This window comes from Dipodomys spectabilis, unplaced genomic scaffold (genome assembly GCF_019054845.1).
Source record: "Dipodomys spectabilis isolate Male_0828 unplaced genomic scaffold, ASM1905484v1 ptg000147l, whole genome shotgun sequence".
In the NCBI taxonomy this organism is placed as follows: Eukaryota; Metazoa; Chordata; class Mammalia; order Rodentia; family Heteromyidae; genus Dipodomys; species Dipodomys spectabilis.
Window position 1 is genome coordinate 5399311 of NW_024870824.1, and position 121896 is coordinate 5521206.

General features: G+C 43.9%; 3 protein-coding genes across 7 annotated transcripts; 1 reads left to right on the top strand and 2 right to left on the bottom strand.

The window, feature by feature from the left end:
* Positions 1–24959: 24959 nt before the first annotated feature.
* Positions 24960–52303, bottom strand: Gfra3 (GDNF family receptor alpha 3). Its single transcript, XM_042692102.1, has 8 exons — positions 52207–52303; positions 46655–46942; positions 38164–38256; positions 34920–35232; positions 27716–27819; positions 26759–26893; positions 26287–26375; positions 24960–25525 (listed from the first exon to the last, which is right to left on the bottom strand). The coding sequence occupies exons 1-8, from the start codon at positions 52289–52291 to the stop codon at positions 25436–25438; spliced, it is 1197 nt and encodes a 398-aa protein (XP_042548036.1). The 5' UTR covers positions 52292–52303; the 3' UTR covers positions 24960–25435.
* Positions 52304–60111: 7808 nt separating this feature from the next.
* Positions 60112–98608, bottom strand: Cdc25c (cell division cycle 25C). 4 transcript variants are annotated; one of them, XM_042692107.1, is made up of 14 exons: positions 98496–98608; positions 97784–97967; positions 96318–96427; positions 93561–93606; positions 89436–89469; positions 89245–89334; positions 86789–86887; positions 81691–81846; positions 69644–69742; positions 68029–68091; positions 62951–63049; positions 62023–62156; positions 60994–61105; positions 60112–60795 (listed from the first exon to the last, which is right to left on the bottom strand). In XM_042692107.1, exons 2-14 carry the CDS (start codon positions 97954–97956, stop codon positions 60646–60648), a joined length of 1365 nt encoding a protein of 454 aa, XP_042548041.1. In that variant the 5' UTR covers positions 97957–97967; positions 98496–98608; the 3' UTR covers positions 60112–60645. The 4 variants fall into 4 exon arrangements, with proteins under 4 accessions (XP_042548041.1, XP_042548042.1, XP_042548044.1 ...); XM_042692108.1 differs by lacking the exon at positions 98496–98608 and having other exon boundaries at positions 89245–89328; positions 97784–98009; XM_042692110.1 differs by lacking the exons at positions 86789–86887; positions 98496–98608 and having other exon boundaries at positions 96333–96427; positions 97784–98009.
* Positions 98609–106727: 8119 nt separating this feature from the next.
* Positions 106728–121555, top strand: Fam53c (family with sequence similarity 53 member C). Of its 2 annotated transcripts, none has more exons than XM_042692112.1 (5): positions 106728–106926; positions 110106–110335; positions 110733–110790; positions 115890–116671; positions 118596–121555. In XM_042692112.1, exons 2-5 carry the CDS (start codon positions 110258–110260, stop codon positions 118851–118853), a joined length of 1176 nt encoding a protein of 391 aa, XP_042548046.1. In that variant the 5' UTR covers positions 106728–106926; positions 110106–110257; the 3' UTR covers positions 118854–121555. The 2 variants fall into 2 exon arrangements, with proteins under 2 accessions (XP_042548046.1, XP_042548045.1); XM_042692111.1 differs by having other exon boundaries at positions 106729–106926; positions 115887–116671.
* Positions 121556–121896: the final 341 nt, after the last annotated feature.

Below are 121896 nucleotides of genomic sequence, written 5' to 3' on the forward strand. Positions count from 1 at the left end.
AGACTAGTGATCTCTCATTTTGAGCCACAAAGCCACTTTCTGACCTAGTTGTTTTAATCAGTCCATCTCTATTTAAATGAATGTTTTGAAGTAAATGTTAAGGGTCTAGACCCATTAAGGGTGTAAGGTCCGCTATTGGATGGAGCAGACTCCACCCTCCTCGCAGCAAAGTCTCCGCCTAGTACCTGCATTACCTAGGCAACTGGTACACCTGAAGAGGTCACATCTGCATGCTGAGGTCACATCTGAATTTGATGTGGCCATACCTTTCTTCGCCCATACCCTAGATAAGGCCTAGCCCAGGCCCAGATGCTCTCTTTTTTCTAGCTGTCTTCTCTTTCCCAGCTCTCTCTTTCCCAGCTCTCTCTTTCCCAGCTCTCCCAGCTCTCTTTCCCAGGACATCTCCCCCTTCCCCCCCCCCCCCCACCAACATGGCCTGGTGCCAGCCAGAATGATGAATAAACCTACCCCTTACCTGAATGCCTACCCCTTACCTGAATACCACATGCGTGGTGCTGTTCTTACTCAGCTACCTCTTTTTAAAAACCTAACAATTATGGGGACCCTCAGGCCTGTGGGTTGTATAAGGCTAGAAAACTAGAAAAATCATTTGGTACAGGACAGGATTGATACATACGCTCCTTTTATGCTTTTCATTGGCTGCTTGAGGATGTCCACCAGTATTGATAATTTTATATGGTAAAAATGATATTATAAATATCCAAATGGTCTTTGACAGAATAAAGGTTCCCCACTCCTGAGTCTAAACTCATAGATGAAGAAATCACAGCTTAGAGAAGTTTAGCAGCTACCATATTATCGATCACACAATTATTCCTTTGGCCCATTAGCTCTGATGGTCTCCCCATTTACTACCCTCATGCAAGCTGTCATCTGTTGCCTGATTAGAGCTGGCTGGGTAAGTGTCTGAGCCATGTGCTCCCTCATGTGCCTAGTGTGTACCTGGCTATAGGCATCCACACTTAAGCATTGCTTGCTAATTGAAATTAATCCCCCAATGATTGCCAGAGCCTCCCTTCAGCCCCTGCCTGTGAAGATCCCTTGGGCACAAAGAAGTATAATTGATGACTTCAGATTGGGTCAAAGGCAATAACTTGGGGCTGCAGCAACAAGCCTGGGGTGGCAGCTAGAAGGTTTCAGAGCCAGTCTGATTTAATTCTATAATGGACTGTGACTCAGATAAGCTTTTTATCAGCCTTTTCTGAGTTTGAAACAAAAAAAGCATTCTAGAGTCAAGGACATTTCTATTGTCCTACTGCTACCCAAAAGTGCCAGAAATCCTACTGACTAGAAGGCCCAGGGTAAAGTAAAGGTATCAACTCAGATAGTCCTTCTGTTTGGAGAGACCAAACAGAAGGAAGAAGCAGAGGCTACAGTATCTACATGTTCAGGTAGAAAAGACAACAAACTCTTAACAACACTTACCAGTAACAATAGCTCTATATTAGGCACTATGCTAAATACATGGTCTAATATGCATTATCTCTCAAAGTCCTCACAAAAAAGTCTGAAACTATATTGATTATCCCTATTATAGAAGAAGAAGTCAGATGCAGGCATGAAGTTCCCTGCCTGGGGTAACAGTTACTACACTGGGAGACCTGGGATTTACACCTAAATCTGGCTGATTCCAATGTACTCTGGCATTCTTGTGGTGCTGACTGCAAGGTACACAGTCACTCACTCAGCTCAACAGGCTTTACTGCCTGAATCTTGGCCTGGACCTCACATGTTTCCCCTCTTTCTGGAAGAATTCCAGGAAGCTTTATGTAACCACAAGCATCAGCCTCCCCCATCACCCTAAAAGGAAGGAAATAAAAGATAAAGCAAGGTGACCTGACCAATCAGAAGTAAAGGGGCTATCCACCCCCCCACCTCTCAACCTCCAGGGGCAGCCACACCAAAGACAGAGTGGAGTCTGGCATTTAGCCAGTTGCATGCTCTGTCCCACTGCTTTCCCCAGCCTCTCCTCTCCCACTTCTCATTGTTTGTTTGTTTTTTCTGGATCAACTTTGCTCCTTGCCCCTCCCCCTTCCCCCCTCCCCCCCCAGCCATGGGTCTTGAACTCGGCCTGGGCGCTGTCCCTCAGCTTTTCATTCAGTTCAAGGCCGGCACTCTCCCACCTCAGCCACAGTGCCACTTCTGGTTTTCTGGTGGTTAATTGGAGATGAGTCTCATGGACTTTCCTGCCCGAGCTGGCTTTGAACCTTGATCCTCAGATCCTAGCTTCCTGAGTTGCTAGGATTATAGGCGTTAGCCATCAGCACCCTACTTCAACTTTGCTTTTCAAGCTCTTATCCCCCAGGTTTTGTTCACTCGAGAACTCTTGCAAATACTCATTGTAAGCAGTAGACTGAGGATTTACTTCCTTTGCCAGAGATAGCATGTACAATATCATACACAGCTAACATTTATTGAGCATTTACTATGTGCCAGTCACTTTTTTTGCATCTTGAGCTAGAAAATGCAGGCAAAATGAGTAGCAGCTTTTATATCTATCATAAAAGACTAAGTCAGAAAAGATGAAGGATCTAATACTCCATTTCCTAATCTCTAGCCCTAGTATTTAACTTAATACAACACAAACCCTTCTAGGTGATTATTATTCTTGTCTATGGATGAGGAACTTCAGGCTCAGAAAGACTAAGTGAAAACTAAACTTAGGAAACTTGGGTATGTTTGTTTCAAATCCTGTACTCTAACCCCCTCAGAGCGGGATTGAACTGGTTAATCATAGTTCATGCCACTGTGGTAAGGAGCAGTTTTCAGATGTTAACTTTTTTTCTTTTGCTCAAGGCTAGCACTCTACCATTTGAGCCACAGCGCCACTTTTGGCTTTTTCTGCTTATGTGGTACCAAGGAATTGAACCCAGGGCTTCATATATGCTAGGCGAGCACTTTACCACTAAGTCACATTCCTAGCTCTTCAGCTGTTAACTTTAAACCATAACCTCAAATACATTTGTAAGGTCTACAAATTTCCTCAAAGTCCATTTATATCAATGATGCATGTGAGTCCAGTAAAATGCCTTATAAACTGGTGGCTTAGGCCTGAAATACTAGCTACTCAAAAGGCTGTGATCTGAGGATTGAAGTTCAAAGTCAGCCCAGGCAATAAATTCTGTGAGACTCTTATCTCCAACTGATCACTAAAAAGCATGAAAGTGGAACTATAGCTCAAGTGATAGCCTTGAGTGAAAAAGCTCAGGAACAGTATGTAGGTCGAGTTCAAGCGCCAGTACTGGCACAAAGTAATACATAAATAAACACACTTTTAAAATGCCTTGTCCAAGGACACAAGTGGAACTTCCAACCTCAGGCTCTAGGCTTGAGGCAATACAGACATAATCCATAATCTATAGTTATTTTTCAGCCATCACAGAAAATTTCGGTACTTTCACGAACTGTCCAGTCTTCTGGTTATATGGAGGCATTAGAGATGTGGTTAAGAAGATTCTCTCTAGGGGAAAAACAAAGGAGGAAGTAACAATGCTTGATAAGAAATGTACTCATTACCTTGCTCACGTAACTGTAACCCCTCTGTACAGTATTTTCACAATAAAAAAACTTATTTAAAAAAAAGAAGATTCTCTCTTCAACGTGGGTGTAAGAGCACTTCTGTGCTCCCAGCTACTTGGAATGAGGAAATTAAAAGGCAGGAGGACGAAGGTCCTAGGCTAAAAGCCTAAGTAAAAGCCCAAGACCCTATCTGAAGAACTAAAAGCAAAAGGACTTGAGGAATGGCTCAAACGTTACAGTGCTTGCCTGGCAAATGTAAAACCCCTGAATTCAAACTTTACTACCATTTGATTTTTTTAAATTTATTTACCTTCTTATTTTATTTTATTTTTTAATTGTGAAAATACTGTACAGAGGGGTTACAATTACATGGGCAAGATAATGAGTACATTTCTTATCAAGCATTGTAGCCTCCTCCTTTGTTTCCCTTTCCCATTAAATTTATTTTTTATTTTTGTCATGGGGCCCGACCTCTGGGTCTGGGCTCTGTCCCTCAGCTCTTTAGCTCAAGGCTAGAGCTCTACCACTTGAGCCACAGTGCCACTTCTGGCTTTTTCTGTTTATGTGGTGCTGAGGAATCAAACCCACAGCCTCATGCATGCAAAGCAAGCACTCTACCACTGAGCTTTATAACAATTTGAAAAATAAAAACAGAAGAGCCAGTCACTGGTGGCTCATACCTATATTCCTAGCTATTCAGGAGGCTGAGATCTGAGAATCCTGGTTCAAAGCCAGCCTGGGCAGGAATGTCCCTGAGACTCTTATTTCCAATTAACCACCAGAAAACTGGAAGCAGTGCTGTGACTTAAAGTGGTAGAGCACAAGCCTTGAGCAAAAAGAGCTCAGGGACAGTGCCCAGGCCCTGAGTTCAAGCCCCATGACCAACTAACAAAGAAGGAGGAGGAGGAGGAGAAGGAAGAAGAGAAGGAGGAGGAGGAGGAGGAAGAGGCAGTGGCAGCAGCAGCAGCAGCAGCAGAAGAAGAAGAAGAAGAACTGAAAAGAAATTGATATGCTTAAGTTTAGAAAGAAATGCACAACAAGGTTTTCTGGTCCAGGGAGAAAATGACTTTTTTTATACTTGGCTTTTTTTTTCATTAAGATCAAAAGTTATAATTCAATGAGAAGAAAATTGCCCTTGGGATTGTTGAACCAACATCTTCACTCAAACTGGGCCCTGAATGCATGTGTCAAAAGCAACTCACACTCTTGTTCATTTCCAGCCAATTCTCCGAAGGTGGCCCAATTGGCTTGGAAGCATTCAGTCAGATCTAATGTTCATTGCACACATCTTCTGTGTATTGTAGCTGCCAATCAGCCATCTAATTGCAACTTTACACTCATGGTTCAATGGGCAAGATGAATCTACAATGTGATAAAGACAATACTAGGGAATGAAAGACACAGCTGCTGTCCTGTTCATTCCAGGATTACCTATTAAGAAGTCTGAGGAACTATCATTGAGCATCTACTATATGCAGGTGTCTAACATATTGCAAATATTAGCATATTCAATATTCACAATTCTTCCAAGTAGATGCTACTACTCCCTATGTTTACAGGTGTAAACAATATTTTAGGTACAGAAACAGAACTTTGTTTTTGTTTTTTAGTTTTATTCCTGGGACTGAACTCTGGGCCTGGGCACTGTCCCTGAGCTTCTTTTGCCCAAGGGTAGCACTCTACCACTTGAGCCACAGCACCATTTCTGGCCTTTTCTGTTTATGTGGTACTGGGGAATCAAACCCAGGGCTTCATGTATGCTAGGCAAGTACTCTACCACTAAGCCACATTCCCAGCTCTGTTTTTGCTGTTGGTGGTAGTGGTGGTGATGGTGGTAGTGGGGCTTAAACTCTGGGTTTAGGCACCGTCTCTGAGCTTTTGCGCTTAAGGCTGGTGCTAGACTACCTTGAGCCATAACACCACTTCCAGAAGCAGAATTTTTAAAACATAATAGTTAATTATGAATAAGTCCTGTACAGAAAGGTTATTATGCTTAAAATTATTTTCTCTCACAGATAATATTTGGGAAGAGCTCTGGAAGGAGCAGTTAAATAGTAAACATTCCCTTATAGCTTTGACCCACTATCATCTATAAGAAACTTAAAGGGCTAGGATGTAGCTCAGTGGCAAAGCATTTGCCTACCAAGTGCAACATCCTGGGTTCGAATCCAGTACCAAAAGAAAGAAAGGAAGGAAGGGAGAGAGAGAGAGAGAGAGAGAGAGAGAAAGAAAGAAAGAAAGAAAGAAAAGACAAAAAAGAAAGAAAAGACAAAAAATTACAGTTAAGGGTTGTTTTAGTCAGGAAAATGGCCTTACTCTAAATATTTGAAACAGAACTTATTACAGAGAATTTAACACTGTCGGGCTGGGAAGGTTGCTCAGTGGTAGAGCGCTTACCTGGCATGCATGAGGCTCTGGGTTCGATTCCTCTGCACCACATAAGCAAAAAGAAAAAAGCCAGAAGTGGCGCTGTGGCTCAAGTGGAAGAGCGCTAGCCTTGAGCTGAAGAGCTGAGGGACAGCGCCCAGGCCCAGAGTTCAGGCCCCATGACCGGACCCCAAAACAACAACAAAAAAAAGAATTTAACACTGTCACTATTTAGGTGATGGAGATCGCATCTGCGATGGGCAAGCCAGATAATAGCAAGAGCAGGGAACGTCCACCATCCTAATCTGGAAGTTAAATGAAGGAAGGAGATGGAACTAGAGCCGCGAAGGTTGGGGGGAAGGTGGGGAAGGTAGGGGAGCCAGGTTCCCTACTTTCTCCTACCCTCCTGCCAGTGGTCCTTATTGTCCCAACTCAGCCAGAAGCCAATTGACAAAGGAACCAAGGAAATGCAGAGGATGGGGTAGTTCCTCCTTTTGTAAAATAATTTCTAACCCAAAGGATTACTGTAAGAATTAAAAGATCAACTGTACATAACACGTCGGCACTGTGGCTAACACCTAGAATGAAAGCAGCTACAGCTAATTTTCCCCTAGGCAGGAAAACCAAGATTCTGACAGATTAACTGATTTGCTGGAGGAAGGAGGTTTGAGAGGCTGGAAGATCAGTGTGGCGTTGGGCTGGTCATTTAGTTTCTTTGAGCCTTCATTTCCCCAGTCTCTTAACTGTAGATTACGAAGGGAGTTCTTTCTGCAGATATTTACCAAGCACCCCCTACTCATGCAAAAACCACGAGTGCAGATAAACAAGTCAGACTTGCACAGCCCTGGCCTTCCTCGGTTTACCCTCGGATCGTGAGGAAGTCATGAGATTGTACAGATTACAGTAATAACTGAGATCACTGCTTTGAGGAAATCATTGTAGGGAGTGGGAACCGACCCGGGGCCTGACCTAACCTAAGGAAGGGCAAGGCTACTTCCCGCTGCCCACAGCTGGACTGAATGAAGCCCCGGGAAGGTAGGAGGGAGCTGGAGAGGTGCTGGGTGTCAGTGAGCTGAGGAACCGCACCCGATCGCCCAGGGCCTTCAAGGGCACCCCGGGCCAGGATCCCGCCTCGCAGGCGCTCCGAGCGAACCGGAGGCGAGCGCTCCCTCCCGGACCCGCCCCTCCGCACGCGGCGCGCCGAGCGAGCCCAGCGCCGCCGCTGATTATCCGCTAATGCGTATCGAATTTTTGTTGAATTCGGCTCGCGGCCCGCGCAAAGTGCGCGGCGGTGACGCTGCCAGATCCTCTTAATTCCCTTTGCATCGATCCCGCCGTTAATGACCTAACCTTCTCCCCTAATTAACCGACCGCTGCATTAGGCGGCGCGCCGCCTCCGCCCGCCCCCCGCAGCCCTGCCCCACGCCGTCCCCAAGTTCAGCTGCGCCGGGGTTGGGCGGAGCTGCGCCTAGGCGGGGCGAGGCCCGGGCGCTGCGCCTGCCGCCCTCACTACACGCGGGGTCGCCCCACCCGGCTGGAGCCGGGGATCGGCGTTGGAACGCCACGATTAGAGACTTTTGCTATTTCATGTTGTTTACTGTGTGCCCACAACGGACAAAGCGCTTAACATACTTCAGCTTACTGTTTCAATAACGACCGGTGTGTAAGAATATATTCAACAGTGCCTGATTGATAATAATCACTGACTTCTAATGACTCAAGAAGTAGTGGGAATCAGCCTGGAGCTCTGAAGGCATAACAACCATAGATATGCTTTGGGGAGACGGGACTCCTTCTCTTTCTATCTGGCCTGTTGGAGTCCAAGTTTGTAGTGTATCCCAAGCCTACGCTAGGGAGAACTTTTTTTTTTCTTTTTATTGTGAAAATACTGTACAGAGGGGTTACAATTACATGGGCAAGATAATAAGTACATTTCTTATCAAGCATTGTAGCCTCCTCCTTTGTTTCCCCTTCCCATCCTCCCCCCCATCCAATCATCCCCCGCCCCCCCACCAAAGTTGTAAAGTTCGTTTTCGACTTGTACATCTCATTGTTGCAATGGGTCCACCTGTATCCCTATTTAAACGACTTGTTTTTCCCCTTCCCCTCCACAAATTATACCGACATCAAATACTGTGAAAGCAGGGGTTATACCGTGGGGAAGAGACATACAAAGCAACAAAGAAATAAGGAGAACTTATTAAAATTCTAATTTGCGTTTATTTTCCGTGGTCTCTCCTTTCCAGGATGTTCCTTTCACTGTCATGGCTTTCCTCTGTCTTGTTTTTTTGTTCAATTGTCTTGCTTTTGAGACAAGGTCTCCTTTATAGCTCAAGCTATTCAATACAAAATCCTCCTTCAACTTCCTTGGGCATGTTTTTTGTTGTTGTTGTTGTTTTGTTTTTGTTTTTGGGGGGTCTGGTCATGGGGCCTGAACTCTGGGCCTGGGCGCTGTCCCTCAGCTCTTCAGCTCAAGGCTAGCACTCTACCACTTGAGCCACAGCACCACTTCAGCTTTTTTCTTTTTGCTTATGTGGTGCTGAGGAATCGAACCCAGGACCTCAGGCATGCAAGGCAAGCGCTCTACCACTGAGCCACCTTCCCAGCCCATGGGCATGTTTTATAGTACCTTGGGAAGCAGAAAAGGCAAAGAATAACTAGCTGCCTGTGGTCTCTTGCCAAGCATAAGCGTGGGTCCCAAACTTTGTACTTTAGTTAACTCACAACGTGTCTGTGTGTGTGTGTGTGTGTGTGTGCCTTTCAAAAAACCAGGATAATAGTCAACCTTTTGCATTAGTAAATAGAAATGCTACCTTTTGTTCTGTTCAAGGTACATTCTAGGCTAGGAATGTGGCTTAGTGGTAGAGTGCTTGCCTAGCATGAATGAAATCCTAGGGTGGAGTCTTCAGTACCACATCAACAGAAAAAGCCAGAAGTGATGCTGTGGCTAAAGTGGTAGAGTGCTAGCCTTGAGCAAAGGAAGCTCAGAGACAGTGTCCAGACGCTGAGTTCAAGCCCCAGGACTGGGAAAGAAAGAAAGGAAGGAAGGGAGAAAGAAAGGGAGAAAGAAAGAGAGAGAGAAAGAGAGAAAGAAAGAAGATACATTCTAATCCCTTTTATCTTCAAGTATAATTTATTAGGCATGTGTGGTGATATTAATACAACCAGAATTTTCCCATACTCATTGAGGGTACTGAAATGATCTGACTGTTGTAATCTGACTCTTCACTCTGGTTTGCATGCCCTATATTTCCATTCTGCTGTACTGTGTGTATTTTTGTTGGTGATGGTGGCGGTGGTGGTGGTGGTCATGAGGCTTGAACTCTGGGCCTGGGCACTGTCCCTCAGCTCTTCAGCTCAAAGCCAGTGCTCCAACACTTGAGACACAGTGTCACTTTCGATTTTCTAGTGGTTAATTGAAGATAAGAGTTTCATGGCCTTTGCTGCCCAGGCTGTCTTTGAACTGTGATCCTTGGATCTCAGCCTTCTTTGTAGCTAGGATTACAGGCATGAACCACCAATGCCTGGCTTACTGTGTTGTCTTTTTTGTTTGTTTGTTTTTTGTCGGTTGTGGGGCTTGAACTCTGGGCTTAGGCACTGTCCCTGAGCTCCATGGCAAGTGCTCTACCACTTGAGCCACAGCACCATTTCCGGTTTTCTAGTGGTTTATTGGCGATAAGAGTTTCACGGACTTTCCTGCCCAGGCTGGCTTTGAAGTGATCTTCAGATCTCAGCCTCCTGAGTAGCTAGGATTACAAGCATGAGCCACCAGTGCCCCGCTTACTGTGTATTTTTATAAGCCCCCTCAAATGTCTTCTGGGATGGGGTAAAATTATAAAGGAATGCATTTTAAAAGAAAAGATGAAAGAACAATTCAATTATCTGTTGATCCTCATTTAGTTGGATTGGCATTTGAAGACAGAGAAACTGAGGTTTAGAAATGCTTGTAGAATTGTTCTAACATAGTAATTCAGCACAAGAGACTGTCCGTGTTCATCTACTATCTCCCTTTTTTCCCTTCCCAGGAAAGTTTGGAGATGCACTTTCTGCATCAGAAACCTAGATTTGTTGTGCACTGCTGGCTCAAACCTATAATCCTAACAGATTGAGATCCAAGGATCCCCATTTGAAGTCAGCCTCGGCAGGAAAATCCATAAGATACTTATCTCCAATTAATCACCAAAAAGCCACCAGTGGCGCTATAGCTCAAGTGGTAGAGTGCTATAGCGTTGAGCATAAAAGCCAAAAGACAATGTCCAGGCCTGGAATTCAAGTCCGAATACTTGCACAAAAATTTTAAAAATAATTTTTTAAAAGAAAAATCCAGGGAAGGGAGGTGAAGGATAAACAAAGGAGGAGGCTGCAATGCTTGGTAAGAAATGTACGCATTGGGCTGGGAAGTTGGCTCAGTGGTAGAGCGCTTGCCTTGCATGCCTGAGGCCCTGGGTTCGATTCCTCAGTACCACATAAGCAAAAAGAAAAAAGCTGGAAGTGGCGCTGTGGCTCAAGTGGTAGAGTGCTAGCCTTGAGCTGAAGAGCTGAGGGACAGCGCCCAGGCCCAGAGTTCAGGCCCCACAACCGGACCCAAAAAAAAAAAAAAAGAAATGTACGCATTATCCTGCCCATGTAATTGTAACCCCTCTGTACAGTATGTTCTCAAATAAAATAAAATAAAATTTTTAAAAAAAGAAAAATCCAGGTGCCAATGGCCCATGCCTGTAATCCTAGCTACTCAGAAGGTTGAGATCTAAGGATTGTGGCTTAAAGCCAACCCGGGCAGGAAAGTCTGTGAGACTCTTATTTCTCATAAGCTATGCAGAAAAACTGAATGTGGCACTGTGGCTCAAGTGGTAGAGCACTAGCCTTGAGCAAATAGATGCTCAGGCCAGGACCAGGGGGGGAAAAAAAAGTAGAGGAGGAACTAGAGGACAATGAAAAGAAAGAGATACCTGGATTTGACAAATCCTTAACATCCTATACTGAAGATACCTGGATTTGTCAAATCCTTAACATCCTATACTGAAGCAAACATTGGAGTCACTATATCCATGGCAGACACTTGCTCTTCCTCTCAGACAAACCTATCAAGAACTACTACCTTTTAGCAAAATGACCCACCATTTGTTTAGACTGAGAGACTACAGTTTAACATGAGTAAACCATTTGCCTAAATTCATTTGCTAAGTGGTTTTGCTGAGTCTCAAACCCAGCTCAAGCTGAATGTACTTTTGATTACATTTTTCTTTCTACAATATGTGTCCTTTGAGGAACGAAGGGCTCCGTTCCTCAAGACAGTTTAGTTGTAACCGCTAAAGAATTGAGTATTTGATTGGGGAGTTCATTTTTAGGCTTCACTACAGATCTCCCTCTCTTCCCCCATACCAGGGAGCCAGCCTGAGTCATATAGTCTCTCACAGGAAACACAAGAAGGCTTTGTTTTGGAGGCTGTTAAAAGGGCACTAGAGGCAGGATCTGTCCGGGGGGCAAAATTAGAAAATGCCAAGTTTACCCTTCTTGAGGGAGAGGGGTGCAGTTCTTCCCTTCTGACAGTCTACTCTCTGATACACTTGTCCCATATTTCTCTCTTGTCCTAAGGAACATGAACATTGCCCATTTCGACCTGTTGAGCATCTCTCTCTCTCTCTCTTTTGGTGGGTCATGGGGCTTGAACTCTAGGCCTGGGTGCTGCCCCTGAGCTCTTCAGCTCAAGGCTAGTGCTCCAGCACTTGAGCCACAGTGCCCCTTCTGGCCTTTTCTGCTTATGTGGTGCTGAGGAATTGAACCCAGGGCCTCATGCCTGCGAGGCAAGCGCTCTACCACTGAGCCACCTTCCCAGCCCTATGTTGAGCTTCTCTTTATCTTTTGATGCCCTCTGTGTTTCCTCCATCCAGAAGGCTAAATGATTTCACAGGCTGAGTTAGCTGCCTCCTCTTCTGGAGTCTCAGAGTTCCTGGAGCACATGCACTTTCACAGTAAGCACAGACCAGTCATTTTGCTTTGTAACTTTGGGCAATATTTTTTATTGTTTTATTATTATTATTATTTTGTTGGTCGTGGGGCCTGAACTCTGGGCCTGGGTGCTGCCCCTGAGCTCTTCAGCTCAAGGCTAGCGCTCTACCACTTGAGCCACAGTGCCACTTCTGGCTTTTTCTGTTTATGTGGTGCTGAGGAATTGAACCCAGGGCCTCATGCCTGCGAGGCAAACACTCTACCACTGAGCCACCTTCCCTACCCTATTGTTATTATTTTTATAATAATTATTATTAAGAGTTGTACAAAGGGGTTACAGTTTCATAAGTCAAGTAATGAGTACAGTGCTTCATGGACAATGTCACTCCACCCTTCCTTCACTTTCCCCCATTTTCCCCTTCTTTCCCTACTCACAAGCTTAGATCATTTTCAGTGTATATTGAATATAATGATTGCATTTGCTCACTCTCCCTCCCCCTATTCCTATGCTCTCTCCCCCCCAAATTCCACTTCCTGAATTTTTTGGGGGGGGGGGGCCCAGTTGTGGGCCTGAACTCTAGGCCTGGGCACTGTCCCTCAGCTCTTCAGCTCAAGGCTAGCGCTCTACCACTTGAGCCACAGCGCCACTTCTGGCTTTTTTCTTTTTTCTTATGTGGTGCTGAGGAATTGAACCCAGAGCCTCATGCATGCAAGGCAAGCGCTCTACCACTGAGCAACCTTTCCAGCCCCCTCACTGCCTGAAATTTTTTTTGATAAATGGAACTTCAGATGTTCAGAGGAGCTACACCTTCAGGTTCCTCCCCTGAGCATATCCTCCTTTAGTCGGTTTGTGTGTAAATGCCTAGTCACCTGTACAAGTTATCATGTCCAGTTGTATTTTAGACCTACTTTCCACATATGTGAGAAAGCATATGTCATTTGTCTCTCTGGGTTTGGCTTACCACCTCACTTGACATGATTTGGTCTAGGTCCATCCACATCCTTGCAAATGACATTCTTTTTCGTGTATGGGTAAAATTCCGTTGTCTATAGCTACCATATTTTCTTGATCTATTCTATTGTAGGCATCTAGGCTGTTTCTGTAACTTGGCTATTGTGAATAGTGTAGCAATGAACATGGATGTGCAAGTGTCTTTACCATATCCTGACTTGTTATGTTATGAATGGATGTCTAAGAGTGGTTTTGTTGGGTCCCGGGGAAGTTCTGGGTTTCATTTTTGAGGAATCTCCAAACCACTATTCAGGGTGGTTATACTAGTTTATATTCCCACCAATAGTGACATAGGTTTCCTTCCCCTCCCCCCAATTCTTGTCAGCAGTTGGTATTGTTCAAATACTTGATGTTGGACAATCTAACTGGGGTGTGATGGAATCTCAATGTTGTTTTGATTTGTATTTTCTTTGTAGCCAAGGATATTGAACATTTCCTTATGTGTTTATGGCCATTCGTACTTCTTCTGAGAAGTCTTTCTTTCGCTTCTTTGCCCATTTATGGATTGGCTTATTTGTTTTCTTTGTGGCCATTAGTTTCTCGAGCTCCTTGTATATTTTGAATATTAGGCCCTTGTTCGATATATTGCTGGTAAAGATCTCCCAGTCCGCTGGCTGTCTTTCTAGTTTAGTAACTATGTCCTTGGCTGTACAGAAACTTTTTAGTTCGATGAAATCTCATTTGTCAAGCTGTCGCTCCTATTTTCTGTGCTCCTGAGACTTCAAAAATTTCCTGCCTGTGCCCATAAGTTCTAATGTTTCTCCTACTCTACTTTGCAGTAGTTTCAAAGTTTCAGGTCTATCATTAAAGTCTTTGATCCATTTTGAGTTCAGGTGCAAGGTGACAGACAGGGATCCAATTTTAGTTTTCTACATATGGATATTCAGTTCTTCCAAAATGACTTTGGGCAAGCTTTAACCACTAAGCATCTATTCTCCCTTCTGTAAAATGGGATAATAGTTCCTACCCTTACAGATTTTAAATTGGATTATGCAAGTGACATAAAAATATTTTTGCTAGGGCTGGGAAGGTGGCTCAGTGGTAGAGTGTTTGCCTTGCATGCATGAGGCCCTGGGTTCGATTTCTCAGCACCACATAAGCTTTAAAAAAAAACTAGAAGTGGTGTTGTGGCTCAAGTGGTAGAGCGCTAGCCTTGAGGTGAAAAGCTGAGGGACAGCGCCCAGGCCCAGAGTTCAGGCCCACGACTAGACTCCCCCCCCCCAATTTTTTTTTTTTGCTAGTATCAGGGCTTAAATTTGGGGCTTTATACTTGCTTGGCTTGCCCAGACCCAACTTTATATTTATATTTATTTTATTTTATTTTTTTGTGATCTCTAGACCTCATACTCTTGGTCGTGGGGCTTGAACTTTGGGCCTGAGCAATGTCCCTGAGCTCTTCAGCTCAAGGCTAGTGTTCTACTACTTTGAGCCACAGCATCACTTCTGGTTTTCTGGTAGTTAATTGAAGATAAGAGTCACAAACTTTGCTGCCCAGGCTGGCTTTGGACCTTGATCCTCAGATCTCAGCCTCCTGAGTAGCTAGGATTACAGCCATGAGCCACTGGCACCCAACTGGACCTCATACTCTTGAATGGCTTTTCTCTCACAGCTGGCTCTTTACTATTTAAGCCACACACCCATTTCTAGTTTTTTTTCTGGTCACTTGGAGATAAGAATGTAAGGTTTGTTAGCATGGGCTGGCTTGGTACCATCATCCTCAGATCTCTACTTCCTGAGTAGCTAGGATTACAGTCATGAGCCACCACCACCTAGCTTAACTATAAATACCCAAGGCATAAGTCTGTCCGGACAGTTTGGCCTAAAGGAGAAGGCTAGGATGAGAGAGAGCTGCTTTTTTCATAAAGAGAAATTGATGAGGAAAGGTATTTTAAGTTTTGCTGTACATATTTTTCAAATGATTAATCACAATTATTATTTAAAATTTATTTCAAATGCTGTGGATGTTAGATTGATATAAGCAGACAAGACTATGAGGCAGCTCAACTTTAAAAAGGATCCACAAGCCAGGTGCTGGTGGTTCATGCCTATAATCCTAGGCATGCCTAGGCATGCCTATAATCCTCCTGAGTACAGGAGGCTGAGATCTGAGGATCTCAGTTCAAAGCCAGCTGGGAAAGGCCATGAGACTCTTATCTCCAATAAACCACTCAGAAAATTGGAAGTGGAACTGTGGCTCAAGTAGTAGAGTGTTTGCCTTGAGCTGAAGAACTGAGGGACAGTGCCCAGGTCCAGAATTCAAGCCCATGACCCCCTGGACCCCCCCCCCCACAAAAAGGATCCACAGGTGAAATTCTTAGTGCAGTATTTGACATTTATTAAGTACTCTGATATTGCTGTCTCACCCTTGTTTGCATCTCTACTGCGAAACTAGTCTTTATCGTTGTACTAATCTGCCCTATTCAGCCCATGGTGGAGGCTTAGCAGGAAGAAACCCAGAACCGAAGTCTTGGAAGACCAGGATCCTGGGTTTAAAAAAGTTCCCTGCTGGGTGTTGGTGGCTCACACCTGTAATCCTAGCTATTCAGGAGGCTGAGATCTGAGGATCACGGTTCAAAGCCTCTCGGTTCAAAGCCAGCTCAGGCAGGAAAGTCCGTGAGACTTTTATCTCCAATAAACCACTAGAAAACTGAACGTAGCTCTGTGGCTCAAGGTGGTAGAGTGCTAGAGCTGAAGAGCGCAGGGACAGTGCCCAAGCCCAGAGTTCAAGCCCCACGACTGACAAATAAATAAATAAATAAATACTTCCTAATGCTTCAGTTAACAATGGCAACTTGTGGTGACTAGAAATCGGCACCAGAGAGGCCTATTTGTAGACATCCTTCCATTGCGGGTAGGCTACCCCATTAGGCTTCTCACTGTTCCCAGCTCAGACACAAGCTCTCTTCATCCTCCCCTCCACACTGACCTTTGGCCTGGGATGTCATTGAAGGGTTAAGGAGCTATGTTGTTCCCTCAGGGTTGGAAATACCAAGCATGCCAGCCAAAATTCACTATATCAGTTGTCCAGGACAACTGGTTGCCCATTCTGCAGGGACTGGCTTATGTACTAGAACATACCTTTACGGTAGGTTTTCAGAGGATACACTTCTCACAGACAGTGGCCTGGCTGGAAGACCTGGGAGGATCTATGCTCACAGAATCTCAGTCACAGCTTGTGACTACTTGTCATCCCTCAACACTCTCTGACCTTTCTAGCCTCTGCATTTGTCATTTTGATCTCTGGGGTGCCCTTCCCCCATTTCTGCCTAATAAATCTTATTCATTGTTGGAGGCCCAAACAGTTGCTTTTCCAAGAAATAATTTCTTCAGCCTGAAAGAGCTCCCTCTAACCTCATAACCAGATCATGTCCTCTATTGGGATTTAGGATGTAGAATCTCACCCCAACAGTGGACAACTGCAATGTGGATCAGAGACTGTGCTGGGAGTCAGGGAAACGGAGTTCCTCGTCCTGCTTCAGCCACTTGTTAGCTCTACAATCTTGCATAAGTTGGTCAGCCTCACTAAGCCTCCTTGTAAAACTGAGAAAATAAAATAGGATAATTATGAAAATTAAATGAGATGATGCTCATTAAGCCATTAGCATGGTGCCTTGTGCACATTAAACTCTCATTAAATGCTAGCCATTATTATTGTTTCTGTCTCTCTCCCGCCCCTACACCCACTCACAACATTTAGAAAAGGCCTTGGTCAGCTCTGTATTTGAAGGTAGAATGTTATTGGAATAAATTCTTCAGATTCTCACTGTAAAAAGCTTTCTCCAGAGAGAAATAGGCAGTGAAAAAAGACTCATTTCTATATCTTTTTCCTTTTGTTTATTTATTTACTTATTTATTTTGTCAGTTGTGGGACTTGAACTCTGGGCCTGGGCACTGTCCCTGCACTCTTCAGCCAAGGCAAGCGCTCTACCACTTGAGCCACAGTGCCACTTCTGCTTTTCTAGTGGTTTATTGGAGATAAGAGTCTCATGGAGTTTCCTGCCCAGGCTGGCTTTGAACTGGGATCCTCAGATCTCAGCCTCCTGAGTAGCTAGGATTACAGGTGTGAGCCACCAGTGCCCCGACTTTTTTTGTTTTTGTTTTTGTTTTTTTGTTTTTTGAGATAGAGTTTCACTATGTAGTCTAGGCTGCCCTAGAACTCAAAATCCTCCTATCTCAGCTTTCCAAATTCTGGGATTATAGATGTGAACTACTACTCCTAGTTTAGACTGAAATTTGTGTTTCCAGAGAGCCTTAGAGAGTAATTAGGATAAAAACCTACAACTATTTGTCAAGTGGGGTACGGAGGAGAAAATAAAGGGCTTATCACCAAAGTAAAGTTTAATGCTTTTGTTGGGGAGAAAAAAAAAACAAGTAAAGTTTAATGTTCTTTTTGGAGAGGAAAACAACTTTTTCTTCTATTCTCTTATGTTTGGCACCTGTAGGCTTGTATATCAAATGAAAACTACATTAACAGGAAAAAAGTGCACACAAATTTATTAATATTTATATACACAAGAATACATAGAAAAAAGTGTGAAATGCAAAGAAACAGACTTCAGAACTTATGTATCATTTTCACAAAACAAAGAGGATTTGGGCTTCTGGAGACAATATCAAAAGACAATAAGTAGGGCTGGAAAGGAATTCAGTGGTAGAGTGTTTGCCTTGCATGCATGAGGCCCTGGGTTCGATTCCTCAGCACCATATAAGCAGAAAAACAGAAGTAGAGCTGTGGCTCAAGTGGTAGAGTGCTGACTTTGAGCTGAAGAGCTGAGGGACAGTGCCTAGGCCCAGAGTTCAGGCCCCACGACTGACCAAAAAAAAAAAAAAGACAATAAGTAGGAAGGATTTATGGAAGGTAAGTGCTACTTCAGTGTGTATACAACCTCATCTTGAGGAAAGTCCCTCATTTCTGAAGACAAGTGTAACTTTTCTCCAGGAGTCATGATACATACTTATAGTCTCAGCTACTTGAAAGGCAAATGGCAAGAGGATGGCCTGAGTTCAGGATCTGAGAACAGTCTGAGTAACATAGCAAAAACCAATCTTACAAAAAACAAAAAAAAAGTACCTTGGTGTACCAATCTCTCTCTGGTAGAGGGAGAGCATCTTGCTCAAAGGGAAATGTATACCCTGCAATGAAAAGAACGAGAATTCTTGGCATTTCTGTTTATTCAATTTGCAATTTCCTTCAACTCAAAATAATTCCTGTCAAAATGGCATAATTTAAGGTGAAATATTCTTTTTATTCTTCTCTTTTGTGTGTGTGTGTGTATATCTGTGGTGGGTCTTGAACTCAGGGCCTGGGCACTGTCCCTGAGTGCTTTTTTTTTTTTTTTTGGTTGGTCAAGGGGCTTGAACTCTGGGCCTGAGCGCTGTCCCTCAGCTCTTCAGCTCAAGGTAAGTGCTCTACCACTTGAGCTACAGCGCCACGTCCGGTTTTCTGGTGGTTTATTGGAGATAGGAGTTTCATGGACTTTCCTGCCCGGGCTGGCTTTGAACCACGATCCTCAGATCTTAGCCTCCTGAATAGCTAGGATTACAGGCATGAGCCACCGGCGCCCAGCTTCCCTTAATGCTTTTTCCCTTAGTGTTCTACCACTTTGAGCTACTTCTGGTTTTCCTGCCCAGGCTGGCCTTGAACTGACATCCTCAGATCTCAACCTCTTGAGTAGCTAGGATTACAGGCATGCACCACTAATGCCCAACTTGGGGTGACATATTCTGATCCCTTTCATTTGCCTTGCTCTTTGGCAGGACCAGAAATCTAGTAAGATCCTAAGAGTAAAGTATCTTTTGCAGCCTCAAACAACCCTTACTTTGGGCTATAGGTGTCTACCTGTGATACGGTACTTACAGTGCTGTAAGTGCTTTGGTTCCCAGCACTATAAAAACAAAACAAAAATAACAAAAAATCAGGTACCAGTAGCTCACTCCTATCATCCTAGCTACACAGGAGACTGAGATCTGAGGAACAAGGTCTCTGGGAAACAGCCCAAGCTGACTCTTATCCCAAGAGATTCTCATCTCCAATTAACCAGGCGGAAGTGGAGCTGTGGCTCAAGTGATAGAGCAAAAAAGCTAAGGGACAGTGTGAGGACCTGAGTTCAAGCCCCAGTACTAACACCAAATCAAACAAAAAAGAACATCTCCACTTAGATCTAGATCTAAGAGTGCTTCTCAAAACTGGGGATAAGGGCTGGGAATATGGCTTAGTGGTAGAGAGCTTGCCTAGCATGCATGAAGCCCTGGGTTCCATTCCTCAGTACCACATAACAGAAAAAGTCGGAAGTAGCACTGTGGCTCAAATGGTAGAGCACTAGCCTTGAGTACAGAGAGGCTCTGGGACAGTGCCAGGCCCTGAGTTCAAGCCGTAGGACCAGCAAAACAAACAAAAACAAAGAAACCCTGGGTATATGAGTGTGATGGGGTATTGGTAGCATGTGGTCTGTGTTCCTATCTTCTACCCATTTAGGGCATCTACAAGGGAAACCGAAGCTTCTAGATTTGAAAGGAAGCCATAGAAGCCAACCACTTTCGTTCCTTATCAAGAGTCAGGGGTCCTCCTAAGCTTTTCATTTTGCTGAGAACTGTGCTGCTAGAATTAATCTGGGGTTCTGAAATTGGAGTTCTTCAGTGATATGTGTTCCTGTTTTCTTTCCCTGGCTGGCAGAATAGGAACCCTTGACTTAGAAAAGCCAATGTAGAACCCAAACCCACACAGATATTCTCTCTGTAAATACAATTGAGGATGGTAGATCCAGTAGATGTAGTCAGTGGATCTCGAAGGGTTGGGCCGAAGTAGATCTGCAGAGAATGTGGTCCAAGATGTGGACCAAAGGACACAGGGCTCAAGACTCTTGTTTCTAACACCAGCCCCTAACTTACCTAATGCCTATAAATCTAGCTACCTAGGAGGCCAATATCTGAGGATCTTGGTTCAAAGCCAGCCTGGGCAGGAAAGTCTGTAAAACTCATACCTTGTTTAACCACAAAAAAGCCAGGAGTAGAGCTGTGGCTCAGTTGATAAAGTACCAACCTTGAGTGCTAAGGGACAGTGCCCAGGATGTCAGTTCAAGTCCTAGTACCAACACAAAGAAGAAGGAGAAGGAGAAGGAGAAGGGGAGGGAGAAAAGAGCTGGGCACTGGTGACTCATACCTGTAATCGTAGCTACTCAGGAGGCTGAGATCTGAGGATCACAGTTCCAAGCCAGCCTAAGCAAGATACTTTGTGAGACTCATCTCCAATTAACCACCAGAAAACTGAAAGTGGCCCTGTGATTCCTGTGATTCAAAGTGGTAAAGTGCTAGCTTTGAGTGAAAAAGCTCAGGGACAGCACACAGGCTCTGAGTTCAAGCCCCTGACTGACAAAAGAAAAGAAAAGAATGAATGCTGTCAATTATTCACTATTTATTAATATTGCCATACATATCGAATATTTATTAATATTATCACAATAATTTCCAGCCTTCAAAACAATGCTGAGTAGATTTTCCTTCTTTCTTTTTCTGTCTTTCTTTCTGTTTCTTTCTTTCTTTCTTCTTTCTCCCTTTCGTTCTTTCTCTCTCTCTCTCTCTTTCTTTCTTTCTTTTGTCGGTCCTGCACTTGAACTCAGAACCTGGGCACTGTCTCTGACCCTCTGCCATTTCCGGCCTTTTCTGTTTATATGGTACTAGAGAATCAAACCCAGGGCTTCATGCATGCCAGGCAAGCACTCTACCACTAAGCCACATTCCCAGCCTTAGCATGAGTAGTTTTTTTTAAAGTATTTTTTACTGTCATATAAGTTAAATATACATGCAGAGCAAAACAAGTACAGAGGCAATTCTAATATGCTTTTACAGAAATATGAAGCTAAAATAGCCAATCAAAACTTAAATTTGATATATACATTATTTGATATTGCCAATTGGGCTTTTGCAGAAATTAAATTGGTAATCCTTTGTTATTAAAACAAAGCAAAACAAAGACTTCAACTTCCTAAATTAGGCAATCTATTGACATCCTCACTATGTATGAGGAAATAGTAGCTTAGAGACACATGAATCTCAACTACCTGAACTTAGGATCGAGTTGGCAGAGTCCTGAGCTGAAATGAATGAGCACAGACATATCTCCCTTCTAAATATACTCAAGGTCTTCAATAGAACAAGAGCTTATTAAGGGTTTGTTGAATGAATGAGTAACTGAATAGGTCTGCCACACCTAGATTGTAATTCATCATTTTCCACTTTTGACTGCTGCCAGTGGCCCTTCCCACCTTGTTACACAGAAGCTAGTCTAATGGCATTAACCGTTCCAGCCAGTCATGATACCCTTAAAAGCTTCAGTCCAGCCACTCTGCCCTTGTTGGGGTCTTGGCTCTGGGCCCTGGATTAGGAGAGTGGTCTGGTTGTTTACCAGGAATTTGGACCTTCTTCAGAGAAAATCACAAATGACCTATTAGTCTAATTCGAGCACTTAGCAAGGAATGACTATAGCATTCACACCCCCAGCCCCAGGCTAATGGAGCCCAAGCAAATGGAGAAGCTTTGGCTGCTCTGAGATATCTTCCTGGGAGAGGAGGAAGGAGGGTGGACCCAGTGCCCCACTGGAGTTTGCAGGGAAGCAGCTTGGCTGACATTTCCTGGGGTTGGGCAGGCTATGGGGGATATAAGAATGAACAGGGAGAGGCTTGCCTCTTCCACCCACCACTCTGGCAGTTCTTATTCTACCCCCATCTCCTCCCTCATTTCCCTTAAAATTTGGCTCAAAGAAAATTGGGAGACTGGGCAAAGTGGCACATGCCAGTAATCTTAGCTACTCAGGACTCAGGAGGTGAAGACTGGATTATGGCTCAATGTCAACTACTTCAAAAAGAGATGGTGATTTTCACCTTCGAGATGAACAGTTTTCAGTCTATTGAAAGTGAACTCCTTTCCTAACAAATTTGCCTATCATTTTCAGAGAGAGAGAGAGAGAGAGAGAGAGAGAGAGATCGACTCAACAGATAAGTTGGGCATACTGGTACATGTCTAACCCCAGCTATGAGGGAGTTATAGGTAGGAGGCTGTTATAGCCTAAGGCAGATCCCTGGGGAAAATGTGAAATGGAGGGGGCAGGGATAACTAAAAAGGCACTCAAGGAGTAGAATGTTTGTCTTACAAGTGCAAGGTCCTGAGTTCAAAAACCCAGTACTGCCAGAAAAAAAAATTAAATAAGAGGGGGAGGTGCTATGGTTTGAGTATGGTATATCTTCCCAGGAACTAAATTGGAGGTCAGTTTTTACTCAGTGGTATTAAGAAACAATACAATAACAAGAAGTTAGAAACAATCCAACTTTGGTGTTTAGAAGTGAGACTTTTGGAAGGCATTAGGATAAGGCTGTCAAGATAGAGCTCTCATGATTGAATATACTGGTGGCTTTATAAGAGAGAGACCAATGGGGCTGGGAAGGTGGCTCTGTGGTAGAGCGCTTGCCTTGCATGCATGAGGCCCTGGGTTTGATTCCTCAGCACCACATAGGCAAAAAGAAAAAAGCTGGAAGTGGCACTGTGGATCAAGTGGTAGAGCGCTAGCCTTGAGCTGAAGAGTTGAGGGACAGCGCCCAGGCCCAGAGTTCAGGCCCCACAACTGGACCCCCCAACCCCCAAAAAAAAGAGAGACCAAGCTGGCACTGGTGGCTCACACCTGTAATCCTAACTACTGAGTTATGAGGATCAAGGTTCAAACAGCCTAAGCAGAAAACAATCCAAGGAATTATTCTTAATAATAATAATAATAAAGAAATCAGAAGATATACATATGTGCTTCTCATATGATCTCCTGCACTATCTTGGGGCTGTGCCAGCAAGGCTATCACCAAATGTAGCCCCCTAGGCTCTGTGTGTGTGTGTGTGTGTGTGTGTGTGTGTGTGTGTGTGTATGTGTGGAGGGGGGTGGGCACAGGGACTTTAACTCAGGGCTTTATACTTTTGCTTGGCTTCTGCTCAAGGCTAATGTTCTGCCACTTGAACTACATCCCCACTTCTGGATTTTGGAGGGTGGTTAGCTGGAGGTAACACTTTCGTGGACTTTCTTAGCCAGATTGGATGCTATTGAAGAAACTGGCAAGCAGCTAAGCAAAGCAGCACAGCGCTATTGCTGTTCCTGATGCTGCTTCCTAGTCTGGTAGTTTAAGAATGGGAAATTAAAGTTGTTTTAATTTAATTTTTTAATTCTTTAGAATTGCCCATCTTTTTCAGATCATCTCTAAAAATCACATAACAGGAAGTGGCACTGTGGCTCAAGCAGTAGAGCGCTCGCCTTGAGCTGAAGAGCAAAGGGACAGCGCCCAAGCCCAGAGTTCAAGCCCCACAACTGACCAAAAAAAAAAAAAGAAAAAGAAAAAAGAAAAAAATCACATAACATAATTTCCTAGGCACAATTCTTCCTAGGCACAATGCTTTTACATAACTTACCTATTTTGGGGGGCAGATATTAAGGTTTGAACTCAGGGCCTCAAGCTTGCTCAGCTGGTACTCTACCACTTGAGTCATTCCTTTAGCACTGCTTTTTGTGGGCTGCATTGGAAATGAAGTCTAATAAACTTTTCTGCCTGCCTTTTTCTCTCAATTTCTTGAATAGCTAAGATTATAGATGTGAGCCCCCTGTTCCTGACTTAGCTTACTTCATTCTTTTTTTCTTTTTTTGCCAGTTGTGGGGCATGAACTAAGGGCCTGGGCACTGTCCCTCAGCTCTTTTGCTCAAAGGTAGTGCTCTACCACTTTAGCCACAGCTCCACTTCCAGTTTTCTGGTGGATAATTGGAGATAAAAGTCTCACAGACTCTCTTGTTCAGGTAACTTTGAATCGTGATTCTCAGATCTCAGCCTTCTAAAAAGCTAGGATTACAGGTATGAGCCACCAACTCCCAGCTTTACCTTACTCTTTATGAGATGGGCTCTATGCTTTGTGTGTTACACATGTGACTAGTAAAGCTTAGAGAACCCAATGTCATACAGCTCTTTGCTGACAAAGTCAAGTGCTGGAAGATTAAATGAGTTAATGAATATACTTTCAAATAGTATTCTCAAGTAGTAATCTTTGGCTCTAGGGGCTCCATGAATGAGTTACTCTTATAATTGTTTTTGTTTTTGTCTTGTTTCCTGCTCTGGCATGTGAAAGGTGTGAGTCTTATTTTTCAGAATTCCCTTCAACCAACAGTGTCTTGCAGAGTCAGCACTCATCAGATGCTTACTGAAGGAGTGAATCAGTGAACAAACACAGCTCTATAAAGACATTCTTCAAACTACATTGCATAAGTAAGTTTTTCCTTGTTTCAAGAGGATTAAATTCCCTGAGACTGAGGACAAGCCTCTGCCTTCCTCTGACCCCATTACAATCAGATCAGTAACATCAGTAGGTGCTCAATAAATGCTGTGGTCGACAAAGGGCTCCTTTTTGACTGTTGTGGTAGATCTTAGAAGTATCTCAGAAGTAGCTAGAGTTGGAATGGATACCAGATCAACAGTTCATTTTTTTCCTCCAACTCTATCTCAGGAACACACACACACACACACACACACACACACACACACACAGTCATATAGCAGCTGGAAGCAGAGTTGCTTGTGTGTGTCTCTTCATCACCTGACCTGTTTCTGTGTCTGTAAGATGCTGAATTTTACAGAAATTCACAATTTGAAAAAATGAGAAAAGAGCAAAGTTTAGGTCAAAATCTTTAATCATGATCCAGGAAGACAGGGGGACTTGAGGACAGTAGGAAGAATAAAACAAGGCCCAAAGGCTTCAACTCTTTTTTTTTTTTTTTTTTTTGTCGGTCGTGGGGCTTGAACTCTGGGTCTGGGCGCTGTCCCTCAGCTCTTCAGCTCAAGGCGAGCGCTCTACCACTTGAGCTACAGTGCCACTTCCAGTTTTCTGGTGGTTTATTGGAGATAAGAGTCTCACAGTCTCTCCTGCCCGGGCTGGCTTTGAACCTCGATCCTCAGATCTCAGCCTCCTGAGTAGCTAGGATTACAGGCGTGAGCCACCAGGGCCCGGCAAGGCTTCAACTCTTTATGTCCACTTATTCCCCAGGACCCCAGGGCAGAGGACTGCAGACAACAGGCTCTTTCCCATCTTTATTCAGAGGACTAGATGAGCGGGGCAGGATTCTTGCCCCAGCTTTCTTTACAAAGGGAATGTCTTTATAATCTTTCCCATTACATCTAGCTCTGCCTATGTGGAGAATGCAATAGGCTGGTTTTTTAGACTTTAAATGATACTAGTGGAAAGGAAGAATGGATTAAGAGAGAGCTGGTCACCACCAGAAGATATGGCTAAAATGTGGTCACCAAGAAGGGGCAGCCTGAGTCAAAAGCAGAGTAAAGAAAGAGCAAATTCAAACTGGCCAATCAAGATCGGAAAGCTGTAGCCTCTGGCTTCTACTGTGGTGTCATTTGATCCAATTGCAGTCGCCAAGTGGGAGTCAGGGGTAGCAGGCTGTACACTGTACCTCTCTCTGGAGGCTGTCCTTTTCTCACCCCTCACGGGCTGCAGGTCAGACTGGATGGGGTGGAGAGGAAGAAGGACCTCAAGAAAGTCCAGCTACCAAAGGCTCTGAAGCAGAACCAGGGTAAGTGTGCAGGAGAAAAGCAAGGGCACCCTGGCCTGTGTCCTCAGAGCAAGGTTTTCCATCTGTGGAAGAAATGGAATAGACTGAATTCAGGGAACCATCTTCACCCTCTTCCCCTTAGTGTCCACTAGAGGACTATAAAACGTGTGACAACAGAAAGCCAACCCTCGTCCCTCCCCCATGGTATAACCCTTGTTTTCACTGTATTTGATGTTGGTATAATTTGGGGAGCAGAAAGGAAAAAACAAATTGCTTAAATAGGGATACAGGTGGACCCATTGCAACAATGAGATGTACAAGATGCTATGTCAAAAAACGAACTTTACGATTTAGATGTGTGTTGGGAGAGGGTGAATGTAGTTGTGGAGATGGGAGGAAGGGATGGTAGGAGGAGGCAACAATGCTTGATAAGAAAAGTACTCATTACCTTGCTCATGTGATTGTAACCCCTCTGTACAGTATTTTCACAATAAAAACTTATTTAAAAAAAAGTCAACCCTCCTGTCCCCAACCTCTTGTCTGCTCCCCCCAACCTCTTGTCAGTTCTGTTTGGGTTTTCCCCAGGTGGTCCTGGAAAGTTTGTTTTTTTTTTGGGGTCCCGTCGTTGGGCCTGAACTCTGGGCCTGGGCACTGTCCCTCAGCTCTTCAGCTCAAGGCTAGCACTCTACCACTTGAGCCACAGCGCCACTTCCGGCTTTTTTCTTATGTGGTGCTGAGGAATCGAACCCAGGGCCTCGAGCATGAAAGGCAAGCGCTCTACCACTGAGCCACCTTCCCAGCCCCTCCTGGAAAGTTTTGAAGGTTGCAATAACGAAGGTCCTACCTGGTGCTGCATCACAGAAAAGGTAGGGGGTGCCCAGTCCTGGGAGAACAGCTGGCTATGAAAACGCATCTTAGTCGCAATGGCTTTCCCTGAGCAGAGGAGAGAAGTCAGATGGGAAAGGTATGGTGGCAGATTTTGCAGACTCCCAAGGTAGGAAAGGGAATGGCATGGGACCCTAAGATTTAAGGGAGCAAGTGTGTGCAAAGTGGGCATGAGATATTGTCTCTGTTTGCCCCTTGGGCTGGAGATGTCCCTGGGGCTCACACAGGCAGTGAGGGTAGGGGAATCATTCAAAAAGTGTGAAAACAGAAAGCCCCCATATAAGGGATGGAGAAGAGGGCTACTGTGTTGGTGGAGATGGACAGTACAATTGACCCTTCCCCTTCCTTTCCCATAACCACCCCCTCCCTCTCCCTGGCCAGGCTCCAGCTGACCTGGCCACAGGGGCTAGGAGCAGGGAGAACACACTCACGAAGGCAGGAATTGTGGGAGAAAGACCTTTCCAGCTGTTCACACTCTTCCTGCAGGTTGCCACTGCCTCGGCAAGTACAGCTTAAGGCCACACTAGTGTTGAAGTTGCTGATAAAGTTGGGGGTCATGGTGGTACCTGTAGGTAAAGAGGGAATGTAGTAGTTAGGGCCTAGATTAATTCTAGATTTAGCGCCCAGTTTTTCTTTTCTTTCTTTTTTTTTTGGGTCCGGTCATGGGGCCTGAACTCTGGGCCTGGGCACTGTCCCTCAGCTCTTCAGCTCAAGGCTAGCGCTCTACCATTTGAGCCACAGTGCCACTTCCGGCTTTTTTCTTTTTGCTTATGTGGTGCTGAGGAATCGAACCCAGGGCCTCAGGCATGCAAGGCAAGCGCTTTAACCACTGAGCCACCTTCTCAGGCCCCCCCCCCCCCAGTTTTTCTTTTTGTGTGTATGGCAGTACCAAGGTTTGAACTCAAGACTTAGCACTTACTAGACAAGCACTTGAGCCATACTCCCCAATCTTTTTTTTTTTTTTTTGTCAGTCATGGGGCTTGAATTCTGGGCCTGGGCGCTGTCCCTCAGTTCTTCAGCTCAAGGCGAGCGCTCTACCACTTGAGCTACAACGCCACTTCCAGTTTTCTGAGCTGTTTATTGGAGATAAGATCTCTCGGACTTTTCTGCCCGGGCTGGCTTTGAACTGCGATCCTCAGATCTCAGCCTCCTGAGTAGCTAGGATTACAGGCGTGAGACACCAGTGCTTGGCTTTCCCTTTCTTTTTCTTTTTTTTTAACCAATCTCTGACTATGATCTTTCTGCCACTACAGAGGTGAACTACCATGTCTGGCCCCAGCTCTATTTCTCCACCCATCTAGGACCACACCAGCCTGGGTTGTCTCCAGAGCATTCTCACTCTCAGGGCTGATCAATCTATAAGTTCCTTACACATGCCCCAGCCTCACCAATGAGCCCCAAGTAGGCTCGCAGACATCTGGACTGCTCTGTTGCACAAGTCCCTAGAATGTCCAAAGGATGACAATGGGTCTGGAAATCCATCAGGCGTGATCTGAAGAAGAGAAATTTAATTTTTTAAAAAGAAGGTAGGAGGGAGAGATAAGGGAGAATGATAGAGGAGTTGAGGTTGGTATAAAAATATCACAATGTATCTAACCCATATAAAGTAACTAATGTATGATAATAATTTGGGAGGGGGTGGGGGTGGGGGGGAGGAAGGGCGCCGCTTTGGGAATGTGGCCTAGTGGTTGAGTGCTTGCCTAGCATGCATGAAGCCCTGGGTTCCAATTCCTCAGTACCACATAAAGAGAAAAGCCAGTAGTGGTGCTGTGGCTCAAGTGGTAGAGTGCTAGCCTTGAGCAAAAGAAGCCCAAAGACAGTGCCCCGGCCCTGAGTTCAAGCCCCAGGACTGACATAATAATAATAATTTTTTTCATTGTTTCATTAGTGTTCATTACTTGTACAAGGGAAGGATCATTTTAACATCTTCATACATGCATTCAATATATCCAATGAAACTCATCTCCTCTATCAGTCTCCATTACCTCCCACACATTTCCTGAAACAATTTCAACAGATTTTATTATTCTATTTTCATACATGCAAATAAATGACTTTGAACCATATTCATCTTTTTTTCTTTCTTTTTTTTTTTTTTATCAGTCCTGGAGCTTGAACTCAGGGCCTGGGCACTATCCCTGAGTTTCTTTTGCTCAAGGCTAGCACTCTACCACTTGAGCTACAGTGCCACTTCCAGCCTTTGATGTTTATAGGGTACTGGGGAATCGAACCCAGGGCTTCATGCATGCTAGGCAAGATTCTATCACTAAGCCACATTCTCAGCCCTGTCATCTTTTTTTTTTCCCCCTGGTACCAGTACTGGGGCTTGAAACTCAGGGCCTGGGCACTGTCTCTTAGCTTTCACTCAAGGCTGGTGCTCTACCATGTGAGCCACACCTCCCCTTCTAGCTTTTTGTGGTTAATTAGAGATAAGAGATTCATAGACTTTCCACCTGGGATGACTTTGAACTTCCAGTAGCTAGGATTACATGAGTGAGCCACCAGTGGTTTTCATTCACTCTTTTCATTCGACTTTCACCTTCCTGCTGGCACCCTCTACCCCGACTTCTCAAATAGAGTTTTCTGTTTTTCTTCTTCTTCATGTGTGTGTGTGTGTGTTTGTGTGTGTGTGTGTGTAAGAGAGAGAGAGAGAGAGAGAGAGAGAGAGAAAGAAAGAAAGAGAAAGAGAGAGTATATGTGTGTGTAGGCATGCTAGGTCTTAAACTCAGGGCCTTATATTTATTTGGCTGATGCTTTACCACTTGAGCTATGCCTCCAGTCTGATATTTTGCTGGTTAATTAGAGATAAAGAGTTTGTTGAGCTTTTCTACCCTGCCTGGCTTTGAACCTTGATCCTCAGATCTCAGCCTCCTAAATAACTGGGATTTAACGTATGGACAAGCAGTGCTCAGCCTAATGTGGATGATGATGATGATGATGATGATGATGATGATGATGATGATGATGATGATGATGATGATAAGTAGCTCAGCAATGGTGGCCCATGCCAGTAATCCTAGCCATTTAGGAGGCTGAGATCTGAGAATCAAAGTTCAAAGTTAGCCAGGGCGGGAAAGATCCCCAAGACTCTTTTTTTTTTTTTTGCTGGTCCTGGGGCTTGAACTTAGGGCCTAGGCACTGTCCCCAAGCCTCTTTGTGCTCAGGGCTAGTTAGTGCTCTACCACGTGAGCCACAGTGCCACTTCTTTCTTTTTCCTAGTGGTTGATTGGAGATAAGAGTCTCATGGACTTTTCTGCCAGGGCTGGCTTCAAACTGAGATCCTGAAATTTCAGCCTCCTGAGTAGGTAGGATTACAGACATGAGCCATGGCGCCAGCCCCAAGACTTTTATTTCCAATTAACTACCAAAAAGCCAGAAGTGAGCCGGGCGCTGGTGGCTCACGCCTGTAATCCTAGCTACTCAGGAGGCTGAGATCTGAGGATCGCGGTTCAAAGCCAGCCTGGCAGGAAAGTCCATGGGACTCTTATCTCCAATAACCCACTAGAAAACTGGAAGTGGTGCTGTGGCTCAAGCGGTAGAGCACTCTCCTTGAGCTGAAGAGCACAGGGACAGCACCCAGGCCCAGAGTTCAAGCCTCATGACTGACAAAAAAAAAAAAACCAGAAGTGGAGTTGTGGCTCAAGAGGTAGAATGCTTAGCCTTGAGCACAAAAGCTCAGGGACAACGTCCAGGCCCTGAGATAACGTGCCAGTACTGGCACATACACATGGGCAAAAAGTAATTTCAACTTTAAGAATCCTCATTGAGGGTCTGGCCTTCACCTTTACTGCCCTTCAGCTCAACATGTCCATCTACTTGACAACTCTGCATGCAAGGCCTTGCATCCAGGGCTTCCTCCTCAGGAAGCCTGCCTCTATCCCAGCTCAGAGCACTATCACTCTGAAGGTGGGCACATAATCACCTGTTTCCTTGACTCTAAGATAAAACTCAGAGAATGCATTTAGAGTGTTCAGCATAATGCCTGGTACCTATTAAGTATTCAACAAATATTGGATTTTTTTTTTGGTGTTTTTTTTGGTCGGTTGTGGGGCCTGACCTCTTGGTCTTGGCACTGTCCTGTCCCTCAGCTCTTTAGCTCAAGGCTAGCACCCTACCATTTGAGCCATAGTGCCACTTCTAGCTTTTTCTGCTTATGTAGTACTGAGGAATCGAACCCAGGGCCTCATGCACACGAGGCAAGCGCTCTACCACTGCGCCAACTTTCTAGCCCCAAATGTTGGATATTATTATGTTAACTATTTCATTCTATAATAGGTGAAGCCAGTTTCCTTTTAGGTGATGGAATTAGGAGTATGTTGTCTATATATATTTTTGCAATTTTCATTTTATTTTTCCTTGATTAGGTTAATGGTTTGCTTCTCTATTACCCTCACTCAACTAGGAATTCCTTGAAGGCAGCGTTATCTTAGTTATCTATCTCAGAACTTGTTCAGTAATAGCAATAACTAGAAAGTACAGCAGAATGGTTAAGAGCGTAGACTAAGCCAGACCCCTGCATTCCAAACCTAACCTAACCTAACAAACTGACTAGCTCATGGACTTGGTGAAAGTTATTCAACCTCTTTCTGCTGTGCTTTCTTCATTTATAAATTGAAAGTCATTAGATATATATTATATAGTATATAAAATGTATTATATATAATATATTATATATATATATAATATCATCTATCTTACAGAATTCTTGCATGGTTGAGATGAGTTAATACATGTACTGTAAGTGCTTAAAACAGTACCTAATAGGAAGTACTCAATAAATGTTAATATTATGATTACAAAGAGCTCTGATTAAGTGACACAGATGAGGAGAGTACTAGTCAAAGAGGTTAACTTGCTCAAAGTCAAAAATAAGTAGCAGTAGAATCAAGTTAAAAAACAAAGTTGGTGCCGGGCGCTAGTGGCTCACACCTGTAATCCTAGCTACTCAGGAGGCTGAGATCTGAGGATCGCGGTTCAAAGCCAGCCCGGGCAGGAGAGACCGTGAGACTCCTATCTCCAATAAACCACCAGAAAACCGGAAGTGGTGCTGTGGCTCAAGTGGTAGAGCGCTCGCCTTGAGCTGAAGAGCTGAGGGACAGCGCCTAGGCCCAGAGTTCAAGCCCCACAACCGCCAAAAACAAAAAACAAAAAAAAAAACCAAAGTTGGTGTGATTCATTCCTTCCTTCCCTCCTTCCCTTCCTCCCTCCCTCCCTCCCTTCCTTTCTTCCTTCCTTCTTTCCTTCCATTTTCTTTTTTTGGTACTAGGGATCAAACCCAGGATGTTGCACTTGCTAAGACAAACACTTTGTCACTTAGCAATATCCCAGCCCTTAAAAGTTTAGTCTCCTAGGCTGGGAAGGTGGCTCAGTGGTAGAGTGCTTGCCTTGCATGCCTGAGGCCCTGGGCTCAATTCCTCAGTACCACATAAGCAGAAAAAGCCAGAAGTGACACTGTGGCTCAAGTGGTAGAGTGCTAGCTTTGAGCTGAAGAGCTGAGGGACAGAGCCAAGGCCCCACGACCGACCAAAAAAAAAAAGTTTAGTCTCTTGAGCAGGGCACCAGTGGCTCAAACCTGTAATCTTAGCTACTCAGGAGGCTGAGATCTGAGGATCACGGTTCAAAGCCAGCCCGGGCAGGAAAGTCCATGAGACTCTTATCTCCAATAAACCACTAGAAAATCAGAAGTGGCACTGTGGCTCAAGTGGTAGAGTGCTTGCTTTGAGCTGAACAGCTGAGGGACAGTACCCAAGCCCAGAGTTCAAGCCCCATGACTAACACACAAAAAAAGTTAAGTCTCTTTTTGTTTGAGACTACAGTTAGATTTTTATTCTTTTCTCCTTTTTTTGTCATTTGTGGGACTTGAGTTCAGGGCCTGGGCACTCTACCATTTGTTGTGATACTTATCATCAACAAATATCATTTGAGTGGATGATAAATTCAATTTGGGGAGCATTTTGTATTGAAAATACAGGAAATTCAGATCTAAATCTCAGGTTTCCTGGACTAGAGGAATAGCTTAGTGGTAGAGCACTTCCCTCGCATGTGTGAGGCTCTGGGTTTGATGCCCAAGGTGGCAAAAAATGAAAATCGAAGTCAAGTTCTTAAAGGTTAATAAATGCCAAAATAAGCACTATCGGGGCTGGGAAAGTGGCTCAGTGGTAGAGTGCTTGCCTTGCATGCATGAGGCCCTGGGTTCGATTCCTCAGCACCACGTAAGCAAAAAGAAAAAAGCTGGAAGTGGCGCTGTGGCTCTAGTGGTAGAGCGCTAGCCTTGAGCTGAAGAGCTGAGGGACAGCGCCCAGGCCCAGAGTTCAGGCCCCAAAACCGGACCCAAAAAAAAAAAAAAACAAAACACTATCATTTATTAAGTACGACCATATACTGAGCACTTACTCTACCCTAGTAAGCTAAGCATGCTATATAAGTAATTTAACCATGACCAGAATCCCATGAGATCTACATTGTTATCCCAGTTTTTGCAGGTAACTAAATAGAAACTTAGGTAAAATGGTGGAATTTGAGGCTAAGTAATATGCTCAGGATGACAGGAACCCAGCTTTAGATTCACATTCATTTGACTTATCTTACTGCCTAAATGGGAAATTTCTTACAAGATATGTGCCATAAATGAAAGACCTCAAGATGCAAACATAACCCCAGTGTGTCTATTAGTGTTGTCTGGATAGAAAACTAACTAGAAGTAAATACTGTATATTATGTTTAGTTCAGAGCATATCAAGTATTTTTAAATTATCCTTTTGTTTGTATGGTACTGAGGAATCGAACCAAGGCCTCATGAACTCTACCACTAAGCCATACTCCCAGCCCTTATCAAGTATTTTTATATCCAACATTGTCTAATGTTTTTACTTGAAGTTTTCCTTCACAATGATGGAGGGCAAGACCCCCAGTGGCTCATGCTTATAATCTTATTTACTAAGGATGCTGACACTTGGAGGATTAAGTTTTGTAGCCAACCTAGGCAGAAAAGTCTGAAAGTCTCCATCTCAATGAAACAGCAAAATACCCAACTGGAGGTGTGGCTAAAGTAGTGGAGGGACAGCTGTGAGCAAGCACAAATCTCTGAGTTCAAGCTCTGTGCCAACACACACAGACACACACACACACAGACACACACACACACAGACACACACACACACACACACACACACACACACACACACACACACACACACACACACTCCGGAGAGAGGTAAGTAGTCTTGCTATATTGCCCAAAATGGTCTTGAAGTTCTACGATGAAGCATTCTCCTGCCTCAGTGCTGGGATTACAGGCACATACCAGAGTGCCCAGAAAAAAACATATATCCTTTTTTCCTTTTTCTAGTATATGGGTTTGAACTCAAGGCCTCATGTTCTCACTTGGCTTCCTTCCTGTTCTTCCTTTTTCTTATCTCCCTTCCTCCTCTCCCTTTTTCCCTCTCTTCCTCCCTCTTTCTCTCTTTTTCTCCTTCCTTCCTTTCTCCCTTTCTTTTTCTTTCTCCCTTTCTTTCTCTTTCTCCCTTTCGTTCTCCCTTTCTTTCCTTCTTTCTTTCTTTCTCCCTCCCTCTTTCTTTCTTTCTCCTTTTCTCCCTTTCTTTCTCTTTCTCCCTTTCTTTCTCTCTCTTCCTTTCTTTCTCTTTCTTCTTTCCTTCCTTCCTTCCTTCCTTCCTTCCTTCCTTCTTTCCTTTCTTTCTTTTCTTTCTTTCTTTCTTTCTTTCTTCCTTTCTTTCTTTCTTTCTCCTTTCTTTCCTTATCCTGAAGCTTGAACTCAGGGCCTGATTAGGTTAATGTCTCTGAGCCTTTGTGCTCAAGGCTAGTGAGCTACCACTACTTAAACAACAGTTCCATCTGGCTTTTTGGTGGTTTACTGGTGATAAAACTCGTATGGACCTTTCTGCCCAGGTTGGCTTGGAACCACTATCCTCAGATCTCAGCTTCCTGAGTGGCTAGGATTATAGGCATGAGCCACTGGCTCCTGCCATATACTGTTTTATTTTATTATTATTATTATTTTTTTGGGTCCGGTCATGGGGCCTGAACTCTGGGCCTGGGCGCTGTCCCTCAGCTCTTCAGCTCAAGGCTAGCGCTCTACCACTTGAGCCACAGCGCCACTTCCGGCTTTTTTCTGTTTGCTTATGTGGTGCTGAGGAATCAAACCCAGGGCCTCATGCATGCAAGGCAAATGCTCTACCACTGAGCCACCTTCCCAGCCCCTAATATTATTATTATTATTATTATGTTTTGGTTGGTCGTGGGGCATGAACTCTGGGCCTGGGTGCTGTCCTTCAGCTTTTCAGCTTAAGGCTAGCACTCTACCACTTGAGCCACAGCACCACTTCTGGCTTTTTCTGCTTTCTGCTTTATGTGGTGCTGAGGAATCAAACCCAGGGTCTCATGCATGTAAGGCAAGCACTGAGCTACCTTCCCAGCCCCCCATATACTGTTTTAAAGAGAAGAGTTTCACAAAGTACCCTAGGCAAAGCAACCAGTCATTCACTGTTCTTTGGGAAGTTAGGCCCATCCCAGAGCAAGGTGGATACAGGTACACATGCCTCGTCCCTGCCCACCCTACCAGCCCACACCTGGCACCTGCACAGTGCATCAGTGAGGCAGCGGCTCTGCAGTTCCAGGCAGTTGGGGGGCTCTGATGGCAGGGCGCAGCTGGGGGCAATGGTGTTGCGCCTGCGTTCCCCACAGCTCTTGTCAGTTGGTGCACAAGGGCACAGCAGCAGGCCCTGTGCATGGGACTCTGCGGCTTTCTCGAAGAAGTTGCGCAGCTGTGCTAGACAGATGTGGCGCTGGCAGTGGGGTCCAGAGCATGCCATCCCATAGGCCTTACGCAGCCGGTCACACTTGTCATTAAGAATACACAGAGTAGTGAACTTGAGGCAGAGATCGGAGTCTGTGGGGAAAGGGGCACCAGGTTACCAAGTCAAGTCCTCTCTGCATATCTGTAGCTCAGTTCTCCTAGGGACTCAGCAAACCTCTGATTTCACAAGGAAGTATTAAGGTATCAGGCAAGGGAGGATTGTCCTGAATGCAGATACTTCTGATTCAGGGCTTTCCCCCTACCCACCAACTATGTCTGGTTCTGGAACATCTTCTCTATCCTGATATTCATTTTTTTTTTTTCTTTGGGTCCGGTCGTGGGGCCTGAACTCTGGGCCTGGGTGCTGTCCCTCAGCTCTTCAGCTCAAGGCTAGCGCTCTACTACTTGAGACACAGCACCACTTCTGGCTTTTTTCTTTTTGCTTATGTGGTACTGAGGAATCGAACCCAGGGCCTCACGCATGCAAGGCAAGCGCTTCTACCACTGAGCCACCTTCCCAGTCCTGATATTCATTTCAGATAAAACCCATCATTGTTGCTGCTGTCCTTATCATCATCACCACCACTATCATCATCATTATCTTCTATGTGCATCTAACACTTAAGTATCTGAGTCCAGTCAGAAAACTCAAAAAGCAAAAAATAAAAAAATAATAAATTTGTTGGTGTGTGTGTGCTAGTACCAAGTTGTAAACTCAGGGACTTGTAACTTGCTCAACTTTCTCAGACATGGCTAGTGCTCTTATCACTTGAGTTATATCTCTGGTCTAGCTTTTTTGCTGGTTACTTAGAAATAAAGTTTGAGTTTTCTTCCCAGGTTGGCTTCAAACCCTGATCATTAGATCTCAGCCCCTTTAGTAGCTATGATTATAGGCAATTAGTTATCAGTGCCCAGATAACCAAAAGTCTTTACTTCATGATGTGCTGTGAAATCTGATGATGGAAATCATAACCCTGAAGCCTTTAAGCTTCGATAGCACTTTCCAAATTGATTAAAACAGATGAAATCAGATTCTATTTAGGTGTGGTTTGAATCTGTCTATTCTGATCTATGCATGAATAAAAGTTTCTCAAACTCAGTCTTGGGAAACTGGCGTGATATTTCCTTTTGGGGAGTGGGTGCTGGGGATCAAACCTAGTCTATTATGCATGTTCTAAGCACACTGTATCTCCAATACTCTGGTGATATTTCTATTATCATAATATATCAGTAGCCAGAAAAATCAAATAAGTGGAAACAATTCTTTATAACAAAAGATATGATATAAAAATCTCTTTGGGTTTTCCTCAGAATTGACTATACAATAAAGTTCACTTAAAAATTCTAATTCTGGCAAGGTGCTGGTGGCTCATGCCTGCAATTCGAGCCACTCAGGAAGCTGAGATCTGAGTATCAAATTTCAAAGCCAGCCTGGGCAGGAAAGTCTATGAGACTTTCATCTTCAATTAACCCCCAGAAAACCAGAAGTAGCACTGTGGATCAAGTGGTAGAGTGCTAGCTTTGAGTAAAAGAGCTTAGGGACACAGTGCCCAGACCCCAAGTTCAGCCTTACAACCGACAATAATAATGATAATGATAATAATAATAACTAGTAGTAGTAGTAGTAGTAGTATTCTAGGTGCCAGTGGCTCATGCCTGTAATCCTAACTACTTAGGAGGCTGAGATCTGAGGATCGCTGTTCTAAGCCATTCCAGGCAGGAAAACCTGTAAGACTCTTATATCCAATAAACTATTCCAAAAAAGCCAGAAATAGAGCTGTGGTTCAAGTGGTGGAGTGCTCTCCTAGAGCTGAAGAAGCTCAGGGACAGTTCCCAGGACCTAAGTTCAAGCCCCAGGACTGGTAAAAACAAAACAAAACAAAATAAAACAGGACTAGGAATGTGGCTTAGTGCTTACGGTGCTTGTCTAGCTTGCATGAAGCCCTGGGTTCGATTCCTGAGTACCACATAAACATAAAAAGCCAGAAGTGGTGCTGTGGCTCAAGTGGTAGAGTGCTAGCTTTGAGCAAAAGAAGCTCAGGGACAGTGGGCAGGCCCTGAGTCCAAGCCTCAGGACTGGCAAAAAACAAAAACAAAAAACAAACAAACAAAAAACAACAAAAATGGTATGTGTGTATGTACCTACACAAATCACAGCTTCAAAATGAGGGAGGGAGGGGTAACAATGTTCTCACTACCTTACCTATGTAACTGTAACTCCTCTGTACATCATCTTGACAATAAAATTAAATTTAAAAACAATAAATCACAGCTTCACTTTTCTAAAAGAAAAATAAACTCATAATAGTCTATGGCAGACTGATGACTCCCCACCCTAAGCCGCCCCTGCGGGAAGTCACGGTCTCAGTATTTTTCTCTGCCTAGCACCTCACCCATCCCATTAAAATGGTTGAAAACAAGCAATTTCCTAGTCTTCAGGGACAAAAAAAAAAAAAAAAAAAAGCTACTTTCTGGCTGCCTTGAATGTGAGTAAATAATCCATTTTAGTACATTTTTTTCTGCTGCCACTCCTACCATACCTTTCCTAAGATCCAGAGGCCCCTAATGGGTTCTCTTTGGATGCTTCCCTAATAATTACTGCTTTTGATGACTCCAATGAGAGCAGACCCACACACCACAGCTCAGACTGCCATACTGACCCAGGGCTTCTTCAGTCACCTGGCAGAATAGAAATTCTTTTTTTTTTTTTTTTTTGGGGGGGGGGTCCAGTCATGGGGTCTGAACTCTGGGCCTGGGTGCTGTCCCTCAGCTCTTCAGCTCAAGGCTAGCGCTCTACCACTTGAGCCACAGCACCACTTCTGGCTTTTTTCTTTCTTATGTGGTGCTGAGGAATCGAACCCAGGGCCTCATGCATGCGAGGCAAGCGCTCTAGCACTGAGCCACCTTCCCAGCCCCCAGAATAGAAATTCTTTCATAAACATTCCAGCTTGTGTGTCTCAACAGCCCTTCCCTCAGAGCCCAGGCCCAGCCTCCCATTCCCCAGCCGAGGCTTGCCCTCCACACCTGGTTTGAGCATTTTCAGCTTGCTGAGATTCATCTTCCAGGGCTTGCCGGTCACTGTGTCATCATAGGGAGAGACATCCAACTCATAGTCACCTAGAAAAAGAAAGGAAGAAGGAATACCAAAATGCCAAGGACCAGGGTGAGGCAGCAGCTTGAGGGGCTCAGGCTGCTGGGTCAGACCTCAAAGCACCATGGAACAAAGACAAAGCACAGCCTCGCTAGCTAATTAGCTGCAAGCTGTGCAGAAATGATTAAAAAAAAATACAGAGGCATAAATGTACAGTTTGTGCCTGAAGAATAAATTGATGAGACTATAAATTGATGAGGTACTGTAACATGTACTTAAAATGCTTTTGCTTTTTTAAAAAGCTTATAATGTACTTTGAAAAAAAAGTTTAGGAGTCAGGCGCCAATGGCTCAAGCCTATAATCCTAGCTACTCAGGAGGCTGAGATACGAGGATCGAGGTTCAAAGCCAGCCCAGGCATAAAAGTCTGTGAGACTCTTATCTCCAATAAATCACTCAGAAAACCAGAAGTGGTGCTGTGGCTCAAGTGGCAGAGTGCTAGCCTTGAGCTGAAGAGCTCAGGGACAATGCCCAGGCCCAGAGTTCAAGCCCCACGACCGACAAAATAAAGTTTAGAGCTGGGAATGTGGCTTGATGGTTGAGTGCTTGCCTAGCATATGAAGCCCTGGGTTCGATTCCTCAGTACCACATAAACAGAAAAAGCCAGAAGTGGCACTGTGGCTCAAGTGGTATGTACAGTGCTAGCCTTGAACAAAAGAAGCTCAGGAGGTAGACACCAGTGGCTCACGCCTGTAATCCTAGCTACTCAGGAGGCTGAGATCTGAGGATCGCAGTTCAAAGCCAGCCAAGGTAGAAAAGTCTGTGAGACTCATATCTCCAGTTAACCACTAGAAAACTGCAAATGGCACTGTAGCTCAAGAGGTAGAGCACTGGCCTTGAGTTGAAGAGATCAGGGACAGCACCCAGGCCCAGAGTTCAATCCCCACCACCACCACCAACAACAACAAAAAAAGAAGCTCAGGGACAGTGTCTAGGCTCTGAGTTCAAGCCCCAGGAATGGCAAAAAAAAAAAAAAAAAAATTTAAAATGCTTTTGCTGAGGGCACTGGAGGCTCATGCCTGTAATCATAGCTACTTAGGAAGCTGAGATTTGATCATCACAGTTCAAGGTTAGCCTGGGCAGGAAAGTCAGTGAAAATCGACCTCCAATTAACTCCTCCCCCAAAAAAAGCCAGAAGTGGAGCTGTGGCTCAGCTCAGGGACAATACCTATGCCCTAAATTCAAGTCCCAGGACCAGCACACAGACACACACAATAAAAAGCTGAGTGAGAGCATGGGACACAGAGTTCAACCCTCAGTACCAGAACACACACACACACACACACACACACACACACACACACACACACGAAATGCTTTTGCTAAAAAGCACTGACTCCTGGGCTGGGAAGGTGGCTCAGTGGTAGAGCGCTTGCCTTGCATGCATGAGGCCCTGGGTTCGATTCCTCAGCACCACATAAGCAAAAAGAAAAGAGCCGGAAGTGGCGCTGTGGCTCAAGTGGTAGAGCGCTAGCCTTGAGCTGAAGAGCTGAGGGACAGCGCCCAGGCCCAGAGTTCAGGCCCCACAACCGGACCCAAAAAAAAAAGCACTGACTCCTTACTTGGGCCTACACATCAACTGAAAGAAAGAAATGCTTGGCATTCTTGGCTCCATTTTTGTATCTGTCTTGGTTCTAAGCCATTCCTTCATCTTCCTACTTCCTTGAAATCTAGGATGGACAAGACTTATCTCTAATATCTTTTTTTTTTTTTTTTTGGTCATGGGGCTTGACCTCTGGGCCCGAGCGCTGTCCCTCAGCTCTCCAGCTCTGTCCCTCAGCTCTCCAGCTCAAGGCTAGCACTCTACCACTTGAGCTACAGTGCACTTCCAGTTTTCTGGTGGTTTATTGGAGATAAGAGTTTCACGGACTTTCCTGCCTGGGCTGGCTTTGAACCTCGACCCTCAGATCCCAACCTCCTAAGTAGCTAGGATTACAGGCGTGAGCTACCCACTCCCGTCTTCTAATATCTTTTTGTTGTTGTTGTTGTTTTTCTTGGTTGTAGGGCTTAAATTCTGGGCCTGGGCGCTGTCCCTCAGCTCTTTAGCTCAAGGCTAGCACTCTACCACTTGAGCCACAGCACCAAGTCTGGCTTTTTCTGTTTATGTGGTGCTGAGGAATCGAACCCAGAGCCTCATGCATGCAAGGCAAGCACTCTACCACTAAGCCACCTTCCCAGCCCTATCTTTATACCCACAGATGAGGAAACTGCCCCAAAGGAGGACAGCAGAACCTCCTCAGGACAAACTATAAGCCAGGCAACATTGACTTGCTTAACCTGATGACCTTGTTGCTCCCATCCAGTGATAATAATGATAAAAACTTCTCCCAGAGTAATGAGATAATGACCAACTAGGCTACACCTGTGGCTGGGACTGTTAACTATGTAGACTTCCCAGCCCTTAGCCTAGTTATTTTTTTATTTCAAAAAAAAAGATCATGTCTATAGCTAAAGATGCTGAAAATAGGCTGAAGTGCTTACTTCTTATAGTAGAAGCGTGTGCTCCTTTTTCTGCCAATATTTAATTCTTCCCCCTACTCCCTAGGTACTATATTTAGTGCCTCAAACTTGCTAAGCTTGCTTGCTTGGCTTGCATTCTGCCCCTTCAGCCATATCTCCAGCCTGGCTTTTTGCTAGTTATTTTAGAGATGGAGTCTAGTGAACTTTCTGCTTTGACTGGCCTCAAACTGTAGTCCTCCAGGTTTCAGATTTTTGAGTAGCTAGAATTACAGACATGAGCCAGACTAATATTTAACTCTTGGTTTGGCATGTTGCAGTGAATGGGCAGACATGACATGTAGAAAATATAGAGTTTGAGTCTGGGATTTAAAACTCCAAGTTTAGTACCATTTGTTAGGCTCATTATATTCTGGACACTATGCTGTAAGTGTGTATGTGTGTGTTTATATATTTATATATGTTTCTATATGTGAATATACATGAAGATAGGTGAATAGATACATATGTACATTATCTTCTTTTATTGTCCTGGAAGCCTTTGGTTGATAATAAAGCAAGGTTGAGTGATGTTAAGTGGCTTGCTAAGGTTCACACAAGCTAATAAGAAGGGGAGTTATATGCAGGGAGCAAGGCTCAAGTATTTGCCTAGCAAGTACAAGGCCCTAAGTTCAAACCCCAGTACTGCCAAAAAGGAAAGAAGAGCTGGCATGTGAAATCTAGACTATCTAATCCAGAGACTTTGCTCCTAATTACTAGACATATTACCCTGAGGGCAAACAAACAGACCAGGGGACTCTATCTTCTATTCTCTTAGAAATGGATGGTGGTAGATTCTGCTCCAGTCTTGTCTACTTGGCTATAAAGATACTGAGCAAATCAGAGAAAGGGAAATGAGGTCAGCTGCCGGATTGAACATAACAAGAAAAACAGAAGCCAGGCACTGGTGGCTCATACTTACAATCTTAGCTATTTAGGAGGCTGAGATCTGAGGATCCCCATTCAAAGCCAGCCTGGGCAGAAAAGTCCATGAGACTCTTATCTCCAATTAACCATGAAAATGCTGGAAGCAGAGCTGTAGTTCAAGTGGTAGAGCACCAGCCTTGAGTGAAAAACTAAGGGATAGCTCCCAGTTCAAGCCTCAGTACCAGCAGAGACAGAGAGACAGAGACAGGGAGACAGAGAGAGAGAGGAGAGAGAGGAAGAGAAGAGAAGAGAAGAGAAGAGAAGGGAAGAGAAGAGAAGGGAAGAGAAGAGAAGAGAAAAAGAAAGAATGATTTTTACTGTAAATGTGTCACTCTTTCTCTCTTTGTGTGTGTCTGTGTGTGTGTGTGCTAGTAGTGGGGCTTGAATTCAGGGTCTCTAGCTCTTGCTTAGCTTTTTCTGTTTGAGGCTGGCAGTCTACCCTTGAGCTACACATCCACTTCTGACTTTTTGGTGGTTAATTGAGGATAAGAGTCTCTTGGATTTTTCTGTCTGGGCTGGGAGACAGGACTACAGATCTCAGTCTCTCGAGTAGCTAAGACTGTAGGCATGAGCAACTGGTACCCAATTAAGAGGATTTTACAGAGTCTTATCAAATTACTGCATGGTTTATATGCATGGTAGGTGCATATGAGCAGAACTTCTGAGGAAAAGTTTAAGAACCATAATAGGATTCTGCTGTTACTCTTTTCCCTCTGCCAGCCTGGATTCTCTAATGAAGACAACAGGTAGAAGAGAGATAAAGCTAACTCTTGGAAGTCTATTACAGGCCTGTAACATGAACAAGAAATATATATTTTTTGGCCTGGGCTGGCTTTGAACCATGATCCTCAAATCTCAGCCTCCTGAATAACTAGGATTATAGAAGTGAGCCACCAGTGTTTAGCTAAGAAATATATATTTGTTGTTAAAAGCAGAGATTTTGAGGTGGGTTAGTGGTAACTACAGCTTAACATTGCTAATTTTTATTTAAAAATACAGTTGTATGGGTTAGCAGTGTGACTTAGTGGTAGAGTACTTGCCTAGCATGCACGAAGCCCTGGGTTCAATTCCTCAGTACCACATAAACAGAAAAGGCTAGTCCTAGTGCTGTAGCTCAAGTGGTAGAGTGCTAGCCTTGAGCAAAAGAAGCTCAAGGACAGTGTCTAGGCCTTGAGTTCAAGCCCCAGGACTGGTTCAAAAAAAAAAAAAATTATAGAGCTAGGAGTAATTCAGAGTACTTGCATAGCATGGGAAAGTTTATCCCCTGCACTGAAAAAATAATGCGCTTAGAAGAAGATAAAAGAAATTAGTACCTAGATTGATTGTCTTCTATTTTGTTTTTGTTTATTTTTGGTACTAGAGCTTCAACTCAGGGCCTTGGTACCATCCTGTAGCTTTGTCTGCTTGAGGCCAAGGCTCTACTTCCAGCTGGTTTGTTTTGTTTTGTTTTTGTAGGTCAGGGCTTGAACTCTGGGCTTGGGCGCTGTCCCTGTGCTCTTTAGCTTAAGGCAAGTGCTCTACTGCTTGAGCCACAGTGCCACTTCTGGTTTTCTGGTGGTTTATTGGAGATAAGAGTCTCATGGACTTTCCTGCCCGGGCTGGCTTTGAATCGTGATCCTCAGATCTCAGCCTCCTGAGTAGCTAGGATTACAGGCGTGAACCACCAGCGCCTGGCTCCAGCTGTTTTATTGTTAATAGGAGGTAAGAATCTCATGGGCTTCTCTGCCTGTGCTGGCTTTGAACTGAAATTCTCAGATTTCAGTTTTCTGAATAGCTAGAACTATAGGCATGAGCTTCAGCTAGTAGGTTGTTATAGTAAAACCAACGACAAAAAAAAGTCTAAATGTGTTACATTACTTTGGGACTGGGCAGTGAATAATAAAGAAGCTGGGGGGGGGGGGCTGGGTAAATGGCAGTCCCATTAGACAGTGGCAAAATATTAGGTAAGATTGTTGCCTGTAATGCCTTTGAAAGAAGATGACTATTTTTTGTTTCCATTTCCTGATAAATATTATCTTATATGGTTAGATGCACATGAGCATTGTGTCTAAGTGTTCTTCTAAGAACATGGAAAATGATATATATTGAATGAGTTTGTCCTTTAAGGGGAAGAAGCAGGGAAGCAACTAGTACATTTGATTGCTTTTGCTGGCGTTTGGCAAGGAACTAAAAGATAAAACTCACCAGATAATGGCTAGTTTGTCCCCAGGTTGATGGAGCATGCCTGTAGTCCCAGCTACTTGGGAAGCTAAGGCAAGGGGTTTGCTTGAGCCCAGGAATTGGAGATTAGCTTAGGCAATATAGTAAGACCCCTATCTTGAACAACGTAACTACAAAAGCATAATAATTGGCTAGTTGGCAAATAGGGAGGAGACAAAATGAATCCAGAAATCCCAGACTTGCAAGATTAAGAGGCAAAACTGTTTCTCTTATTCAAAAAGTAAAAGATAAAACTGAAAAATGCTTTGAGTGATAAGGTTGTTGATTCCACCTCGGGAAAAGACCACAAGGCTATTTTGCTGTTTGTGGAGATCTCTCAATTGATTAAGAATTGTGTGCAGTAAATCATTCCAGTAGAACAAGTAAACTCAGAGGAAAAAAAGATTAAAGTAGAGACTCTCCCACTGAGGTCTGATAAGGGCAAGGACCTTCTAATTAGAAAGAGACACATCTTGAATTGTGAGAAAGGCTCCAGGCATATAAGATGACAGAATTCAGAGATATAAAAGGCAATTTATGTTTTTAAGTGAGTTGTACTACTAAGAGCTACTCATATGGATTAAAAGAGACTACTGCAGACTGAAAATGCCCTGGCATTCCTGAGGCAGGAAGCAGCCTAAGAATACTGTTCAGTCCCTGAGGAGGTTATAGTCTCCAATGTCCTTTGTAAATGTGACCAAAGAGAATAGTGGAAAAGCAAGAACCTCCCAAAAGGGATGGGTCAAGAGCCCTAGAGAGCAACAGACAGGGCAACTCGGCTGATAGAGAGTAAAATCAGGGCCTTATTAAAGAACAATCCAGAGGGAAAAGGGCCCTTGTAATATCTGCCTGCCAAGATTTCAGAGCTGTTGCAGTCTCAGCTCCCGAGCCTGTGCTGTGTAGGAACCTTCTCAATAAAGTTGCTTCTTTGTTAACAAAAAAAGGGGGGTGGGCTGGGAAGGTGGCTCAGTGGTAGAGCGCTTGCCTTGCATGCATGAGGCCCTGGGTTCAATTCCTAAGCACCCACCTAAGCAAAAAGAAAAAAGCCGGAAGTGGCACTGTGACTCAAGTGGTAGAGCGCTAGCCTTGAGCTGAAGAGCTGAGGGACAGCGCCCAGGCCCAGAGTTCAGGCCCCACGACCGGACCCAAAAAAAAAAATAAAAAAAAGATTTCAGAACTGCTGTCAATCAGTGTCTCCTGTGTGCTTCCTATTCCTCCTCTTTCTGAGAATGTTCCTTGTGGCTATCCTGACCCTATTTTATTACTGTACACTGAGTACAGAATGTAGAGGATGCAGATGTGTGGTCTTTCCAATATATAAGTTTCTGATAGGAGCCACATCCAGCTTGACATAGAAACTATCATGAGATCTTAGAGCTATAGTTTGATGTGTTTTGGTAGAACCTTTAGGGCATCTCCTTTATGGAAGGGAGAAAAATGACTATTTTGCCTAAGGAGTAGACTATGGTAGCTTGTATTATTGTTCCCAAATATTCTTTAGCCGGGCACTGGTGACTCACACCTGTAATCCTAGCTACTCAGGAGGCTGAGATCTGAGGATCGAGGTTCAAAGCCAGCCCAGGCAGGAAAGTCCGTGAAACTCTTTTTTTTTTTTGGGTCCGGTTGTGGGCCTGAACTCTGGACCTGGGTGCTGTCCCTCAGCTCTTCAGCTCACGGCGAGCGCTCTACCACTTGAGCCACAGCACCACTTCTGGCTTTTTTCCTTTTTGCTTATGTGGTGCTGGGGAATCGAACCCAGGGCCTCATGCATGCAAGGCAAGCACTCTACCACTGAGCCACCTTCCCAGCCCTCCGTGAGACTCTTAACTCCAGTAAAACCACTAGAAAACTGAAAGTGGTGCTGTGGCTCAAGTGGTAGAATGCTAGCCTTGAGCTGAAGAGCTGAGGGATAGCGCCCAGGCCCAGAGTTCAAGCCCCATGACCAACAACAAAAAAAACCCTGTAAGATTATATATCTTCATACATCGTCACGTGATTTTTTTTTTTTGTCTCCCTGTGGGAGTGAACTTCTCTCAGTGGTATCAATATAGGACATGTAATTTGCTCTGGCTATGGTATGTATAAAGTAGTGTTTATATCATCTGACCTGAGGTTTTTATTTATTTATTTTTGGCCCAAGACTGGGACTCAAACTCTAATACCTGACACTTTTGCTCATTGGTTGGCACTCTACCAACTGATCCACACCAGCAATCCCAGGGAAGGAAGAGGGGAAGAGGAGGGAGAAGGGAAAGAAGAGGGTTGTGTGTGTTGCAAGAGCCAACAAGGATACTAATTCTTCCCTCCATCTCTCTTTCTTTCTTTCTTTTTTTTTTTTTGGTTGGTCGTGGGGCTTGAACTCTGGCCTGGGCGCTGTCCCTGTGCTCTTCAGCTCAAGGCAAGTACTCTACCACTTGAGCCACAGCACCACTTCCAGTTTTTGAGTGGTTTATTGGAGAAAAGAGTCTCACGGACTTTCCTGCCTGGGCTGGCTTCGAACCTTGATCCTTAGATCTCAGCCTCCTGAGTAGCTAGGATTACAGGCATGAGCCACCGGCGCCCCGCTATTCCCTCCATCTCTTAACTGATACAGAACTTCATTATCATCCCTGTTAGAATCTACTATTGGAAAACAACCCTCAAAAGCTACATTTCCAATTCAGTCCAATCACCAAAAGCTTCCTTTCCAATTCATACTCATTAAACACCACTCCTTATTGGGTAGGTGGGGGGCGGGGCTCACCAAGGCTTCGGGCAGGGTGGACAGTCCAAAAGATATCTAAGCAAGTAGTTTGGTTCTTCATGCGTCGGTGACATGTACAATCTATTAGAGAGCTGTTCCTGAGTTGCTGTGCTGCCTCTAGGCAGTCTGCAGACACAGAAGAGTCCTCTGAGGGCAATGGGGTGCTCAGAGTAGAGGCACAAGAGCCCAAGTGGTGGTAAGCAGCCTTGCAAATAGGATTGGCCTGGCACTTCCTTTTGGCCTGGATACAGCTGTTCATGAGTCGGCTCTCTGTGGGAAGGGAGTCTCCTGTAGAAGGAAAGACTGGGTGAAGCTCACATAAGGTCAGAGAAACTGTTTAGAAACATTAAGCCATAAAATCGAGTATGAGAGACTTCAGATAAATCCTTGAGAAACATCTTAGGTTAACTTAAAATGCCTTTAAGAATAGGTACAGAAGGCCAGGTGCTGGTGGCTCACACCTGTCATCCTAGCTACTCAGGAGGCTGAGATCTGAGGATCTCAGTTTGAAGCCACCCAGGGAAGGAAAATCTGTGAGACTCTTTTATCTCCAGTTAAAACACCAAAAACCTAAAAGTGAAGCTGTTGCTCAAGTAGCAGAGTGCCAGCCTTGCGCATAAAAGCTCAGGGACAGTGCTCAAAACCTGAGTTCAAGCCCCAGGATTGGTACACATGCACAGAGCCAACCAAGTGTAATAAGAAATGTCAGGACAGTCTGCTCAGCCTCCAGAAGATGGGGGAAGCCAATTGCTTGAGTAACTATGTGAGAGCGAGGAGTCTTTCCACAAACATCACTTAGACAAAGAGATTGCTGATACCCAACTCTGGATTTCCCCTGTTTGGGTGAGTCTGTTTTGCTACTTTCCTTTCTTCTTTTTAAAAGTACTTTCCTTTTTAAAATATCATTTAGTTTAAAATAAAAAGCACCACTTAAAGATAGGTTCTTAAAAAATTTTCCACCTTAAGGTAGCTGGAACTAGAATGAGGGGGTATTTCCAAAATAAAAAAAAGAGGGGGGTAATTTGATCCTGTTACTCAGAAACAACAACTATAAGCAATGGTTGCTTATAAATTCAGCCCTCCAAAAGTCTGCATTCTGGGACTTAGCATTCCCATCATGAGTAATAGAATACTGCTTCTCCATAGCTGTTTACAGTAAACAAATTCTAGCAATCATTCTTTTCTTTTTTTTTTTTTTTTTGGTCGGTCGTGGGGCCTGAACCTGGGCGCTGTCCCTCAGCTCTTCAGCTCAAGGCTAGTGCTCTACCACTTGAGCCACAGCACCACTTCCAGCTTGTTCTGCTTATGTGATGCTGAGGAATCAAACCCAGGGCCTCATGCATGCAAGGCAAGCACTCTATCACTGAGCCACCTTCCTAGCCCTAGCAATCATTCTTAACTCTCTACCGTGTGTGTGTGTGTGTGTGTGTGTGTGTGTGTGTGTGTGTGTGTGTGTGTGTACATGTGCATACCAGTCCTGGGCACTATTCAAGAGTTTTTTTGCTAAAGGCTGCAGCTCTACCAAATGATCCACAGCTTTACTTGAGGCTGCTTTTTTTGGTGATTCTCTGGGGATAAGAGACTCACAGACTTTCCTCCCCAGCTGGCTTCAAACTTGACTCTTAGATCTGCACCTCCTGGGTATTTAGGCTTATAGCCATGAGCTACCTGCATCTGCTGTATATCATTCTTAATCTATATTCAATCCAAGTCCTGTCAACTCAACAATGTATCTGAAATCCCTCTACTTTTCTCCATGTTGGTGTCTCCTCCCTTAGCCTGGTCTCCTTAGTAGTTCCCTGATTTCATCTTCCAAACTCTTCTCAAGCTAATCTGGATATCTTTTTGTTTAGTGAAAAAAAAGTTGTTAGAAAACTTTTTATTGGGGTAAAAGTCATACAACATAAAATTAGCTTTCTCAACATGTACATTTGGTGCATAAGTGGTATAATTCACAAGATGTGACAATCACTTCTAATTCCAATACATTTTCATCATCTTAAAAGAAAACTCATGGGTTGGGAATGAGGCTTAGTGTTAGAGTGCTTGCATAGCATGCATAAAGCCCTGGGTTCGATTCCTCAGTACCACATAAACAGAAAAAGGCAGAAGTGGTGCTGTGGCTCAAGTGGTAGAGAGCTAGCCTTGAGCAAAAGAAGCTCAGGCACAGTACCCAGGCCCTGAGTTCAAGCCCAGGACTGGGAAGGAAAGGAAGGAAGGAAGGAAGATTTACAGAAGGGTTCTAGTTACATAATCCAGTTCCTTTAGGAAGAGTGAAAGTGCTCAGGGCCACAAAGTAACAACTGCAGTTGAGTTATGACTGCCTCCTTTTGGTAAATCTTGCCCTTGCCAATTTGTCATAATCCCTTCATTCTCTACCTTACATTCCCCTCATTTATGCTACTGCTGCTATATATAATTCCTCCTTCTTAGCATCCTGATTTACTGACTTTGTTTTCTTGGTTCACAAGAGAGTGAGTAGTTGTAAATGGGATGAACAAGTGGATGAACAAAGAAAAGTAACATGCATCAGCAGATGTAGCAGGTCAAGGCTAGGTCAAGCTTAAACTGAACACATTGGTACATGCCTGTAATCCCAGCACTGGGGAAATAGGAGGATCTTAAATTCAAGGCCAGTTTGGGCTACATTGTCTCAAAGAATCTAGGGCAGGGAATCTAGCTCAGTGGTGAAATGTTTACCTAGTGTAAACAAGGTCTTGGGTTTGCCACCATCACCACACACAAAAAAATCAACCCTAGGTCAAGGTTAGAACCAAGAACAGTTTCATATCTAGTTTCAAATGAGTACATGATGCTACCCTTCTATGTGAGTCAGAGTTCTCCTTAATGAGCCTGAGAAGTGAGCATTGTCTACTCACCAGCTGAAACACTGTTGGTCTGTGCTTTGGGGCAGCCTTTGGCCCTACATGGAAGCTCTTGAATGACTGAGATAGAGGTTTTTAGAAACCATTGCTGTTGATGATTATGTGGAATAGACCTGTCAGTCATTCTGCTTTGCTAATTAGTTAATGATGAAGCTGTCTGTCCTGGACCCTGACATGAAGCCATACATTAGAGTCAGTGGAGTTTCCTGAGCAATCAGATCAGATTGCTGATGTCTTGTTGCCAGATTTGCTGATAGAACCAGTCTAGACAGACTAGTCTTTTCCCTCAATCCTTCTACACCTACTTCACAGACAAAATTGTATTTTTTTTTTCCATTTTTGAGAGTCTCACTATGTTTCCCAGGCTGACTGCAAACTTATGTTATTCCTGCTTCAGCTTCCTTTGTACTGGGATTAATTAGAGCACAGTGCCCAGCTTAATTTTTTTTTTTTTCCTGTTGCGCTTGAACTCAGGGACTGGGTGTTGTCCCTTAGCTTTTGTGCTCAAAGCTAGAACTACATCACTTTCAGCTACAACTCCACTTCCAGTTTTCTGGTGGTTCGTTGAAGATAAGAATCTCAGGACTTTTCTGACTGGGCTGGCTTTGAACCGGAATCCTCAGATCTCAGCCTCCTGAGTAGCTAGGATGACAGGCATGTGCCACCAGCACCTAGCTGGACTGTAGAACCACTTTGTCAAAAGAGGTGGTAGAGAAAAAATGTGTATCTGCCTCAAGATTCTCTCCACACAGGAGCTGTCAGGAAGAACAGAAATGCTCCCCACAATGAGATTCCATGCATCTATTCCACTCTCCACAGCCATTGGTATTTTCTTTTTTTTTTTTTTTTTGGTCAGTCATGGGGCCTGAACTCTGGGCCTGGGCACTGTCCCTCAGTATTTCAGCTCAAAGTGAGCACTCTACCACTTGAGCCACAGGGCCACTTCTGGCTTTTTCTGCCTATGTGGTGCTGAAGTATCGAACCCAGGGCCTCATACATGCAAGGCAAGCACTCTACCACTGAGCCACCTTCCGAGCCCGCCATAGGTATTTTCTAGAGATTATGGTGCTTTTTTTCCAGGCTGCTCTTTCTCAGGGGAGGGACATAGTTCTAAAATCAGATGTTTGACTAGATGCCACAAAATTTACTGTAATCTATTACTCCCAAGGCCAGGCATTGTGCTGGGAAGCTTGCTGGGGAAAGTCCATCTTTCTCTAGCGGGAGTTTTCCACATAATTTAAAAATTATATCTCAAGAAGGGATAACAAAGCTGGGCACCAGTGGCTCATGCCTATAATTCTAGCTACTCAGGAGGCTGAGATCTGAGGATCTGATACTCTTATCTCCAATAAACTTCTAGAAAACTGGAAGTGGCACTGTGGCTCAAGCAGTAGAGAGCTTGCTTTGAGCTGAAGAGCACAAGGACAGTGCCCAGGCCCAGAATTCAAGCCCATGACGAAGAAGAAGAAGAAGAAGAAGAAGAAGAGGAGGAGGAGGAGGAGGAGGAGGAGGAGGAGGAGGAGGAGGAGGAGGAGGAGGAGGAGGAGGAGGAGGAGGAGGAGGAGGAGGAGGAGGAGGAGGAGGAGGAGGAGAAGAAGAAGAAGAAGAAGAAGAAGAGATGACAGCCAGGCACCAGTGGCTCATGCCTGTAATCCTAGCTACTCAGGAGGCTGAGATATGAGGATCATGGTTCAAAGCCAGCCGCTGAGGCAGGAAAGTCTGTGAGACTCATCTCCAATTAACCACCAGAAAACCAGAAGTGGCACTGTGGCTCAAGTGGTAGAGCACTTGCCTTGAGCTGAAGAGCTGAGGGACAGTGCCCCGGCCCAGAGTTCAGGCCCCACAACTGAGGGGGGGAAAAAAGTTAAAAATTTAATAGAAAAAGTTTAATTAAAAAAATTGTATCTTAAAGTGTGGAGAAAAGTGAGGTTACGGTAAGGAGGGGACAGAGTAGTAGTAAAATTCTCAAACAACAGGGCTTGGAATGTGGCTTAGTGGTAGAGTGCTTTCCTAGCATACATGAAGCCCTGGGTTCCATTCTTCAGAACCACATAAACAGAAAAATCTAGAAGTGGCACTGTAGCTTGAGTGGTAGAGTGCTAGCCTTGAACAAAAGCAGCTCAGGGACAGTACCCAGGCTCTGAGTTCAAGCCTCAGGACTGGGAAAAAAAAAATCTCAACAACAATGCAACTAAACAATGATGTTAGCAAGTTCTGAGTTTACAACTCTAATCTGTAACACATGCGTGCTAAAATTAAATAAATAAAAATCCCTTTCTTCATCTGTACCCAGTTTCTACTTTCTCAGCCCTGTAAGGGGATGAAGGAGTTGAAGGCCACTTAGAGCCGAGGGAAGTTCTGCTTCTGATTGAGTTTTGCTGGCCTCCTGGAGATGCTGTTTTGATACTGTGTAGACACACCTCAAAGCAGGAAGAAGTAGAGCGAGCAGGTGCTCGAGTACCCAGGCCATTGCTGGCACTCAATCTACATCAGACACCGAAGAAGGCGCGGGAGCCAGCCGTTTCCTGGCACCCCGATCTTTCCTCCTCCAAGAATCCAGAATCAGAAGGATGCACCCCGCGGCACCCAAGGTGGCCTGAAGTTACCTGGGCCCCTCCCACACGCTCACTTTGACCTGCCTTTCTAGCCCCGCACAGAGACGCTTACCTGCTCCGAGTGGTAGCGGCAGCAGCAGCAGCAGCAGCAGCAGGACCACGAGTGGCGGCGGTCGTGGGCTCTGGGGGCGCCCCATGGCGTGGGCGCGGGAGGGATCCGGGTTTCGGCCCCCCGGGGCGTCCTGCCTGTGCGGGGTGATGTGCTCCCCTGGAGCCTAGCGCTGTGAGCCGGACTCCCTCCCGGGGCCGGCGCCTCCCACCCCGCTCCCGCCCCTGCTGGCGAGCAGCGGGCGCCCTCAACTCCCCCACCAGGGTCCCGGGCGCCGCCCTCCCAGTCCGAAGCGCGGCCGCCGCACGCCGCCCCTCCTCGGCGCCCTGCGCGCGCGCGGCCAGGGTGGCCGGGAAAAGGGTGGACCACCCGAAGCTGCCCACCTGAGGGCTGCTGTCAACTTCCCGGAGCAAGATGGTGACAGCTGTAACTCAGAGCTCACCATCTCCGGGAGACAGAGATGTCTTTAAAAAATAAAATGAAAACGCTAGGTGGAAAATGAACTATACAACTTGTGGGAGGGGACCGGAGGGGAAAAAACTGGGAAGGCGCGAGGGTGGGGGTGACCTTGTCCAGAAAGAAATGTATATTCTGACTTTATGTAACTGTAACCCGAGTGTGTGTGTGTGTGTGTATGTGTGTGTGTGTGTGTGTGTGTGTGTGTGTTGCAACTCATGGGGCTTAAGCTCAGGGCCAGGGCACTGTCCCTGAGCAACTTTTGCTCAAGGCTAGCACTCTACCACTTGAGCCCCAGCCCCACTTCTGGCTTTTTCTGTGTATGTGGTACTGAGGAATCGAATACAGAGCTTCATGTATGCTAGGCAAGCACTCTACCACTGAGCCACATTCCCAGCTCACTGTAACCCCTTTGTACATTACCCTTACAATAACAATTTTAAATTTTAAAAATACAATCTTCTTAACCCTCCCGAAAAAACAGCAGTCACTACCAATGAAATCTTGTAGTAAGAAATCACCTTAAGGATATTGGATTTCTAGTATTTGGAATTTGCACAGCACCTCATCTGCCCTGGGTAAGTGTCTTGAAGAGTAAGATTTCATGGTTGTTATTAAAACCAAGATTATGCAAAGAGGGGGCCGGGATAGGTGAAACAACTTTGCTGGGAACATAAGTGGGGTAAGATTCTAAGAGCTTTAGCAGACTAGACTGCTCCAAAATTTAGACTGTTGGTGTTCTGGGGGAGGAATAGGAATCACACACACACCACACCACCACCACCACTCACCACTCACCCCCCAACAAAGATTTCTCAGGATCAAGATAAGATCACGGAGGAAGGTGACCGGATAGACCATTTTGGAGCACTGTCTTCATCATGTGAGGAGCAGTTAACAAAGCTGGGTCCTCTATCAAGATTAAACTACCTAGAAACACAGCTGTGCCCAGAATCCAGGATGTCCACTCATAAGCATAAGAGGATTTATTGTACTTGAGTCTGATTGTCATGAGCTCCAGGGCAAAGGTAGACTTGACTTAGAAGAGAGAGAACCATGTCTAGAAAGAGAAAAAAAAAGTGATAAAAGGAAGGGAGGGGGCTTCATCCCCTAACTCTCTCCACCTGAACCCCGTCTTTGCTTCCACAGCCGGCCTGGCCTGGCAGAGGGCCAGGTAGGAGGTATTGTGAAGTGCAATATAAATGTTGGAGATTTATTGGCTGCTGCCTCTGAATATGGCCATGCTGATGTGGCCTCTGGGGGGCATTTGCCGATGTAATCAGTGCAGAAAAGAGAGTCATTGAAGCCAGGGGTGTAAATCACCCTTCACAAAGCTAGGAGAGAAAGACATGTGGCCCTAGATAAAGAAGAGAACTGATGTGGCCTTTCTGCCCTCCCCTCCCTTCTCCTGCCCAGGGGGAGCTCGTTCCTGAGCTGTAATGCACTTTAAATGGAGTTTGTGCTTTGTTTTAATCTGTATCTACCCTGTCAGTTTTACAGGAGAGCTGCAAAAGTGAACATCTGGCTATCCAGCTATTGTATGGGGCCTGTTTTCTCCCGGCTCCATGTTAACTCTGTGTACCTTTCCAAAGTCCTTCCTTCTAGTTATGAACCTCTATCTGGGGAACAGATGATCTATACTTTCCACTCAGGTAGAGATTTCAAAGAGAACAATGTCTGATTGTTGGGATGCTTAGACCCAAGAACTCAAAAAGATACAAGTAGTCACAAACTATTCCTTTATTCCAGGACCAAAGCCTGGTAAAGTTCAGGGTTTTTCAAAGTGTACTGCTAACCTATCTAATGCTGACTCCTTGGAATGATCCAAGAATGCAGCAACAGGATTAAGTGGTTGGACTGGGAACAATTCCCAACTTCACCTGTAAGAGGCCATTCTTTGTTGTTATTGTTTTTTAATTTGTGCTAGTCTTGGGACTTGAACTCAGGGCACAGATGCTGGTCCTGAGCTTTTTTGACTCAAGGATAACACTCTACCACTCTTGCCACAGCACCACTTCCGGTTTTCTGGTGGTTATTTGGAGATAAGAGTCTCAGCCTTTCCTGCTCGGGCTGGCTTCGAACCATGATCCTCAGATCCGAGCCTCCTGAGTAGCTAGGATTATAGGGTAAGCCACCCCACCCGGCTGAGGCCAGCCTTTTTCTGAGAGTAGATGAGGTGCCTGGAGCATTATTTCTGTCTGGGAACTAGGGTAAAAAGCCTGACATCATTGAACCTTTAATGAGAATTGGTATCCAAGGCTAAGGGAAGGTTGAAGATGCCTCCACAAATAAATTTGACTCTAAGACTAATATGACAGCCTTCTAGCATACCCTCTTCCTCATCTTCTGACTGCCAACACCTGCTAGATAAGCAACATTGCTGTTGGGAACCTGTGGATAATGACAAATGATCCAGTCCTTCAAAGATGATGTTATTCAGCCTTCATTCAGCAATGGCTTTTGAGACTGAGAATGGTCAGTTTTGTGCAAAATAATGAAGACAAAAACCCCTTCTTTGGGGGAGCCTTACAATCTACTGGCTGGGGCTCAAAGGTTCAAAGCCCCTGAATCTTACTGCACTTTCATTTGCAGTGTTGATTTTTCTCCTCTTACAGTCAGACTATATAAACTCTGGCAATGGTAATATAGTGAATAGTTAAATCTACAAGCTTTATTGATTGCTTGGGTTCAAGGTCATTGCTAACATTTGCTAGATGACCTTGAGCAAGTTATTTTTCTGTGCTTTCACTTTTGTGTGTGTGTGCCTGTCCTGGGGCCTGGTTGCTCTCCCTGAGCTTTGGTTAGCGCCATACCACTTGAGCCACAGCTTCACTTCAGGCATTTTTTGTAGTTAATTGGAGATAAGAGTCTCACAGTCTTTCCTGCTGGATTGGTTTCCAACTGTGATCCTCAGATCTCAGCCTCCTAAGTAGCTAGGGTTACAGTCAGGAGGAACCAGCACCCAGCTTGTGCTCCCATTTTTCTTTTTAACCTGTAAAATCTGTAAGAATGTTTCTAGGTACGTTGTAAGGATTAAATAAATCTACATTGAGCATAGTGTTTAGTACAGTGTCTATAACCTAAGCATTGAATAAAATATCTCCAGTGGCACATAGGAGTTAATTATCCTATGAATTTGACTAGTCCTCCCTCTCTCCCCGGACTTCCGTTTGCTGAATATCCCAGGGATCAGAGTACCTGTAGGGATGGAAACATAAATTTTCTTTTCTTTTGAGCTACTGGTACCCAAGACAATCATTTTCTCTTGAAATTCATTTAGCTTTTTGAAGATCTGGTCTTTTATTTCATCAGCCATTTCTCTCAACATTGCTTTAATGAGTTTCTTGGGCATTTTACTTCTTCACTCCTTCAGTCCTTCACTATGTCATTGCTGCTTTTTGAGAATGGAGCTTTTTTTCTTTTTTCATGAATTGTGTGATCTTACACTGTGATTTATGCATCTGGGTTCAGGGTTTGTGCAGGCTACTTGTGTAGGTATAGACATCAGTTGTGATAGAGAGTGGTCATGTGAAAGCTTAGAAAAGATTAGGGTTCTGTGGTGGATGTCAGTGACCTCATTTTCGATTCCTCGTGGAGCAGTTTTTCTACAATGTAGAGTACTGCCAGAGTGAAGTTCCTTTGTTTACTGCTCTGGAGCTGTCAGAGAATGGCGGCCGCTGTGTGCACTACATATTCCTGTCCCCATTTCAAGCCTCCAACCCTCCAATTCTGAGAATCACTTCCTACTTTGTTCATTTCTCTATTGATTGATTGTGCTGGTACTGGGACCTGAACTCTGGGCCTCATGTTTTTCTACTTAGGCCACACCTTCACTTCCATCTTTTTGCAGTTTAACTAAAAATAAGACTCTCAGATCTGTTGACCCCAGCTGGCTCAGTCATCAGATCTCAGCCTACTGAGTAGCTAGCATTAGAAGTGTAAGTCACCAGTGCCTGGCCCCAGTCCTTTTTTTTTTTTTTTTAGGTCGGCTGTGGGGCTGGAACTGCGGACCTGGGGCTGCCTCTGAGCCTCTCTGTGCTCAAGGCTAGTTCTCTACCACTTGAGCCACAGCGCCACTTCTGGGTTTTGAGTGGTTAACTGGAGATGAGAGTCTCACGGACTTTTCTGCCAAATCCTCAGATATCAGCCTCCTGAGTAGCTAGGATTACAGGCATGAGCCACTGGTGCCCAGCTTCCCCATCCATTTTTTTTTTTTTGTCGGTCGTGGGGCTTGAACTCTGGGCCTGGGTGCTGTCCCTCAGCTCTTCAGCTCAAGGCTAGCGTTCTACCACTTGAGCCAGAGTGCCACTTCCAACTTTATTCTTTTTTTTTTTTGCTTATGTGGTGCTGAGGAATCGAACCCAGGGCCTGGAGCATGCAAGGCAAGCACTCTACCACTGAGCCACCTTCCCAGCCCCCCCATCCATTTCTTAAGGATAAGGGCTGTGTTACATTTGAATACCTGTGTACTTAGAGTTGTCAATTCCAGATATATATGTTTTAAAGGAATTGGCAGGTGGGAATGTGGCTTAGTGGGAGAGTACTTACCTAGCATGCATGAAGACCTGGGTTCTATTCCTCAGGCCCATATAAACAGAAAGTGGCATTGTGGCTTAAGTGGTAGAGTGCTAGCCTTGAGCAAAAGAAGCTCAGGGGCAGTGCCCAGGCCCTGAGCTCAAGCTCCAGGACTGGCAAAAAAAGGAAAAAAAGAATTGGTAAAGTTTCCTTAACATTTGCCTAAACTGGATAAGAAGAGAATACTTTATGCCTCCCACTTTCTTTTCCTGTTGATTAATTAGGTACTGAGTTGAAACTGACAACGGGTCCAATTTTTAGACCAAAAGATTTCCATTCTGTATTAGTTATCCTCATGATGAGAAATAGCAGTCAGTCCAAGGCTACCAATAAGAGCTTTCCCTACAGAACCTCAGACACTCTGGCCTTGGCCTAATCTTCCAAGCACAAGCAACCTTATGACCCTCAATTCCCAAGTTCCTACAATTGAGGCCCAAACAGATTTACGCCCAATACATGGCCAATTCTAGACTGGCACACTGTTTTCTGATGAAATTTGGTAACACTAAAACCACAAAGGATTTTGAACCATAATATCTGGCTTTAAACAGCAAGTCTGCCATTGATTTATCGGTGTGACTTTAAATTTACTTAACTTCTTTGTTCCTCAATTTCTTTCAAAAGAAATTGTCATGAAAGTCTTGTATGCAGTAAGTAGCTGAAAACTGTTAGCTTTAATTATTCTTGAGAATATGAATACAAAATTGCATGATCCCTATAATGAGGAGATTATAAGAACCTATATGGAGTTGGGAGTAGTAGTGGTTCACACTTGCAATCCCAGTGGTCAGGAGGTTGATACACAGATCCTGACTGTGAGATCCATTTTCTTGAGGTAGATAATTAAGCCGTAGGGTTGTTTTTTTGTTTGTTTTTACAGGGAGGGAGGAGCACATGTGTAGTATTTTCCCCTCAGCCACCTCTACCTAATATAGTTACATACACCCCCACCACTCCCCTCCCAGGCTCTGAGCTCCAAGGCTTAGCAGGTAGTTTTTATTCTGACAAGCAGCTGCTTAGGTGGAGACTGCTGGCTCCAGCTAGCTGTCTTAAAGAATACAGCAGCGCCCTCTGCTGTGAGGCATCCATGCAGCACTCTAGGGCAAGAAGGTGGAAATTACAAAAATTCAGTCCAACCAGACTTAGGCAGGGCTGCTGTATAACTACAAAACTCCTTTCTGCTCCCTTCCTGGAGTCCTGCAGACTCCAGAACTATGAAGTTGTTATTTTTGCATACATTCTATTCCAGGCTTCAAAGTGATTCCAACTTTCCCAGTCCAGGGCTACCTGTAGCAACTTAATGCCAGAGAATGACAAATGCAGTCAATCCCTGAGCTACCCTAGGCCAAGGAGGGCATGTACCTTACTACACAGATAAAAACCTTCTCATTTTAAAGAGCTCTCGGGAAGGAAAGCCTGAGATGTTACTGAAAAAGGTTTTCCTTGAGTTTAGCTGATCTTTGTACTTTTTCTTTCATTCCTATCTTCTTAAATCACTAATCTCCTAAGTCTTATAGTCCTCATGAGATGTAAAATGGAATGGAGAAGTCTGGGAAACAGGAAAAAGTCAAACCTCCAGTACAAATGAGGAAATGATGAGCCCAACTCAGATCTACCATTTACCTCAGAGAATGCTAATCATTTGGTTTTCTGAGACCACATGACACTGAGTAGGGAACAATTTTATGTAACTCATACATAATTCATACCAGAGAATGTCTAGAAAAGGAACACTTGGACTACTGCTTAAGAATACACTTTTGTTTTTGTTGTTCTGTTGTTGTTCACAGGGTCTCACTATGTGGATGGCTTTGAACTCCCTAGCCTACTTCAGTCTTACAGGTATCCAGTACCACAGTTCAAGAATAGTTTGACTTCTCTTAATTCCAGAGCAATAGTTCCCAAACTTCAGCAAGCACCAAAACCACATGGAAAAGCAGACTTAAAACCTCAACTTTGGAGCCTTGGGAGCCTCAGAAGTTCTGACTTAAAATAAAAGGTAAACTATGGAGATTTACATTTCAAACAAGTTCAAAAGGTGCTGATGTTCCAGGACTGAAAAGTATTCAGACTACTCTTTACAGAAAAGCAAGAAGATACATTTCTTTTTCTTTCTTTCTTTTTTGTTGTCGGTCATGGGGCTTAAACTCAGGGCTAAGGTGCTGTCCCAGAGCCTCTTTGTGCTCAAGGATAGCACTTTACCAAGCTACAGCACCACCTCTGGCTTTCTGAGTAGTTATTGGAGGTAAGAGTCTCACTGACATTCCTGACAGGCTGGTTTTGAACCGCGATCCTCAGATCTCAGCCTTCTGAGTAGCTAGGATTACAGGCATAAGCTACCAGTGTCCAGCTATAGTTATACTTCTTTTATTTTTGTTTTTTTTTGTTTTGTTTTTTGGGTCCAGTCGTGGGGCCTGAACTCTGGGCCTGGGTGCTGTCCCTCAGCTCTTCAGCTCAAGGCTAGCGCTCTACTACTTGAGCCACAGCGCCACTTCCGGCTTTTTTCTTTTTGCTTATGTGGTGCTGAGGAATCGAACCCAAGGCCTCATGCATGCAAGGCAAGCACTCTACCACTGAGCCATCTTCCCAGCCCCTATAGTTATACTTCTATGTCTTAGAGTCTATTTGTGTGTGTGTGTGTGTGTGTGTGCATGCATGCACTCATGAGTGTGCATGTGCATGTGTGCTTCTACAAAGGCTTGAACTCAGGACCTGATCACTGTCCTTTAACTTTTTGCTCAAGGCTGGTACTCTACCACTTAACCCATTGCTCCAGTTCTGGTTTTTTGGTGGCTAATTGGAGAAAAGAGTTTCACATGTTTTCCTTCACAGGCTGTCTTTGAATTCCCAGATTGCAGCCTCAAGATTTTATTTCTTTTTTCTTTGTAGTGCTGGGGATTGAACCCAGCACTACAAATATAGTGATGGATAGTAGGCAAGCATTTTACAACTGAACAATATTCCCAGACCTTTAAAGGAGTCTAAGTTGGTGATCTAAGAGCAGATGTGGGCCCACAATCACAGTTCTTATTCTGAAATGTTTACTTTTTCACTTTTGTGGGAAAGGGGTAGGGGAGAACAAAGAGCCAGGAGCCTAGAGAGACAAAAAACTATTTGGCTAGAGAAAAGACAGAAATTGGGAAGAGAAATGCAGGAGTTCCTGAAAGTGACACAAATCTCTACATAAGTCAAAGCCACCGCCTTCCAGAGCTAGCTCTCAGATTCAGCTACCAGCCATCAGCTCCACTGAAACCTAACCAGTCCCTACTCCTGGGATTTCCTTAGTGCAGCAGCTTGCTGTTGTGTGGACATCTTTTTTTTAAACAATCTTAGGTTACTACAGAGATGATGGCCTCAGGGTCACCACAATGTCTTTTGATGACTTCTTCATCACCAGTGGCTAAATCACTATCATGGGTTTACATCCTTCACCAGGAGGGCAATCTGCTCCCGAAGTTGCCGCTCCCCTTCCTGAGCCTTGCTTTGGCTTTGACATCTCAGCAGCTCCGCCTGATGGTCCTGGTGATGCATAGGGCAGTAGCTTTGGGGTTCACACAGCTCCTGAAAGTTAGGTGACAGATTAAGAGATTCCTAGACTCCTGAACTCTACCTAAAATGATAATAAAGACACTGTATGATGGTGCTGGCTGTGGCTAAGAAGGAACATCAGTTTCTTCTCAAAAGGCTTTGCAGCCCCAGGAAATTGCTAGCTGAATCTGACTCCCTTGTGCCCAACCTCTCCCATGCCCCCCTCTTTACCATATATTCTGGAAAGAAGTCTCTGTAGCCCCCTTTGAGGATATATAGCTCTGGGTAATACAGTGCAGGATACTGGTTCAGAGCCCTGTCCTCTCCTCTCAGGGAACGGCACCTTTAGAGAAAAGGGAGGTAAGTGGAAAGAAACAGTTTCTTGAATGTCCCCATGAGTCTTCATGGGGAGAAGGAGAAAGAACTGACAATTACTGGGCTGAGAAGGTGGCTCAGTGGTAGAGTGCTTGCCTTGCACGCATGAGGCCCTGGGTTTGATTCCTAAGCACTACCTAAACAGCAAAAGCCAGAAGTGACACTGTGGCTCAAGTGGTAGAGCGCTCACCTTGAGCTGAAGAGCTGAGGGACAGTGCCCAGGCCCAGAGTTCAAGCCTGGGACTGGCCAAAAAAAAAAGAACTGACAATTACTAATTCTAAATGGTCCTTCTGGCCTGGGAATGTAGGTCAGGGGTATAGCACTTGTGTGGCATAAGAGAAAGGGAGGGTGGAAATAGACTGCAAAACAAAGTCCAAATATCACCTTTTCCTTCTTTCCTCCATTACAATTACATTCACTATCATTGTAGTACTGGAGTTTGAACTCAAGCATTCTACCATTTAGCTATGCTCTCATCCCTTTTGCTTTAGGTTATTTTTTGGATAGAGTCTCTCTCTCTCTCTCTTTCTCTCTCTCTCTCTCTCTCTCTCTCTGCTTGCTGCTCTTAAGGTTCCTGCATAGCTGGGATTACATAGAAGCAAAACACCATGTCAAGCTATTTTTTTTTTTTTTTTTGAGATGAGTGTCACCATCTTTTTTTTTCTGGGTTGGCCTTGAACTACAATACTTCCTAATCTAATCTCAGCTTCCAAAACTTTTAAATTATAGAAATCCTTCTGTGCAACTACTTAAAGATAATTTAAGAGAAAGAGAGAGAAAAACACATTTGTTCAACTTCTCTAACATCATTCAGTCTGTCCAAACTGGGAAGTCTAAGTGAAGATCCATTTCTATCACAGACTCTAACCCATGTAGATACTTACATTCGGGGACCCCGCTCAGAGGAGAATTCACAGTGAAACACAATGATTATTCTTTTCTGGATATCCAAGGGGACAATGGGTTTCTTCAGAAAGAAGTCATATAGTTCTTTGTGACTATACAAATTTAAGGCTCCCTGTGAAAAAGAATTTTAGTAAGTTTTCCTTCCAGGGCTTATATATAGCATCAATGTTTCAAAGAAACATCTGAGATACCATCTTAGAAAATTTAAGCCAGAAAAACTAGAAGGAACTTCAGGAAAGGGATCTAAGTATGTCTCTGGGCCACCCTTGGGGCTAGCCTAGAGTTTGGTATGTGATAGACTCTCAATAAATGTTCACAGAACTGAACTGACCAGAAGACAGAGACCACATTGCCAGAAAATGTCTGTGAGCAATAAATGTTTGTAAAATATTTCTCAGTCCTTGGATTAATGTTTTGATTTTCAAGTAGAAGACCTTCGCTCCTACAAAATAGAGCGAGATTTGTAAAGAATGGAAAGGGAAAATAGTTGTTTTAAAGCATACAGAATTAAAAATATAAATGTGCTCCAAATATATTAATGTGCTCCAAATATACTAATCTCTACCTTGGTTTTAGATTTCATAAGACCTTTTTTCCAAGCCAGGAGCTGATGACTCCTGTAATCCTAGCTATTCAGGAAGCTGAGGTCTGAGGATCCTGCTTCAAAGCCAGCCTAGGTAGGAAAATCCAAGAGACTCTTACCTCCAATTAGCCACCAGAAAACCAGAAATGATGCTGTGGCTCAAAGTGGTATAGAGCTCTCCTTGAGCAAAAGAGCTCAGGGACAGAGCCCAGGCCCTAGTTCAAGCCACAGACTGACGAGAAAAAAAAAGACCCTTTGTCCACAGACTTTTCTTAATAAAGATCCACCTCCCACCTCCAGCCCCTCCCTGCTAAGGTACTCACCTGGATGTGTCCTCCCAGGTACTCATATGGATAGCGGCAATCAATAATAAAAAACTTCTCAATCAGACCCTGGAACTTCCCAGATAGTAAGGCAGCTACCTGAACAGAAATGATAGTTGATGGTTGATTATACTGCTCATTGTTATCCTGAAAGATAACATAATATAGTTATCACATAGTTCCTTATGTGCATATGTTCATTAGGCACTCAAGATTCCATAGTACATACAGCCCTTAAGTCATCCTACACACACACACACACACACACACACACACATATGATGTACAAAGAGGTTACAGTTATATAAGTTGGGTAATATGTACATAATAAGTACATTTCTTTTCTTTTCTTTTTGTTTGTCAATCGTGGGGATTAAACTGTGGGCCCTGTCCCTGAGCTCTTCAGCTCAAGGCAAGCATTCTACCACTTAAGCCACAAGGCCACTTCTAGTTTTCTGGTGGTTAATTAGAGATAAGAGTCTCATGGACTTTCCTTTCCAGGCTGACTTTGAAGAGTGATCCTCAGATCTCAGCCTCCTAAGTAGCTAGGACATGAGCCACCAGCACCAGGCATGAGTACATTTCTTTGGAACAGTGTCACTTCCTCCTTCATTTTCTCCCACATTTTCCTCTCCCAACTCCCAAATTGTGTAGCTCTTTTTTTTTTTTTTGGTTGGTCATAGGGCTTGAACTCTGGGCTTTGGCGCTGTCACTACGCTCTTCAGCTCAAGGCAAGCACTCTACCGCTTGAGCCACAGCACCACTTCTGGTTTTCTAGTGGTTTATTGGAGATAAGAGTCTCATGGACTTTCCTGCTCAGGCTGGCTCTGAACCTCGATCCTCAGATCTCAGCCTCCTGAGTAGCTAGGGTTATAGGTGGGAGCCACTGGCGCCTGGCTTATATAGTTCATTTCTAACATAGTGTCTAATGAGTATCTCTGCTGAGTTGGTTCACCCTTTGTCTCATTATTTCTGTGCTTCCTCTTCCCCTCCCTAAATCATATAAACTTATATACAAGATAAAGTATAGAGAAATCAAAAACAACAACAAAAAGGGAATAAACTGAAGGGGGGGGAAGAACAGTACAATAAAAAAACCTCTTGTTTCCATTTCTTAGAATTCATTTTTTTTTTTCGGTTGTGGGGCTTGAACTCTGGGCCTGGGTGACGTTCCTTAGCTCTTCAGCTCAAGGCGAGCACTCTACTGTTGGAGCCACAGCGCCAGTTCCGGTTTTCTGGTGGTTAATTGGAGATAAGAGTCTCATGGACTTTCCTGCCCTAGCTGGCTTTGAACCATAATCCTCAGATCTCAGCTAGGATTACAGGTTTGGAGTTCTTTTTTTTTTGTTTGTTTTGGTTTTTTTTTGCCGGTCATGGGGCCTGAACTCTGGGCCTGGGCACTGTCCCTCAGCTCTTCAGCTCAAGGCCTAGCGCTCTACCACTTTGAGCCACAGTGCCACTTCCAGATTTTTCTGCTTATGTGGTGCTGAGGAATCGAGCCCAGGGCCTCATGAATGCAAGGCAAGCACTCTACCACTGAGCCACTTTCCCAGCCCCTTGGAGTTCATTTTGATAAGCATCATTTTATATGATCATATGAACAAAGCTATTGAGCCTTTGTGATCCTCTCCTAAGAATATCCTCCTTTGTTCTCACTGTGTGAATTTTTAGACTGCTGTTTAATTATGTAATCATTTGTCTTTTACTATGCATTGGGTTCACTTGTAGATTTATAGGGACATACTAATTATTATAAGTGAGGGAAACCATGTAGCCTATGTTTCTTTGGGTCTTGCTTACTTTACTTAATATAATTTTTTTTCAAGTCTTTCCATTTCTTTACTAATTTCCTTACTAATGTCATTCTTTCTGCTGGAAGTATAGAATTCCATTGGGCATATATACCACATTTTCTTGATCCATTTGTCCACGGTGGGGCATTGTGGTTTATCCCATGTTTTAGCTATGGTAAACAATGCTGCAATGAACATAGTTGTGCTGGTGGCTTTACTGCAGTCTGGTTTGTGGTCATTTGGATAAATGCCCAGGAGTGGGATTGCTGAGTCATAGGGAAGTTCTATGTATAGTCCTTTGAGGAACCTCATACTGCTTTGCTTTCCAGAGTAGCGGAACAAACTTGCTCTGTATTTGATTGCTTGTTTGTTTGCTTTTTGGCTGTCATGGGGGCTGAACTCTGGGCCTGGGCGCTGTCCCTTAGCTCTTCAGCTCAAGGCTAGTGCCCTACCACTTGAGCCACAGTGCCATTGCCGGCTTTGTTCTGTTTATGTGGTGCTGAGGAATCGAACCCAGGGCCTCCTACATGTGAGACAAGTATTCTACCACTGAGCCAACTTCCCAGCCCTGTTGCTCTGTATTTGAAACAGAGCTATGGGGTCAGCACCACCAGATGTAAGATAATGAAATGGCATTGGCTCAAAGTGCCAGGACACCAAGATCTTATTGTAGTTAGCATTGCTAGAGGTAGCCTCTCAAGAAGCTTCTGCATAGTCAGGCATTGGTCGTTCACACATATAACCCTAGTAACTCAGGTGACTGAGATCTGTTTTTTGTTTTTGTTTTTTTTTTGGGGGGTCCAGTCATGGGGCCTGAACTCTGGGCCTGGGCGCTGTCCCTCAGCACTTCAGCTCAAGGCTAGTGCTCTACCACTTGAGCCACAGCGCCACTTCCAGCTTTTTTCTTTTTGCTTATGTGGTGCTGAGGAATCGAGCCCAGGGCCTCATGCATACAAGGTAAGCGCTCTACCACTGAGCCACCTTCCCAGCCCTGAGATCTGAAGAGTGTAGTGTGAAGTTAGCCCAGGCAGAAAAGTCTACGAGATTCATCTCCAATTAACCACCAAAAAGCCAGAAGTAAAACTGTGGTTTAAAGTGGAAGAGTTCCAGCTTTGAACATAAAAAAAAAAAAAAAAAAGCTAAAGGATAGCATCTAGGTCCTAAATTCAAGCTCCAGTACTGGCACAGGAAAAAATAGAAAATAGGAAGGAAGGTAGGAAAGGAGGGTGGGTGGGTGGGCAAGCCAGGCACTGGTGGCTCATGCCTGATATCCTAGCCACTCAGCAGGCTGAGATCTGAGGATCTTGGTTCAAACCCAGCTGGGGCAGGAAAGTCTGTGAGATACTTATCTCCAATTAAGGACCAGAAAACTAGAAGTGGCACCATGGTTCAAAGTGGTAGAGTGGTAGAGCACTAGCCTTGAGAAAAAGCCTAGGGACAGCACCTAAGTCCCAAGAACAACAGAGAGAGAGAGAGAGAGAGCTTCTGTAGCAGCAGCAGAAGAGGTAGCTAGTAGCTAAACATCTCAATTTTGTAAGAGATGGGAAATGGGTCTCCATCTGCTATTACAGAAAAAAAAAGCAGGTCTTTCAGAAAGAGATATGGAAGGAAGAAATTGCAGCTCTTTGGAGATGTATAAATTGGGTCAGCATTTCTGGAGGAAGATTTGCAAATACACATAAAAATAAGTGTAAGTCAGGTGTGGTGCATGCCTGTAATCCCAGGTTACTCAAGAAGTAGAGGTAAGAGGGTTGAGTAGAAGCCAGTCTGGGTAAAGTTAGCATGAAATTCTATCTGAAAAATAAGCTAAAAGCAAAAGCACTGAGGGTGTGGCTCAGGTGGCAAAGGGCTTGCCTGGCAATTTTGAGGCCCAGAGGTCAATCCCCAAATGAATGAACCAACAAAGAAATGGATACAATTACACTTTGACCCAGCAATTTCTCTTCTAACATCCTAAGTACACAGAAGCTAGGCGCTGGCCTTTTGAAGCCACCGTGGGCAGAAAAGTTTGTGAGAGTCATATTTCCAATTAACCAGCAAAATGGAATAGAGGTGTGGCTCAAGTGGTAAAGTGCCAGCCTTGAGGGAAAAAGCTAAGCAAGAGGCAGACCCAGAGTTCTGAACACACACACACACACACACACACACACACACACACACACACACACAATAAACTAATAAACAAAAATACACAGACATGGCCACAACTGGATATTTATCTATTAGTTTTAGTTTGTCTAAACATAAGAAATAAATATTCAATAAGAAGTGTTCCATTAAATCAACTATAGATTTCAATATAAGAAAACATTATAAAGCTGGGCACAAGTGGCTCATGCCTATAATACTAGTTACTCAGGAGGCTGAGATCTGAGGATCGTGGTTCAAAGCCAGCCCAGGCAGGAACATCCGTGCGACTCTCATCTCCAATTAATCACCAGAATACCAGAAGTGGCTCTGTGGCTCAAGTGGTAGAGTGCTCACCTTGAGCTGAAAAGCTCAGGGATAGCATCCAGGCCCAGAGTTCAAGCCCCACAACCGACAAAAAAAAAAAGGAAAGAAAGAAAAAAGAAAACATTATAGAGCTAAATTAAAATGTCTTTTTATTCATGTAGAGACTTTTCAATATCTTACTAAATTAAGTGTAATATTGTATGTTCCCTGTGATCCTCCACCCCCTTTTTTGGTGCTAGTCCTGGGACTTGAACTCAGAACCTGAACACTATTTCTGAGCTTTGTTTTTTGCTCAAAGCAAGTGCTTTACCACTTGAGCCACAGCTCTACTTCCAGCTCAGGCTGGCTGGGTTCAAACTGCTATCTTCAGATCTCAGCTTCCTGAGTAACTAGGATTACAAGCATGTGCCACTGGTGCCCAGCTTGTGATCCTGTTTTGGGGGGTTTCTTTGGTCAAGATTGTGGAGAGTATGACCACATAATTATACAAACTGAGTACCTCTGAAAGTGAAAGAGAAGACAATTAATAATTACCCTCAGTAACAGGTGTAATAGGGATTATCATATGTAGACCAGGATTTATAAATATCCTAAATGAATGATCTATTTTCCTTTTTGTGTTTTTTTTCACATCCTTCTCCTCCTTTCTTTCTTCCTCTTCCACCCACCCTTTCTAAAATTATGTATTAAAAATAAAAAGGACAGAAAAAAGGGAGTTAATTAATACAGCTGTGTTAATGAAAGAAATAAAAATTGAAGAGGGATTTTGGGGACAGAATAGATCAGATGGTAGCTTATGTAATCAGTTATCATCTCCAGAAATCTGCTTACTGTTTCTGGGTTGACATACTTCAGATCTTGGTGTCTTCCTGATACAGTTGGCAGCACACAAACCTAGAAATACCCAAGAGCAGAAATAGTAGCTAGTATTTCCCATCAAAGCTTAAGTTCAAAGACTCAAATACTGTACTTTCCAAATGACTCTAAGAACCCCAGGGAACTTCTAAACTCAGTGGTCTCTATATAGTATATATAATAATTCTGTTTCTAAGAACTGATCCTACAGATCTAATCTTGAATGTATATAGAGTTTTAAATTCCCTGAGTATATAAAAAAAATGAAAGCTGGGTGCCAGTGGCTCACACCTCTAATCCTAGCTTGGGAGGCTGAGATTAGAAGGATCAGGGTCTGAAGCCACCCAAGATAGAAAAGGTCTAGAGATCCCTTCTCACTTGAGAGAGGAGCATAGTGGTATGTGCCGTGTTATCCTATGTATAGGAAGCCTAAAATAAGCTAATTGGCACCCAGGTGCACCTGGGCAGGAAGTATATGCCCATTTCAAAAATAAGCAGTGCAAAACTGGACACTAGTGGTTCATGTCTGGAATCCTAGCTACTCAGGAGGCTAAGATCTAAGGATTCCAGTTCAAAGCCATCTGGGCAGAAAAGTTCATGAAACACTTATTTCTAATTAAACACCAAAAAGCCAGAAGTAGTAGAGTGCTAGTATTGAGTGAAAAAGCCAAGTGAGAGCATGAGGCCCTGAGTTCAAGCCCAGTACCAGCATAAAAACAAAACAAAACAGGGGCTGGGAAGGTGGCTCAGTGGTAGAGCGCTTGCCTTGCATGCCTGAGGCCCTGAGTTCGATTCCCCAGCACCACATAAGCAAAAAGAAAAAAGCCGGATATGGCGTTGTGGCTCAAGTGGTAGAGCGTTAGCCTTGAGCTGAAGAGCTGAGGGACAGTGCACAGGCCCAGAGTTCAGACCCCACGACCGGACCCAAAAAAATAAAAAAATTAAAAAAAAAAAAAGGCTGAAGGGACTGTAGGTACAGCACAGGGATAGTTTATCTGCCTGGTAAATGCAAGGCTTTGAGTACTACCTCAAAAAAGTAAAAGAAAAAGAGCATAATTATCTTATGAGAGTATTTCAAAGAAATTATGCAAGCCAAAAATTAACTAATGTACAGCTATTAATTTGTTTATCCTACATGAAAAGGTGGGTTGTTTATGTTGTTGTGTGTGTGTACTTTTTCACTAGAAAGGCTTAAGGACTAGATCTACCACCAGCACACCTTCAGGTCAACAAAAAGTACTTAGCATAATTACATCTAATACCCTCTGTAAATAGAGAAGACAAGATTCAAATCCAAAATGACTCACTAACATATAGAATGCAAAGCTAGGTATGGTGGTACATTCATGTAATATCAACAAGAGCTACATAATGAGACTCTGTCTCAAAAAACCGAGGGCTGGGGATATAGGTAGTGGTAGAGTGCTTGCCTAACATTTGTAAGGCTGGAGGTACAGCCTCCCCCATTTATACATACACATACTCATACCCACACACTCACATATACATATTATATATGTATATATATACATATGTAATGTATATATATTTATATACACACATATACACACATGTTTATAAACAAACTTACTTTGGAGAAATCACCAATCAAATGCCCCTGGTTAGACTCATCCTCCAGTATCTGAATGATATCGTCATAGGAAGAGACTGTCTTCTTTAGACTTATATCCTGAAATGACAAAATTCCTACAAATCCTTATGTTAAAGGTAAAAAAAAAAAACAAAAAAAAAAAACTGCCAGCCAGGCACCAGTGGCTCACACCTGTAATCTTAGCTACTCAGGAGGCTGAGATCTGAGGATTACAGTTTAAAGCCAGCGTGGGAAGGAAAGGCCATGAGACTCTTACCTCCAATAAACCACTCCAAAAACTGGAAGTAGCCCTGTGGCTCAAGTGGTAGAGCACTCGCCTAGAGCTGAAGAGGTCAGGGACAGTGCCCAGGCCCAGAGTTCAAGCCCTATGACTGACAAAAATAAAAAAAAAACAACAGAAAATGGGCAAATGCAGGCTTATTAACAATATTCCTAGTATTTGTTATTGTTGTTGTTTGTGTGTGTGTGTGTGTGTGTGTGTGTGTGTGTGTGTCTGCCAGTCCTGAGGCTTGAACTCAGGGCCTGGGCTCTGTCCCTGAGTTCAAGTCGTTCAAGTCTATTGCTCTACCACTTGAGCCACAGGTCCACTTCAGCTTTTTGTTGGTTAACTGGAAATAAGACTCTCACAGACTTTCCTGCCCAGGCTGTCTTCAATCCACAATCCTCAGATCTCTGCCTCCTGAGTAGCTAGGATTACAGATAAGAGCCCCTGACACCCTACACATTATAAATTATCAATATAAACATCAATATAATTTATCAAAAAGGTATGTTGTGGGCTGGGAAGGTAGCTCAGTGGTAGAGCGCTTGCCTTGCATGCATAAGGCCCTGGGTTTGATTCCTCAGCACCACATAAGCAGAAAGAAAAAAGCCAGAAGTGGCGCTGTGGCTCAAGTGGTAGAGCGCTAGCCTTGAGCTGAAGAGCTGAGGGACAGTGCCCAGGCCCAGAGTTCAGGCTCCACGACTGACAAAAAAAAAAAAAAAAAAGTATATTGTAATTAATCTCATTGACATGGAAATATATTTATGAAATAATTATGTTAAACAAATACATGTTTTGTAATATACTTTTTTTTTGGGGGGGGTCCAGTTGTGGGGCCTGAACCATTTGCTTACTTGCATTTTCTTTCCATAATGCCAGATTGCTTTTTATAAAATATGTAAAATATTTACAATTTTTTAAAAGGAAGATAGGAAAAAGAGAAAGAAATTGCTTTCTACCAGACCAAGCTACTACATGATGTTGTTCTGCTATTCATTATCCTATTTTTTTTTTTTTGGTCAGTCATAGAGCTTGAACTCTGGGCCTGGGCACTGTCCCTGAGCTCTTCAGCTCAAAGTGAGTGCTCTACCACTTGAGCCATGGTGCCACTTCCTATTTTCTGGTGGTTTATTGGAGATAAGAGTCTCAGACTTTCCTGCCCAGGTGAGCAGCTGGGATTACAGGTGTGAGCCACTAGCACTGGCTTCATTATCCTATTTTATCATGTATTATTTCAGCACCAGAGATTGACTATAGGGCCTCTTGTTTGCTGGGCAGGTGCTCTACCACTTGAGCTATACCCCAGCCTGATGTTGTTCATCCTAGACTGCATAAAAAACAGAAGCTAAGACAGATGCTCAGGTAGCTCATCCTTAGAGGCTGAGATCTGAGAAATGTGGTTGGAAGCCAGCCTAGGCAGGAAAATCCATGAGATTCTATCTCCAATTAACCTCCAAAAAGTCAAAAGTAGAGCTGTGATTCAAGTGGTACAGTGTTAATATTTGAGCAAAAAAGCTCAGTGTCCAAACAGCACCTAGACCCTGAATTCAAATCTCAGTATGAGCAAAAAAAAAATTTTTTTTTAAGCAGATAACCAGAAGTATCACTTAACTATCCAACCAATTCAAGTTCTCTTGCATTTTCTCAAAGTAAAACAAAAACCCAGAAGATTACATTGGGTGCCAGTGGCTCACACTCGGAATTGTAACTACTCAGAATGCTAAGAGCTAAGAGCTGAAGATCATGGTTTGAAGCGCGCTCAGATAGAAAAGTCTGTGAGACTCCATCCCTCTCCAGTTAACTGAAGATGCTAGACTGAATGTATTGCTCAAGTAGAAAAATGCTAGCTGTGAGTAAAAAACCTGACCAAGAATATGAGGTCCCTGAGTTTAAGCCCCAGTACTACCACCAAAAAACAACAAAAAAAGGAGAGCTCAGTAATTAAAAAAAAAAAAAATACACGCAGACAAGCAAGTGCAAGGTCTTGAGTTCACACTCTCGTATTGCCAAAAAATAATTTTTTAAATCAATGAACTCATCATATTAACAAGAAGAAGAGGAAAACATTTTTATGTCTATCTCAATAGATGCAGAGAAAGCAGGCACTTGGCAAATTAATTATGTTCCTGCTTTATAAAATCTTTCAGCAAGCTAGTAATAGAAGGAAACTTCCTTAAACTTGAAGGTAATCTCAAGAAACTTAACATCACACTGAATGTATAAAAGTTGAAAAAAATGTATAAAAGTTGAATGGTAGCCAGGAATGGGGGAATACACTTGCAATGCCAGCACTTTACAAACTGAAGCAGAAAGTTCAAGGTCAGCCAGGACTATTTAGTATACCTTGTTTCAAAACGAAGTTCATGCCGGGCACCAATTTTTTAACATGTACTTAATTATGTCATAAATATATTTCTATGTCAGTGAAACTAATCTACACACATACCTTTTATTGTCTGTTGGTAATCTATAATATGTAGGGCATTGGTGGTTCATGCCTGTAATCCTAGATACCCAGGAGGCTTAGAGTTGAAGATCCAGCCAGCCAGGGTAGAAAGTCCATGAGACTTGTCTTCAATTAACCACCAAAAAGCTAGAAATGGAGCTGTGGCTCAAGGGATAGAATGCTGTCCTTGAACAAAAATGCTAAGGGATGGTACCTAAGTCCTGAATTCAAGCACACATGTGCGCACGCACGCGTATACACAGAGAGAGAGAGAGAGAGAGAGAGAGAGAGAGAGAAATAGAACACACTGAATTTCACATGTATAAGTCATCCTTAATCCCATCTTTCCTTCACAGTCATCCAACCCATCAAATCCTGTTAAGTCTATATCCAAAAATCACTTTCTGGAAAATGATAGAATTTGAACTCATCCTTTTAAGTGAAATGAAACAATTCACAAAGATTAAGTATTACATGTTTCCTGTCATTTGTGGAAGCTGGGTGGGAAGGGGGCTGGGAGAAACAAGTAGTAGAGGAGGGTATGCATGAAAATCCTCTACTTCATATAATTAACATATACTGATCAAATATATAAACATAAAAACAAGAAAAAATACATCCTGAATTCATGCATTTCTCTGCTTCCATAGCCACCATACTAGGCCAGGCTACCACCAACATTCTATATTGTTGTTGTTGAGATGGAGTCTTAACATGTTCCTCAACCTGTAATTAACTTATGGGTTCAAGAGTTCCTACTTTCGACTTTTTGGAGGTTAAGTAGAGATAAGAATCTCATGGATTTTCCTGCCTAGGCTAGCTTCCAACCACATTTCTCAGATCTCAGCCTCTAAGTATGAGCTACCTGAGCATCTATCTTAGCTTCTGTTTTTTATGCAGTCTAGGATGAACAACATCAGGCTAGGGTATAGCGCAAGTGGTAGAGCACCTGCCCAGCAAACAAGAGGCCCTATAGTCAATCTCTGGTGCTGAAATAATACATGATAAAATAGGATAATGAAGCCAGGTACTGGTGGCTCACACTTGTAATCCTAGCTACAGGAGTTTCCGGCTGGGCACCAGTGGCTCATGCCTGTAATCCTAGCTACTCAGGAGGCTGAGATATGAGGACAGCGGTTCAAAACCAGCCCAAGCAGGAAAGTCCGTGAGACTCTTATCCCCAGTAAACCACTCAGAAAACTGGAAGTGGTGCTGTGGCTCAAGAGGTAGAGTGCTCACCTTGAGCTGAAGAGCTGAGGGACAGCGCCCAGGCCCAGAGTTCAAGCCCCACACTGACCAAAAAAAAAAAAAGAGTTCCTTCTGCCTCAGCCTCCTGAGTACCTGACACTACAGGTATGTACTACCATGCCCATCTTACTATTTTTTGTGTGTGTGCCCCTTCTGGGGCTTGAACTCGGAGCCTGGGTACTGTCCCTGAGCTTCTTTTTTTATTTTTTGTCAGTCGTGGGGCTTGAACTCTGGGCCTGGGCGCTGTCCCTCAGCTCTTCAGCTGAAGGCGAGTGCTCCACCACTTGAGCTACAGCGCCACTTCCGGTTTTCTGGTGGTTTATTGGAGATAGGAGTCTCACGGTCTTTCCTGCCCGGGCTGGCTTTGAACCGCAATCCTCGGATCTCAGCCTCCTGAGAAGCTAGGATTACAGGCGTTAGCCACCAGCGCCCGGCCCTGAGCTTCTTTTTGCTCAAGTCTAGCACTCTACCAATAGTACCACTTCCAGCTTTTTTTGTTTATATGGTGTTGAGAAATCAAATCCAGGGCTTCATGCATGCTAGGCAAGCACTCTACCATTAAGCCACATTCCCAGTCCCCATCTTACCAATTCTTGTTGGGACTACTTAGACTACCAGCTTAACTCAGAATCCTTCCTAACCCATCCCTCATGGTCTTTCCCTTCCTACCTTTTTCTTTTGTTCTCTTTTCATTTTTTATTTGCTGTCGTGGGGGGTGAACTCTGGGCCTGGACGCTGTCCCTCAGCTCTTCAGCGTCCTACCACTTCTGGCTTTTTTCTGCTTTTGTGGTGCTGAGGAATTGAACCCAGGGCCTCATGCATGCCAGGCAAGTACTCTACCCTCTACCACTGAGCCAACTTCCCAGCCCAACCTTTCCCTTTTCTTTCCTTCCTACCCTTTTCTTTCCCTTCCCTTCCATTTCTTTCCCTATTCCTTTCTTTTCTTTTCTTTTGTACTGGTGCTAGGGGTTGAACTCAGGGCCTCTTTCTCTCTCTCTCTCTCTCTTTTTTTTTTGTCAGTCGTGGGGCCTGAACTCTGGGCCTGGGCACTGTCCCTCAGCTCTTCAGCTCAAGGCTAGCACTCTACTACTTGAGCCACAGAGCCACTTCTGGCTTTTTCTATTTTTGTGGTGCTGAGGAATCGAACCCAGGGCCTCATGCATGCGAGGCAAGCACTCTACCACTGAACTACCTTCCCAGCCCTACCATTTTTTTTTTTTGTCAGTTGTGGGGCTTGAACTCAGGGTCTGGGCACTGTTCTTGAGCCTCTTTGTGCTCAAATCTAGCACACTACTACTTGAGCCACAGCGACACTCCTGGTTTTTGAGTAATTGGAGATGAGACTTTTCTGCTCAGGATGGCTTTGAACCATGATCTTTAGATCTCAGTTTACTGGGTAGTTAGGACTGATGCCAAGCTTTGCTTAGCATTCTTGTTCACATCTGGTGCTCTGCCACTTAAACCATACCTCCAGTCTGGCATTTTTGCTAATTAACTGGAGATGGCATCTTGTGGACATTTCTGCCTGGGCTGGTTTCAAATTTTGATCCTCAAGTCTCAGCCTCCTGATTAACTAGGATTACAGGTAAGCCACCAACACCTGGAGAGATCATGTTATACCCCTGCTTAAAAACCTTCCCTTAGGGGTTGGGAAGGTGGCTCAGTGGTAGAGTACTTGCCTTGCATGCATGAGGCTCTGGGTTTGTCTCCTCAGCACCACATAAGCAGAAAAAGCCGGAAGTGGCGCTGTGGCTCAAGTGGTAGAGTGCTAGCTTTAAGCTGAAGAGCTGAGGGATAGCACTAAGGCCGAGTTTAGACCCCACTACCAACAACAACAAAACAAAACCCTCCCTTAGCTAGGCACCAGTGGCTCATGCCTATAGTCCTAATTACTCAGACCTGAAATCAGAGAATTGAAGTCCAAAATCAGCTTAGTAAGACAAATTCAAGAGACTCTTGTCTGTAATTAACCAACAAAATCTGGAACTGGAAGTATACCAATTGAGCACCAGACCTGAGTGAAAGATCTGATCAAGAGCAAGAGGCCCTGAGTTCAAGCCCCAATATCAGCATAAACACACACAGAGAAACAAAAAACCTTCCCAACTGCACTTAGATTCAATCCAAACATTCACTTGTTCATCACAGCATAAAAGCCCTGTGGAATCTGCCTCTTGTCTACCTCTTCTTTCCTACCTCAAACAACTCATAAACTTATACCTGATCTCAAGTCTTCTAACACAACGAAATCCTTCCAATCTTGGAACCTTTGTACCTTTGTGGAATGCTCTTTCCTCTACTTTTGATATGTGTGGTTTATATACAACCAGGGTGACCAACTTCAATCACAGTTTACCTGGGACTTTTCCAGCTTTAGCATGGAAAGTCTCATCTTAGGAATCTCCTCAGTTCTAGGCATCTTACTTAAGGTATTTTAATATGTCATGGTTCAGAGGCCTTCCCTTATTTTTTTTTTTAATTTTATTTTATTTTATTTGAGAACATACTGTACAGAGGGGTTACAATTACATGGGCAGGATAATGCATATATTTCTTACCAAGCATTGCAACCTCCTCCTTTGTTTACCCTTCACCTCCCTTCCCAGCCTCCCCCCTCCCCCCCACCCAATCATACCCCCCCTCCCCCCCCACACCGACATTGTAAAGCTGGTTTTGACATGACATTTTGTACTTCTCATTGTTGCAACAGGTCCACCTGAATCCTTAAACGACTTGTTTGTCCCCATCTCCTCCACATGTTATACTGACATCAAATATAGTGAAAGTGGGGGTTATACTGTGGGGGAGGGACATACAAAGCAACAAAGAAATAATCTTATAAATGCGTTAGAAACACATGCATGAAAGAAACAAAAACATTAAAATACATATTTGAGGGTTCGTTTTCCTAACATCACAAGGCCTTCCCTTATTAAATATTCCTTCAATTAGACTATTTCAGCTCCCATTTTGTTTCCTTCATCATACACAAATAGTGTAATTGCTAAGTTACATTGTCTGTTATGAAAGACATTGGCAATTTGGCTGCCTAGAATCCTATTTTACTAAAATCTAAAGTTAGGTGGGATGCAACCTTGACTTCTGGTAAGGAGGCCAAGGGAGATACATATTCCCTATATCCATTCAAGGCAACTAGATACTGAACTGTGAAGAATAAAACAGAAACATAAGATATGTTAATTATTTGGGGGGGGGGCGGGTAATTGGAGTTTGAACTCAGAGCCTCACATAGCTGTGTTCTACTATTTGAGCCATGCCTCCAATCCAGCTTTTTTCTTTTTTGGTTAATTGGAGAAAAGTCCCAGACTCTTCTGTACAGGCTGTTTTTAAATCTTGATCCTCATATCTCAGCCTCCTGAATAGCTAGGATTTCAAGCTTAAGCCACATCATATCGTAGATGGCATAATATAGTAGATGGCATCAACAGCCAAGAGTATAAAAGTCCAGTGGTAGCTTAGACCATGTTCCACAGGAGGAGGCCAGTAACAGCAGTACTGAGAATCCAGCCAGTAAGTGGGAGCATCCTGAGCCTGAGTACTATGTTTCCATGTTTTGGCTCAGCCTTACCTTTTGTTTTGTTTTTTATTTTGGGTCTGGTCGTGGGCCTGAACTCTGAGCCTGGGCGCTGCCCCTCAGCTCAAGGCTAGTGCTCTACCACTTGAGCCACACCACCACTTCCGGCTTTTTTTTTTTTTTTTTGCTTATGGGTGCTAAGGAATTGAACCCAGGGCCTCAAGCATGCAAGGCAAGCACTTTACCATTGAGCCACCTTCCCTCAGCCTTACCTTTTGAGTCTGATAATTCTTTTCTTTTTTTTTTTTTTTTCAGTCATGGGGCTTGAATTCTGGGCCTGGTCGCTGTCCCTGCACTCTTCAGCTCAAGGCAAGTGCTCTACCACTTGAGCCACAGTGCTACTTCCAGTTTTCTGGTGGTTAATTGAAGATAAGAGTCTACGGACTTTACTGCCCGGGCTAGCTTTGAACTGTGATCCTCAGATCTCAGCCTCTTGAGTAGCTAGGATTACAGGCATGAGCCACGGGCGCCTGGCATCTCTGATAATTCTTACAGTTCCCTAATACCCTCCAGGAAAATCCCACTTCTTCTTTGAGAATAAACTAGAATCAGTTTATGTTATTTACAACCAAGAACTCTAACTAAAAGATCTAATAACCTAATTTTAAAAAGTTTCATTTTTGTTATTATTGTTTTGGTTTTAGTTATTTCCTTGACAAAAATATAAATGCTAATATATTATCTTGCCCGTGTAATTGTAACCCCTCTGTACGGTATTTTCACAATAAAAAAAATTTTTAAATATGTAAATGCTAGTCTGTTTTAGTTACCACTGAACCCCCAGTACCTTACACTTAACAGGACCTCAGTAAAAAATAAATAAATAAATAGTTTTTAATTTGATGAAAAAGAAATCACTATGGGGGGCTGGGAAGGTGACTCAGTGGTAGAGCGCTTGCCTTGCATGCCTGAGGCCCTGGGTTCGATTCCTCAGCACCACATAAGCAGAAAATCTGGAAGTGGTGCTGTGGCTCTAGTGGTAGAGCGCTAGCCTTGAGCTGAAGAGCTGAGGGACAGCGCCCAGGCCCAGAGTTCAGACCCCATAACCAGACCCAAAACAAACAAACAAACAAAGAAAAAAGACAGAAGTGGCGCTGTGGCTCAAGTGGTAGAGCGCCAGCCTTGAAGAGCTGAGGGACAGTGCCCAGGCCCAGAGTTCAGGCCCCATGACCGGACCCAAAAGAAAAAAAAAAAGACTCAACAGCAGTCCAAAATGAAAAAAAGGAAAAAAAAAAGAAATCACTATGGTTAGCCAAAAAAAAGGAAGGAAGAAAGAAAGAAAAAGAAAAAAAGAAAGAAAAGAAAAAGAAAAAAAAAAGAGAAAGGTTAGCCTACAGGGCTCTCAAGTGAAAAGCCCTAAGTTTAAATCCCAATACTGCCAAATCCCCCCCCCCCACCCCGCCAAAAAAAAATAAAACAAGGAAAAAGAAATAGCCTTATGAAGAACACTCCACTGAAGTGGAGTGAAACTTAGATGATGCTTCCCAAGGGCATGTGGAACCCCAGTCACCAGGATACATGATGCAATGGAAAGTGGTTGATTCTCCCACTGTTCTGGTCACCAACACGGCACAGTCTACTCTTGGAAATGACTGGATCTTCTCATTTCTACTGTCCACTCTACTTAATACTCTGTTTTGGAGGACTCCAAAGTTATACTTTCACAGTGCCATGACTTGGGTGCCATGAAATGAGCTAATTCTCTGCCACATGCTTCTACCAAGATGTCTCTCATGCTTCAGGCCAAAAAGCAACAAGGTTGATGCACCATAGACCAAAATCTTCAAAACTATGAGCCAACATAAACTTTCCCATTTCTTTTATTTTAGTTGTTTTATAGTTATTTATAAAGGTGATATATACTGGGGCTACTGTTTCATAAGTCAGGTAATGAGTATATTTTTTTCTGGAAAATGTTACCCCTTCCTTTGCTTTCTCCCACTTTTTCCCTCTTGTCCTCACCCACTAAAAAAAAATTATTCATGTATTTATTTCTCATGCTAGCATTAAACCCAGGGTCTTGCACTTGCTACAAGTGTTTTACTAGTAGAACCATGTTTCTAGGCCAAGGGTCTTAATTTTTTTCAACTATTTTTAATTAGTTTATATTATACCAGGCTAAATTTTATTATTACATTTCCAAACATATTTACAGTGCATTCCAATCAATCTCACTCCCTTTACATTCTCCCTTACTATTTCACTTTTTTTTTTTTTTTCTGGTCCTGGGCTTGAACTCAGAGTATGGGAGTTGTCCCTGAGTTCCTGTTCAAGGCCAGCATTCTACCACTTGAAAGACAGCTCCACCTCTGGCTTTTTAGTGGTTAAGAGTCTCAAGGGCTTTTGCCCAGGTTGGTGTCAAGCCATGATCCTCAGATCTCAGATTCCTGAGTAGTTAGGATGAGTACAAGTATGAGTCACAAAGCTGGACGCTGGTGGCTCACTCCTGTAGGCCTAGCTACTCAGGAGGCTGAGATCTGAGGATCACGGTTCAAAGCCAGCCCGGGCAAGAAACTCCATGAAACTCTTTTTTTTTTTTTTTTATCGGTCGTGGGGCTTGAACTCTGGGCCTGGGCACTGTCCCTCAGCTCTTCAGCTCAAGGTGAGCGCTCTACCACTTGAGCTACAGCGCCACTTCCGGTTTTCTGGTGGTTTATTGGAGATAGGAGTCTCACGGTCTCTCCTGCCCGGGCTGGCTTTGAACCGCGATCCTCAGATCTCAGCCTCCTGAGTAGCTAGGATTACAGGCGTGAGCCACCAGCGCCCGGCTTCCATGAAACTCTTATCTCCAATAAACCACTAGGAAACTGGAAGTGATGCTGTGGCTCTAGAGGTAGAGTGCTGCTTTGAGTTGAAGAGGTGAGGGACAGCACCCAGGCCCAGAGTTCAAGCCCCACAACTGACCAAAAAAAAAAAAAGGAAATGGAAGCCAAGCACTTGTGGCTCATTGTTTTTTGTTTGTTTGTTTTTTGTCGGTCGTGGGGCTTGAACTCTGTGCTTGGGTGCTACTCTGGTTTTCTAGTGGTTTATTGGAGATAAGAGTCTCAGGGACTTTCCTGCCCGGACTGGCTTTGAACCATGATCCTCAGATCTTAGCCTCTGGAGTAGCTAGGATTACAAGTGTGAGTCACTGGTACCCAGCTTGTGTTTTCATTTTTACAAGGAAGAATATATTCAAGTATAAAGTATGAAGTTAAAATGTATATAGTGAGCTGGGTGCTGGTGGCTCATTTGTAATTCTAGGTGAGGTCTGATGCGTTCCATTTGAAAGAAGCCCAGGCAGATAATCTGAGAAACTCTATCTCCAATTAACTAGCATATGTCAGACTGAAGGTATGATTCACGTGATAGAACACAAGCCATGAGTGAAAAACCCTGAGGGAGAGTATGAGGCAGTAATTTCAAGCCCCAGTACTAGCAACAACAACCCTCCCCCTAGAAAGTGGAATAATAAAAATAGTAATTTTTTTCAGTTTTATGTGAGGTATAGTGGACAAAAATTGCATAATTCTTTTTTTTTTTTTTTTTGGGTCCGGTCATGGGGCCTGAACTCTGGGCCTGGGTGAAAAATTGCATAATTCTATTCATACATGCAATCTGTGTGTAAAATCAAATTAACACTACAATCAAATCAACACATCCTTTACCAAATAGCTACTATTCATGTCTACATAAATATGCATGAGATGAGCACAAAAACTTAATATTTTTCATATTTACAACAATCCTATGGAAAATTTTTGCTATGTTGCCCAATTTATAAATGAAAAACAAAAGTTTATTCACTGAGGCAACATTAACTGCCTTGCAAATGGTTATAACAGGAGTAAATAAGAGAATAAGAACTAAAACAAGTGTTCTAATTCCACTATAGCCTATTTATCTTGTAAAATGAACAAACTTAAAAGGTACTAACACCCAGATTTATTTAAAAGTTGATTCAGAAATGCCTCAGAAACTATCTTTGGCATATTAGTACATAGCTCAAAAGGCCACGGGCTTCAGATACAGGGAGGATAAAAAGAAATAGGCGGGCAGATATACTACAATAATTTCAATTATCATGTTTGGTATAGTTCATCCACTACCAGATTACATTGATGATGAGCTTCTCAAACTTACTAACTGGAACCTGCCTACCCAGGAGTAAGATGTCCACAAACAACCACACATACCTCTAACACACTACTAATCAGATAGCTCTAAGTCTAATGATCATGTCTATTTTCATTTTTGTTTTTATAACAAGGTTCCTCTCTGTAAACCAAGCTGACCTTAACTCAATCATTTTGCTTCTATCTCTCAAATGCTGAGATTATAGGTATGTACGACTATTCCCAGCTCTAAAACCATGTCTTCTTGATCTCTGTAATACTAACATGTGGGACAGTGGCTGAAACATATTAGACACACAATATTGTTTACTCAAAAATAAAATGAGGAAAATGCAAAGATATCATCAGATAGTACTGTACCTTGATGTCTTCTTCATCTTTCAAGGAAAAGTCAGTCAATTCTCTTGAAATCCCTTCTATCATGTTGTCTTCTAGTTTTGGATTTTTATCCAACTTTGAAACTGCAGTAATGGGACTGCCTAGATATTTCATTTCATTTTCCAAGATTCCATTGTTCTGTCAAGTATATTAACAATATTAAAACGTATCCAGAACTGGGTGTGGTGAGCTATACTTATAACCCAGAATCTGAGAGGCTGAGGAAGGAGGATCCTAAGTTCTGGACTAGTCTTGGGCATATAATGAGACCTTGTCTCAAAAACAAACGAGCAAAAAACAAAAATAAACAAAACACTTCCCATGCCTATTTAGGACCTTATCTTAAACCATACAAAGATTGACTTAAAATACATAAAAGACTTGGCAGAAATATAGTTCAAATGGTGGAGCCACCTGCAAGCGTGAAGTCATGAGTTCAGCCACAAAATATAAAACATTAAAATATTTTTCCTTTTTTTTGCCAGTCCTGGGGCTTGAACTCAGGGCCTGGGCACTGTCCCTGAGCTTCTTTTGCTCAAGGCTAGCATTCTACCACTTGAGCCACAGCACCCCTTTCCAGCTTTTTCTGTGTATGTGGTATGGAGGAATCGAACCCAGGGCTTCATGCATGCTAGGTAAGCACTCTACCACTAAGCCATCTTCCCAGCCCTAAAAAAAATATTTAAATGCAAGAGCTAGGCTCACACCTGTAATCCTAGCTGCTCAGTTGTTTGAGGTCTGAGGATTGTGGTTCAAAGCCCAGCCCAGGCAGGGAAGTCCATGAGACTCTCCAGTTACCCAGCAAAAAACTAGAAATATAAGCCAGGTGCAGGTGGCTCACACCTGTAATCCTACTCAGGAGGCTGAGATCTGAGGATCACGTTCAAAGCCATTCTGGGCAGGAAAGTCCATGAGACTCTTATCTCCAATTAACCACCAGAAAACCAAAAGTAATGCTGTGGCTCAAGTGGTAGAGTTTTGAGCTGAAAAGCTGAGGGACAGTGCCCAGGCCCAGAGTTCAAGCCCCTTGACCAACAAAAAACTAAAACTAAAACAAACAAACACCTGGAAATGTAGTTATGGTTCCAATGGTGGTATATCATCAGCCTAAGAGTCTGCCTTGACCCTGATTTCCAGCCCTAGCACTGGCACACAAAAAGAAAAAAAAAAAAAAAAGAACTGAAAACAGGAACTCAAAGTTATAGATAATTTTTTTTGTGGTCCTAGAGTTTGAAATCAGGAGTTTATACTTGCTAGGCAGGCAGTCTATTGATGAACCACTCCTCCAGATTTGTATATTCTCTTCACAGCAGCATTACTCACAATAATCAAAAGATAGAAACAATTCAAAATGTTTAATACATTCACATGACATCACTAGTTTTTTGGGGTTTTGTTTTTGTTTTTGTTTTTTCTGATACTAGGACTTGAATTTAGGGCCAGGGCACTGTCCCTTGGCTTTTCACTCAAGATAGGCACTCTACCACAAAAGCCACAATTCTACTTCTGGGGTTTTTTTGGTGGTTAATTGGGGATAAGAGTCTTACGGTCTTTTCTGCCTGGGTTGGTCTCAAACTGCAATCCTGAGATCCCAACTTCCTGAGTAACTAGGATTACAGGCATGAGCCACCAGCATCCAACTTAAATATTTTTAATATAAAACAAAATATTTCACTTGTCTAATTAATAACATTTTAAATGATGACAAAGCTATAAGAAATGGATTACTCATAAAAATCTAAATTCTTAGGGGGGTACAGGAATGGAGGGAGGTAGGGTGAACAAATGGAGTCATGGTATTCAATATAAACTATGTAAAAAATGAACTAAGCAACTTGTGGGCAGAAACAGGAGGGAGAAAACGGAGAAAAGCAAAGGAAGGGGTAACATTATCCAGGAAGCATTATAGTCATTACCTGACTTATGGAATTACAATTCATTTTACAACTCCTCAATAATAACAATTTAAAAAACTCTAAATTCTTGTAATCTTTCAAAAGAGGAATCTGGAGTATACACCAAAACCACACACACACACACACACACACACACACACACATTTTTTTGTTTGGCTGGTTGGTTGGCGTTTTGTTGTTGTTGTTGTTGTTCTAGGAGTGGCTCTTGAATTCAGGGCCTCATGCTCTTTCTTAGTTTTGTTCTGCTCAGAGCGGGTACTCTACCTCTCAAGCTACTCCTCTACTTTCAGCTCTTTACTAATTAAATGAAAGTAACAGTTTCCTGGAATTTGTTTGCTTGGGCTTGCTTTGAACCAGGATCTTCAGATCTTAGCCTTCTTAGTATCTAGGATTTCAGGCATGAGGCACTGGTTTCCAGCTCAAAAATCTTAATTTTTTTGGTTTTTTTTACCAGTTTTGGGGCCTGAACTCAGGGCCTGGGCACTGTCTCTGAGCTTCTTTTGCTCAAGGGTAGCACTCTACCACTTGAGCCACAGTACCATTTCCAGCTTTTTCTGTTTATGTGATACTGAGGAATCAATCCCAGTGCATGCTTGGCAAGCACTCTACCACTAAGCCGTATTCCTTCAAAATAAATAAATAAATAAATAAAAGTTGTTTCCTTTTGGTCGGTCATGGGGTTTGCACTCTGGGCCTAGGCACTGTCCCTGAGCTCTTCAGTTCAAGGTGAGCACTCTACCACTTCCGGTTTTTTGGTGGTTAATTGTAGATAAAAGTCTCACTGTCTTTCCTGCCTGGGCTGGCTTTGAATCTTGATCATTAGATCTCAGCCTCCAGAGTAGCTAGGATTATAGGTGTGAGCCACAGGCTCCAGGCCAAAAAAAATTTTTTTTGGGGTGGTTATGGGCTTGAACTCTGGGCCTGGGTGCTGTCCCTCAGCTCTTCAGCTCAAGGAGAGCACTCTATCATTTGAGCCACAACACCACTTCTAGTTTTCTGGTGGTTTATTGGAGATAAGAGTCTCAGAGACTTTCCTGTCCAGGCTGGCTTTTTGAACCATGATTCTCAGATCTCAGCCTCCTGAATAGCTAAGATTACAGGCCTGAGCTACTGGTGCCTAGCCCCAGGCCAAAATTTTAAACCTAGTAATTCTTGTTCCAATTCTATGTGAAATACAAAGATTAATGCTCAAGAATTTGTAATATTATTTGTTAAAGTAATATGTGAATATATCTGTGTCCAATAATATATAGTGTATTTATTTATTTATTTATTTATCTATTTTTGTCGGTCGTGGGGCTTGAACTCTGGGCCTGGGCGTTGTCCCTCAGCTCTTCAACTCAAGGCGAGCGCTCTACCACTTGAGCTACAGCGCCACTAGTGTATTTATTTTTGAAGTCCTTTAAAATAATGTTTGCAAAGAAAAAATATATTCATCCAAAACACATATTCATACAAAAGTACAAAAAAAAACCCCTAAAGTTTGCAATATTAGAAAACAGAAACAAATGGCCTGGAGATATAGTTTACTGGTAGAACACAGCTTAGCATGTTTCATGTCCTGCTTCCATCCCCAGCACGAAAACGAAACCAAAAAAAAAAAGTAAGACATCAAATTTTATGTCTGGAGCTGGGCATAGTGGTATATACCTGTAATCGAAGTATGAGGGAGGCCAAAGCAGAATTTTTTAGTTAGAGGCCAACCTGAGATTCATAGAAAGACCATGCCTCAAAAAGTACAAACAAAATTTTAAAAAATTGTATATTCAATATGACCTTAGCTTTGTAAAGCCACATTAAATTAGGTAACATTAATTCTATTTTTAGGTAGTAGCTTTGTCTTTCCTATACTTTTGTTGTTGTTTGTTTTGTTTTTTTTTTTGGGGGGGGGGAGGGAGGTCTGGTCATGGGGCCTGAACTCTGGGCCTGGGCGCTGTCCCGCAGCTCTTCAGCTCAAGGCTAGCGCTCTACCACTTGAGCCACAGCGCCACTTCCGGCTTTTTTCTTTTTGCTTATATGGTGCTGAGGAATCGAACCCAGGGCCTCATGCATGCAAGGCAAGCGCTCTGCCACTGAGCCACCTTCCCAGCTCTCTTTCCTATACTTTTAAAGCCACTTTCATAATGAGCACATACCGCTTTCACTATGAAGAGGAAAAAGAATAAAGAAGCCGTGGCACACACCTATAATTCTAGCTTGTAGCTGGGGCAGAAAAACAAAGAAAGGAAAGAAGGAAGCAGGCTGGACACTGGTAGCACTGGTGGCTCACATTTAGCTTACAGGAAGGGCTGAGATCTGAGGATGGAGGTTTGAAGCCAGACAGGGAAGAAAAGTCAAGTCCACAAGACTCTTATCTCCAATTAGCCAGCAAGGGAAGGAGTGTGTGGCTGAAGTGGTAGTACCAGCCATGAATTAAGAAGTAGAGTTGTCTGAGTTCAAGTACATGCGCACATGCATACACAGACACACACACACACTAACTAGGACAAAAAATGGCTGGTGATGTGGCTCAGCAGTAGAGTGCCTGACTAACTCAGGCACTCTGGTTCTGAGTTTAAACTGATACAAGAAGCAAGGAAGATTGAGAGGAAAGAAGGAAGGAGGGAGTGAGAGAGGAACTGTCACCACAGCTGAATCAGAAAGATAACGAGTTCAAGAACACAGGAATTCAAAGCTAGTATGGGTGACAACAATAACAAAATTTCAAAAAAAGATTAAGAAGAAGAAAAAGAAACAAAAGGGGAAAAAAGGGCTTAGGAAAAAAATGTTTCCTGGGGCTGGGAAGGTGGCTTAGTGGTAGAGCGCTTGCCTTGCATGCAGAGGCCCTGGGTTCAATTACTCAGCACCACATAAGCAGAAAAAGCTGGAAGTGGTGCTGTGGCTCAAGTGGTAGAGTGATAGCCTTGAGCCACAGAGAGGTTCAGGGACAGAGTCCAGGCCCTCAGCTCAAAGCCCAGGACTAGCCAAAAAAAAAAAAAAAAAAAGTTTCCTTATTAAATGTAAATAAAAAAATTAGAAGACATCTGGTTCTTATTTTTCCTCTACTCTAACTTTACTTGTCCAACCTCTTTTCAGCTTAGAAAAAGTCAGTTATAAATCCAGAGTTGCTATACAATGCTCATGGTACCCCAATTTACTGTTGAGGATCATATTCAATGACTCACCAGCAGAGAAAGGGGAGACACATGAAGCTCCCCTAGTCTTCTTTGAAACCTCAGGTTTCTAGATGCTTGCCACTCCAAGGATTTTAAAGTGGTGTTTTCCTGAATAAGAAAAACTGCACTCTACTACTGAGTCACCTTCCCAGCCCCTCAGCTCAATCTTTTTATGTATCTAAAGATGGAATATGAAGGACTGACTCCTGCCTATTCCCCCAGGTCAAGCAAGGCACCAGGTGCTGGCTCACGTGCTTGTCTAAGCATGCAGGTCACTCTGACCTTGGCTTAGCTGAAAACCCCCTCACTTCAGGCACAGTATTCACTCAGGGCCTGGCCAAGAACATCACAGCTTGGCCCCCACGAGACCACAGCCCATTTTTTATTTTCTGCTTCCTTGTTAAGGCCCATTTAAACACAGCCCCAAATCCAGTCCCTCACACAACCTCCAAAACCCGGGGGAAGGTATGTGCCCCTTGCTGGCAACAAACTTTCTTAGCCTGTTAATAATCGAGTCCCACCTATTTCTTTCCATTCTCCTCCATTTTCCTAACACTTATAAATCATATTAAACGTATATTCTAAAGCTACAAATAGCTGGGCGCCAGTAGCTCATGCCTGTAATCCTAGCTACTCAAAAGACTGAGATCTGAGGATCACAGTTCAAAGCCAGCCCAGGCAGAAAAGCCCGTGAGACTCTTATTACCAATACACTACACAGAAAAAGCCAGAAGTGGGGCTGTGGCTCAAGTGGTAGAGTGCTCGCCTTGAACTGAAGAGCTGAAGGACAGTACTCAGGCCCAGAGTTCAAGCCTCATGACCCACAAAAATAAATAAACAAAATAAAAATAAAAATAATATGAATTTGATATCTGGCATGTTTATTTGTTCAAGAGGATACTAATTTATTATCACAAGCAAAAAGGACAGAAAGGGAAAAACCAGCTTGAGATGAATTGGTAAAAGATGATTATAAAGAGAGACAATACCTATAGTACTACATCAAGAAAAGGCTAACCAAAAATAAAAAAAAGAGAGAGAGAGAGAAAAGCCTAATCAGGCTGCGTACTGGTGGCTCATACCTGTAATCCTCACTACTCAAGAGGCTAAGATCTGAGGATCAAGGTTCAAAGCCAGCATGGTCAAGAAAATCCTCGTGAGATTCTTTGTTTTTTCTTGTTTGGTTTTTTTTTGGGTCCGGTCATGGGGCCTGAACTCCGGGCCTGGGCGCTGTCCCTCAGCTCTTCATCTCAAGGCTAGCAGTCTACCACTTGAGCCACAGCACCACTTCCAGCTTTTTTCTTTTTGTTTATGTGGTGCTGAGGAATCGAACCCAGGGCCTCTGGCATGCAAGGCAAGCGCTCTGCCACTGAGCCACCTTCCCAGCCCCTCCCCGTGAGATTCTTATCTCCAATTAACCTCCAAAAAAACAAAAGTGGAGCTGTGGCTCAAAGTGGTAGAGAACTAGTTTTGAGCAAAAGAGTTCAGGGACAGTGCCCAGACCCTGAGTTCAAGCCCCTTGATGAACAAAACACAAAAGGAAGGAAAGGCTGATGAAAAGAGCCAAACACAATCGTGTATCTTTCCGATGTAAAATAATAATAATCATCATAATAATAACCATAACTAAAATATGGAACCAACCCAGATGCCCCTTAGAAGATGAATGGATCAAGAAAATGTGGTATATGTATACAATGGAATTCTATGCCTCCATCAGAAAGAATGGCATTTTAAGGGGCTGGGAAGGTGGCTCAGTGGTAGAGTGCTTGCCTTGCATGCATGAGGCCCTGGGTTTGATTCCTCAGCACCACACAAGCAGAAAAAGCCGGAAGTGAGGCTGAGGCTCAAGTAGTAAAGTGCTAGTCTACAGCTGAAGAGCTGAGGGACAGCACCCAGGCCCAGAGTTCAGGTCCCACGACCAAAAAAAAAAACTAGAAAGAATGACATTTGTTAGGAAATGGAAAGACATGGAAAAAATTATATTAAGTGAAGTAAGCCAGGCCCAGATAAACATAAGTCCCATGGTTTCTCTTATTTTGCACTAACTAGTATATGTCTAGGACAAGCAGAAAAGGTCTGTACAAAAAACAAAACAAAAAAAAAAAAACAGCCAGGTGCTGGTGGTTCACACCTGTAATCCTAGCTACTCAGGAGGCTGAGATCTGAGGAAAGTCCTTGAGACTCTTATCTCCAATAAATCACTAGAAAACCAGAAATGGCGCTGTGGCTCAAGGGGTAGAGCGCTCACCTTGAGCTGAAGAGCTGAGGGACAGCGCCCAAGCCCAGAGTTCAAGCCCCACAACTGACAAAAAAAAACAACAAAGAAAAGATTCCCTCCTCCAGTTTTTCTAAAATACTGAGATATATATATATATACACACAGAACTTTAGGTCTCATAAAATGAGTTCAATCAAAGGGGGGAAAACCCACTAGTATTCCTATGTTTCCATTAAATACTCACATTTTCTTTATTTGTAGATAAACTACACATCAAATCTTTCTTTCGAAGGTCATGATCCAAAGCATTTGGTGTGCTACAAAGAAGCTGTGCCTAAAAGACACGTTCAGCATTCATAAGTCATAGATATGTTAGAAACCTTCTGCCTCTTAGCCAAGAAACAAACTCAAGCCCACAAAAAAGGGGCTACTCACTATGTTGCCTTTCATAAGATCTTGGCGATGATTCCTGCAGATTAAAACAAAGCATGGGTTAGGTAAGCCTTAAATACTGTTTGGTTTTTTTGTTTTTTGTTTGATTTTGGTCATGGGGCTCAAACTTTGGGCCTTGGTGCTGTCCCTGAGCTTGTCTGCTCAAGGCCTCTGCTCTACCACTTGAGCCACAGCTAGTGGTTTTTTGGAGATAGGAGTCTCACACTTTCTTGCCCAGGCTGGCATCGAACCAGAATCCTCAGATCTCAGCCTCCTGAGTAGCTGGGATTACAGGCGTGAGCCACTGGCGCCTTGCTTGTTTGGTTATTTTTTTAAGCTGTTGAGACATGCCAATTTTTTCATTTGTCCATTCTAGGAGCCATAATCATAATTGGTTTCTTTTCAGAAACAATACATAAAGTACTTTTAATGGTAAATATAAAAATTCAAGCCAGGTACTGGTGGCTGATGCCTGTAATCGTAGCAACTCAGGAGGTTGAGACAAAGTTTATGAGATTCTTATCTCCAATAAACTACTCATAAAAAACCAGAAGTGGGATTGTGACTCAAGTGGTAGAGTGCTAGCCTTGAGCACAAATCGGCTCAGGGACAGAATCCAGGCCCTGAGTTCAAGCCCTAAGACCAGAAAAACAAAAACAAAAAAAACTTGGTAACAGTGGCTCATGAGGCTGACTTCTGAGGACTGGGATTCAAATCCAACCTAGGCTAGAAAATTCATGAGACTTTTACCTCTAATTAACCACCAAAAATCTAAATGCACAGCTGTGGCTCAAGTGGTAGAGACATTGAGCAAAAAAACTAAGTGTCAATGCCCAGGCCCTGAATTCAAGCCATAGAACTGGTACAAAAATAAAATAAAAAGAACTCCAAAGATGTCTTGGAGAGGGCTGGGAAGGTGGCTCAGTGGTAGAGCACCTGCCTTGCATGCCTGAGGCCCTGGGTTCGATTCCTCAGCACCACATTAGCAAAAAGAAAAAAGCTGGAAGTGGCGCTGTGGCTCAAGTGGTAGAGCGCTAGCCTTGAGCTGAAGAACAGCGCCCAGGCCCAGAGTTCAGGCCCCACGACTGGACCAAAAAAAAAAAAGATGTCTTGGAGAAAAATCACTCATTTTGGAAGTAGGGTGTGGCTAAAGTGATAGAGAATAAGAGCTTTGAATGAAAAAAGACAAGCAAGTAAGAGTGCGAAAGTCCTGAGTTCAAGCCCTAGTATATCCACCATGCCCTCCTCCCCTCAAAAAAAAATATAGGCGCAAGTAACTCATTCCTATAATCCTAGCTACTTGTGAGGTTCCAATCTGAGGATCAAGGTTCAGAGCCAGCTAGGCAAGAAAAGTCCATGAGACTCTTATCTCCAATTAACAAGCAAAAGCATGGAAGTGTGGCTCAAATGGTAGAATATCACCCTTAAGAAAAAAATTAGAGGAGGCCCTGAGGCCCAATACTAGCACACACTTGTGTGCACGGCACACACTAACACACACAAAAGCACTCATTTCACTTTTTTTTTTTTTGGTCCAGTCGTGAGGCCTGAACTCTGGGCCTGGGCACTGTCCCTCAGCTCTTCAGCTCAAGGCTAGCGCTCTACCACTTGAGCCACAGCGCCACTTCCGGCTTTTTTCTGTTTGCTTATGTGGTGCTGAGGAATCGAACCCAGGGCCTCAGGCATGCAAAGCAAGCCCTCTACCACTGAGCCATCTTCCCAGCCCCATTACTTTTTTTTTTTTTTTTTGGTCAGTCATGGGGCTTGAACTCTGGGCTTGGGCACTGTACCTTAGCATTTTAGCACAAGGCTAGCACTCTACCACTTGAACCATAGCACCGCTTCCGGTTTTCTAAGTGGTTTATTGGAGATAAGAGTCTCACAGACTTTCCTGCCCAGGCTGGCTTTGAACTGTGATCCTCAAATTTCAGCCTTCTGAGTAGCTAGGATTACAGGTATGAGCCATGGTGCCCAGCTTCATTTCAGTTTTATACCTACATATATAGATGGGCATCAAAGATGAATGAGGGTTTCAATGGCCTTGACTCTGTGTGTGTATGTTTGTATGTGTAGTACTAGGGTTTCAACTCAGGGCATCAAGCTCATTAGCTCATTCTGTTTACTTGTTCAGCTGGCACTCTACCATTTGAGCCATGCCTCCAGCTTGTTTTTTGCCAGTTATTTTGGAGAGGAAAATCTAATGAACTTTTCTGCCTAAGATGGCTTAGAACTTACTTTCCGGTTCTCAGTCTCCAAAGTGGCTAGGATTATAGATAGATCTGAGTCTCTGGCACCTGGCATTCTGTAGCATTTTTCACCATTTGACTTACTATATACTTCTGTGTGTGTATGTGTGTGTGTGTACATACGCACGCATGCATGTGTGCATGAGTGCACGTGCCAGTACTGGTGCTTGAATTCAGGGCCTAGGCACTGTCCTTGAGCTTCTTTTGCTCAAGGTTATCCCTCACTACTTGAGCCACAGCTCCGCTTCCAGCTTTTTGGGTGGTTAATTGGAGATAAGAGTGTCACAAATTTTCCTGCCTAGGCTGCTTTGAACCACAATCCTTAGATCTCAACATCCTGAGTAGCTGCTTACTTCTTCTATATATACAATTTACTAGTCTTGACTATTATTCACATTGACTATTGGAGACTAATTATATATATAAGTTCTATCTATCTATATATGATATATATATCTATATATGATATCATATCTATCTATCTATGTATATATGATATCATCCCCTCTAGGATTTCATCTAGGCTACACAGTTAGGACATTTAAAGCAATTCAAAGACAGTAGAGGTGATGCAAATTAAATAGTCATAGAAAGCCTTCCCTTATACACTAAAATGGCACATCTGAAAACAAAGATTTTCTGGGAGGTTGGTTGTGGGGTTTGAACTCAGGGCATGGGTGCTGTCCCTGAGTTCTTTTGCTCAAGACTAGTGCTCTACCACTTTGAGCCACAGTTCTGCTTCCAGTTTTCTGGAAGTGGTTAATTGGAGATAAGAGTTTCACAGATTTTCCTGCCCAGACTGGCTTTGAACCACGATCCTCAGATATTAACCTCCTGAATAGCTAAGATTACAGACAAGAGCCACCAGTACCTGGCTTTTAAAAAGATTTAAATGACTAATTTGCAATAACTTTAAAAAAGAGTTTAAGATGAGTGTGTATTCTTTACATTTTATGATTTCCAGAAAGGAAATCATAGTTCTAATAACAGACATAAAATGCTGGAGCTGAGCACTAGTGGCTCAAGCTACTAAGGAAGCTGAGTTTGAGGATCTTGGTTCAAAGCCACTCCATGTAGAAAAGCCCAACAGAGGACTGGGAATGTGGCTTAGTGGTAGAGTGCTCACTTAGCATGCATAAAGCCCTGGGTTGTATTCCTCAGTACCACATATTTAGAAAAATCTGGAAGTGGTGCTGTGGCTCAACTGGTAGAGTGCTCTTGAGCAAAAGAAGCTCAGGGACAGTGTCCAAGCCCTGAGTTCAAGCCCCAGGAGTGACAAAAAAAAAAAATGCCTAACAGATTCTATCTTCAATTAACAAGCAAAATGCTATAATGGAGGTATGGCTCAAGTGGTAAAATTCTAGCTCTGAGCAAGAAAACTGAGGGAGAGCTTGAGACCGTGAGTTTAAGGTCTTGTACCAGTACAATAAACAAACAAATAAATAAATAAATAAAGTATCTGGTGTGTGTTGGTACATTTTCATGTAATCATTGCAATAATATTTATGAGAAGTGTTATCTCCATGTTATGAATAAAGAAATTGCAGTCCAAGAAACTTGTCAGTCATATTTGAATTAGTGAGCCCAAACTCCCTCATTCTAGACCCTGAGCCCTTAGTCACTAAGCATTTGCAGCAGTGTAGTCTGCCATTTTTCTACATTGTTTTTAAAGATAATTTTCATTGTGCATGAGAATAGCTTTCATTTCACAACACCATTTAGATCAGGATAACTTAAAAGCTATTCAAGGTTAGAATCTAGCCCTTGAAGCCCACTTATACCCTAAAGGAAATGTTTTGTATTCTGCAGATAAATCAAGGATAAAATTCCTTGATTGGTGCTGGAAGGCTTTAGCAGGGATTCATTTAGCAACAAAACTTACATTCCAGCTAACTGTACTTCCAGAGGTCCTGAAGAATGCAAGAGACCTACAACAGATAGATATGAAGAGGAAGACATTATTCTTGTGCATGCATCCTACATTCCTCTGATTTTCTTCATTACCAGTAAGCCACAGTAATTTCTAAGGCTGAACTCTTTTTTCTTTTTGTCAGTCACGGGGCTTGAACTCTGGGCCTGGACACTGCCCTGAGCTCTTCAGCTCAAGGATAGTGCTCTACCACTTGAGCACAGCGCCACTTCTGGTTTTCTGGTGGTTATACGGAGATAAGAGTCTCATAGACTTTTCTGCCTGGGCTGGCTTTGAACCAGGATCCTCAGATCTTAGCCTCTTGAATAGTGAGGATTATAGGCCTGAGCCAGTGGCACCCCACTCTTGAACACAAAGCTTCTCAACTAGTACCCATTTCATGGAATAAAGTACCAAGATACAAGGTAGAACACCATGAGAACTTAAGAATTTACATGTGTCATCAAAAGAAAAAAATGTTGAATAACAGCACACTATGTAAACCTATGTAGGTTTCGTTTCTTAAGTAGAATAGAAAATTTATCACTCAAAAAAATCTGAACCTTGGGCTGGGAAGGTAGCTCAGTGGTAGAGCGCTTGTCTTGCATGCCTGAGGCCCTGGGTTCGATTCCTCAGCACCACATATGCAAAAAGAAAAAAGCCGGAAATGGCGCTGTGGCTCAAGTGGTAGAGCGCTAGCCTTGAGCTGAAGAGCTGAGGGACAGTGCCCAGGCCAGAGTTCAGGCCCCACGACCGGACCCAAAAAAAAAAAAAAAAACCTAAACCTTGCCCATGTAATTGTAACCCTTCTGTACAGTATTTTCACAATAAAATTTTTTTTTTAAATCTGAAATTAGCCAGATGCCAATGCCTCATACCTATAATTCCAGCTACTCAGAAGACTAAAAGCTAAGAATCAAGTTTTCAAACCAGCCCAGGCAGACAAATACTCGAGATTCATCCTCAATTAACCAGCAAAAAGTCAGAACAAGAGGTGTGGCAAAGGGATAGATTGCCAGGCATGAGTGAAAAAGCTGAGAGAACAAGGCCCTGAGTTTCAAGCCCCAATACAGCAGAAAGAGAGAAAGAAAGAAACAAGCCAAGTGATGGTGGCTCACGCCTGTAATCCTAGCTACTCAGGAGGCTGAGATCTGAGGATCTCGGTTCAAAGCCAGCCAGGACAGGAAAGTCTGTGAGACTCTTATCTCCAATAAAACACCTGAAAACCGGAAGTGGTGCTGTGGCTCAAGGGGTAAAGCGCTTGCCTTGAGCTGAAGCACTGGGACAGTGCCCAGGCCCAGAGTTCAAGCCCCACAACTGACAAAAATAAAAATGAAAGAAAGAGGGGCTGGGAAGGTGGCTCAGTGGTAGAGTGCTTGCCTTGTATGCCTGAGGCCCTGGGTTCGATTCCTCAGCACCACATAAGCAAAAAGAAAAAAGCCGGAAGTGGCACTGTGGCTCAAGTAGTAGAGCGCTAGCCTTGAGCTGAAGAGCTGAGGGACAGCACTCAGGCCGAGTTCAGGCCCCACGACTGGACCAAAAAAAAAATTTTTTTTTTAAAAATGAAAGAAAGAAAGGAAGGAAGAAAGGAAGGAAGGAAGGTGGCTCAGTGGTTGAGTGCTTGCCTTGCATGAATGAGGCCCTGGGTTCGATTCCTCAGCACCACATAAACAAAAAGGAAAAAGCCGGAAGTGGCACTGTAGCTTAAGTGATAGAGTGCTAGCCTTGAGCTGAAGAGCTGAGGGACAGCTCCCACGCCTGGAGTTCAGGCCCCACAACTGGACCCAAAAAAAAAAAGGAAGGAAGGAAGGAAAGGAGAAAAGAGGAAAGAAAGAAGAAAAAGCAAAGAGAAAGGGAAGGAAAGGAGAGAAATTAAACAAATATTACAATGATTGACTAGTGAGCATTCCTTTTGGGCACAAACCTATAAATCTAGTCATCAAAGTCTATCTTTTCTTCCACCCACCCCAACCCCTGCCAGCAGTACTGGGGTTTGAACTCAGGGCTTTGCCAGCAAGTACTTTACCTCTTAAGCCAAGCACTGAGCCCTTTTTCCTTTTAATTATTTTTCAAACAGAGTATCATGTTTATGCCTGGGCTTGGCTATACCATGATCTTCCTATTTATGCTCTTTCTTGCCATAGCTGTGATGACAGGTGCATGCCATCATGCACAGCTTATTAGTTGATGTGGAAGCAGGTGGTCTTACTAACTTTTTGTTTAGAGTAGCCTGGAACCACAATATGACTGACCTCTCTCTGTGAGACACAGTTCCACATCTGGATTTTTGGTGGATAATTGGGTATAAGTGTCTCATAGACTTTTCTGCCCAGGATGGCTTTGATCCTCAGATCTCAGCCTCCTTGAGTAGCTAGAATTACAGGTGTGAGCCACCAGTGCCAGAGGGTTTTTTTTTACTGTTGGTTTCTTTGCCTCTAATGAGATAAAACTAAGGCATAAAAACTTCTCATATCTTTATTCATTCATTCCTGCCAGTAATTAGTCAAATTTTGTTTGTAATTAGTCAATATTAGTCTTTGAGCCTTTTTCAAATGCAGTACAACACCTATTAGTATTTTTCTTTTCCCATAGACTTAATCATTCCACTAAAACATCCTGGTAACCCACAAAATTCCAGCTATCTAGTTAGGATCTCTACTTTTACCAACTTGCATATCTATCTATCCTATCTTTTCCTTAAAAAGATATTCTTCCCACTAAGCCCTTTACCTTCCTTCTCCCTACCAGTTTCATCAAGGTCTGAAGAAGTGGTAAGCTGAGTGGCAGACATCTCCCCACTGCTAAGATTCGAAAGATCAAGGCAACGTTTTGGGGTTCCTCTGTTGAGATATAATAATTTACCAAGATCCTCATTAGTATATAATATCCTTTAAAAAGCAAAGGCCTGTGATCTTCATTTGAAATACCTCTCCATGATTATCTCCATGACTTGCAAAATATAAACACTATTCAAATACATTTAATTGCTTTTATGTCATTGGAAAAAAACTTTTTTTTGTTGTTTGTTTTGCTTCGTGGGGCCTAAACTCTGGGCCTGGGCGCTGTCCTTCAGCTCTTCAGCTCAAGGCTAGTTAGTGCTCTACCACTTGAGGCACAGTGCCACTTCCAGCTTTTTTTGCTTATGTGGTGCTGAGGAATCGAACCCAGGGCCTCATGCATCCGAGGCAAGCACTCTACCACTGAGCCAACTACCCAGCCCCAGAAAAAAAGTTTGGGCGCTGTCCCTTAGCTCTTCAGCTCAAGGCGAGCGCTCTACCACTTGAGCTACAGCGCCACTTCCGGTTTTCTGGTGGTTTATTGGAGGTAGGAGTCTCAGGGTCTCTCCTGCCCGGGCTGGCTTTGAACCGTGATCCTCAGATCTCAGCCTCCTGAGTAGCTAGGATTACAGGCGTGAGCCACCAGCGCCCGGGAGAAAAAAACTTTTTTATGGTTGTGGTAGTACAGAGGTTTGAGCTTACTTTGAGCCATGCCTCCAGCCCTCTTTAAAAAAAATTATTTTCAATGAGGGTCAAAGTTTGTTGACTGAGTGGGATCTTCACCTCACATTCTCTCTGTCCTGTTTACCATGAACAAGATATTTGATTTCTCCCTGGAGTCCCTACTAATTTTCAAAAATAGTTATTTGCTAGTGATGTATAACAACATAACAAGACCAGAATTTAAAGCACAATAACACTAAAGAGACCAAGTCATATAATGTAACAGATGTTTCAGACTTTTTTTTTCCAGACACCACAATTTAATTCTCACAAGGTAGGAAGACATTATTCCTACTAAGACAGGAAACTAGTATTACTTCTGTTTCACAGAACAGTAGCTCAAGGCAAAGGAGCACACAGACAAGGGCAAAGCTGGGACTTTAAACCCTGATCTGTGAACTAGGATAAACATGTTGGAAAAGGTAAAGGAGACAAGGTATAAAAATAAAAGTGGGGGCTGGGAAGGTGGCCAAGTGGTAGAGCACTTGCCTTACATGCATGAGACCCTGGGTTCGATTCCTCAGCACCACATATGCAAAAAGAAAAAAAGCCGGAAGTGGTGCTGTGGCTCAAGTGGTAGAGTACTAGCCTTGAGCTGAAGAGCTGAGGGACAGTGCCCAGGCCCAGAGTTTAGGCCCCACGACCGGACCCAAAAATAAATAAATAAATAAAAAATAAAAATAAAAGTGGATTTACCCAGACAAAATGCTTAGGTTTGCAGAATCAGCAGACCTGGGGAGATCTGAACAGATGGTGAAGGAAGTGTCTCTCTCCAAGAGAAGGTGTAACATCTTCCTCTGTTTAGACTTAAAACGAGATCCTTGGCCAGAGCTTTCCTCCTCTCTTGTGGATGAGTGTTCTGTAGACATGGTCTCCAGTGCTTTACCAAGAAAACAGAAAACCCAGCTAAGAGAAGAACATCACAAACGGTTCAGCTTTTCCAATCTCCCCCACTCTTTCCAGCAAGGCCAACGATCGAAACTGGAGGAGAAACTCCTCCAATGAATCACGATTTGGTTTGAAGGTTCAAAATTGCACTTGCAGGCCAGGCGCCAGTAGTTCACATCTGTAATCCTAGCTACTCGGGAAGGTGAAATCTAAGGATCACGGTTCGAAGCCAACCCAGGCAGTAAAGTCCATGAGATTCTTATCTCCAATCAAAAGCAAAAAAAAATAAAAAATAAAAAGTCGGTAGTGGTGGAGCTGTCACTCAAGTAGTAGAGCGCTAGCCTTAAGCAAAAAAAAAAAAAAAAAAAAAAACTCAAAATTGAACGAAAGTGGAAGTTTTCTTGCTTTGGGGCAAACAGCTCGACACTCCTGACCGAAACTCCAGGTGCACTGGGCAGCTGGCTCCTACTGAGCCCTCGGCGCCAACCGAGTCTCCAAGCTTTCGTGGCTGCGAGCTTACCTCGTTTGGAGTCAGATTTGCCTTTAGGGAAAGGAAATGTGCAGGGACTGAACACAAGCAAAGATACAAGCGAAAAAGAAAAAAGGAAAAGGAAAATCGGAGGGAAAAAGAGGCAAAGTTCAACTCTACAGCCAGAAGACGAATGCATTCAAACCTTCCGCCCTCCCTACAACCTATCCCCACCGGCCTGTAGTTTGCGTCAACCAATCTCCGCGTGCGCTCCTAGATCCCGCCCTCCAGCCGTAGCCAATCCTTAGGTCCGTATATTTATATTTTGGGGGGCGTGAGCTTTTATTTTAAGGGCTTGACCTTTCTTTGGAAGGGACTGGATTTGTCCCGCCCCCGGGGATGACGATGGGTCCTCTAGCTGCCAGTCTACTGAAGTGCGCGTAGATCCGCAGGGAGCCTGGAGCACCATTGGCTCTCCTCTGACCAATCACCACCCACTTCTTGTACTCTCCCTGAGGCCCAACCAACCCCGGGAGATTTAAATTGCTGCCCGCTAAAGACTATCACTCCCTTGGATGCTGCTAGGAAGGGTTATTTGGAGTGGAGAGTGTTTCTTTTTATTTGCTTTTTTCCCCTCCCTCGCGTTATTTCGCTTTATTTTGGTAGCCTTCCGCTGGATATGGAGCATTTGCAGCTGGTTTGTTAGGTGTTAGGGCGAGACAGCTGTGTGTGTTTATGCTGAGCGTCAACCGGGTTGGATGACTCTTAGTAAAACTCACGAACGCCAGGTTATGTGGGTAAAGAGAAATTCTTTCTCTGGGGAAATAAGAGAGTTGACACACCCTTTTATCGTAATCCTTCATTGCCAGTCCAAAGAACCTCAGGACTGAGGTGTAGCTCAAATGGTAAGAGTGCTTGACAATAACGCCGAGGCCCTGACTTCGCTTTTAAGTTTGTGGGAAGGAGAAAATATTAAGGCTTGGCTATTTATAGAAATTTGAACATTGATAAAGTGGTACTTAGAAAATTATTTCATCCTCATTTTCTAGCTTACATTAATTATACCAGGGTGTGGGGTTCATTACTACATTTCCACATGTTTAAATATATTCCAGTCCATCTTATCCCCTCCATCACTCTCTTATTTCCATTCCCTCTTCCCCCAAACAGGGTTCATTGTATTACTATTATACTTTATAGTGCTGCGACATGCTAAACAGTCACTGAACTACTACATTCCCAGCCCTACAAATATTTGGGTTGAGGGTGTGTGTGTGTGTGTGTGTGTGTGTGTGTGTGTGTGTGTGTGTGTGTGTGTGTGTGTGTGTTGAGGGTGTGTGTGTGTGTGTGTGTGTGTGTTCTTGAACTTTTTCCACTCAAGGCAAGGACTTTACCACTTGAACCACAGCTCTACTTCTAGCTTTTGGGGAGTTAATTGGAGACAAGAGTCTCATGGACTTTCCTGCCTCTGCTGGCTTTAAACCTCGACCCTCAGATCTCAGCCTCCTGAACAGCTAGGAGTACAAGTGTGAGCCACTGACACCTGAAATTTTTGTTTGTTTTTTGACCAGTCCTGGGTCTTGAACTCAGGGCCTGAGCACTGTCCTTGAGCTTTTGCTCAAGGCTAGCATTCTACCATTTGAGCCACAGTGCCGCTTCCAGCCTTTTCTGTTTATGTGGTACTGAGGAATCAAACCCAGGGCTTCATGCACGCTAGGCACAAACTCTACCACTAAGCCATCTTTCCAGCCCCTGAAGGTTTTTGTTTTTGTTTTTTTTGTTTTTGGTCAGAGAGCTGTCTCTCAGCTCTTTAGCCCAAGGCTAGCACTCTACCACTTGAGCCACAGCACCACTTTTGGTTTTCTGGGTGGTTTATTGGAGATGAGTCTCACAGCCTTTCCAGCCTAGGATGGCTTTGAACCATGATCCTCAGATCTCAGCCTCCTGAATAGCTAGGATTACAGGCGTGAGCCACCACGCCCAGCTCTGAAGATTTATTTTGAAGTACTATGAGGATGGTATGCACATAAATGAGACATTGACCATCAATGTTGGGTGATGATAGGAAAGTGTTCATTGTATCATTGCTTTTTCATCTGTAGAAACTACTTCCTCAGAAAGATGTGTGGAAAGTCTTTGTGCTCTAGGATAGAGATGGTGAGTGTAGGAGTCAGCACAGAGCCTTGTCATGACAGGTAAGTTTGAAAATCAAGCTGGGGAGTTAGGGAATGTGGGATTGGTTGATTTCTGCTTTGATAACTTCAATAGTATGTATCTCTTTTTTGGGGGGGGGGGTGTTCGGTCATGGGGCCTGAACTCTGGGCCTGGGCGCTGTCCCTCAGCTCTTCAGCTCAAGGCTAGCACACTACCACGTGAGCCACAGTGCCACTTCCGGCTTTTTTCTTTTTGCTTATGTGGTGCTGAGGAATCAAACCCAGGGCCTCAGGCATGCAAGGCAAGCACTCTACCACTGAGCCACCTTCCCAGCCCCTATAGTATGTATCTCTTGCAGGTGGGAAATTGAGACAGATGAAGCTGTCTCAGAGACGTCAGAAGCAGATAGATTATGGCAAGTGCACACCTGGTTAACAGTGCTTTTTGCAGCAGGTCCCCAAGTGAGTACTGTTATGAGTGGTCACAATAAAGATGTCAACCAAATGGTTCTAGTCCAATATCAGGTGATGGAAAGATACTAGTGTCAGACTGTTCTGATAGAAGCACAGCATTACTAATTCTCCTGTACTTTAATCTCAAAAATAAGTTTCTGAGAACAATCCAACAAAAAGTAACTCTTCAAATCAGAGGAAACACAAAACTTCTAATTTCCCTAACATTCTTTTATGGGAAAGGGTAAATTATGTCTTTTAAATATATAACAGGGCTGGGAAGGTGGCTCAGTGATAGAGTGCTTGCCTCGCATGCATGAGGCCCTGGGTTCAATTCCTCAGCACCACATAAACAGAAAAACACTGGAAGTGGCACTGTGGCTCAAGTGGCAGAGCACTAACCTTGAGCTGAAGTGTTCAGGGACAGTGTCCAGGCCCAGAGTTCAAGCCCCACGACTGACTATATATTATATATATATGTATATATTATATAATATATATTATATATATATGTATATATATAATATATATTATATATATATAATATATATATATCAGGCTGGGCTCCAGTGGCTCATGTCTATAATCCTAATTACTCAGGAAGCTGAGATTTGAGGATCAAAGTTTGAAGCCAGCCTGCTTCTTCATTCTTTTTGTTGTTGTTGTTGTTGGTGGTGGTGGTGGTGGTGGTGGTTCAAGCTAGTGGGCTTGAACTCTGGGCCTGGGTACTGTCCCTCAGCTCTTCAGCTCAAGGTGAGTGCTCTACAACTTGAACCACTGTGCCACTTCTGGTTTCCTGGTGGTTAAGTGGAGATAAGTGTCTTATGGACTTTCCTGCTCAAAGCTGGCCTTGAACCATAATCCTCAAATCTCAGCCTCCTGAGTAGCTAGGATTACTGGCAGGAGCCAGCAGCGTCTAGCTGAGAGATTCTTATCTCCAGTTAATTACCAAAAAAAAACCCATCAGAAGTGCAACTGTGACTCAAGTGGTAGAACATAAGCCTTGAGCAGAAATACAAAAGCTTAGGTCAGGGCCCAGGTCCTGAGTTCAAATCCCAGGACAAATGTGCACGCATGTGAGGGTGTGTGCCACGTGTGTACGTGTGCGCGAGCACGCACGCGCACACACACACACACACACACACCAGGTTATGTCAAATATTGTCTTATATCTTGACTTCTGAGAGAGCTGTAAGATAACTATCCAGCAGAAAGAATGTTAGGGAAATTAGTGAGAAGTTTAGTGTTCACTCTGATTTGAAGACTGATTCACTTTTTTTCTGATCCTACATCTTAGAGAATATGACTCCTTTATTCACTGTGATAAACAATGAATTGTCTCTTTCTCAACTTTACCTAGACTTGTCACCAGGACACAGCGACAGCCAGGACTGCACCTTTGAACACCAAACATGAATAGAAGGTATAGCCATCATTCCTGGGATACCCAGATCAGGCAGTGGAGAAGAGCTCTGCGTAACTGGGACCTCCCCCCCTCCCCAAGCCAGCCTCTGCAGGGCAAGGGGGTTGAAGGGCATGTTCACTATCCTTATTTCCTCCCGTGAGTGGTGAGCTGAGCTCTACCATTTCCCACATTACAGAACTTAACTTTTATTGAATGGAAAGGGAAGATCTGCTTGATGTTTTCTGATTCTTTTGCCTCTCTAGACAAAGAACGGAGAGTCTCTTAGAGCAATGAATTCTACCCTTTTGAATACTCCAGGATGACTGGCTTTAAGCTCTGGACCACTCAGAATCTGGATGACGATCATAACAGAACACAGGTAAGTATCCTCTACCAAAAGCTTTGAGTCAGGGTTACAGATGGGTCTGAGTCACAAAGGTACAATTAGATGGGGTAGAAGAAGTAGTTTAAGGATAAAAGATAAAGGAAGAGCAGAAACAAAATAGGACATGACAAAAAATTTTGAGAACTATACTGGACTTGGTAGCAAATGCCTGTCATCACAGCACAATAAAGTTTGAGGCAAGAGGATCACAGGCTGGGTTACATAGTGAATTTGGGCTACTTACACAGCTTGAGCTAGTTAGCAAGATCCCAGCTCAAAAAAGATAATTTGCCGGCACCAGTGGCTCCCACTTGTAATCCTAATTATTCAGGAGGCTGAGATCTAAAGATTGCAGTTCAAAGACAGCTCAGGCAGGAAAGTCATTGAGACTCCTATCTTCAATTAACTACCAGAAAACTGGAAATGGTGCTGTGGCCCAAAGTGGTAGAGCACTAGCCTTGAGTAAAAAAGCTCAGGGACATCCCTCAGGCCCTGAGTTCAAGCCCTATGATGGACCCATAAAACGTAATTAAAAATATCTAGAATTGCCAGGTATCTATGGCTCACACCTGTAAACCTAGCTACTCAGGAGGCTGAGATTTGAGGATCACGTTCAAAACCAGCCTGAGCAGGAAAGTCCATGGGACTCTCATCTCCAATAAACCACCAGAAAGCCAGAAGTGGCACTGTGGCTCAAATGGTAGAGCAATGAAGAGCTGAGGGACAGCACACAGGCCCAGAGTTCAAGCCATGACACCCCCCCCCCCAAAAAAAATCTAGAATTAAACTGGGGCTGATGGCTAAAGTCTGTAATCTTAGCTGCCCAGGAGGCCGCCATCTGAGGATTGAGGTTCAAAGCCAGACTGGGCAGGAAAGTCTGTGAGATGCTTATCTTCAATTAACCATCAGAAAACCACAAGTGGAGCTGTGGCTTATAAGTGGCAGAGCACTAGCCTTGAGTAAAAGAGCTGAGACAGTACCCAGGCCCCCCAACCAACCAAAAAAAAAATCTATAAAGCCAGGCACCAGTGGCTCACACCTATAATCCTAGCTACTCAGGAGGCTGATATCTGAGGATCCGGGTTCAAAGCCAGAGGGGCAGGGAAGACCTTGAGACTCTTATCTCCAATAAACCACTCAGAAAACAGAAAGTGGTGCTGTGTCTCAAGTTGGTAGAGTGCTAGCCTTGAGCTGAAGAGCTTGGGGACAGTGATCTGGCAGAGAGTTCAAGCCTTACAACTGACAAAAAAAATCTATAAAGGCTCTTGAACTTGAGATCCTTCAGTGTCAGCCTCCTAAGAACTTGGATTATAGACCTGTATCACCAGGTCTATATGAGTGTCTAGCTATAGACACTCATTATGAGTCCCACATGGCAGTATTCTTGATGAGCTGTAACCTTCCTTTGAAAACTGAAATATGACTTAGACTGTATGTTTGCCAGTCCAGTATTTGAACTCTAGGCCTTATGCTCTTAGTTGAGCTATATTCCAGTACAGCTTTTGTTGTTGGTTAGTTGGAAATAGTCTTTTTTTTTTTTTTTTTCCAGTTCTGGGGCTTGAACTCAGGGCCTGGGCACTGTCCCTGAGCTCTTTTACTCAAGGCTAGCACTCTATCACTTAAGCCATAGCCCCACTTCTGACTTTTTCTGTTTATGTGGTATTGAGGAATCCAACCCAGGGCTTCATGCATGCTAAACAAGCACTTTACCACTAAGCCACATTCCCAGCCCTGTAGATATAGTCTTGAAGACTTTCTGCCCAAGCTAGATTCATACTATAACATCAGCCTCCTGAATAGCTGGGTTTTACTGTTGTGAACCACTGGCATCCAGCTGGAATGTTTATTTTTTCAATTTTTTTCAAGTATCTTAGGTTCTTTCAATTTTTTTATTATTTATTTTTTTCTATCACGGTCTATAACATTTATGAGTTCTATGAGCTTTGCGATACAGTTATTTCTTCCACATTGGGTGGTATGTACATTTCTTTTGTTTTGCATAGCATCAGCTGTTTCCTCTTTCCTATTTGTTCCCTCCCTCCCATTACTGCCATTAAGTTGCTTAGTTCATTTTGGTCAATGTCCTGTGCAGCTAATGGGTCCCGCTGTTGTATGTTTTTCCCTGTCTTTCAATGTTTTACAAATGAGTCAATGTTAACTTTTATGCAAACATTTAATTTCAGTAAGCATGGTCAGTAACAAAAATGAGAATAGATAGTGGTACAGAACAAAAGTGTTGTCTCAGGCTTTTTTTTTTTCTTCCTCGGTCATGGGGCCTGAACTCTGGGCCTGGGCGCTGTCCCTCAGCTCTTCAGCTGCCGACTAGCGCTTTACTACTTGAACCTCAGCCCCACTTCTGGCTTTTTCTGCTAATGTGGTGCTGAGGAATCGAACCCAGAGCCTCATGCATGCAAGGCAAGTGCTCTACCACTGAGCCACCTTTCCAGCCACATCAGGCCTTTTTATATAACCCTAGTCTATCACATAGGGTTTCATCTGTCAAATGGGATTTTTTAAAGTAATTGTAAGCAAAATGAGGATAGATTTAAAGTATATAGACAATGCCTGGCACATAATATAATATATGCAATTGCAGAAATATACTTCATGTGAGTACACTTTAGGGTTCCTGCCTTTGTACCTTATCTTTGCCAAAGGGCAATGTGCAGTGCAAAATAAATCTAATCTCCACCACCATTTTCTTAACACTTCACTTTTTCTCTGTACTTTTCATTTTCAGTGTGCAGACTTGTAGGCTTCTGTTTCCTCTTCTGTCCATCTCTTTGAAGAAGATCCCCACCACTGACTCACTTTCCACTTATGTCTTAGACTTGAGTAAGGCACAAAATATTTAGAATGAACATGTTTTTCAGGGGACTTTCTGATAATGTTAACAATGGAATTACTTGCTCTACTTCCTAACCAATTAAAAAAAGAAATCTGTCAAAGAGATCATATGAAAGCATTGTTTAAAACCTCTCCCCCCCACACATCTCTTTGATCTAGCTGAAACTCAAATTTACCTGAGCCAGAAACTAATCTTTTCATCCACTTGTGTCTTAAGTCTCTTTAAAAAGGAATAAACTTTGAGGTGGGAGGTGGTGGTAGTGGTAGACTTAATAAAGGTGGTTTCCTGTTCCTGAAGAGTAAATAACATTGCTGTCGATTTCGTTTCCCCACTCGTCTGTTTTCCTCCCTCCCCTTCCGTCTTTAGGAAACTGGTCCAGCTGTAACCACCGTACTCCCCCACACACCAAGCAACTGAACTGTCTATGATGTCATAATCACAATCCCATTACCTCATCCCGCTGGCGGGAGGTGGGGGGGGAGGCACAGAGGGAGTGAAACAGCCCCTGGGCCCTCCTCAGCTTTCCAAACTGTCCTGGGGGAAGGGAAAAATTAAAGAATCAAGCGGGCATGCCCCGCAACCTTAATAAATGCTGCGATTTGTAAGGTTCGAGCGATCCGGCAGCTGCAAGAGGGGCTCCAGGTACTCAGAGCAGGCCCTAATCGGCGCTTGGACTACATTTCCCAGCAGCCCTCACGCTATGGACCGGTCCTTTCCTGGGGGGAGGGGGGATAGGGGAATTCTTTCAGAAAGGTGGCCTTATCTGTTGAGACTGAAGAGCAGGTGAGAGGCACTGTGGCTGATTCTGTTACGTAGCCAGAATTGAATGAGGCGTTTCAGCTGTGTCGATGTAGGGACGAGGAGAGGAGGCAAGGGCTTTGTTTACCTCCGTCCGATGGGGCCTCCCCCGCGGGTTTTAAGATATGCCTCTAACTGGGCTCGTCCACTTTCCAGGCTATTTTAAAGGGGGTGACTCGCTAGTGAGGAAACCACTCCACCCCGAAATCACAGCTCCAGGCTCGTTCCCTTCGGCTCTATAGTAGGAAGGCTTTTGAAAGAGGAGCGATCCTGCGCTCGGGCCTCTGCAGGTGGTTCGGGGGTATTCTGCGAAACGGAGTGATACTTAGACTCTCCTCAGGGGCCTGTTGGTTCGCGCCGACGCCTTTTAAGGGCACCGTGGGGCGAAAGGAGCGCTCAGAGCTGCTCCGGCCGCGGCCCTGGGAGCTGGAGGAGCCGCGGTAGGTGGCGGAGGGCAGGTGGCGTTGGGGCCTCGGGGCGGGCATCTCGACCGTCCCTCCCTCCTTCTCTCCTTCCCCTCCCCCAGTCCAGCGGCCCGCGCGGCTGGGCCTCACAGGCCGCCTCCGCGGGGAGAGCACGGGACCCGGTGGGGGGAGGGGGTGGGGGAGTGCTAAGTCCCAGACCCTCCCCATCCCTGGCGTCCTGAGTTCGCTTCCCGTGGCTAGATGAGGGAACCTGAGTGGGAAGAGGAGAGCGAATCCCTTTAGTGAGCCCTGGCGTACCCCCTCCCAGGGACCAGTGGACGCCTCATGCCCCACCCCGCAGGGACAGGCAGGGCAACGGAGGGAGAGGTTGAAGATTTGGAGGGGGCCTTGCCATTTGGTTCTTCATCGGGGTGTGTGGGGGTGGGGGAGGGGTACCCACTTGTCACTCCTACCCCACCAGAACCATATGGAGGAAGAGCAGTCAGTTCCCCACTTACCTGTTCTAGCACCTCCTTGCCTTGCTCGTGTTTTTCTTCCGTCTCTCCCAAGAGATGGTGGGGCTTGGTACCTGGGGGAAGGTCCCCAGGGCATTTGTGATTCTCCTGTCTCTTGGCTTGACTTGATCCTCGGTTGTCCAGGTCTCAGCACAATCTCAGCATTCCTGAAACACGAGTGTCAGGGGTTAATGACATCCAATAGGAGATGCAGTGTGTGTGGGGGTCCAATCTTTAGGAGGATTATGGTGGAGGGAGCGTCTAGACTGAGAGTTAGGCCTGGTGGGGTTCCTGGGAGGGCCTAGCGGCCTGCTGCTGCTCTGTGAAGGGCTGAGCTCTGTGCCAGTTGTTTGGCTGAGAAGTTTTAACTTGTTTAGTGACTGCTCAGGGCTGTCTCTACCTCTCATATACACAAAATGGAAGGGGAAAGAAGGCGGCCAGAGAGGGCTTCTAACACTTTTTTCAGTGCCTGCTTGAGAAAGGCCCCTTGTGGAGCTGGTTTACCTTCTTTTGTGTCCTGGTTTGATTCCTTATGGCTTCCCCGTTCTGTTCCCCCTCTCAGCCTGGCCTGTTTAGGAAACTCAGACTCAGAGTATCACTTGCAGGGTGGTGGTTGCATTGTTCCAATTACCGCTGTGTGTGGCCACATCCCAATAATTAAAATGCAGAAAAATACAAAATTACTCTCTTCACTTGATTCTAGAGAGGGCTGGGAGGTTTCCGTTTGTCCAAATGGCTCATGAAAAGCTAGAGTTTGTTTCACTCCCTGCTCCTCATGGCTGGTCAGGCTGAGGCCTGGAGTCTCTAGGGTAAAACTATAGTTAGGTTCCCTTTATTATTATTACTACTATGTAATTGTACAAAGAAGTTTCAATTCTGTAAGTCAGGTTTTTATATGAGTACAATGCATCTTGATAAATGTCACCCCTTCCATCGTTCTCTTCCTTCCCCCACCCCCTCCATTCCCTTTGAAGGCAAAAGTTAAGAAAGTAGGAGCAAGAAGTGATATATGCTGTAGCTTCTGCCATAGTAGCATAGGAGACACAGCAAAGGGAGATTTCAGGAAGCTGCAACTTTGTTCAAGGTGGTATAATAATTATGCATGAGAATGGTTGTTAAGTATAATGATGATTTACTTCTGCACCTTTCTTTCAAAGAACTTCAAGTACATCCATAGGTGTTTCCTTTGCTCTTTCTTGTTGTCTCCCTCTGAAGTGGGAATGGGATAGAGATAATTCATTCTTTTTTTGTGTGGAGGGTATCTCTGCCCACCCCCAGGTCACAGAGGAGCCATCTTGGGCTTTTCCTTAGTGAGGTGAGAGAGGATGTTACCCAGCTAGAGAGATAGACCCTATTGCTTTCTTCAATTTAATAATACCACTTTTGGTACACTGAGGCTTTTAGAACAGCTAACAGGAGAGATGAGAAATGACAATTTATTTAGACTCTTGAGTTTTATAGGACAGATGGTATGCTTTTGTACATTTTGATCATCCATGTTATATCATTCCTGTGACTGATTGTTGTGCCCATTTTGTATATGGATAAACTGGGAAACATTAAGATGTTACAGCAAATTAGATTGAGATTCAGCTTTATTAATTGTTCTCTCTACTAGCTGATGTTATGTACACTGATGAGTTATCTGCCTGCTAGCGATTTCTGGAAATAGAATAAAGTAAGACACTAGGTTAACACTCTTCGTGCACAATAATTGCATGGACTTGAAGCCTATTCTCTGAAAAAGATTCAGTTTGCTTCTATCAGAAATTGACAATGAAAAATTGGTTATCTATATTGATTAATTATATCCATTGGTCTTTGAGTCAGATCAAGCTAAACTCTTAGTTGGATGAAGTTGTGGGATTGTTTTGGGATTGTTTTTCTTTTTGCTGGTACTGGGCTTGAGCCCAATGCCTCACACTAACTTGGCTTTCTGCTCATGGATCATGTTCTACCACTTAAGTCATATTCAGCCTGGCTTTTTGCTGGTTAATTGGAAGTGGAATCTCATTGTCTTTTCTTCCAGGCTGATTTCCAAGCTCAATCCTTTGTATCTTAGCCTCCTGTGTATCTGTAGGATTATAGGCCTGAGTCATAGATGCCCAGCTTGAAATGGAATCAGAATTACCCTGACCATTTCCTTTTTCTTCTTGCCATTTTATAGGAGCATATACATAGTGTCTATTGGAAAATAATATATTAGTTATTCAAGACTTAAAATCCTATTTATTCTGGTCTGAAGCAGAAAGTTATGCCTGTAACTATTGCTCCTCACTGTGCTATGGTATGTAGTTTGGGAGAAGAGTGCTTCTCTTCGCTTCTGACTGGAAGATAAAGAAAATACTGGGCTGGTCGGTATGGAAATAAACCAATTGGGCACCTCTCTTTGTCACTTGAGTTGTTTGCTAAGTGGTACTGGTATTCCAGGTAGAAACAGCAGAGCATGAGCCAGGTTCGGAGTGGTAAATAGGTTTCAATTTGCTTGCCAACTCTGGTTTATTTTATTGGATATCTGGAGTGCCAAGTTCAGAATGTTTCTGAGGCTATCTTTAGGCTTAGCAGGAAAGAACTGTGATCAATTACTGTCTGCCAGAGGTCTGGCATAGGAGTGCTGTGGTATGTGTGCCATGCATTTTCCATCTCTGGACCAGGTACATCTCTAATATCACTTGGGGCTGGTCCCTCTGTAATTGGCAGACTCAGCAGGCATGACTGGAGAGGGAAGTCCCAATGGTGCTAGAATGGTGCTGCAGTGGCAGAAGACGGCTCACGAGTGAGGTCTGGAAGAACAACAGGGAAGACATCCATCATTTGCTCCAAAGTGTGCAAGTCAGATCCTGGGGAGAAACATGATAACCCTGATCACTGAGCAGCTACAGAAGCAGACTCTGGATGAGCTGAAATGCACACGCTTCAGCATCAGTCTGGTAAAAGACCAGTCTTCCTGCTTCTCCATAACCCCCTCCCCCTTTTTTCTGAGGCTGTTTGTTGCTACCACTTTACCCTTGTTCTGTGTTATATGAAGCATTGTACTTGTAATAGAAGGGCCCACTAAGGCTCCAAACCCAGCCCAAAAAGAAGGGGGCAGGGATTTTTCCATTAATAGCGAAGGATATTAAAACTTGGGTGGAGAGGGTTTGAAATATTAGAAGGTGTGGATTACTTTACTCACTAACTTTAGAAAGACAATAGGAAGAAAACACTTAGGAGTCTCTAACACCCTGGTTAGTCCAAGAATTGAAAAGGTCTTGCTGTAAGTTTGTTAATGTGTTCTGGACACAAATCATGATGTATGTTCTCTCTCTCTCTTTCTCTCTCTCTTAGCCTTTGCCTGATCATGCAGACATATCCAACTGTGGGAACCCTTTCCAGCTTGTGTCTGGTAAGATATTGTGTGTGTTTTGGAAGTTTGTATGTTTTGTATATGTGTGTCTGCCCTTGTCTTCACACATTTCTTTCATTGGTTTCTAGTGATCAAGACTAGTTATCATACTTCTAGAACTTTCTTGCTGGAGTCAGCTTCTGTGATCAGCACTTGTCTCCATTTTGCTGCCTTGCAGGAAAGTTACCTGTTTAGTTGCTCTTATTCTAGCTTATAGGGACTTCTCTAATTTTTTTTTTTTTTTTTTTTTTTGAGTCCGGTCCTGGAGCCTGAACTCTGGGCCTGGGCGCTGTCCCTCAGCTCTTCAGCTTAAGGCTAGCACTCTACCACTTGAGCCACAGCACCACTTCCGGCTTTTTTCTTTTTGCTTATGTGGTGCTGAGGAATCGAACCCAGGGCCTCATGCATGCAAGGCAAGCGCTCTACCACTGAGCCACCTTCCCAGCCCCATTCTCTAATGTTTTTTTTTTTTTTTTTTTTTTTGGGTCCGGTCGTGGGGCCTGAACTCTGGGCCTGGGTGCTGTCCCTCAGCTCTTCAGCTCAAGGCTAGCGCTCTACCACTTGAGCCAGAGCGCCACTTCTGCCTTTTTTCTTTTGGCTTATGTGGTGCTGAGGAATCGAACCCAGGGCCTCAGGCATGCAGGGCAAGCGCTCTACCACTGAGCCACCTTCCCAGCCCCTCTAATGTTTTTTGAATAGGATTTGCATTTATATAGTTTTAAAAATTAAAAATAACAAACATTATACTGATAAGAGCTATCCTTCCCTATCTACCCAGTTCCCATTACCTCCCTAAAAGTCACTAGGAAGCTATGGTTCAGTGGTAGCCTTTACTATCAGTGGTAGAACACTTGTTTATTATGTATGGGACAAAACAAAAATACTTACTGGTTGGGCATGTGGCTTAGTGATAGAGTGCTTGCCTAGCATGCATGAAACCCTGTGTTGGATTCCTCAGTACGACATATACAGAAAAAGCCAGAAGTGGTGTTGTGGCTCAAGTGGTAGAGTGCTAGCCTTGAGCAAAAGAAGCTCAGGGACATTGCCCAGACCCTGAGTTCAAGCCTCATGACTGACAAAAACAAATAACCTCCCCTTACTATTTTCTGTTCTTTTTTTTTTTTTTTTTTGGGGGGGGGGGGGTCCCGTCGTGGGGCCTGAACTCTGGGCCTGGGCGCTGTCCCTCAGCTCTTCAGCTCAAGGCTAGTGCTCTACCACTTGAGTCACAGCGCCACTTCCGGCTTTTTTCTGTTTTGCTTATGTGATGCTGAGGAATCAAACCCAGGGCCTCAAGCATGTAAGGGAAGCGCTCTACCACTGAGCCACCTTCCCAGCCCTCTTACTATTTTCTTTTCTTTTCTTTTCTTTTGGGGGTCTGGTCCTGGGGCCTGAACTCTGGGTCTGGGCGCTGTCCCTCAGCTCTTCAGCTCAAGGCTAGCGCTCTACCACTTGAGCCACAGCGCCACTTCCAGCTTTTTTCTTTTTGCTTATGTGGTGCTGGGGAATCGAACCCAGGGCCTCATGCATGCAAGGCAAACACTCTACCGCTGAGCCACCTTCCCAGACCAGCCTCTTAGTATTTTCTTGTACATCCAACCAGAATTTTTTTTATACAAGTAGAACTAAATACATATGTATATTACATAATACATTTATATACATATGTTCTTTCATATATATTCCTTTTCGTGTGTGTGTGCTGGTTCTGAGGCTTGAAATGAGGGTTTGGGTGCTGTCTCTGAGATTTTGAGGGGTTTTCGGGTTTTTTTGCTCAGGACACTAGTACTTTACCACTTAAGCCACAGTCCCACTTCAGGCTTTTTGGTGGTTAATTGGAAATAAGAGTCTCATAGACTTTCTTGCCTGGGCTGCCTTCTGGCCATGATCCTCAGATCTCAGCTTCCTGAGTAGCTAGGATTACAGGTGTGAGCCACCATCCTATTTTCCTAAACGGGAAACCTTGCATATTCTGTTATCTATGCTTAATACAGCTGTGAGGTCTTTCCCTATCAGTATACTAAGCATTCCTTTGCTTTTATAGCCAAGTATTCTCACACTGAATTGATATACCTTAAGTTTATTTATTAATTAATCTCCTACTGATATATATTTAGGTAATTTCTAGAATCCTATGTACTATATAAAGCAATAGTGTATTTTTTGAATAATATATTTGAATATATATATATGTGTATGAATCACCTCATATTTTTCACATGTGATACTTTATCTGAGGTCTAAAGTCCTAGATTATAAGTAAAGGGCCTGTGGTCATGGGCCTTTATTGCTAACCTAGGCTACCAGGCTTTTGTGCTTTTCTTTTCTTTTCTGGGATACTTGGCAATGGAAGTAAGTTGGCAAAAATGTTTTCTTCTTTATTAAATACTTGCTGAAAGCCAAGTGATGTCATGGCAGAGTATTGTGTCATAGGACTCCTGATCCTTACTCTTTTGGAGCTTAGTAGGGATAAGAACTATTGACCAGATAGCGTTAGGCATGATTTTTACTATCACAAGTTTTCATATACTTGTGATTTTTTTTTCTCCCAAATCTCCAGCCTCTGCAAAATTCCATTCAGAGGATGTTGGAATAGATCCTTTGTCCCTTAATGAGCTAACCACAAAAAGTAATAATACTGGGTGGAATGCAGTGAGAACCATTTCTAGCACATTTCTCCTTTCTTCCTTTTTTTTTTTTGGGTCCGGTCGTGGGGCCTGAACTCTGGGCCTGAGCACTGTCCCTCAGCTCTTCAGCTCAAGGCTAGTGCTCTACCATTTGAGCACAGCACCACTTCCGGCCTTTATCTTTTTGCTTATGTGGTGCTGAGGAATCGAACCCAGGGCCTCAGGCATGCAAGGCAAGTGCTCTACCACTGAGCCAACTTCCCAGCCCCTTTCTTCCTTTAAAACAATGCTTAGGACATAATAAATTTTACAGGTCTCTAGGCATTCTCACACAGTGGGACCAAAGGAGGATACTCTTAGAAGAGGAACAGAAAGGCACAGTGCCTATGTACATCTTATCACACAAAATAGTATTTATCAAAATAAACTCCAGGTTTTTGCTTTATTGCTGTTTTTGTTCTTTTTGTTGTTTTGTTCTGTTCGTTCATTCATATGTCTTTGGGAGTAAAAGGGGAGGCACAAAATGGAGCGACAAAAGGTGAGTAATACAGCAATGCTACTCACTGGACACTATGTTGAAAATGAACTATACAACTTGTGGGTAGGAGCTGGGTGCTGATGGCTCATGCCTGTAATCCTAGCTACTCAGCAGGCTGAGATCTGAGGATCATCGTTCAAAACCAGCCCAGGCAGGAAAGTCCATGAGACTCCTGTCTCCAATTAACCACCTGAAAACCTGAAGTGATGCCGTGGCTTAAGTGGTAGAGGGCTAGCCTTCAGCAAAAGAGCCTAGGTCCTGAGTTCAAGCTCTACAACTACAAAAAAAGACAACTTGTGGGTAGGGATAGGAAGGAAAAACTGGGAGAGAGAAAGGGAAGGGGTGATGTTGTCCAAAAAGAAATGTACTCTTTTCCTGCCTTATGTCACCGTAACTCCTCTGTACCTCACCTTTATAATAACAATTAAAATTTTTAAATAAATAAATAATTCTTAGGGGAAGGAGAATCCAAGTAGGTACATGGCCCAAGTATAGGTTCCATCATCAATACCCTGTTCTACCCTTTTACCCTCCCTAGGAAGAAAAGTAATCTCTCACCTGTTTAATTGTGCCTCACTTCTTGGCAGCCTTCATTCTTTTTTTTGTTTTTGTTTTTCCCTTGGCCAGTTCTGGGGCTTGAACTCAGGGCCTGGGCACTGTCCTTGAGCTTCTTTTGCTTAAGGCTAGCACTCTACCACTTGAGCCATGGCACCACTTCTGGTTTTTTCTGTTTATGTGGTACTGAGGAATTGAACCCAGAGCTTCATATATGCTAGGAAAGCACTCTACCCCTAAGCTACATTCCTAGCCCAGCAGCCCTAATTCTTGTTTTGGTCTTGTTGACACATGAGAAGGAAAAGCACCAGGAATAAGAGAGTATAGGTATGCTTCTTAGAACCCAGGCTGAGAACAGGGAAAGAAAGTTTGTAGATATGACTAGGTAGAGTGAACAGGGGTGTGGTGAGTGGCAGTCAGTATATATGATACATTTTTAATTCTATATAGTTTTCTTACAGTGGAGTAGTATAGCATAGTGAGTAAGAAATACAGCCTTGACATCAGACAGACCTGAATCCTGGTTTGGTCATTTGATTGTTCAGTGATTTGAGGCACGTTACTGAACTCTCTCATCAGTGAAATGGAGCTAATCATAGTAGCTATCCCATGGAGATTTTCTGTGCTGGTACTAGGGCTTGAGCTCAGGACATGAACATTGTCCCTGAGCTTTTTTGTTCAGGGCAAGCGCTCTACCACTTGAGCCACACCTCCACTTCTGGCTTTTTGGTGGTTAATTGGAGATGAGTTCATGGGCTCAGTCTTGCTTCAAACTTCTGTCCTTAGATCTCAGCCTCCTAAGTAGCTAGGATTTACAGATGTAAGCCAGCAGCACCTGGCTCTCATGGAGCTTTTTGGTAAGCTACATGTTCGGTACATAGATTGGCACAAAAGCTCTTAAGAGAAAAAAAAATTTCTATCAAGCCTGGGGCCAGTAGCTAATATCTGTAATCTTAGCCTCTTACGAGCCTGAGATCTGATGATCATGGTGTGAAGCTAGCCAGCCAGAAAAGTGTAGCCATGCCAGTTAATCAGCATAAAAACTGGACTGGAGATGTGTAAAAAAGCCAAGTAAGAGCATAAGGCCTTTATTCAAACCCAATACCAGCATTAAAAAAAAAAAAAAAAAAAAAAGTTGGGGCTAGGAAGGTGGCTCAGTGGTAGAGTGCTTGCCTTGTATGCATGAGGCCCTGGGTTCAATTCCTCAGCACCACATAAGCAGAAAAAGCTGGAAGTGGCACTGTGGCTCAAGTGGTAGAGTGCTCACCTTGAGTTGAAGAACTGAGGGACAGCGCCCAGGCCCAGAGTTCAAGCCCCATGACCAGCCAAAAAAAAAAAGTTAACTGTCATTAATATATTTAATTATGAATTCTTTCCAGAAGGTGCTTCCTGGAGGGGCCTGCCCCACTGCTCCTGTGCTGAATTCCAGGACAGCCTCAACTTCAACTACCATCCTTCAGGCTTGAGCCTGCACCTCAGACCACCCAGTCGAGGAAGTTCCCCACAGGAGCAGCCTCTCTCCCAAGTTCTGCACCCTGAGCCCCCAGACCCAGAGAAACTTCCTGTGCCCCCTGCCCCTCCATCCAAGAGGCACTGTCGCTCACTCTCGGTGCCCGTGGACCTGTCTCGCTGGCAGCCGGTGTGGCGGCCCGCCCCCTCCAAGCTGTGGACTCCCATCAAGCACCGGGGCAGTAGTGGAGGGGGTGGGCCGCAGGTGCCTCACCAGAGCCCTCCGAAGCGGGTCTCCAGCCTCAGGTTCCTCCAAGCTCCCAGTGCCTCTTCTCAATGTGCCCCAGCCCACAGACCCTACAGCCCTCCTTTCTTCAGCCTGGCTCTGGCCCAAGATTCCTCTCGACCTTGTGCCACCTCCCCTCAGAGTGGCTCCTGGGAAAGTGATGCTGAGTCCCTGTCACCTTGCCCACCCCAGCGTCGCTTCTCTCTGTCACCCAGCCTGGGTCCACAAGCAAGCCGCTTCTTGCCCTCTGCTCGAAGTTCCCCTGCATCCTCTCCAGAGCTGCCCTGGCGACCACGAGGTCTCCAAAACCTTCCCCGAAGCCGCTCACAGCCTTGTGATCTGGATGCCCGCAAAACTGGGGTCAAACGACGCCATGAGGAGGACCCTCGGCGTCTGCGGCCTTCCTTGGACTTTGACAAGATGAATCAGGTAGGAGTGGATTGGAGTGGGAGGACTTGTGTTTATGTGTTTTTTTTTTCCTGTATGAGCTTTTGCTAGAAAGACTGTCCTGATTGACATGGGACTATTGGGTTTTAGCACCAAAAACCTCCCGTAGGATTCCTCAGTTTTGGGGGGTTCTAGAGAAACTAGATCCAGCAAGGATTACAAATTGTCTTGCCAGGGGCACTTTTTCCTCTAAGCAAGAGTACATAAGCCAGAGAAGGCCACTCACCAACACCCTGTTCATTGTGTTCAGGGTTGATTTACTTTTTGTGTGTGTGTCTTTGTTTTGTTTTGTTTTTGCCAGTCCTGGGCTTGAACTCAGGACTTGAGCACTGTCCCTGAGCTGCTTTTTGCTCAAGGCTAGCACTCTACCACTTGAGCCACAGAGCCACTTGTGGCTTTTTCTGTTTATGGGGAACTGAAGAATTGAACCCAGGGCTTCACGCATGCTAGGCAAGCACTTTGTCACTAAGCCATATTCCCAGCCTTGGTTTACTTTTTTTACTTTTTTATTAATTTTTGCTTATGTGGTGCTGGGGAATCGAACCCAGGGCCTCATGCATGCAAGGCAAGCACTCTACCACTGAGCCACCTTCCCAGCCCCTTGGTTTACTTTTTATTTTGCCATTTTGGGACTTGACCTTAAGACCTTGTGCTTTCCTTGACTTTATCCCGTCTGGTGCTCTACCACTTGAGCTGCACTAACCCGGCATTTTTCTTTCTTTTTTTTTTTTTTTTGTGCTAGTAATGAGGCTTCAACTCAGGGTCTGGATACTGTCCCTTAGCTTTTTCTGCTCAAGGCTGGTGCTGTATTACTTGAGCCACACCTCCACTTCTGGCTTTTTGCAGATTAATTGGAAATAAAGGTCTCACAGACTTTTCTGCCTGGTCTGGCTTTGAGCTGTGATCCTCCAATTTCAGCCTCCTCAGTAGCTAGGATTACAAGCATGAGTCACTGCTGCCCTGATTTTAGGGTTTTGCTACTTGTCATTCACTGCTTCAAGTGGGCCTCTGAATATTTAAGATGGGCAGAGATGTTGTTTATAAACTTAACAAATGTTCTCTGGCCCCCTAGTATAAGTGCAATTGTTTAGACTACTGGGGTCACAAGCCTCCAAGAATTTGTTACCTTTTTTATGATGGTCATCCAGCCCAGCAGCAAGCATTTACTGAAAAGCTCACTCACTATGTACTTGAGTCTGCTTAGGTATTTGGCAGGACAGAGTACCAAGCAAGCAGATATTGTTCCTGCCTACATGGGGCTTATAAGTAAAGTTTGCTTGGTTTTGGTTTTGAGACAGGGTCTTGATCCAAGCTGGGATTATAGGCATATGCCACCATACTCAGCCCAAGCTTCCTCCCCTCCCCCCATCTTTTTCTTTCCTCCTCTGCTTCTCTCCCTCCCTCCTTCCTTTTCTCCCATTCTCCCATCCAGCTATGGGTACTCAGGGTTTCATGTCTGCTAGATAGATACTCTACCACTGAGCCACACCTCCAGCCTCCCAAGTTTCTGTTCTTGAATCTGATGGAAAGTGGGCTTCTTCCTCAATAAATTTTCCAGGTTTTGTTTTTTTTTTTGATCCTGGGGCTTGAACACTAGATCTGGGTGCTGCCCTGAGCTTCCTTTGCTCAAGGCTAGTGCTCTGTCACTTGAACCACAGCTCCATTTTTGGGGGCAATTTTTTGGAGATAAGAGTCTCGTGGACTTTACTGCCTGAACTAGCTTCACACTGATCCTCAGCTCTCATCTTCCTGAGTAGGTAGCATTATAGGCGTGAGCCACCAGTGAAATTTCCCAAATTTTATGGAGCCTCAGGCATAGCTGAAAGGGAAGTTTTGAAATACATTTTGGGGTGCTCTTGGAAATTAGTGTCTTTGTCATTCAAACTTTGTTTTTTGTTGTTGACAGAAACCATACTCAGGAGCTCTCTGTCTCCAAGAAACAGCCCGGGAAGGCAACAGCATCTCCCCACCATGGTTTATGGCCTGTAGTCCCCCACCTCTCTCTGCTTCCTGCAGCCCCATTGGGGGTTCCTCCCAGGTGCTGAGTGAAAGTGAAGAGGAAGAGGAGGGGGCTGTACGGTGGGGGCGGCAGGCACTGAGCAAGCGGACACTATGCCAGCAGGATTTTGGGGATCTGGATCTGAATCTGATTGAAGAGAACTAAAACTGAGAGGCTACTTCCTGGGGCCACACAGACTGACTCTCTTATGGCTACTAACAAGTGTCAAGGCCCCAAGTCTGAGGGCCCAGCCTGGGAATGGGGGTGAGTGGAGGGCTCCGACTCAGGGTAGCCGGAAATCTCGCTCCAGCAAGCTCGACCATGCCAAGAAACTGGCCAGGACAAGATAAACAGAGCTGGTGGCGGGAGGGACAGCCCCAGAGAAGCCCCTCCCTGTGGTGGCCCTGAGTGTGAGTATCCCTGCCACCGAGAAAGCAATGGGCAGGGAAGGAAGGGGTCTGCTGACCCCAGCTCGGGGAATTTCACTAGCCCCTTTGCTTCAAAGGGCACTTGTGTCTTAGAATTTGGCCAGGGTGGGGGTGTTCAGTCAGCCTCCTCAGAGAAATTGTGTGAGTGTGCGTGCGTGCATGGGAGTGTACTTGAGGAAAGGTGTGTTTGTGTAGCCTTAGGGAAGGAAGGCAGTTGCTCCATTAACAGAGCATCATGATACCCCCAGGATCTTGAGTTTTTTTTTTTAGAACAGTGGCTTGTTCAAGGAGTCAAGAGGAGGTTCCCAGTTTTCCTTTATTCTCAGTAGCACTGGAACCAGGCTTGTAATCCATAGCATCACTGGCTCTGCAAAAATTCTCTTTTGGGGTACAGCAGAGTCTTTAAGTGCTCTGACCTCAGCCAATGATCTTTTTTTCCCCCTCAGTCCTACTCTGTCCCCATTAGATAGATCTAGTATTGAGGGCTGCATTGAGGTTACCACATTTTTTTTTTGTTTTTCTGAGCTGTGGCCTCTCACTCTCTTAGTATGTCCAAGCATATGCGAGCAACTAAGGCATAGCTGAAGGGTTTCATTTCTCTCTTCTTCATTGAGGGGACCTTTTCCTCTCATCTTCTGATTTTCCAGGTCAGAGATAAGGTAGCAAGACGATGTCTTGGTTCTCAGCATCTGTTGAGGTAGATCTGAAGCAGGAACAGTGGCATTCAGTTCTCAGCAGAGATGAGCTCATTCCATTACTGCTCTTTGGAAGCAGAATATAGTGAAACCTATTCTTACAAGATCCTGGCCCAGACTCTTTTCTGACCTGCTTGAAAAAGAGGCTAGGTATTCAACATTTACTAGTTTACTTGTCTTCCACTCCTGCCAGGAAATGTTTATTTACCTCTAATTGGCCCTAAGAGACTACAGAGAGGCTGGGACTCACTGAGGGATTGGCTGAGGATGTGTAAAGCAAAGACTGTGAGAAGCAGCTGGGAGTTTGTTGTTGGATTGAATTTCGTTTTTGTTACTAGCCCATAATTTGAGCTAGGGCAGTAGGTCTAGTGGCTGCAGTGTGGATTTAAGGACTACAGTTATTTTGGTAGGCTGGTACTAGTGGATATGCATATTGAAGCTGTCACCATAGTAGCCCATGAGGCACTGTTTAGCTTTGATTAGAAGACCTTGCATGACCAAATTGGACTTGCCCTTCCTGCTTTATTGCATGAAGGGCATTTTTCTGTTCAATATCCAAGGTGTCTAGAGACCCAATTCCTCATATTAGAGAAGGCAAAGGTCTGTGTTTTTTTTTTTCAATGTGGAATTGAGCCTGAGGTTTTCTGCATCTCCTACATGTTGCATAGGAGCTATCACTGAGGCTCCAGCCTTCTTGCCTCCACTTCAGAGGAAGTGGCTATGTCCTCAGAGGCGCTAGGTCTAGTTACCATGTATCACCAAGTCTCTTGAGATCTGAGAAAGGCTCTCTAAAGAATTAAGTGAAACTGTGAGCCCAGGAGGTGCCCATCTTTAGTTTCATCCCTTCCCTGGTTCTTCTCCCTCTTCAGTTCATAATTTCCTTGGTATCAGCTGCTTTTCCTCCTGGGACGTCCTCTTCCCTTGGCTCTCTGTTGCAGATTACCTGTTCCAGCTTCCAGTAGGCTACTGTCAATGCCAATGAGTTCTCTGCAGGCCCTAAGCTGAAGAAGTGAAGCCTCTATCCTGGCTTTTTTTTTTTTTTTTTTTAAAGCCCTAGGGCATCATCCTTAGAGGAGAAGGCCTACAGTTGTCATGTTTTAATTCCATACTTCAAGTCTGGGAGTTAAAGTAATCCAAACTATCTTGCTTCCTAAAGAGCTGTGGCCCTGGAACAAGCCTTTTCAAGAAGTGGTTCATTTTGCTTTACACAATAGATCTGTTCCAACAGTTCTGTGTAAACCAAATGCTATTTTTAATGCATTTGGATTGCTGATCATTTAAAAGCAGCCTATGATTGCTTCTTTTGTAAAGCAAGCAACCATCCCTTAGCTCTCTACTTTAGCTGTTTTGATTATTTGGGTTCTCACATATTGGGCTTACCCAGAGTGGAGCACACCTCCAGGGCTTGTGGCTGATGCTGGGTAGATGTCTGCATCTGTGTTGTGTGTGTAGTGTGGCTGGCCAGTAGGTGAGTATTCCTGCGTGTGTGAGTGAAGCCACTCCCAGGCTGGTGCTCTCCTCTTGTGCCCGGTGACTGCCCAGTGGCAGCCTCAGCTGCCCTTCACTCCCACCTGCTGCCAAAGTCCCTGTGCTAATGGGATTACAAAAACAAAAAGTGGAAAAAAAATTTTCGTAAACTTTGTTTTATATAAAAAAAAAATTCCATAAGTCTGTGTGTGTTAAACATGAGGTTCTGCCTCTGTGGCTGTGTTTGAAAAAATAAAGTTTTATTAGAATAATCCATTTTCCCAAGCAAGTTTGTGTATTACAGTGTCTTTTTCCCTGTCCCACAAAGAAAGATAAGAAGCAGAGAGACCACCAAACTTCCAGTCCTATTCTCTGAGAAACAGATAGGCTTCTCAAAATGATAGTATCTGGTCCCTAGGTGCTTTAAACGCCCAGCAGATCAGATCCTATGGAATAAGCTTCATTCAAGGCCTTCATTATTTCTGTGAATCTGGTTTAGTGTCTGTTTCCCTGGCATTTACATCTGTTTTTTCTTTCTTGCTGTCATTTTCACTTCTACCTGAGTAAAGTCAAATGTTAATACATTTCAGTTCCCTGGGAAATGCTTAATGACTGAAT

Bases quoted from the DNA above. Each gene is read 5' to 3' on its own strand.
- Fam53c (XM_042692111.1), top strand. From the start codon at position 110,258: ATGATAACCCTGATCACTGAGCAGCTACAGAAGCAGACTCTGGATGAG. The intron at 110,336-110,732 runs GTAAAAGACCAG...TCTCTCTCTTAG, and splicing joins CACGCTTCAGCATCAGTCTG to CCTTTGCCTGATCATGCAGA. The intron at 116,672-118,595 runs GTAGGAGTGGAT...TGTTGTTGACAG, and splicing joins ACTTTGACAAGATGAATCAG to AAACCATACTCAGGAGCTCT.
- Cdc25c (XM_042692107.1), bottom strand. From the start codon at position 97,956: ATGTCTACAGAACACTCATCCACAAGAGAGGAGGAAAGCTCTGGCCAA. The intron at 61,106-62,022 runs GTAAGTATCTAC...TTTTCTCTAAAG, and splicing joins TCTGAGCGGGGTCCCCGAAT to GTGCCGTTCCCTGAGAGGAG. The intron at 60,796-60,993 runs GTAAAGAGGGGG...CCTAACTTTCAG, and splicing joins ACTTCTTTCCAGAATATATG to GAGCTGTGTGAACCCCAAAG.
- Gfra3 (XM_042692102.1), bottom strand. From the start codon at position 52,291: ATGGGGCGCCCCCAGAGCCCACGACCGCCGCCACTCGTGGTCCTGCTG. The intron at 35,233-38,163 runs GTGTGGAGGGCA...CTTTCCCCACAG, and splicing joins GCTGAAAATGCTCAAACCAG to ACTCCGATCTCTGCCTCAAG. The intron at 26,894-27,715 runs GTGAGGCTGGGG...CTTTACCTACAG, and splicing joins AGCCTACTTGGGGCTCATTG to GTACCACCATGACCCCCAAC.